Here is a 144,179-nt window from a genome sequence, read left to right on the forward strand (position 1 = left end):
AGCATGCTAATCCACATAGGTGTGTCCTCGAGATAAAATGCAGCCGAGATTAAATAAACACTTCGTTAAAACTGTTGGGCAGGTGCTGTATCTGTCCATTCGGCCCTTCTAATGTTTATTTTATCTTGACTGCATTTTATCTCGACGACACACCTATGTGGATTAGCATGTTTTAAATAATTTTTAATCACGGATAATGGACCTTAGTGTCTGAAAACCGGTTCCGAACTAAAAATGTGTGTGCTGATATGACAGTCTAGCTGTAATAATAATATGTGCGGGTTGTTAAAACTGACAGTACAAGTAGGAAGGTGAGTGTGAGGAGAATATTCGATAAAGATGGCCTAAAGTAGGAATACTACGGTACTGTTTGAGTCTTAACCAACCAACTTCATCGTAGGCAAGTGTTACGTTGTCATTGTAACGTATGTCATATACAAAGCGAACAAAAATGTTTTGAACGTATCATTTAAGAGTAGCATTCAGGTCGTCACACAGTTTCACAGTAGTCGAAATAGGGTAAACGAGTGCAAATTATGCGTTCTTTTAATACATGACAAAATATGTTGCGGAATCTTCTAATAAGTTAAGTGTCGCCAATAATTTTCTGGAAATGCTGAAAATTTACCGCTTCCAAGAAATTTGTTCGTCATTGGTAACAATGAGAAGTTTTACTAATTCACTGATATCAATAGGCAATTTTTGCAGGTAGAGTTTCGATAAAGTAAAGTTTTTTGTAATTTTCGTACGACGTCGTGGGTGACAACCTATTATAGCTTGAAATGTTACGTTGTTTAGTCTAACTCCGTGAGTGCCAGTAGTCACAAATTTCTTGTAAGTCTATATTGACATTTTTAATTTCATCAGTTGATCTTTCCGATTCACAGTACAAGTAGAATTGTGTGCCACCAGCGTTCATGTGGTGTCTGCAACTTTTAATCATCCCCTGTTGGCCACAGATATCTACGGATCACCAATATGAATAACCATTACAGTTATTGTGTTTGAATTATATACAAACAAACCGCACAGCACTACAGCCCTGATGGGCTTTGCCCTACCGAGTAAACACTGTTCAGCCTGAAAGTCTGCAAATTACTAAGCAAAAAGTAAACTCATGTCCTCGTCCCGAAGTGGTGCAGCTTATTTCAGGCACACCACCAATGGAGGTGAGCTGCATGTAAAATTTTAACCACGTACCACTCTCCTGCCATTCTTAAATCACTGAATGTACCGGAAACTGAATTCCGGCCACCGAGGACGGCAGGTAATAATGCTAACCGATCGCTACGGAGGCGGACAATTACGAGGTGAAACTTGATCAACGCGACGATTCCTCTCGGCCTTTATTCTCGGTTTTCTAAACCGGGGCTGCTATCTCACCGTCAGATAGCTCCTCATATTTTTTTTCAAATAGGTAGAATGGATATCGAACCAGCCCTAAGTTCCGATTAAATTTCCCTGACCTTGCCTGTAATCAAGTACGTGGTCTCCGGATAAGAGGCAGACTCAGTACCCGCAGTCCGGCTCCATGGCTAAATGGTTAGCGTGCTGGCCTTTGGTTAAAGGGGTCCCGGGTTCGATTCCCGGCAGGGTCGGGAATTTTATCCAAAATTGGTTAATTAACCTGGCACGGGGCTGGGGGTATTTGTCATATTCATCATCATTTCATTCTCATCACGACGCACAGGTCGCCTACGGGAGTCAAATCAAAAGACCTGCACCTGCCGAACCGAAGTCCTCGGACACATCCCGGCACTGAAAGCCATACGCCATTCCATTACTACCCCTAGACCATGGGGTGGACATCCATTCAACTACAGTCGCTCTTCAAAAATGTCAGAGTGCTTGGAGTTTGCTTTGAAATTGAGTTCTTAGAGCGTTCCCTATATCTACTGTTCTGGATTTTTTTCATATAAGCAATCATAAACGTTAATAATTGACTGTGAAGAATCAAAATCTCGAACCTTGACTAAAATGGAAGACTAACTAATGAACTGCACTGCCGAAGTAATGAAACTTCCTTTTTATTTTCGTTGTTTAACTTTATGAGACTGATAAGCATTCTCAAGTGAGATTACAACTTGCATTTGTATGAGGGTTTCCCAGCTATCATTTACAAGCATATGATTTTTTTCGCTAGTTGCTTTACGTCGCACCGACACAGATAGGTTATATGGCGACGATGGGACAGGGAAGGGCTAGGAGTGGGAAGGAAGCGGCCGTGACATTAATTAAGGTACAGCCCCAGCATTTGCCAGGTGTGAAAATGGGAAACCACGGAAAACCATTTTCAGGGCTGCCGACAGTGGGGTTCGAACCTACTATCTCCCGAATACTGGATACTGGCCGCACTTAAGCGACTGCAGCTATCGAGCTCAGTACAAGCATGTGTAATAGCTGTTAGATACCGTTTGTATTAATGAGTCCGTGACGGTGGTTTCTGTTCACCCACGGTTATTCCTAACATCAAATAATTTATTAATATCAGAATTGCATCTTCTTTTTTTCTGCCATTTTTCCCACACCTGTGGGGTCGCAGACGCCCTTTCGATAGTAAAACTGGCTAGTGACAAGACAATGTTGTAATCCGCCGAAAACCACTGATAATGACAGGTTAGGTTGCGATCTATTGAAAACCACTGAAATGACAGGTTAGGTTGTAATCCACCGAAAAAGACTGATAATGATAGGTTACGTTGTGATCCACCAAAAATCCACTGATCGTGACTGGTTAGGTTGTGTAGGACCGAAAAACACCCATACCGTAGTCACAGGATTACGTTCAGTTAGGTGCAACAGCATTCGTAATTGAGCGACTGTTTTTGGAGGAAGACTATTGGTGCCAAAGTTCGAGTGCAATAAACATTAAAATAGAATGAATTATGTGTCTGTTCATGCTCGGTTCCGATACGTCAGGGGTGTACCACGTCAGGAATGGGGTAGCAACTCTATCCATACGTAGTTTACAGCAATCAGTACGAGACGATATTAATTTATGGTAGCCTACTCACCATAAGTACGGGATCCGCCGGCACAGAACTGGACAGAAGATTGAATAATTTTTGCTTGTTAAATTTCCACTCAAAACAATAATCACCACCATCACAGAACTGGACAAACGATTGAACTATTTCGCCTAGTTGTACTTCCTCTTAAAACAATAATCAACACTACCACGACAGTATCACGTCAGACAAGAAATAAGAACTGTTCTTCGTGTTGCACAAAAACACATGGACAGATGAGGATCATGTAAGTTATATGAAACGGAGTGATGAACGGTGACAGGCAGGTTGTCCAACCTTACCAGTCGTTGTTGCAGTCTATTTCCAAAAAATATATGCGAGGTAGCCGGTGTAGAGGCATCTCTAAGTAAAACCGAAGTCATCTCAATATAGGCCATTTAGACCCTTGGATCCGTAAACTCTGCACTAAATGCAACAACGTGTTTAACTCGGCCGCCGAGAATCAACCTGACACTCATTTACGGTGTAGGATGCTATTTGCTTTACGTCGCACCGACACAGATAGGTCTTATGGCGACGATGGGATAGGAAAGGTCTAGGAATTGGAAAGAAGTGGCCGTGGCCTTAATTAAGATACAGCCCCGGCATTTTCCTGGTGTAAAAATGGGAAACCACGGAAAACCATCTTCAGGGCTGCCGACAGTGGGGCTCGAACCCACTATCTTCCGGATGCAAGCTCAAAGCTGTGCGCCCCTAACCGGCACGGTGCTTCATTTTCAGGTATAAATCTGTTACAATATGTTTTCCTTCTGAGGTAGTTTATAAATTTATTTATGTAAAACTAGTTTCGGCAGATTGAAGAACCTAACAGTTATGAATTAACTCAGTCGAAACCGGAAAAGGATGGCTTCATATATCACAAAAGAAGAAAATAGTAATCGCTGATAATGGATCTTCGAATCTGGGAAAACGTTCTGAACTAAACGTTTGTTTGCTGATATGGCTGTCTAATTTTAATAATAATAATAATAATAATAATAATAATAATAATAATAATAATAATAATAATAATAATAATAATAATAATAATAATAATAATAATCATAATCATAATGATAATACAACCATCGGCACTGTTTCAATAAAATGGCTTGGATATTTTATGATTATTACAACCTCTCATCGAGTCATAATAACGAAATACGGTTTTAAAAAAACCTGATATACATTGATCGATACCACCTCATCGCACTACAAGATATACAAACTACTTTGGTTATTTCTTCGGCATGACAGTGGAATACACTGCCTGTCTCTGTCGAAGGGGCCTCACCCGCTAGTTTCAGCCAACGTTGTCATCAATATCTACTGGGTAATAGATGAAGTCCTGAGTTGTTGCTGGTATATTATGTTAATATTGTGTATAAGCCTTTCTTCAAGCGACATACTCTGTATATAAACGAACTGTTGGTATTAAGGGTAGTAGAAATTAGTTAACATTTTGTGAATACTATAGTCATATCATCATCATTATCATAATTTATTTCTTCGTCATCATCATCATCATCATCATCTGTTTACCCCCCAGGTTCGGTTTTTCCCTCGGACTCAGCGAGGGATCCCACCTCTACCGCCTCAAGGGCAGTGTCCTGGAGCTTCAGACTCTTGGTCGGGGGATACAGCTGGGGAGTATGACCAGTACCTCGCCCAGGCGGCCTCACCTGCTATGCTGAACAGGGGCCTTGTAGGGGGATGGGAAGATTGGAAGGGATAGGCAAGGAAGAGGGAAGGAAGCGGCCGTGGCCTTAAGTTAGGTACCATCCCGGCATTCGCCTGGAGGAGAAGTGAGAAACCACGGAAAACCACTTCCAGGATGGCTGAGGTGGGAATCGAACCCACCTCTACTCAGTTGACCTCCCGAGGCTGAGTGGACCCCGTTCCAGCCCTCGTACCACTTTTCAAATTTCGTGGCAGAGCCGAGAATCGAACCCGGGCCTCCGGGGGTGGCAGCTAATCACGCTAACCACTACACCACAGAGGCGGACTAATTTATTTCTTATTTTTCATTATTAGTTTTATTATAATACTGTAATGGTTAGTAGCAGTAAGATGTTTCTTCTGCAGTCTATTTTAGTTCTGCACATGCAAATATTATATTTTTGATTAGATGGAAGAGAGGGCCTAATGGGCTTAAACTTGCCGGCCGAAATAAATAATTTCAGTACCGGTACATACGTTTTTACAGAAAATCTTGCTAGTTTGTTAAGGAACCTACAGGCATTCACCCATGACCCATGAATAACTTTCATTCGCGAATGCCTCCTGTAGTAACGATCACAACTCGTTATGTTTACTAATGTCCACAATTTTCCTTATAAAAAGTATAAAAGAAGTAAGTATATTTATTAAAGGGTAGGTATTTTATTCAACATATCGTAACAAAATATATTTAAGTAAAACTCAAACCCCATGGCACTACAGCCCTTGAAGGCCTTGGCTGACCAAGCGACCGCTGCACAGCCCGAAAGCCTGCAGATTACCAGGTATCGTGTTGTCAGCACAACGAGTCCTCTCGGTCGTTATTTTTTTCTTTCTAGACTGGTATTTAAGTATAAATTATACGAAAAAGAAAATGCAGGGAATTCGTCTGTGGGTAATGGATATTAGCATTCCTTAAATTTCTAGGATTGCAGATTTGATTGTGTGTCTTGCCGATATAGTAAAATGTTGTGTAAATTAGGGAGTTTAGTTTCATTCTACTTCAGGATACGCAATGAAAATCCCTAGCAGCTGAAGGGATGTGCTGACCACATTTAGCTGCTGAAACAGCCCTGAGTATCTCATACGATCACAATCAGCTGCTGACGCACCAAATATCTCATATTATGGTGACGATCCTTTACATTCATCAGGATTCTGCATCACCCATTTAGTATGATATGTTCATATAGACTTTAAGGAATCGACACTTATCCATAGCAAACTGGAAATTCTTAACGAGAACGCAGTACATACCCTAAATATGTTAATGGTGATAGCAGTGATGCGGTGTGCAATGCTCGAGGTGTATGTGCTCTTTACATTATGGGTTTTTGCATTTGTGTGCCATTTTGAAACCATTTTAATATGAAGAATATTTTGAAAAGCAAGTAAATACGTGGGAAGATTACTTCGATAATTAGGAAGGTTTGTTGTCAGTCTCATAAAAACAAATGCTGTCAAGCCCGTAAGTTTAGAATTCGTAAAATGAACACATTGGCATTAAGTAATGCGATGCTGTTTTACCTTCCTTCAAAATTTTAATTTAATTCTTCAGTACTGACGGTGCTTTGAATTTGAAATTACAACTGTCTAATGAGTGTCGCTTCACTAATGTAGTAATCATCACAACTACTTAATCTTATATAATGTCCAGAATGATCCATACAAAAAGATTTTAAAAGTATGTGTATTTATTGAAGATCAAGTTTCTCGATATCAGGTACTTTATCTCTCGCAACATTTCAGTGGCTTTTCTAGTCTGTCATTTTGCGTAGAAATAAGTAGTTAATAAATTAACGAAATAAATATCTTAGAGGATGCAAATTTATGTTGCCTATCTTCATACGTGATATGTAATAAGAGTTATAACTGAAAGTGAGCCATCTAAAGTCTTTACCAGTTATACGGAGATGCCGAGAAAAAGAATGTTTGAAAGGCCAAAGGGAATGGAAGGTGACGTGAAGCAGCCTCCGGTCTATTCGTCAAGCGGCTGGCGGTATTCTCAGAATGACATTTGCTCAACAAAGCTCGGATGTCGACATGCTTCTCTCGGGCTATTCTAGAAATGAAAAAGAATATATCGGGTGATTTTCTCTCCTCTTTTCTGGTGATGCTGGAAATGGAACCTACTTTTAGGTGCATCCTCTTTATTTACCTTCTTTCGTTGAGGAACGAATGTAAAATATAAATGATACCCTAGATATTTGTGTTTTAAAACTGTATTTTCAAAGCAGGAAGTTGCTAAAATTGACGTCTTTGGTGAATGTAGAAATAGTAAGCAATTTCAAATGTCCCAGGACACTTCAAATACAGTATAAAATATTCCATTTATACAAGCGCGATCTGAATTTAACAAGTAGTAATAAGGAGTAAACATTTTACTAATGGTATAGCTAACTTTCTTAACAGGATAAGTGTCGATTTCTCAAATTTAATTTCATTCGCCCTGTTGAAAGTATGTCCATATGAGCATATCATACTAAATGGGCTTCGTCGTAGTTCATACTGTACGGGACTCATTCACGCTCCGACAAATGGCGTTGACGGTATCTTACCATGCATCCTCATTGTGTTGATATGCTAAACAGGTCCGGACACATTCTCAGCATATTTCAGAAGAGTGTTGCCCGCCTCCTTTGCGTAACGGTTAGCACTATTACCTGCCATCCTCGGTGGCCCGGGTTCGATTCACGGTACAGCCAGTTACTTACAAACGGTAGGAGGGCTTATTTGTTTCTGAAATGGAACATACAACTTTCCTACGTTGGGATGTGCCTAAAAAAGAACTGCACCACCTTGGGACGAGGACACGAGTTTACTTTTTTGAAAGAGTGCTATTGTCTTGTAAGTTCTACTGATTTTAAGGAAAAGAACACGAAGACGCTGACAGTTTTATATGATGATCTTCAAGATGTGATCCCATCATTCCAGTTAAGGTACAGGTGGTGACATCGGGTGACTTCATTATTTTCCAAGCTGCAGCTCATGCAGTAAGAAACATTACGTCATTAAACACAAGTTCTGCATCAGGTATTCTGATTACTCGTCCCTGTATTGTGAATATGCAAAGAAATTCTTCAGAAATGGAGGGTTAAGAAAAAGTATTTTTTTTAAATAGGCGAAGCCATTAGTGATATCTTGAATACAGTATACCTTTGACACCATATGACTTTCTTCCTAGGATATTCCTGGAAACCTAGAGGATTTGGAAGATATGATTCAATATCTCCCAAATGAGCATCACCAATTTATGCAGGTTCGTGCAGTCAGGAAAGAAACTAAAGATCGGTTCCTACCGTGTGAACACACAGAGATTGAACTGATATTAATATTGTTTATATACATTTTATTAGATTCTGCAGCTGTATATATGTGCAGGATGGAGTCTGTATAATGTGAAGAGCGTAATGGCTATAGACCCTTCAGAAATGTTTATCTTTCAATTGTATTTTCGAAAAGATATAAAAAATATACAACTACCTTTGTTTATATATTACTTGTTTGTACATGTGCTTAATTATAGGTTTCTATGTTCAAAGCACCTAACATTAATTTGTTGGAGCATTTGGACAGTGTTTTTCAACAGTATGTTCCAAAATTGTTTTTGGCGCTTAGCCGCTTTGGAAAATTAGGTCTACTACTGTTCTTTCAGTCTTTCCGTCCGTTTGTTCTTATATCACTCCCGGCTCTATTTTGAGAATTCAAACCCTGATATGGGAGTTTGAATGGTGTAAGCTGAGCCTCGTCAGGACACTACGAAGTGATGTGATTTCGAATTCCACACTCGGGCATCCTGGAAGTCATTTTTGGTCAAATTCAATGCCAAATTCAAACTGGTTCCTAACGAAGAAGCCACGTCCACTTTCTTCATCAATCTGGGCTCGAATAATTACAGACGTTAACAGCCACACAGTTCATCGAACGTCTTCAGGATACACACTAAATACTAACTTAGTAACGTTCTCAGGAAATTCATCCCCGGGCTTAGTAGTTTCGATGGTATACCATTGGCCTTCTAAACCCAGGCTGGCTTGTTCGGAATTAACTCAGCCCGGTACGTCCGTTCACTACCTAGAAACTCATAGTGCTACTGCCCTGATGGGCCTTGGCGTAATAAGCGACCGCTGCTCATCCTGAAGACTTGCAGATAACGACGTCACCTGTGGTCAGCGCGACGAATTCCCACGCCGTTATTCAAAGTTTTGTAGGCCGGAGCGGCTATCTTGTCGTCAAACAGATCATGAACTGATCTCACGTTGGCTCAGTGGACCACGAACTAGCCCTCAGATGCCGTTAAAAATCCCTGACTTGGCTGGGAATCGAACCTATAGACTCCATGTAGAATGAAGGATCACTACCCGTAGACTGCCGAACTGCCTTTATATCTTCTCCTTCCTGGCCTTTTCCCTTAACTCGCATCCCCACACTGTGTGGATTTAGTCAAGTTTTACGAGCGGATGTTTTCCTGACGCCAACCCTATATGGGTGGGTGTGTTCGTTATACCGTGTTTCTCATAGTGTGATATGTTGTATGTAAATTAAGATGTGCATTAAGACTAACGATGATCCCTACAGGAATTAACCGTAAGTGATTCAAACTGAATAAAATATATTCAGCTCTTCGTAACCATTTCCGAGGTAGCCGGGGCTTGACGCCGGATATTGTTCCTAACGCCACGTGACTTTTGAGGTGTGAATCTCAACCCTTGATCTACCGGGATTCGAACTTCAACCTTCTGGGTGGGAAGCCAGCAGCTTACTCTCTGAGCTAATAACGATAAACATTCTTCAGCCTATCCTAGTTCATTCTGGGGTCACTAGAGTCACCCAGGTTCATTTTGGGTTTGACCAGAAGCTTAAGAATGGATGTCCTTCCTGACTCCATGTAGTGTTTGATATGAAAATATGAACCGAGGATCGGCCGGGATTCCAACCTCAGCCTTCTACGCGGGAAGCGAGGAGCTAAGCCACTGTAGCTAATCACGCCGCCTATGTTTACAGTCAACCAATTTACGCGTAACCGCAGCTGAGGCTAGGCTAAGACCTAGGCTGACAAGCTATCGTTTCCCGCCGGCCGGGCAATACGAGAGCAAGCTAAAGTGACTGCCTGATAAATTCTAATGTACTTTAAAGATACTCATCTCTAATTTCTCGTCATGAGGCCTTTCCATTGTTCCTCCAGTATCGGCTGCTTTGAGAATTTACGTAACTTACCGCGTAAGTGAAACCACACTTCTTCTGAGAGGAGAATAAGATTGGGATCAATTTTTCCGTCATGCTCTATATTCCGTATCCATTCTATAAATCTAATCCTACACAAAGGATCGCCCTGTTCAAGTTCTTGTATCACAGTACATTTCTAGTTTTTTTTAACTTAAGTAGCCCTTTGTAAGAAATTCACGTTTGCTGAGAAAGACGTGTAAGATATTTCTTAGAATAATTTTTCATGGACTGTCCAATGGCTTCAAGATTTCCTTCCGTTAGCATTATACGTCACCTTCGTGTTCGTTTACATTGGAGGCACGCTTCCGAGTGTAATCCGGTGGTGCGAGCTTGCGCAAACTTGCGTCAAGAAACAAAATATTCTGATCAAGACGTAAACAAGTGGAATCACCGGGCGAGTTGGCCGTGCGGTTAGGAGCGCACAGCTGGGAGCTCGCATTCGGGAGATAGTGGGTTCGAGCCCCACTGTCGGCAGACCTGAAGATGATTTTCCGTGGTTTCCCATTTTCACACCAGGCAAATGCTGGGGCTGTATTTTAATTAAGGCCACGGCCGCTTCCTTCCCATTCCTAGGTCTTTCCTTTCCCATCGTCGCGATGATACCTATCTGTGTCGGTGCGACGTAAAACAAATAACAAAAAGAAAAGTGGAATCTCGCTGGCGGATGGTTACACTGTGTGAACGTTGGATGCGCGCGCATGCTCGTGGTTGCACCAAAATTTTATGAAACAAAATACTTTGTTTGTAGACGCAAGTGTGCTGCACGTCGATTGATGCTGCGAAGTGCTTTTCAATTTCTAAAATTTGTTTTCTACATCTTAACAATGGATTTTGAAATATTGATTGTCAGCGTACACGGAAAACTCGCAATTTTGGATGCTAAGGATAATACAACACAGTAACATACACAACATTAAGAAAATGTGGCTTGAAACAGCGACTGAATGTGGAATACCTAGTAAGTTCAAATATTATTTTATACTAAATACCCGTAAGAATTATAAATATTTAACCTTGTCCTATTGAGTGCAGATATGTCAGGACGTAATGTAAATGTTATGCTTTAGTTTTATAAATATTTAATGTAACTTTATTATGTATCCTTTATAAGCGTATAGGTTAAAAATAGAAGCTTCTTACAAGTGCAAATATTTAATGTCACACCAAAATGGTAAGCATTACGTTTGTAACATAATTTTTACACATCTACGAATTATAACACGATTTAATATTAAAACTATTGAATAATAACATGCACGTATTTAGCAAAATGTATTGGCTCTCTGAATATTTGATTCTAGTGCGAGAAACAGGTAATATTTATGATACTTAATGAAAGATGTCAATGCTAGTTAAACATTTTTAATTACTCAACGTGCATTTTAGACTAAACAGGCTGCAAGATGTATTATACTTCCATGATTGTCACTTATGACTACGTAAGTTGTTTTGAAAAGTACCAGTGTTACAAAACTTTATAGTTATTAAAGTGTTAATGAACTATTTACAATACTTGAATAGGCCTATTTGATATTTTTACATCCTGTTGATGTTGCATACTATTTCTCAGTTTGTTTAGTCATATATATATATAATATTGCTTCAATGCACGTCCAGTGCGATGTATACTTGAAAGTTAAATAAAATTAATTTAATAATTTAAGAAAATAGATTACTCATAGGTTGTGTGTAATGTTTGTAAAACTTAAAGTTTACCTCAATGTAACAACGAGATTTTCTTCTGAAGACATACAGATCCTAAAGTTTGATTGTCTGAATATTATTGGAGTTATTCTTCCAAGATGAAATAGAAAGTCAAAGGATCATTCGGAAATACCGAGTTTTTGAGTAGATCAGGAAAAATACGTTTGTATTTTCTATCTTTTTCTCTCGGTAGAATATCTGTTTACTCATTCTTTTCTTATTACACCCGAATCCATAGCAAAAGTCGTTAAAATAAACCACTATTTACAAATACAAAATTCTCATCGTCCGATACCTATTCGCGACCGAGTTGCATACAGTATAACAACTACACGCGCATGCAAGCCACTTGTGCACGCTCGCATCACCAGTTACTCGTGAAGGCTGCATTCAATGTAAACGAACCCAAATCTTCTCTTATTATCATTAATAATTCCCGTTTCACGAAACTTATTAATTGATCTATGAACCATCGCACGACTTAGAATTCGAACACCGGGGAATTTCTCTCATAATCTCTTAAATGCAAGAGTCGAATCGTTGTGGAAGGCTGCAGCAGACCATTCACGTTCATGAAGGCGGAAAGCAAAGAATTTTGAAAGCGCACCCGGATGTATGTTCACTGATCAAGACTCCTCAAGATGACGCGGAGTACTTCGGTCACCAATTTGACAGTATAGTCTTGAATATCGAGTAAGGAAGAAATCAGCAGTGAAGATCGATGAGAGGATTCCAAAGGCCTTAAATACTTGAAGTTGATGGCAAACTTAGATCATTCCTTATTTGCGTAGCTTACGCTCAGAAACGTAACGAATCGTTAAATGAACACCCGATGTGGAATAGAACAATTAGGCCCATTATTATTATTATTATTATTATTATTATTATTATTATTATTAGTATTATTTCTTTTTTGTTTCAGTTATTCTCACTTCACTATGCAGACAGGTGTTGCTCACACTGAAACACGAAATAAATGAGGTTTGAACACGTGCACGGAGAGACACTTGCACAGAGTTTCAATTTTCGTATACTCCGGTATTAACACACACATGGAGTACAGCACATTTTTTGTAATCACGATAGTGAATTTGGATGTACTTTATAAGTAATTTTTAATTTTATAGACTGTAAGAGATATTTAGCCGACTTTGTGCCATTTCTTGGGAATACTACGGGGAGATAGTCTCTGTCTTCTCCCTAGATATATTTATTCACTTTATATAAGCTTGCCAAGCGTTTTCCATTTTTTAATGCTTATTCAAAAGAATTATATATATATATATATATATATATATGATTATCCGGTGATATTACATTCTCAGGCTCTTCAGTACTTAATTATTATTAAGAATATTTATACTATTTATTATATATTTTCGTAATATTTCAGACTAGCAAGATACCCGTGCTTCGCTACTGTATTATACTGAAATTTATAATTGAATGCTTATTGTTTTAGATATATAATCCGCCGAAATTCGCGATCTGACTCATTCTCTGCGAGAATCCACCAAAATTCCCGATCTATTATTTTACGGCACGTTTCCTCCCATTTTTAAATCTTCCTTTCCAGCAATCGATTTCGTACTTCCCGGGTTAGGCTCAGGTATTCCTCCAGGTCAGTTGGGTCCGTAAATCTTTGCCATCTTTTCCTATAATATTTTTAATACGGATATAATCCTTCAGGAGATCCGGCGTGCTGTCATACTGGGTGCCTTGGCGGCACTGAACCCGCGACCGGACTGCATTCTTAGTAATTACCCGTCCAGGAGCCGTTTCCATCGCGGTCCGCAATTTGACGACGGTCCGGATTATTATTATTATTACTATTACTATTATGTGTTGCTGGAATGGCTGATGACAGGGAAAACCGGAGTATCCGGAGAAAAACCTGTCCCGCCTCCGTTTTGTCCAGCACGAATGCCACATGGAGTGACCGGGATTTGAACCACGGAACCCAGCTGTGAGAGGCCGGCGCGCTGCCGCCTGAGCAACGGAGGATCCTTATAAGTACACTAATAACAGTAAAATCAATTGGTCTCACCTCCTTCTACACCCCACCCCTGTTAAGTTTATTTACAGCCCGCCCCCCCGAAAAAGAATTAAAAGGATGCTTGTTTCTTTATGTTTAAGGGAGATTCTAAACACCAATGTTCACGTCTATTACCTTCAGTTTTGAGATATAAGTATCCACATAAAAATAATTTACTTTTTTTCACTTCATTTCACAATAATCACAATAAATGAATTTTCCAGCAAAAAAATACTTGTTTCTTAATAGTAAAGGATCTTCTAAATACCAATTATCACGACTCTAACTTCTTCAGTTTTTGATTTATGTGTCCTCATGAAAGGAATTCAACTCCTTTACACTCCCGCCCTCCAAGATGGTTTCCCCACCAAAACGCCTTTTTCTTTGTTTTTAAAGGAGATCCAAATACGAATTTTCACGTCTGTAACAACTTTAGTATTAGATGTATGTATTCTCATACAATTGTCAACTAATGTTTCAATTCTTTCACCCCCCCCCCCCCCCTTCATTGGATTTTCCGAGAATACGTGTTTCTTTACTTTTAAAGCAGATTGCAAATATCAAATTTCACGTCTGTAACATCTTCATTTTTGAGATATCAGTAGCCTAATTAAAAGAATTCATCACCATTTTCAGTCACTTTACCCCCCCCCCCCCCCCCCGCCTTTCACCCAAGTGGTATTTCCAAAAACTAAAAATACACTTTTCTTTATGTTTAATAGAGATAAAAAAATACTATTTTTCACTTCTGTAACATGTTAAGTTTTTTAGATATCCGTAAAAATTATCATTTTAAAATTTCACCCCTTTTGGGTTCCCCTTAAGTAGAGTTTCCAAAAACAAATAACCTATATTTCTTTACATTTACAGGAGATTTACACCCACTGTTTACGTCTGTAACATTTTACGATTCCAAGATATTCTGTAGATATAGTCTTTCAAAAAATTCACCCCAATTTGTCACTCCTGTTTAACCGCCATTAATTGACTTTTCCAAAAACTAAAAAATACGTCTTTCTTTATTTTTAAAGGAGATCCCGTATGCGAATTATCAGTTCTGTAATATCTTTCGTTTCTGAGATATGTGTATCCTCATTAAAGGCATTCAACCCATTTTTCACCCTATTAGGACTTACTGGAAACAAAAAAATACGTGTTCCTTTATTTTTAGAGGAGATTCTAACCACCAATTTTTACATCTGTAAATTTTAAAGTTTTAAGATGTAGACACACTCATTTTAAAAAATTCACCCCCGTTTTCACCCCCCAATATTTGGATTTTCCAAAAACGAAAAAAATACCTGTTTCTTTACTTTTAAAGTAGATCCAAAATACCAATTTTCAGGTCTGTAATATCTTCAGGTTCTGAAATATAAGTATCCTCATGAAAGGCATTCAACCCATTATTCACCCTTTTACACCCTTCCTATTGGGATTTTCCGAAAACAAAAGAATACGTGTTTCTTTATTTTTAAAGGAGATTCTAAATACCAATTTTTACATCTATAAACTTAAAAAGTTTTGAGATATAGATACACTCATTTTAAAAAATCACCCCCTTTTCACCCCCCCCCATTAATTGTATTTTCCACAAACAAAAAATACGTGTTTATTTATTTTTAAAGGAGATCCCAAACACCAATTTTCAGGTCTGTAATATCTTCAGGTTCTGAAATATAAGTAGACTCATGAAATGCATTCGACCCCTTTTTCAACCTTTTCCACCCCTCCTATTAGGATTTTCCGAAAACAAAATATACGTGTTTCTTTATCTTTAATGGAGATTCTATTTACCTATTTTTACACCTATAACCTTTAAAAGTTTTGAGATATAGATACACTCATTTTAAAATATTACCCCTTTTTTACCCCCCTTAATTGGGTTTTCCAGAAACAAAAAAATACGTGTTTCTTTATTTTTAAAGGAGATCCCAAACACCAACTTTCAGGTCTATAATATCTTCAGTTTCTGAGATATAATTAGCCTCATTAAAGGCATTCAACCCCTTTTTCACCCCTTTTCACACCTCCTATTGCGATTTTCCGAAAACAAAAAAATACGTGTTTCTTTATTTTTAATGAAGATTCTAAATACCAATTTTTACATCTGCAAACTTTAAAACTTTTGAGATATAGATGCACTCATTTTAAAAATTCACCCCCCTTTCACCCTCGCATTAATTGGATTTTCCAAAAACAAAAAAATATGTGTTTCTTTATTTTTGACAGCGATCGAAAGTACCAAAATTGAGGTCTGTGATATCTTCAGTTTCTGAGATATAAGTAGCGGTATCCTGATTAAAGCCATTCAACCCCTTTTTCACCCTTTTTCACCCCTCCTATTGGGATTGTCTGAAAACAAAAAAATACGTGTTTCCTTATTTTTAAAGAAGATTCTAAATACCAATTTTCACATCTGTAAACTTTTAAAGTTTTGAGATATAGACACACTCATTTTAAAATTTCACCCCCCTTTTCACCCCCTTAGGGACGGAATATCCAAAAATCCTCTCTTAGCGAGCACCTACGTTATAATATGAATATATCCCCAAAATTTCATTTCTTTATGTCCAGTAGTTTTGGCTCGGCGATGATGAATCAGTCAGTCAGTCAGGACAAGCCACTTTATATATATATAGATATACTTTTACTGCAGTTTCTGAGTTAAGCCAAGCGAACAAGGAATGCTGTTAGTTTGCAATCAACTTCAAGTTTTTTAAGTCTTTTGGAATCCTCTCACCGACCTTCGCTGCTGATTTCTTTCTTCGTTTCCCATCGATATTCAAAACCATCCTGTAAAATTGATGACCATAGAAACCCGCGTTATCTCAACGAGTCTTGATCAGTGCATATGCATGCGGGCGAGCTCTCGAATTTAAACTGTTTATTCTTTGATTCTAGCCTACAGAAACGTGATTGATCTGGTGACGCCTTCCGCAGCATTTCCACATATTCGTTGGCATACACTCTTTATATAGCCATTGATCAACGATATAGTCGTAAAACACCTATAGATTCTGGTTTCTAGGCGAACTTTCCTGAATACATAGCCAACCATTATCAATCATTTCTAGGAGAACATGCGCTATTGCTGAACATATTCGAATGTGAAGTCGAATTACTTCATTTTTTCTCTACTCAGTAAGAAGGTCACAATCTTGTAATTTCCTCCATAAACACCAATGAAAATGGTAGTTAAACCAAAAATCTCAGCTTCAGGAAACAGTGTTTTAGCTGATTGAAAGATGGTGAATTCGAAGTCCATAACAAGTGTCACAGCGTTCCATCCTGGCACGTTGTTTTTACCAGATTTGAAGAAATGGTCGCGTTTCCCGTTTGGTAACAGTACGTAGGGAGCTCGAATCGTCTGGTTGCTTCTCAAGAACTTCCAAGATCGGCTTGTATGATATAATTAATGGTCAAATTGCTTGCTTCAACTTTTGAAGTTTACGTCGAGCAAGAATGAAGAACAACTTGATAAAGCAGATTTTCCTTTATCACTGGCAAACACTAATTATTATTTCCTTATGGCCCCCGTTTTATTCAAATTGGAATTTTCCATCGTAGCTCATTGCTATGTGGATTTACTGTGGCGTTACTCCTCCATGACCGACCGGGTTTTTCGTAGATCCCATTCTTCGTCGGATGCGATGTAATAATTGTTGGGCACTTCTGTGTGACGGCAGCGTTGTCACGAGGTCATGGCCTCGATTGAAGAGTTGACCACCCTCTTCAGTGTACATTGTTGAAAGCATGCACTGTTTCCCTCTCAAGTTCCTCTTATTTGCATTTATTACACTCTGTCTAACTTTATTCGCTGCTTCATCCGGAATGCGAACATGAATTTCCTATCCTAAAACTATAATACTTTTTCTTATTATTGCTGTACATTTACTTTTATTAAAATCTACACACCGCCAATGGCTCTTTATTGGTATAGTCCACAATATAAGGATGGCTGTTTTAAGTCAACAAACCCTTCTCCTTGGTGGTCGTGAAAGCTGCAGAACAATTATCACCAATTCAACAGGGAACACCAGTTGTCACTAAGTATTAACTGTAGCAATGAAATCTAAAAGCTTTTATCTATCTATCTATCTATCTATCTATCTATCTATCTATCTATCTATCTATCTATCTATCTATCTATCTATCTATCTATCTATCTATCTATCTATCTATCTATCTATCTTTGTACAGGGAGGGCCTTCCCCTCCCCTACTTCTGCATTCCAACCCTCCTTGGGCCTCCGTGCAAGTGTCACTGTTTGACATATCCATACTTAGTAATTTTCTGGAGTGTTTGACGTTCCATGCAAATGTTAACATTTATTATTAAATCGTGCAAGTATCACATCCTCCTTGGCAGGTTCGAACCTGGCTCATTCCGGTGGTATTTAAAGGTGCTCAGATACGTCATCCTCGTGTCCGGAGATTTTCTGGCAAATAAAAGAGCACCAGAGAGACAAAATTGCGACACCTTGGCGTCTCCGAAAGCCGTAAAAAAGTTCGTAGACGTAAAAATCAATAACTTTGTTATTATTATAGCTCTTTATCTCCACACTACTTACCAGCACAGAAAAAAGTTTTATAGTGAATACATCCCTCCGCAGAGGGTTGGAGTCAGGAAGGGCCCCTTGAATTAAAATGGGGCTTAATTCACATCTAGTTTTCACACCAGGCAAATGCTGGGGCTGTACCTTAATTAAGGCCACGGCCGCTTCCTTCCAACTCCTAGGCCTTTCCTATCCCATCGTCGTCATAAGACCTATCTGTGTCGGTGCGACGTAAAGCCCCTAGCAAAAAATTCACATCTAGTACCAACCCAAAGGAGTCTTATTACAGTAAGATGGAACGAGACGGTGTGGAGACGAATATCTTTAATTTCCCCTTGTCCACTTCCGCAGTGTAACGGTTAGTGCCATTAGCACAATCATTGTGGCCTCTGGTTCGATTGCTGGTACTGTCAGAAATTTAGGTCTGTCACGAGAACTGGCGTGAGGATAAGAGGTACCTCCATTGGAGGTGCGCCTGAAAATAGTTGCACCACCTCAGAAAGAGGACACCAATTTACGTTTATTTCTTCTTGAAACAATAATAAACATAATTTGTAATCGACAAGCGGTGAACTAAGAGTGATTTGTCTGTCTGTTAGGTCATCAGCCCAGAGGCTGGTTGGATCCTCAAATAGCACCACCAAAGGCTATGCAGTTATAGGGAAACAGCAAAAACCAATGGCAGAGCCCAAATGAGGCGTACTAGGCAAGACGAGGAGTGAGGTAGTTTGCCATTGCTTTCCTCACTGGGCCAGAATGAGCTACTGCAGCACGACTGACTCTATGAGCAACACTTTTCATAACACTCAGACACTATGTGTGCTCCGCCAGCACCACCCATACCTCAGCAACTTCCATATTGTCACAGCCATGGATGAGACTGGGACTTCAGTGGAAGCTACACTTTGCTCTGACCTGCGCCAAGAGACGGATATAAAAGTACAGCATCCATCAAGAAATGGCAACAGGCAGAAGAGTTATTTACTAGATGGTATTTATGAATTATCCCTAACATCTTTGACATTGTTTCAATCAGTCACCAATGATCTGCATTTAGGGCAGTCACCGTCCGGCTCCATGGCTAAATGGTTAGCGTGCTGGCCTTTGGTCACAGGGGTCCCGGGTTCGATTCCCGGCAGGGTCCGGAATTTTAACCTTAATTGGTTAATTTCGCTGGCACGGGGGCTGGGTGTGTGTGTCGTCTTCATCATCATTTCATCCTCATCACGACGCGCAAGTCGCCTACGGGTGTCAAATCAAAAGACCTGCATCTGGCGAGCCGAACTTGTCCCCGGACACTCCCAGCACTAAAAGCCATACGCCATTTCATTTTTTTCAGGGCAGTCACCCAGGAGGCAGATTCCTTATCAGTTCTTTACCCATTATTTTCTATGAATTCTAAGAATTTGGAAATTTAACATCTCCCTTGATAAATTATTCCAATCCCTTAATACTCTTCCTGTAAACGAATATTTGCCCTAATTTGTCCTCTAAAATTCCAACTTTAACTTCATATTGTGATCTTTCCCACTTTTAAATACACCAGTCAACCTTATTCGTCTACTGATGTCATTCTACGTCATCACTACAATGACAGCTCGAATCATACCGCTTAGTCGAGCAGCTCGTCGCCTTACTCTCAAGTCTTCCAACCCAAAGTTTGCAACATTTTCGCAATACTACTCTCTTTTCGGAAATCACCCAGAACAAATCGCCCTGCTTGATGCAACAAATATAAAGAATATATCTCATTGTTGCTTTTAATGATAAAGGCTAGGTATTTTGGAGAGCTTCCATTACCTTCATATGTTACAAATCAGACAGCTTACTTCTTGTCCATGTAGTACTTCAGAAAGAAGGTTATGGTCCGCAGATGGTATATCCTATTCTTTAACATTCAGTTCAGAAATAGGGTCATTTACCGAATGAGCAATACTTAAAAATAGAGGCAGGTATGTCGGCTGATGGTGGTTCATTGGAATGAGTAATGGGGAGGGTAGCCAGCCACTCTTCCAACTTTACCCCACGTCTGTTCATATGAAATTCAATCTCGCTTTCTAATGAACTAAATATAGTCAATATAGTTTTAAATCTCTGAAATGGATCCCTATTCTACTTAAAGTGTGAAGCAATAACTACATGTTAGCTGCAAAGTAAACACGGAACACACGTGTGCTTGAGAAGCTGACCCTTGAATGAAACTACGTTCTATACTGTTCGAAGAAGACTGTCAATAAGCGATCACTGTCAACTAATATGTATACTGAACAAAATACTATTGTCGACCAGCTTAGCAATGGTTCTCCGGTTTCCCACTTTAACTACAGGTGAATTACAAGATGGCACTTCACGAGAAGGTCACACTGGGGCCGATGGTCTTAGATGTTAGGCCCATTTAAACGACAAGCATCATCATCCGCAACAAAGGTCACAGTTCCTTTCTTCCCAATACTGACCTTGTACGGGGAATTAGAGCATTTTCACTATTTTGTCAAATCTCAACCTAATCTGACCCGCTTGAGTCCGTTTCAGTCTTGCCTGACAATTTAGGGCCGAATACCTTCTGTCATGTGATGCCATGTTCCTACTGAACACTTCACCAACTGAGATCACGGGGACAGAAGTTAGCAGACACTGTACGTCCATAGTCTTACAGACTACAATGGATCAAGGCTCCTTACGTAGAGCAACAATTCAATGTAATGCTATGTATGTGAAATTATGTCTTGGAATGGATAATGCTATTCCTCTTCGACATTCATTTTGCGGCATTACGCCCTGAAGTGCCATAATGTTGCATTGTTAGTGAATTATGCACCCAGCATCATTTCGTAGAAATTGGATGAAATATCATTTCGTTTCCCCCTCCTAGTAGTATGTTTAAGACGGTCCATTTACTCCTACTTCCGATCGCTTTATGAATTTAAATGTAATATTAAATTTTATTTCACTTGGCATTCTTTATATCATTTCATTACTCACGCGGTGCAGCGAGATTTATCTATTTGTACGAGAAAAGAGAGCATTTTCACTATTTTGTCAAATCTCAACCTAATCTGACCCGCTTGAGTCCGTTTCAGTCTTGCCAGACAATTTAGGGCCGAATACCTTCTGTCATGTGATGCCATGTTCCTATTGAACACTTCACCAACTGAGATCACGGGGATACTAAACTGAAAAACATCAGTTACGGTTTCGTTTCATTGCTGTCAACACATTCGTAGATGGAAATGATCCCCAAATATATGTGCAGAACAAAGAACTGACTTACGCGAATATTCAGTATTTCGTTAGCTACGGAGCAGTTCCCATTATTAATGTTCCTGAACCACCTACTCCTTACGCTCACATCTACCCGCAAACTACCCACTGACAATATCTTCATCATTCTCAACAGATATGTCCATCGTGCTGGTATGCCGTATTTCCTAATTCCCAAATACAAGTAAGGAATACCATCACCCTAATATCGAATGAGTGAATTTTCGCGTTTTGATATGTCCTGAAATTACTTACTCCTGATGTAAGCAAGCAAGCAATTAATAACATTCTTTCAACGGCCCTTCATATGCTATAATATACGTATATGCCGCAGTGTCCGAATGATGTTTATTTTTCCAAGTTGCTTTACGTCGAACCGAAACAGACAGGTCTCATGGCGACAATGGTACAGGAAAGGGCTAGGAGTGGGAAGGAAGCGGCCGTGGTGTTAATTATGGTACAGCCCCAGCATTTGCCTGGTGTGAAAATGGGAAACCACGGTAAACCATCTTCAGGGCTGCCGACAGTGGGGATCGAACACACTATCTCCCGAATACTGGATACTGGCCGCACTTAAGCGACTGCAGCTATCGAGCTCGGTTCCGAATGTTATCTTGCAGTAGTTTGTTGACAGGGCTGACTAGCCGAGGCAAAGGCGTGATTGATTCAACCGGTTCGATAGCCAGTCAGGAAGTGAAAATATTTAGACACAAGATTTCCACTTCTGGACAGGTCAGTAGCCCTGAGGTTCATTCAGCTTACGCAAAACAATTAGAAGCCTCCCAGTTTTATTCTCCACCGCGCTCGATAGATTAAGTCGCTTTAAGTTCGGCCAGTATCCAGTATTCGGGAGATAGTGGGTTCGAACCCGACTGTCGGCAGCCCTGGAGATGGTTTTCCGTAGTTTCCAATTTCCACACCAGGAAAATGCTGGGGATGTACCTTATTAAGATCACAGCCGCTTCTTCTCACTCCTAACCCTTTCTTATCCTATCGTTGTCATGCGACTTATCTGTGTCGTTTCGACGTAAAACAGCATGTAAGAAATGTTTTACTCTTGGGATCAAAGACCACTGGAAATAGAGCTAACCGCTCTATCTTACATAGTGCCTAGGTTACGAATAGGGGAATAGTTGCCTTTTAACTACTCCTAGGGCCTTCATGGGCTGTTGGAAGATGGCATTGCACTTGGGTTTCTTTAGTAGTTTGTTAATATGCAGGAAGCCAAAAACACGTAACCGTCGCATTTAAGCACTCTCATATGCCATACACTGTATTTCTGCCAGAATCGAGCCCCATATTAACGGAAGGACAAGAATAAACCGACTGCGCCACTGAGGTTGGCAGAAATAAACCAACTAGATTAACAACAGCTTGGAACTTCCTATGCTTGCCGTCCACCGGTCATCACCAATCTAATGCCCACAATTAACTATAACCTCAGAGTTTGATATCTCTATTGTTTTATTTAGGGGTTGAACACGGACGTTGATTACCAGCTCCAAGATAATTTTTTTTGTGTGAAACTTGAGAAACACTATTAATGTAATGCTCTAAAAATGTGCGTAACTATAAAAACCTGTGTTTAAGGGTGGGAAAAATTGTCCTAAAGATGAAGCTTGAGAAACATTATTAATGTAATACTGTAGAAAGTGTGCGTAACTATAAGGACGTGTGTTTTAAGGGTGGGGGAAATTGTCCTAAAGATGAAGTAAGATACTTTCCAAACATTTTGTTCGGGGGTATAAGAAGATTTCCTGCCGGGCTGAGTGGCTTAAGCGGTTGAGGCGCTGGCCTTCTGACGCCAACTTGGCAGGTTCGATCCTGGCTCAGTCCGGTGGTATTTGAAGGTACTGAAATACGTCAGCCTCGTGTCAGTAGATTTACTGCACGTAAAAGTACTCCTGCGGGACAACATTCCGGCACCTAGGCGTCTCCAAAAACCGTAAAGGTAATTAGTGGGACGTAAAGAAAATAACATTATTAGGAAGATTTCCTCAGTTTTTACAGGTAGTGAATGGAGATTAAGGGAATGTAAAGATTTCTGAGATGAACTTTGGATGTTATCAAATTATCTTGGATCTGATTAATGAAATGATGTTCTGTAGTCATTTATGCTGTAGAAGTTCCGCTCTGTATGAAGTTACATTCGATTCAAATGTTTGTAGCATGATTGTTCACCGAGGTTCAAATCTAGTCTCCTGTGAATGGAACCATGTCTGGATAGATGAATATCAATGCTCGTTACTCAATTATGGAGTCCGCCTCTGTCAGTTCATTTGTTGTAAAAGTTGGCACCGGTGAGAAGTCGATTAGAACAAGCTCACTACTAATAATTTCCTTTCTTTACGCCTCATGCATTATACTCCCCCATTTCCTTCATTGTCCGCGAGGCTTGTGAACAAGAGATGAAGTTGGAAGCAGATTTAATTAGAGTGTTCTGGTGTACCGTACCTCTCACATTCCAAGGCTCATTATTCGTGAAGAGAGAAATGTGCATCTCAAATTAATTATGTATCTTCAACGAGACATATATTAACACAGGAGTCCAAATATTGGTCCTGTTGTACAAGGAATAGACATTTTTGACAAACACAACAAACTGAATACATGATACTCAGTTTTGTTGATGCCGAAATGTAGGACTTTTTGCTGGTAGTTTTACGTCGCACTAACTCATGTAGGTTTTCTGTAATGATGGGGTAGGGAAGGGTTAGGATTTGGAAGGAAGCGGCATGGCCTTGATTCAGATAAAACCCTAGCATTTGTCTGGTGTGAAACTGGGAAAATACGGAAAATCACAGTTAGGCTTGCCAATGACGGGTTTCGAACCCATAATTTCCGAAATGCAAGCTTAAAGCTACATGACTCGTAGTGCACAATACTGAACACTTGATGGTATATTGAAATGTACGTGGTGAATACCATTAAAACCCATAATATATCTACATTCACACAATTGCAGATTGTACCGAGAAAGTGGTTGCGCGGTTTGGGTAGCTACCAACTTGCATTCGGGAGATAGTGGGTTCAAACTGCACTGTCGGCTGTCCAAAAGAGTATTTTCCATGATTTCCCATTTTCACACCAGGCAAATTCTGGGGCTGTACTTTAATTAAATCCATAGTCGCTTCCTTCCCACTCCTAGTCGTTTCCTATCAAACCCTTGCCATAAGACATAAGATATGTCGGTGCGACATAAAGCAAATTCGCAAAACAAGGAAGAACAAAATTGTTCTATTGACACTCCGGGGTGGGAGGGGGGCAATATCATCGCCGATCTGACTTGTAGATGCTGCACTATCTTCGATGACAGCGATAATTATGCGCAAATTTTATAAATAAAATTCTAGTGGGTTCGCTGTCTGTAATGTATTTTTATTTCGCATTTTAGGTCAACCTGAGATCAGATCAGTAGTTTTAAGCTTTCGTGCCTATTTGTGTGTTTGTCTGCGTGATTGTCTGTTTCTTCCATCATCACGGCTGAATAGATCTCAACCAAACTCCATATTTATGAGTCTACTCATCCACGATTAGTTTTCGACATGCATATCATTTAAAAATCACTGAATGGACGGTGGGTTTATAGGAAGACGGGGAGAGTTTTTTTTTCAGTTTTATCTTACACCTTTGATTATATGTCGACCAAGCTTCATATTTAGAGTCTACTCAATCAGTAGCAAGTTCCGATCTGCATAGGCTATCTTTCTAAAATCACTGAACAGACTGGGGTTTATAGGAATACCAGAAGTGATGTTTTCAATTTTCTTTTTATACTATTCATTATATCTCGATCAAACATTATATTTAGAGTCTACTCATTCAACACCAGTATTTTATATGCAAATCATTTAAAAATCGCCGAACAGATGGGGAGTTTATAGGACGATTTTTCAAATTTCTGCTATATTATTGATTACTACGATTGAGTATAATGGTGAGAGCTACGAGGGCGGTAATGTTGTTCATGGCTTTACTCGATGTTTTTCGTCAGTTTACGTCAGATGTAATTTTAATTATATAGCCTACTGGATAATTTGGCTTTGGATGACATTCCTCTATTTCCCTCTGTTGATATATTACATTTCAGTAAGATATCTGTTGTAGAGGTGAAAAAGGCTATTAATGGTAAACTAAAGCCTAAAAGATCTAGTGGTCCTGATGGCATACCTCCATATATAATATGAGGGCTTGTGCCCATTTATTGGCTAATCAATTCAATTTCATTTTTAACCTTTCTATTCGCACTTCATCCTTTCCTGAGAAATGAAAAGTCGATAAAGTTACGCCCATTTTTAAGACAGGCAGTTTTGTAACGATGTCTAATTATTGTCTAGTGTGCATTATCAACGCCGCACCTAAGGTATACGAACATATACTGCACCATAAGATTTATAACCATGTTAAGACTGCTCTATCTGAATTTCAACATGTATTTGTACACAACAGATCAGTTATCACCAATATTTTGGGATATACTCAAAATGTATATGATACCATTAAAACCAACGGAAGGACTGATGTTGTCGATATGGATTTCGAAAAATCATTCGATAAATTCGACCATAGAATTTTAATTACAAAAATGTATAAAGTTGGTTTTTGTAAACATTTGCTGCAGTTAATGTGTTCATATTTAAAAAAATCGACAGTATTTTTTTTATTTTAACAATGGAATTTCAGGTAATTTTATCAGTCCTTCTGGTGTTCCGCAAGGTTCAAACCTTGGACCTCTTTTTTAAAATTTCTAATTAATGATTTACCAAGCAGTATTTGCCACTCTAACTGTTTACTTTTTGTAGATGATTTTAAATTTTACAAATGTATTAGCGACCACCAAGACCGGGACGAGTTGCAAAAGTACATTAATACTTCCATTTCTTGGTGTGATATTAATAACTTGTATTTGAATGTTAGTAAATGTAAATGCATGACGTTTACCAGGAGGAAGGAATTTGAAGTCTCAGCCTATCATATATGGAGGGGAGGGGGGAATTGGGTAGGGTTCTGACGTTAAAGGACCTTGGTATAATTTTTGACGGTAAGGTGACGTTGAACAATCATATCAATACAATAATAAAGAATGCTAACCGAATGCTACGATTTTTGCTTCGAACTTCGAGACCATTTACCCAGCCCTCTGTATTGAATAAATTATAAATTACCCTAGTACGGAGAATACTGGAATATTCTGTAATCATTTGGAGCCCGTATACAAAGCAACAAGTAAATGCAATTGAATTTGTACAAAACAAGTACCTACGTTATCTTTATTTCAAAACTTTTAATACTTTTTTGCACTTTCGACACATCAACCCAGTCATTAAGGAGTGTATTTCAATTTCCTTCATTAAAAACCAGATGGTTGGTACTTTCTACACAAAAACTAAGAAAAATTGTAATAGGACGATTTGATTCTTTGGACGTGTTAAAACGCATTTCTTTCTATGTTCCGCAGACAAGATCACGTCAGTAGCAATTATTTCACGTCCAATGGTCAAAAATATTACATCAGTCAAATTCACCTTTCGTAAAAATGACAACTCTTTATAACACTGTAACAGAAGAAGTCCATATATTCACCGAATCGGATAATGAATTCAGTAAGAAATTAGAAGCCTGCCTTAAAATTCGTAAATTTTTAATAATTCCTTCTTTCTGGTATTCATCATAATTCCTAGTGTACTCATTCGTGTTTTAAATTTCTTTGTATTTTGTATTGCCTTTTGCTTTGTACTACCGTGTGATTTCTTAGTGAATCTTTCATTTCTTTTAAATTGTAAATGGTATCATATATAATGTTAATTTAGTTCTATTTTGTTTTTTGTTGATTTTAACTTTGTAATTTTTAACATTTAACTTCATAGATACAGATTGTTCTGAATGTCAAGAAGGTACTTAACTGGGTGTAAACCTGTGTACTTTCAAATAAATAAATAAATAAATAAATAAATAAATAAATAAATAAATAAATAAATAAATAAATAAATAAATAAATAAATAAATAAATAAAAATTACGACCAAGCTTCATATTGAGAATCAACTTATCCAGGAGCAGGTTTCGATATGCATATTATTTGAAAGGCATTCAACGGGGGTTTATGGGGTGACCAGAAGAGTTTCTTTCAATTTTCTCTTACACTATTAAAATACATCTCGATCAAACTTGATGTTTAGAGTATACTCATCCAGGAGTAGGTTCCAATATGCATATTGTTTAAAATCAGTGAACAGACTAGGGTTTTATAGGAAGACCAGGAGCGTTTCTTTTTCAATTTTCTCTTTCTCTATTGACTATATTTCAATCAAACTTCATATTTGAAATCTAATCATCCAGGAGCAGGTTCAGATATGCATGTCGTTTATAAATCACAGAATAGGCTGGGGTTTTGTAAGAATAAGAGAAGAGATATTCAATTCTACTTTATACTGTTGATTATTTCTCTCCCAAACTTCATATTTGGAGTCTAATAGTCCAGGAGTACGTTCTGATATGCATATCATTTAAAAATCACTTAATATACTCTGGGTTTATCGGAAGACAAGAAGAGGTTTATTTTCAATTTCATCCTACTCTATTAATTATATACACTGACTGACAGAGCAAATGCAACACCAAGAAGGAGTGGTCAGAACTTTATGCCAATTGCAGGGTAGACTGACGTCACTGAGGTATGCTCATGATGTGAAATGCGCCGCTGTGCTGCGCACGTAGCGAACGATAAATGGGACACGGCGTTGGCGAATGGCCCACTTCGTACCGTGATTTCTCAGCCGACAGTCATTATAGAACGTGTTGTCGTGTGCCACAGGACACGTGTATAGCTAAGAATGCCAGGCCGCCGTCAACGGAGGCATTTCCAGCAGACAGACGACTTTACGAGGGGTATGGTGATCGGGCTGAGAAGGGCAGGTTGGTCGCTTCGTCAAATCGCAGCCGATACCCATAGGGATGTGTCCACGGTGCAGCGCCTGTGGCGAAGGTTGTTGGCGCAGGGACATGTGGCACGTGCGAGGGGACCAGGCGCAGCCCGAGTGACGTCAGCACGCGAGGATCGGCGCATCCGCCGCCAAGCGGTGGCAGCCCCGCACGCCACGTCCCACGTCAACCGCCATTCTTCAGCATGTGCAAGACACCCTGGCTGTTCCAATATCGACCAGAACAATTTCCCGTCGATTGGTTGAAGGAGGCCTGCACTCCCGGCGTCCGCTCAGAAGACTACCATTGACTCCACAGCATAGACGTGCACGCCTGGCATGGTGCCGGGCTAGAGCGGCTTGGATGAGTGAATGGCGGAACGTCGTGTTCTCCGATGAGTCACGCTTCTGTTCTGTCAGTGATAGTCACCGCAGACGAGTGTGGCGTCGGCGTGGAGAAAGGTCAAATCCGGCAGTAACTGTGGAGCGCCCTACCGCTAGACAACGCGGCATCATGGTTTGGGGCGCTATTGCGTATGATTCCACGTCACCTCTAGTGCGTATTCAAGGCACGTTAAATGCCCACCGCTACGTGCAGCATGTGCTGCGGCCGGTGGCACTCCCGTACCTTCAGGGGCTGCCCAATGCTCTGTTTCAGCAGGATAATGCCCGTCCACACACTGCTCGCATCTCCCAACAGGCTCTACGAGGTGTACAGATGCTTCCGTGGCCAGCGTACTCTCCGGATCTCTCACCAATCGAACACGTGTGGGATCTCATTGGACGCCGTTTGCAAACTCTGCCCCAGCCTCGTACGGACGACCAACTGTGGCAAATGGTTGACAGAGAATGGAGAACCATCCCTCAGGACACCATCCGCACTCTTATTGACTCTGTACCTCGACGTGTTTCTGCGTGCATCGCCGCTCGCGGTGGTCCTACATCCTACTGAGTCGATGCCGTGCGCATTGTGTAACCTGCATATCGGTTTGAAATAAACATCAATTATTCGTCCGAGCCGTCTCTGTTTTTTCCCCAACTTTCATCCCTTTCGAACCACTCCTTCTTGGTGTTGCATTTGCTCTGTCAGTCAGTGTATAACATCTGTGGGCTATGTGTGAAATGCCTCTTCATTTTAAGTAATTTTTGTTATGTACATAATTAAGGTTACTCTTAAAATGACGGAGAAAACTATATTTTCTACGGGCTTCATGTTCTGCAGCCAGTGACGGACACAATAGCACGCCCACAGTTATTTGAAGGATCCTTAACAGGAGGAAATCAGTGGATGCATGATATTTCTCTCGGATTGAAAATTAACCCCACCTGATGTATCTGAACACCGAGGAAACATGTGGTAGAACCTTTCCTTTAGTGTCTGCTTGTCTGGTTATCTGTTTGTAAATTCCTTAAAGTGGAAAACTAGTGGACTTGCTTCAACCAAACTATTTATTTGGAATCTACTCCCTCAGGATTGTGTTATCAGGTGCATATGATGTCGTGGTAAAAACGTGGAGTTGGTATTTATAGGAAGATTATTCTCAAATATTTTCGTTGAAATTAGGTCCATCAAAAGCCTGTATATAGCAAACGCTTATGGATATGTTATTTCCATTCATGTATGCCATGTACGTATTTATCGTACGACGGATAATAACGCAGAAGGTTACGAAAATTTGGATTTTTATTACAGGGCTCTTGGAGCATGTCGTGCATGTCACTTCAATGTGAGTAACGGGAAAAACTAAAGAGCCATTTTACTCTTTTTAGTAGGACAGATATTAAGAGAGATATTATCAACGTCACAGCGCCGCACAAGTGGTCAGATATACAGTCTAATATGCAACCTGAGAACCGTGGAGAATTTAGCACAACTTCAGACCAGGAACTGTACTGTACAATAAATTCGGAAATCGTCCTCATTCTCTCTTGAATATGTTCAGCTTCATCATATTTTCGTTACTGTCCCGGGGTTCCGTAGGAAAATATCATTATAACATGTCGCATTAAAGGTGTGAATAGAGCCATATTACTTCGCTTAAATTCTTGGAGAATACATGTAATCCTCTGCAAATTTCCGTGCGAAGAACGGGTAGAAATGCTAGCCGTTCTATAAATTTGTGACTCAGCTGGCCAGAAATATGATGATGGGCCTAGAGATTCTACTGTACATGACTCTTTTCGTTAGCATCCATACTTCAGTGATAACTCGCGTTTAACGCGCACTGCAACATATCAATATGTCCAACTACCTTTTAGTTATAACAAGATACGACCTCATTTGGTCTCCGATAATTGCATGATAAAAGTAACTCACGTTTTTGTCTCTGAAATATAGGTCAGTTCAAGTGCAATGTTGGAAAATCTCACGTACTGTTACCTTTCCGTTATACTTTTTACGTTGAAACATATAGCGGTTTCAGAACCAGCCTGGTGAATTTACTGTCACATCATCTTCATCCGAGATTATATATCGTTAATGATGACGACATGTAGGGGAACGTGGGGTGCAGAATAATATGGGACAAGCTGTAACGTTTTCAATTCCTCACCAATGATTAAGATGGTAAACTTGTTTCTACTCTTGTCTTGATCACCAATGATTACGTTTTAAAAGTATTGTCTGCCATAAGCACTTCCACTACTGATTTTCTTAAGGCAATATAAATCGTGTCTTACGGCGGAAAAAAGTCCTTTTTATCATGACATTACGTGTCGATAGAACCATGTTACTTCGCATAAATTCGCATATAAACTGCCTACATTGTGTTTGGGTGAAATCAACATGTTTAACAATGTGTGGTGTATCAGAATTGTCTTTGTTTGTTTGTGTCCCTAAACGAGCAGTGTGGCTTTACCGTTCTCAATTCGGGAGATGGTGGGATGGTCCCAACGTCGCGTTGGCTGCATGAGAATGGTGTTCGTGGTTTTCCATTCTCCTCTGTAAGGCGAATGACGGGACAGTTTATTTTCCAGGCCACGGCCAACTCCCGCTCACACTTTTCCACCCCTCACATAACCGCAACTCATCTCCCGGCCTGACAGTGGACGTCACCCCCTAGAAGGCTTGTCGTACACCTTTAGCGTACGGATTGAATAAGTTTTAGTAGTAGTAATACTAGTTTTTGTTCATAATCTCAATGGAAATTGAAAACGGTACCTACGGACACAGTGTAGCTAAGTGCAGCAACGTTAGTAAGGTTATTCCACTAACTATGATTTTCATGGTTTTCGGAGACACCGAGGTGCCAGAATTTTGTCCAACAGGAGTTCGTTTACGTGCCAGTAAATCTACTGACACGAGGGTGTCGTATTCAAGCACCTTCGAATACCACCGGACAGAGTCAGATCGAACCTGCCAAGTGAACATCACTATGAAACATACTTCGTGATAGAAACGACTGGGTACGTAAAACGTCCTTGAATGACAATGGAAAATATTGTAGACATGAACATTACCTTGTATGATTTTCATATCGCAGTCGTCTGTGAGACAGTGAGCCGAGCGGATGTGCTGAGTGGAGCGCGGAGCAATGGGTATCACGTTGACACAATATAGGATAGCGATCGGCACATGGAACTGTAAAAAGGGACGTAGTATGGAAACAAGGATGGAGTTAAAGGGTGAAAAAAGGAGGATGGTGGCTATGCTACTGGTAGCGGCGGTGGTGATGGTGTTGCTGATAATAGGAGGAGTAGAGATTAATCCCGGCCCAGGTCTAGTAGGTTCCATTGGATGGGAAGAGTACGAGGCGATTAGAGAGATGATAAGAGAGGCTTGTCAGACGGAGCAAATAAAAGAAATGTTCCGAGAGTTATCCAAGGAATTTATGGACCTAAAATTGAGTGTTAAGGAAGATGTAAAGAAGATATTGAAAGAGGAAGGGTGTAATAAAGATGAATTCGACCTATTGAAGCAGAAGGTAAGAAGTCTGGAGTGGGATCTAAGAGAAACGAAGAGAGTAGTCGAGAAGAGTATACAAGAAAGCGTAAGAAAAAATATCTTCATATATGGTGTCCAAGAAGAGGAGAGAGAGTCTAAAGTTGAACTAGTGTACAAAATGGTAGAAGTGATCCAGAACTGGATGAAGATCAACTTCAGTGAAGTTGATATTGACGATGTGCAGCGTGTGGGGAGAGTGAAAGGAAAGAGACCAATTAGAGTGAAATTATTATCGACACTGATGGCGGACATTGTAATAAGAAATTCGAGTAATCTAAAAGGAGAGAAGGTGTGGATAAAACGGGAGATGGACAGGGAAGCGAGAGAGAAGAACAAAATTCTGAATAGACATTTAAGAGAGGCAAGAAAACAAGGTCTTAAGGCATATATTAGAGGGCAGCAGCTGGTGGTTGGAAACGAAAGGTGGAATCGAGTGTGGGGGTTGGGAAGGCTGATAAAACTTGATGAAGAACACCAACAGCAGCAGAACGTATCCTTGGCAACAGTGCAAGTAGAAAAGAAAGGCAGTGACGTAGAAAGGAGTGATATTACGGAAGTGAGCGAAGTCCACATCACATCAGGTGCAGGAAGTAGGGATATGCTGAACAGCAGTGCCAGCAACCAGGTGGGCGGAAATGCAGAGACCTTGAAGAGTCAGCACAACACAGAGAAGGAGGAAGCAAGTAATGTGCCACAACTGGTGAGGAGTGCAGTGAAAATTGTGAATGAAGGTAACAGTAGACAGGGTAAGGTTGCATCCTCTCCGAGTAAAAAGAACACAGAAAATAAAATGGAAAAAAGACAGACGCTAGGTAAGGAAAGATCATCAAGTTTGAAAGATTTATGGGGAAAGAAAAAAGGCGCAGGTATGGAGAAGGGGAAGGAAGACGGGAGAAAAGAGGATGAGGAGGGATCTGGAGAGGACGCACAGGGAAGAGTGACAAGGAGTAGAGGTGGAAGTGGAGAAGCACAGATGCAGAGAGTGGGAGGGAATAAATAACTAGATGTGGCGATTGGGTTGTGGAATATTGAGGGGTTGATGGGGAAGATAGGGAATAAAGAATTGGAGAAAATAGTAAAGGAGTATGAGATTATTGCCCTAGTAGAGACGTGGTTAGGGAAAGGGATAGAAATTGAATGGAATGGGTATAGAGTAGTCAACGTGAAAAAGAAAAAAAGGGGGAAAATGGGAAGAAACCCGGGCGGGATAACAGTTTTAATAAAAAATGAGATAGTAGAGAGAATACAGAATGAGGTAGAAGGGGTGGTGTGGCTGAGAATTAAGATGGGAAATGATGCGAAGGAGGCAATTTGCCTGGCTCTATTATACAACCATCCTAAAGACTCAACTTATGCGAATAAAACATTTTTTGAAGAACTGATTGAAGAAATAAACAAAATTAAAGGATTGTATGTAGAAGATGGAATTATATTGTTAGGGGATTGGAATGCAAGAGTGAGTAATAGGGTACCTGATTATGGCAGAGAGGATAATGAAGTGAGAGTGTACAGAAGAAATAGTAAAGACAAAGATATAAATAGATATGGTGTAAGGCTATTAGAGTTATGTGCTATAGAAAAATTATATATTTTAAATGGATGGATGAAGGGAGATAGTAATGGGGAACTGACATTCATCACATCGAAGGGTGGGAGTGTAGTAGATATAGGAGTAAGCACGGAAATAGCTCTAAAGAAAATAATAAGTTTTGAGGTGACAAAATGTGTGATAACAGAACATATGCCCATCAAGATAAAATTAAGAGGGGAGTATGATGGAGTGAAGAGAAGGGTAGGAAAAAGAGACAGATATAAGGAGGGTTGGAAGTACATTTGGAATGATACTACGATTGAGAGATTGAGAACAGAGTTAAAAGTGAGTGAAGAAAGTATAAGGGTTGAAAGTGAAAGGATGTTGGAAGTAGGGGATGTGGATGAAGTTTTAAAACTAATAGAACGCCCAGTATGGAAGGTGGGTAAGAAAGTGAGGATAAGAGAAGAGAAAGACAGGAACATAGGCACGGGGTGGTTTGATGAAGAGTGTAAGAGGAAACGAGAGGTTGTAATGTCAGCTCTAGCGGATTTTAAGAAAGGAGGGGAACAAGGGAAAGAGAGGAATATTGTAAATTAAGAAGAGATTACAAGAAGTTACTAAATGAGAAAAAAAATGTTGGAAAGAGGCGGAAGCTGAGAGACTGAAGAGATATTGTAAAGAGAAAAGATTTGATAGGGTTTGGGAAACAATAAATAAGATAAAGAGAACTAGATCGACAGGGGGAGGAACAATGATAGCAGAAAATGAGTGGATAGGATATTTTGCAGAGCTTTTGGGTGGGAGGGGAGAAGGACGGCGGGGGTATGGAAAAGACGTATATTGTAAAAGAAGTACAAATAGGAGTACAGTTACTAGATGAGTAGATAACAAGTCAGGAAATAGCCAGGGTGTTTAGTAAAATAAAAACCAAAACAGCGGGTGGGGCAAATGGTATTACCAACAGGATATGGAAGGAAGTAGGAGCAAATCAAGCAATGCTGAAAGTGATGGTGAAATTTTTTAACAAGATTGTCCTATATACAAGAATAAAGGAAGTCGAAGTGATCCAAACAACTATAGAGGAATAACACTCCTGGACTCGCTGTCGAAGGTATATACAGGAATTCTAGCTAATAGGATTATAAATTGGGCAGAGAATTATGGAAGGATTTCGGACTATCAAAATGGGTTTCGAAAAGAGAAAAATACTGTGGATAATGTATGGATTCTGGATACTTTAATTACGAAGTATGTGAAAATAGCAGGGAAGAGATTATATATAGCAGCAATAGATTTAGAGAAAGCCTTCGATGCAGTGAAAAGGGAGGCGTTATTTACTAGATTAAGAGAGGTTGGGTTATCGAAGAAAATGAGACTGGCAATAGAAGGAATATATGAGAAAGTATTGGTGATGATTAAACTGCAAGGGGGTGGGTTGAGTAAGTGTATGGAATCGAAGAGGGGTTTGAGGCAGGGTTGTAAGCTGTCACCGATTTTCATATTTTTTATTAAAGAGCGACAAAATAGTTCGATAAAGGGAACGAAAAACGGATATATGACTTTTCAATGAAAATGACATGAGAGCTCCACATACATGATATAGGCTTTTGGACTTATGCCGTGTCAAGAAAATAAGTTTAAGTTCTTTACTTTCACAGAGAACTACGCTCTGCGTCATCAGAAAAATCTCGACTGTTCTTGAGAAAGGCTTCTAAAACAATGAGCCATTCACCATTCATGATGACGAATGAACGTACCATTTCCACTTCTATTGGGTAACGTCTAAATTCAAAGCTCATTGTTTTAGCAGCCTTTCTCGAGGACAGTCGAGATTTTCTTCTGATGACGCAGAGCACAGTTCTCTGCGAAACGTAAAGAATTTAACCTTATTTTCTTGACACGGTATAAACCCAAAAGCCTTTATCATGTCTATAAGCACGGGCAGAGAAAGCATCAATGGCAATATGAGAGCTCCAGTTAGCCTAATTGTTTACGAATTTCGACTTTGGAAAGCTGCAGCATTAGAATATGTCAATTATGGCACTCTTTCCCGGCAAAATAATTTACTAGGCCTATAATTCATTATCACTTTTATAAATGATAGAAAATAATCAAGATAAAATTTACTTTCAATACTGAATCCCAAAACCTGCATTTTCTCCGATATGTTAAGGAAAGCAATGTTTTGAGATATGAATGCCTACACAATTTGACATCTGGTGGATTTCACTAACGAGCAGATAAATGTCTTGATGTTTTACCTGTTGCAATGTGTTTTATGAAGTAGGCACGCTAGAAGCACGGAGATTATCATTACAGTAGGTTCAAATTAAGGTTGTGAAAATGCCAGAAAACTGGGAAAAGTAGCAAGTGGCTTGGACTGATTGGCTGCATAATTTTAAACGTCATCCCAAATTTTGTATATTGTTGCCACGAACATCAATGACCTTTCTTCAACGCTGTGGAAAATTACAGATTCGATCGTGACAAAACTCAGAGGGTGTTGAACCCAAGGGTACTTATCCAGTACGTGTGTCTTACCTCTGAAGCAAGCAAGCAACCAAGCAAGCGTGCTTGCATTTTTGCGTGTTTTTTGATGTCATAGTCATTGCCAGCGACGTCTTATTACCTGTGGAAACTGAGAGGCAGGAACCTGCTTATGGTTGTACTTAATTGCAAGAAGATGAATGGTTCATTGACTCACGTAAATATTCCAATCGTATATCCTGTACATTGGTGGATATTTAATCTTTCAATAGTAGCGTACTAGGAGCCTTAACAGTGAAACTTGATTTCAATAACATTCTCGTGAGTGTATGCTAGGCACAGACCTGGTCTTCACATCTCTACGCATATTTTAACAGGTTACCTATTTACCGAGGGTTTTCCAGATATGGAATGGGACTGGATTTCAGTTAAAATAACGAAGATACTGTTTACGTTCCCTTCATGACGAATGTCATGACTGAAAACGAACTAACTCCCAAGAGCTCTTTTGAAATAATGCATTGATTAACGAAGATGCCGAAGTTGAGCGTTGTGGTTAGAATCTGTATTCGGGTTGCGTGAAAACTTCGAAAAAAGCATTACGAGTTGCGCGTAAACTAGATGAAAATGTGTTCATGAATTGCACGATGTCGTTGCAAACACAGAAAATAAATCGAAAGCAATTTCTCCTTTACACTTAGGCTACTCTAACAAGAGATTTATACATAAAGGTGTATTTAGAGCTCGCAAGCTTAGGACGAGCAGTTTCGTCAAAAATGTACAGTTTGAAGTACCATGTCATTTATAAATTGTCGCCATTTTTCGTGTATCAATTCAAAAACAAACCTACAATTTAATGAAATGTTTTAAAAACTTTTGATGTGATAGGAGACTTTTATACTTATTGCATTATGGTTATGTTTCCATGTTTATATCCACTTATTGCTTATGTAAAAACGTTGATTTTATTATCATTATTATTCTTGATTGTTTTAAGGGACTGTCAGAAGATCGAATCTTGATATATGTTTATTTTTACAACGATGTTGTAATGAGCGTAAAGTTTGAATTTTTGGGTATGGACTGGTTAAAGCACTATCAAATGGAAGTCTCACAAGCATTGGTGGTTCTGTTCTGTGACGGCACCAATAAAAAATACATTGTAGTGGCAGTATCTCCAAAAGTCAGCATTTTTTTTTTTTTTTACTTTTAGGCTCATCGCTAAGTAGCATGGAAACCAAAAACAGAAAAAGTCGATAAAATAGTCAAAATTTACTATTCGCGGATATCCGCGAAGTTAGTGTCCTGCCCGATACAAACTCTACGGAAGAGCGGATAATTTTGCTGGTAATTTCTAAATAATGATGTGCGTTGATTTTCACTTAGGTATATCTCGACTAGTCAGTCTTTCATACATTTCATCGAGTTATTTTTGCTTTTGATGAGGTGAGTCTTGAGAGTTGCGTGGGAGAGTGGCGATATATAAAGAGCCTTGAATTCATAAGGGCGTAAATCTGACCCAAGCCTAACTGGCTGCTGTCCACAAGTAGTGAACGGAAGAATCAATGTTTCCGAAAGAGAAAGAGACGAAATTTCCCATTTCCCTGGTATCAGGCCTATTGTATCATGTTAATAGATCTATCTGTTTCATTACCATGGGTAACTGAAAACGATTCGCGGATACGGATGCGGGTGCGGATGACGGAAATGCGGATGCAGAGCGGATAAGAATTTGTATATCCGCACGGGGCTCTAAATATAAGCAATAGCCCGGAGTTTCAGCAGATTATTCTTTTCTTTGTCACGTTTGCTGACTTTATTCTAAATCACCATGCCACAGACTCTGTCTTATCATTCTACTTTCTTGGTGACGAGGACTCTACAGTATGTCTTATGCGTATTGGAGATGCGATGGCACTGTGATGTATTCTTCAACTTGGAGGTGTGTATGTGTGTATGTGGTGGTCGCGTGACTGTGTTCAGTGTGTTCCAGTGTCATCGATTTTTCAGATAAGGAGTAATGTGACTCGGACTGCTGTCTTCTTTGTTTCAAGTTCAGAGTACTTCTTACCCGCAATATAAGTGCCCTTTCAGTTTGTATGCATACGTAATGCATTGGAATTCGTTACTAGGTCGGTAGATGCAGAGTGGGTCTCGGCCCATAAGTGGTCACGGCTGGTCCGTGGTCCAACAGCTCTGCACTCTGACCGGCCAACCGAGCAGAGGAGGGGTGGCCACGGCTCTACCGTGCCTTTACGCCTCTGCATTCGGGAGACGGGACAGGGCTGGACCTTACGGCTGGCCTCAACCGTCGACTGTCCTGAGAATGGTTATCCGTGGTTTTCCATTCTCCTGCACTAAGGCGAATGCCGAGACAGTTCCTAGTATAGGCCACGGCCGCTAACCCCCTCACCTTCTCCGCGCATCTCCTTCACCGTAACAAATCTCCCGGCCTGAGAGACGGCGTTACCGTCTAAGGGGCCCGCTTCCACCTACAGGGGAGGAATGCTTGATGATGATGATGCTTGTTGACATCGAAGGTCATCGGCCCCAGGGAGGAATGAAAACGTTTTAGTTGTAGTAGAATTCTTTACTAAAGCGTCGGGATAACCAGAACATGGTCAGTGACGAATCTTTAATCATACAATCACGCATCATTCTTATTAGGAGGCAAAATCCAATATATAAATAGCGTTATATGAATGTATTTATTAATGAAATATCTTGCAATAGATAGTAATGGACCACGAATTGAGCGTCGCCTAGTAGTGCCAGTCCTTGTTATCAAGCCATCAAGAGTGTGGATGAGTAAATAAGTAGGCTCGGAAACCAATCAAGAAATTTGGTAATGTTTTGTAATATAAGGTAGGACGTCCTTCATAACCTCACGAAGAGAGAGTAATATAATATTATAAGTGTAATTATGTGCCGTTTCACCAGTTGGGGTTAGCAAATTTTTACCAAGAAGGTATATAATGTACAGGTACATGCATCTTTGTGTTAATTGCGTTAAAACATGTAATGATATCAATTCGTGGCAATTCATTAGTAGACTCAAACATTGGAATGACATCCCAACTTAAATTATTCTAGCTGGAAGTAAGCTAAAGTTCCTGTGTAAGTTTCGATTTCCGTCAGCCTATGATAAGCGACCTGGGAGAGAAGAACTCCCGTTACTAAAGTAAGATAGGTTATTTATTTATGTAACGTAGTTACGTTGGTGACCAACAAGTATTTAGATTTTGTTTTTGACTCTATGCAATGATCCTCGATGTGAGCTCGATTAAGAATACGGTTCAAATAAATTAACTAAATTAAATGTAAAATGTTCGCATCAATGTATGCTAAATAATTTAACAATATTTATAATTTGAAAGATCACACATGGCCAACGTTTCATACTACATAATATTTTAGCTTCCATTATAAACGATATCGCAGTATTAAATCCCCAATATTTTGATATCTTCAAACACTGTACGTGACAGTAAAATAGTACGTAGAACGTTAAATTCTGCTGGTGTAATCTAAATTTAATTTTCGGTATAAACTTTAAAATACTGGGATATGGAGAATAGGGGAACAGTATATTTCTTCACTTCATATGCAAGTTCATAAGCTAATGTTTCCGAGCCGCCCGGCTATTTTTCTGCAATGAATTGTAACACTACTCTTGATTTATGGCAAAATGATTTGTTACCATTCAATGTAATGCATATTAATTTCTCATTCACCGAAGTTTCTTTGAAATCATTTGATCCTACTAAAAAAATCCCCTTTGCTGGTATGACGTATAATAGGTATAACAATCACAAAAAAAACTACATAAATATAAGCATGATCATGGAATGTGTCCATATCTACTTCCAAAGAATCCAATATATCATCAATGGTTCCGCCTAGGAGAGGAATAAATCATAGGTTTGTAACTGTACCTCTGTACGGAACGTGTGCTACCTTCTGTATTCGGTCCGATTCATAGCAATATTTTCCGGAATGAATAATTATTTTCAAGAAATAACAATACCTCATGGTTTGGAAACACATTAAACCTTAAACGCAGACATGCATAATGAGAGATGTGACGTAAAGGTGCTGCCCCTGATACCGCTGTTGTATTTAGAATTGTTGTTGGCACAAAACAAATGGATATGAAATACATTGTACGATGTGCTGTTACGTTTCTTCTCACCATTAACAAAAACAGGGATGTAATGCCATTTCTACTCGCGTATATTACACAGTCTGATTATTGATATGGGCCTGGGGGAAAATTAGGCCTAATCCCGGCTCATAACTCGCATCGGTTTTCCTTCATGTGTGTGTATGAATACGACAAGGTACATCCTGCGGCATGCATGCCTGCTCTCAGCTCAAGGTCGAACTCTTTCCCATAATCTTCGCTTTATCTTAGTCGGAACAGCTCTCTCCCCATGCTTGGTGAACAGGTAGGTAGGATATTCCCCGGCCTAATGAACACACAGAATGTGATGCTGTTGAACAGGCTGAAGTGTAAATGTATTAGTATACGGTAGATTATGTGCAAGACGTAAGCTATAATATCTATTCCAGCGTTATTTGGCAAGTTTAAAAATTCAAGTGATTCGAAATGCGGAGAAGCACGGCAAAAGTACTGTGGGCGATAATATAATATAACAGAGTTTAATGTACGCTAGTGGCGAAAATAGAAAGTTGAACTCAAAAACACCAACAAATCATGAAAAGTGCTGCAGGGTACAAAATATAGAAAGAAAGCTTCCGGAGGTCTAAAATGAATTGCTTCAGTACCTGAAATGCTTACGTGATATGGTGTTTCACACGGAATGCTGCAGTTTAAACCACGTGAAGCAGTACAGAATTAAATGTGAGGCGTGGCTGGATAACCAGGTTCATGAAGAGGTAGCGGAAGTGGCAGTGGACCGCATTCGGCTACGAATAGAATCCTGCACACATTAATAATTTTGTTAACATAATAAAACGCAATCTATTACGCGAATTTTAATTTTAATCAAGTCCGATTTGTTGACTTTCCGCATATACCTCGCATCCCGATTTGTAAGCTCGGATTTTCAGAAAGAAAAGTGTGAGATATACGTGTGTAAATACATGTTGGCTACACGTACAAGCATATCAGTGATATTCCATTCTGAATCAATGAATAACGAATTAAATTAGTGGGATAATACGCGTGCAGCGATGAAATTAGATAAACATTGAACTAAACAATCAATTTCTGTGAAGGTCCTTGTCTAGTATACATTGTGAGAACGAGTAAAAGCAATTACATCAACGCAATTGTGTTGTCTATATTGTGACCGTCCGCAGTACACTATGTCTAATATCGCCAATGCTGCTTAAACTAGCTGGACAATGCTAAGTACACTGCGCAAATGGCTTCTTACCAGAAAGTAGGTGTGCTCTCATACTCATAATGCAGCAGGAATAGGTTAATTTACACATTTGAAATTTTGGGGTGGTCGGATAATCATCATTTTTGTCCTATCAAATGAAAAATTATTGAAATTTCTAATTAGTTCTTTTGTTTATTTTCCTGAAAATGTGTATATGCTATAATGTAATCTTCTCACCCATGGCATTCTGATGTAAACTTATGAATACGCACATATTCAAAGACCACTGACCGTGGCGGTTATTCTCAAAGTCAAATATTAAAGAAAATATGCGTTTGAAATAAATTTAATTAAGAATACAGGAATAACTGAGAGTATTATGCTTTGGTTGCTAAATTGTAAGAAAGGTGGAAAATTGCGGTGGTGATGATTATAGTTGTAAGGGGAAGTACAACTATAAACCACATCCCATTGACTCTAATCAGAAGGTAACCGTGGAACTTTGAATTACACTGTAAGGAATGAAGAATGAGAAAAATCTTTGCTTCTATCTGTAATTCAAAACAGAATTATTCTGTCGTTAAGGCTGAGCCTTGTGGACACAAAAGTTGACGGTCACAATTTGAAAACGGTATGGGCAGTAGTAATATTGTATACCACTGGAAGGAAGTTGAATACCTTCGAAATTGGGCATCCATGTCTGGACGGGCACATGACCCAGCAGTTCAATCAACCTAAATAGAAACGAATGCCAGTTAAACATTTTACAACCCCCAACCATTAAATACATTATTCGAAACAAAATATACGTGTTACGTTATTTTTAAAAGATATTAAAAATACCAATTTTCACGTCTGTAATATGTTAATATCCGCGCGAGAAAGGCCATCGCAATTTTGCTATGCTGGTCCATTAATAACTGGAGTAATCGCCTACTGTTTAATGAAGGCATGCAGACGTGCATATATTTTGTCGTACAGGTGCCGGTTGTCATCTTGTGGGGTGGAGTTCCATGCCTGTTGCACTTGGTCGGTCAATACAGGGACGGTTAATGCCGGTTGTGGATGATGCTGGAGTTCTCGTCCAATGATGTACCATACGTGCTCGATTGTGGACAGATTGGGAGATCGAGCAGGCTAAAGCAACATTTCAACACTCTGCACAGCGCATTGGATTACAATAGCGGCATGAGGGCGTGCATTATCCTATTGGAATACACCCCATGGAATGCTGTTCATGAATGGCAGCACAATAGGTCGGATCATCAGACGGACGTACATATCTGCAGTCAGGGTGCGTGGGGTAACCACGAGAGTGCTCCTGCTGTCATAGGAAATTGCTCCCCGGACCAGAACTTCCGGTGTAGATTCAGTGTGTCGACGCCGCAGACAGGTGGAATTCAGGCGCTCACCTGGCCTCGTTCTAACCAATATACGGCCATCACTGGCACCAAGGCAGAACCGGCTTTCATCGGAAAACACAACGGGCCTCCACTCGATCCTCCAATGAGCTCTCGCTTGACACCACTGAAGTCGCAGACGGTGGTGGTTTGGAGTAAGTAGAATGCACGCCGCAGGGCGTCTGGATCGGAGCTCTCCTTCAAGCAACCGATTTCGAACAGTTCGCTGCGTCACAGTAGTGCCAACTGCCGCTCGAATTGCCGCTGCAGACGCAGTCCGCTGCGCCACAGCCATACGCCGAATACATCGGTCCTTCCTCTGCGTGATGCCAAGGGGAAGTCCGGAGCCCGATCTTCTTGCGAGCGTACCTTCTCTTGACCACTGCCGCCAGCACGCATGCACAGTGGATACATTCCTGCCAAGTCGTTCTGCAGTAGCGCGGAAGGAAAATCTGCCTTCACGTAGGCATATTTTACGGCCTCGTTCAACCGCAGTGAGCTGTTGATACTGGCCTCTTCGTCGTCGTAAAAGCATTCTTGACCCACTCACAGTCACTCCGTCCAATCCCACAGGTAACTAATGCTCTCGCACAATACATACCGCATTAAAAAGAAACCCTGATGTGCAACGTCATGGAGTAGCTACTAGCGCCACGCCAATGCGATTTGTGGGAAATTTCAATCAACGTCATCTTTCAGATGTATAAACACGCCTACCAACGTTCGTTGATCTAGCACAACTCCTCCTCGGTGTTTGGATATTTCTTCCGCCAGTGTACTTTAATGTGCTAAACTAAAATTAAAAGTTGTGATTTTATGATGTAACAAATCCAAGCAAATATTGGTAATTAATATGCTGCTGAAGAAGACAACAGGTACGTACTCGAAGCATGTACGGCTACTAGTACGATTGTCGTCGGGACGTCTGAAAACTTCCCTTGTAAGTCGATTTAATCGCAAATATATCAGCGGAAACTTCTAAAAATCCCACTACACCGATTGACATTTCTGTGAAAATGTACATTAGATACATAAGTATCTTATACCTGATAACTTATTTATCTTGGGAAAGTTACGGTTGCTGTCTCTATCTTACACTTAATCAGCATTGTTTGGTTATAATACTGCATCGAACGGAGTTGTCTAGCGGTTGTGATGAATCAGTGACCACTGTTTGAATACTGGACCGAGTGAGGTATTTTTGAAGATGTCAGGTCTCATTAGTAAGACTTGTCCGGTAAACTATATCTCATAGCATGTAGTCTCAATGTTAATAGTTACGTAATACTTTTCTAACATAGATTTCTTGCTGAGTTTTTATGGGAGTTCTTGGTTTCTTGGTTTCTTTTGGTACATTTTTGTCTTTGTATTTTTTGAATATAATTTTAACCTCATACAGCCTATTGTTTCATTTTGTTTTGTGAGATATTGTGTATACTTGTGCAGATATGGTTCGTCCTACTTTTTGCTGAATGGTCAGCGCCGTGGCCTTCAATTCGGAGGGCCTCTTGTTCGACTCTAAGCCGGGGTGGGGATTTTCAACTGCATGTGGTTAATTCCTCTGGCTTGGGAACTTAGTGTTTATGTTAATTTTAATACACATCATTGTGTTCGTATACACTTAAGACACCACCCTACTATCCACCGCAAAAACGCGCAATAGTGAATACTATATCTCTCCACGTACTGTTGGCGTCAGAACGAGCATACATCTGTAAAACAGGCCCGAATCTGCACAAGGTGCCCACCCGAAGAAACAAGGCTAAAAAGAACACGAAAAACTGGAAGATGATTTGTGGATATGATTATAATGATTGGCTAGGGACTAAACATAAGGAAGTGTCCTTGGTCGTACACGAATAGATGTATGAGAATTTCTGCAATCGAGATTCTAACGTAAAATTGCAGCTATCCAGTTCCTCAATGGAGCTAACGTACTCGGCTACGAATGTCGGGGGAAAATATTAAGTGTTTGACGACTGATCCTACTGTAACAGACAGAAGAGTTTCCGGAACTTGCCCAGAAAGGAAGTAATTTGATGAAAACTCTAGAGTTACTGCAGACGATTCTGTCACATTTCAGTACTCATTGACAATAGACTGAGCCGGTGGCCAATTCAACAATCCGGAGCAAAGGGGATGGTTGTACATCCATCAGAACTACTTAATAGTTGTGAAAGAGAAAATTAATTTATGTCAAGCAATACTAAATAAAAATGTGATCGTTTATATCAGGATATTTAATAGTTCTTTAAGTTTTGAAGTTTTACTGGAATTAATTGGAAGCTCTGTTTCTCATCTCGGAGTCTCTTAGTCAGTTTGTCTTGCAGCTCTTTAGCGGTGGACTGCCACCTATTCATATCCGTATTATCACCGAGACATCTTAAGAGTAAACTGTTAACTTTACCCTCGCAAGTAGTTAAAACTTCACCACACCTTCCATAAACACTACAGCTTGTAACAGTGTGGAAAGGGGACTCACTGGCTCATATCATAAACCTCGAGCTCACAATAGCATGTTGCTGATAGAAGAGTAAACAACTGTTCTTCGTATGTACAGCAGATGACCGTCGGTGTTAAAAGTAGTAAAGAACGCGCCAGTGCCGTGTATCTCCACAAATAGTTCCGTTCCCTATTCCAGTTTGTGTACGGAGCGTGCGTTACACAAGGCAATTTGAGAATAATATCAAAAAATATATTTTGCAATTCACTATGAGCTTTTGATGTTCATTGTACAATGCACTAAACTAACAACTATCACTAGTAATAGTTAATAGTCACAAGAGTAGGAAATTGGGTTAAAATACCCTTTTTGGGCCATCCTACAAGTGGCTTCCTGAGGTTTACATGCCCTATTTTCGTTTCAAGGAATGCTGGGATGGTACAAAATACCTACATATGTTATCTGACAGCATCATACACACTAAGTATACAAAACTAGTGGTTATATACCAAGTGAGTTGGCTGCGCTGTTCGGGTCGCTTAGCTGTGAGGCAGCATTCGAGAGATGGTGAGTGCGAATCCCACCATTACCAGTCCTCAAAACTTTTTCCATTGTTTCCCATGTCCACATCAGGTAAATACCAGGACTCCATCATGATTAAAACCAAGGCCGATCGATATACACTGACTGACAGAGCAAATGCAACACCAAGAAGGAGTGGTTCGAAAGGGATGAAAGTTGGGGAAAAAACAGAGACGGCACGGACGAATAATTGATGTTTATTTCAAACCGATATGCAGGTTACACAATGCGCACGGCATCGACTCAGTAGGATGTAGGACCACCGCGAGCGGCGATGCACGCAGAAACACGTCGAGGTACAGTGTCAATAAGAGTGCGGATGGTGTCCTGAGGGATGGTTCTCCATTCTCTGTCAACCATTTGCCACAGTTGGTCGTCCGTAAGAGGCTGGGGCAGAGTTTGCAAACGGCGTCCAATGAGATCCCACACGTGTTCGATTGGTGAGAGATCCGGAGAATACGCTGGCCACGGAAGCATCTGTACACCTCGTAGAGCCTGTTGGGAGATGCGAGCAGTGTGTGGGCGGGCATTATCCTGCTGAAACAGAGCATTGGGCAGCCCCTGAAGGTACGGGAGTGCCACCGGCCGCAGCACATGCTGCACGTAGCGGTGGGCATTTAACGTGCCTTGAATACGCACTAGAGGTGACGTGGAATCATACGCAATAGCGCCCCAAACCATGATGCCGCGTTGTCTAGCGGTAGGGCGCTCCACAGTTACTGCCGGATTTGACCTTTCTCCACGCCGACGCCACACTCGTCTGCGGTGACTATCACTGACAGAACAGAAGCGTGACTCATCGGAGAACACGACGTTCCGCCATTCCCTCATCCAAGTCGCTCTAGCCCGGCACCATGCCAGGCGTGCACGTCTATGCTGTGGAGTCAATGGTAGTCTTCTGAGCGCACGCCGGGAGTGCAGGCCTCCTTCAACCAATCGACGGGAAATTGTTCTGGTCGATATTGGAACAGCCAGGGTGTCTTGCACATGCTGAAGAATGGCGGTTGACGTGGCGTGCGGGGCTGCCACCGGTTGGCGGCGGATGCGCCGATCCTCGCGTGCTGACGTCACTCGGGCTGCGCCTGGACCCCTCGCACGTGCCACATGTCCCTGCGCCAACCATCTTCGCCTCAGGCGCTGCACCGTGGACACATCCCTATGGGTATCGGCTGCGATTTGACGAAGCGACCAACCTGCCCTTCTCAGCCCGATCACCATACCCCTCGTAAAGTCGTCTGCCTGCTGGAAATGCCTCCGTTGACGGCGGCCTGGCATTCTTAGCTATACACGTGTCCTGTGGCACACGACAACACGTTCTACAATGACTGTCGGCTGAGAAATCACGGTACGAAGTGGGCCATTCGCCAACGCCGTGTCCCATTTATCGTTCGCTACGTGCGTAGCACAGCGGCGCATTTCACATCATGAGCATACCTCATTGACGTCAGTCTACCCTGCAATTGGCATAAAGTTCTGACCACTCCTTCTTGGTGTTGCATTTGCTCTGTCAGTCAGTGTATTTTCAGTTCTAGCCCATTCCCATCTTTGCTCCTCCAGAAACACTCAATATCTTAGTGCCGGGTTAAGCCATTAAAAGAAATATAATTAAGACAAAACTATTGATTAAGACATTCTGAGTAGTTTACGCGAAGCAACAACAACAATATCCTCGTCAGTATTTCCATGCTCATTTGGTAGGCTACACATTGAGAACCTGGACGTGGGTGACATGCGAGCAGAGGTAGTACGAAACCCAATCGTCGTCACCTTAGAAGTCATTTTCCGTGTTTCTCCAGTTCATTTCCAGACAAATACTGGGATTGGACCTAACTTGTGGTCATGACCACCTCGACATAAATCTTTAGCTATCCATTCCTGATTCAGTTTGACGCACTAACTGGTTTAGCTACCCGAATAGCGAATTCCCGCTCTACAGTAGAAGTCAGGATTGAGTGTGTCCTGCTGCAAGACTTTGCGAACGAAGGTGCGTGCCTCAATGAGCCATTTGATCCCACTTAGGCGCACCGCGCCGAACGGAACTGAAGTGGAGGAGGTTCTGCTTTATGCCTCGTATGGAAGTAAATATATCAACGCCCACCTGGGGAAACCACACCGAAGCGCCGTGGAGAATTTACACAGGAAGCTTCGTTTCATTCCAGCGTGGTCGGCTAGGCGATAGCTGTGAAAGGAAGGGAAGGGTGAAACAGCTTTCGTGCCACTTTGTAATTCTTTGGATATTCCTACAATGGGCAGTTCACTCCACATCCGCCTGCTTGTCCATGCAGTCGAAGTATTTTCTCCAATAGGTGTGACTTAGATTTCAACTACTTTTATATTTAAACATGCATTGTATTAGTTCATCAAATAATTATCCGACTCCATGGCTAAATGGTCAGTGTGCTGGCCTTTGGTCACAGGGGTCCCGGGTTCGATTCCTGGCAGGGTCGGAAATTTTAACCGACATTGGTTAAATTCGCTGGCACGGGGGCAGGGTGTATGTGTCGTCTTCATCATCATTTCATCCTCATCACGACGCGCAGGTCGCCTACGGGTGTCAAATCAAAAGACCTGCATCTGGCGAGCCAAACATATCCGCGGATACTCCCGGCAATAAAATTCATACGCCATTTCATTTCATCACATAATTTTATAATAAATTTTACTGAAAAAGGAATAACTTGCCTAAGACATAATGAAAGTATTTCTTCACGTGAACCAGGAAGGTGCAATTTGGTATTTTCCCGTAGGCGACCTGCGCGTTGTGATGAGGATGAAATGATGATGAAGACAACACATACACCCAGCCCCCGTGCCAGCGAAATTAACCAATGATGGTTAAAATTTCCGACCCTGCTGGGAATCGAACCCGGGGCCCATGTGACCAAAGGCAAGGACGCTAACCACTTGGCCTTGGAGCCGGACACTATGAATGATTTCAGTAATCTCAAGGGTTCGTTTAATTCTTCTGGTGACATTTCGAAAATACCCAAAAAATTCCAGGACAAGAATTGATCAGGAACAAAAATGATGGAATTATTCATAAATATTTCCTTTTTCAATGATTGCGTGTATTCGCACACTTCGTGTTTGATTTTCTTATTGTTGTTGTTGTTCTTCCTCCTCTGCAAAGGTAAGGAATACAACACTAAAATTATACTCTTCTGAAATGGAGTCTATAATTATAAAAAAAATGATTGTCCGACTCATTGGCTGAATGGTCAGCTTTGAGGCCTTCGGTTCAGAGGGTCCCGGGTTCGATTCCCGGCCGGGCCGGGGTTTTTTAATCGCCTCTGATTAATTCTTCTGGCCCGGTGACTGGGTGTTTGTGTTTGTCCCAACACTTTCCTCTTCGTATTCATACAACACACTACACTACCAACCACCACAGAAACACGGAATAGTGATTACATAGCTCCATATAGGGTTGGCGTCAGGAAGGGCATCCGGCCGTAAAACAGGATCAAATCCACATGTGCAACGCAGTTCGCACCCGCCACCCCATATGTGTGGGAAAGGCGGTAGAAAAAGTAGAAGAAAAAGAATTATAAACAAGTTATGAACCAAACGTTTTACCTTCGGGATATGTGTGAAACAACTGAAATGTTGTGATTAGAGACAAGATAAGCACGGAGTTGACAAACGGAAGAAAGACAATTTCTCTAGGCTTTCGGTCTCGGCACGGCGGGATGACGTGCGCTCAGGTGGGAGAAGTCCCCGGAAATACTTGCTGGAATTTCCTTCCCTTAGATTCTATTCGTTTCGGCGCGGCGCGCCTAGGTGGGCGATAACCTTTACAGGCTGCTCGTTGTTGTTACATGACGTCCTTCACTGCTCACTTGGGGCCAAGAAACCCAGAGGAGGAGGATGGTAGCCGACACAATCGTTCCGCACCGGAAAAACATACTGTACACTTGCTCATGTTTTTAAAGGGACCTAAAAATTGAAGAAATTAGTGCACAGTACGTATATATTAATGGAATGGAATCTGCAAGCTTTGAATTATTCAAATTCAACCAGTTGTAGAGTATTTTCTTCTTTCCACTCAATTGTATGTGTTAAAGTCGTGAGCGACAAGAGCCAACTGCGTACGCATTGGAATCCTGGTAGTCCCGTCCACTTCTTGTGCCTTTTTATGGCGCGACATCCTCTGATGCTTCGTCAGAAAACCGACTGGAGCGTGGGTGATGCGACGCCGCTAACGTCGACGTGCGCGCGAACACATTACGAAACCCGGTCCATATCATGCGTATTCGCTCTTCGGTCGGCACTCAACGTGGTATTTTGCGCATGTTGTCTTGTACTTCCGTTGTTATTGTATCATCTACTGAGGTCCGGCCCCGCCTCCACCTGTCTCCCGACGGCCCCGGGTTCGATTCCCGGACGGGTCAGGGATTTTTAATTGTATATGATTAATATCGCTGTCGGACTCGTTGGCTGAATGGTCAGCGTACTGGCCTTCGGTTCAGAGGTTTTTGGGTTCGATTCCCGGCCGGGTCGGGGATTTTAATCTTCATTGGTTAATTCCAATGGCCCCGGGGCTGGGTGTTTGTGCTGTCCCCAACATCCCTGCAACTCATAAACCACACATAACACTATCCTCGACCACAGAAACACGCAGTTACCTATACACGGCAGATGCCGCCCACCCTCAACGGTGGGTCTGTCATACAAGGGCTGCATTCGGCTGGAAATAGCCACACGAAATTTAAAAAAAAATCGCTGGCCTGAGGACTGGGTCTTTGTGCCGTCCTTAATGTTCCTTTCCTCACATTCAACACTTTACACTTCCGCAATTTCCAAATACATGCAGGTTCATAACATACTGTAGGGTACAAAGTAGGGGAAAAAGATCTTCTTAGGTCGATGCCCTGAATAAATAGCATTAATAAACATCTACAGAAAAATCATGACGCTCCTGAGAGCCATGGCGCACAATTTGAAAACCATTGACTCAGTATGCTATTCTTGTGCGAACAAGGATGGATTTTAATTTGACTGATTTAGATTTATTTGATTCAGTAAGCCACAGGTGGTTATTATACTGCATGGTTTAGTAAATGTACCTGAAAATCACTAGCATTTAATGCTACTGTAAATATACAGAGTTTCTGCAAATTAATTCCGGAAATTTTATTGGCGTCATGGTACCCAATTGTATAAGCTAGGGTTCATCGTCCTGTTTTGCTGTAACAGTAGATTAAAGGCCATTCAGCATGACCTCATTTATCTCACATGCTAGTATCTTAACAGGGCGCTGAATTCGAAATAAATCCTTAACTATAACGGAATGGTCATTAAGAATCAGTATTCCCCAGAGCAGGGATGGCAAACCTTACCGACTAACGAGTCAGTCAAGGTCTTTCCCGTCTATTCTGCCACTGGTTATTTTCCATTAAAATCATCATGAAACCCCATATTTGACTCAATTTAGGTATTAGTTTGCATGACAGAAAAATCCATTCGAGTGAATGTTTCATGATTTTATCTTACAAACATCACTGAAAAATACACGTTAAGAAAAAGAGGTTAATTTTAAGGATAATGTACATTTTTTATTTAGCCTAATAAAATTTGTAAGAAATATGGCCTAAGAATTAACTGAGGCATACTCCTTTATTAAAGCTTAATGTTAAAATCCGCTATGTAGCTAGATTTTCGACCTATGTATTACATGTAAAAAACATTAAAATATGTTAATATGTTGTCTGACGTGCCGCAGAAGTCGTGTTAACGTGTCACCGAGTGGCACACTTGTCATAGTTCCGCCATCCCTGACCTGGAGCAATGCAGGGTTTACAAGGAAGTAATCACAAAATTTATTATGGACGGGGCGTGATCGCCTAGTGATATTGTTGCTGGCTTCTCACAAGAACGACCGTGGTTTGAACCTAGCCAATGCACGGGGCATATTTGAAAAGAAAAGTCACGTACTTTTTCAGATTCCATGCTAAACTGGAGGTCTTGATATCAACAGTTCCGTCAAACTAGATAGATAGATAGACAGATAGATAGATAGATAAATAGATAGATATCGTCCTTATTGGTAGTGAAGTTATAGCTTCAGAGCTTTTGTTTCATTTAACCGTTTATTACAATAATGTGACTAAAATCTTGAAAAATAAGAAAAGAAATAGTCACAAGCTTGTTGCTTATTCAGTAGTGAACGAATCGCTTAACTATCCGTTAGTTTAACATGAAACTTGAAATGTAAGTAGCAAAGTGCAAGGGGAAGAGAAATACTGGGAGTTACTGTATATATATATATAAATATCAAACCAAGATCTTTAAAGTCAACATGTCATTGAATGGCAGGGCCCGTTCTTGTGTACAGTTTACCAGCTTGGCATCCCACAACAAGCGGAGAACGTGAATAAGCTACGGAGAGCACAGCACGGCACGGAAAGGTAATTAACCGTCATTCAAACTCCTATTCAAGAAACCTCCCTGCTGTTGAGACAATAGCTAAACAAACTGACCCGATCCCTTCTTCGGAAATCCCTCTCCACCTCAGTACATATTGATCGCTTCCATTGCTTCTCACTTCCATTCCGTTTAGCTCGGAGAAGATAAGGTGTCAACCATTTTCCGTCGCTCATCCGCACTCTGACTTCCAACATGTATTTTTATTGGCAGTGTGTGTATCTGTGGAACTCGTTGTTCGAAGGTGTTTACCGCTTACCTGTTCCTACATTTAGATTGTACATAACGAAACCATTATACAGGATGTTTCCGTAAGAGCGTGCAAAAATTTAAAATGACATAGAAGATGCTCTACTGAACAATTTGAGGTAGGGATCCTGGGATCGGAGAAGCCATCCTAAGGAAATAATAGGAATACAATCACATTACTGTGTACTTTTTCTATTTACATTAGTTACAGTTAACTGCAAATACCATCACTGACACAATGAACATATCATTTGCACTGTATCTTACAAAATATGCTGAAACTGAGGGCCGTCAACCTCAATTCAAACATGACATCGTCGAAAGAGATTCTAACGCAACCTGACAAATATCCCTGGCATGATTCGAATCACAGCACAAGCTGCTTCAATTCTGGCAACTAACTCTATCTCCGTATCAGAGTAGGGTATCATACACAAGTGACTTTAGATATCCTCATAGGAAATAATCAAGGGGATTCAGGTCAGTTATCTTGCAGGCCATTGAATAGGACCTCCTCTTCCAATCCAGTGACCAGGAAATAGAGCATTGAGATGGTTGCGGCCAACCAAACCGAAGTGAGACGGTGCACCGTCATGTCATATCCACATACCCGCACGAGCAGCCAAGGGTACGTCCTCCAACAACTTGGGCAGAACTCTTTGCAAAAACCTCAAGTACAGGTTGCCATTCAGACGCCCAGGTAGAAGATATGGCCCATTGAGATCGTCGCTTACAATGCCGGCTCAGATATTCACAGCAAAACGTAACTGATGGTGTAACTCTACTAAAAAGTGAGGGTTTTCCACACACAGCCTACACGTGGCTATTCCTGCTGCTCGAAATACCATCCAGATCAAATGAGACCTCGTCAGTAAACACCACAATTTGAAGGAAATCTGGTCGCTCAATCCATTGTTGGAGCAACCACTGGCAAAATGCGACCCTTGGTGCAAAGTCAGTCACAAGCATTGCATGGACGCGTTGTGGGTGATGTGGGTGTTGTTCTTGGAGTACTCGCTACACGCTAGTATGTGCGGAGCCCATTTCACGTGCAATATGACGAGAAGTTGCAGTGGGGTCCACTGCGGCACGTTCCAGCACCTCCTCTTTAAAATTAGGTGGGCAAGTTGTCGTCATGTTGCCAGGTCTCTCGTTTATCCTTTCCAATGAACCAGTCTACCGCATTCGTCGATCGAGAAAAAATAAACACCCGTCGTGACGGATGTTGCCTGTTAGGAAAACGTTCCCTGTAGAGCCTTTCAGCAGCGAGAGCATTGTAACATACTTCCCCATACACAAGTTGCACGTCAGTGAGTTCTGCGAAACAACAGTACCGGTACCGCTCCATCGTATTGTACTGTACTTCTCTGAATAGCACTCAGTAATGAATGGGTCTGTCTGTGATTCATAGCACGTACTGTCATGGGACAATGTAAATACGATACAACGGAGCCACCTTATGGAGATGTAAAGTACACAAAACCTGCATCATGATTTCCTAGTAATAGGCTCGTCCTCCTTATTTCCTTGCAGGAAATAAATAATGTAAATGTAAATACAAATCACAGTACGTGTACACTTGTATGCATGTTAGTTGTAAATAAGGTGTAAAACAGTAACGCGAGACACACGGGTAGACAAGTTCACTTCCATATCTCCTTCAGCCGGCTTCTCCAAACCAAGGGTCCCTACCTCAAAATGTTCAGTGGGGCATTCTCTGTGTCGTGTTAAAAATTTTGCACGCTCTTACGGAAACATCCCGTATAATTAAGTGCTGCATATTTATGTATCTGTGTGTGTGTGAGCATGTGAGAGAATGCTAGATTTATTAACTTGAATGTAACTTTAGTTAGTGAGTTAATTGAACGTAGAATCAACAATATTATCATTATTCTTACTGCCTCTATTGGTTATTCCTTAATTTCAGATGTTCTGATTGTTATCTTTGTTGTAGCATTGAGATATATTTGATCATCAATCCAGTAAACTTAAACGTACAAGGGCAATATACGACTCGCAAGAATATATTATCTCCCCATTTGTATTGGAAAGGCAAGTTCGCAAAACGCAGAGCATATACGATATTAAGTATAGCTTCACAAGACTTCTGGGTTTTACATCGATTTCACTTTGCACCTATGTGAACAGTAGTTGTCAGTAATGGCCTTTCTACAAGATCCCCCATAATAACATGAGTTAACAAAAAGCATAGACATTTACGTTACAGGTACGTAAGGGTGATGATCAATAAGCCCCAGGCCCCTAGCCATTAAATACTATGGCGGATATTAACTATCGTACGTTTGTTGTATGGTGAGGTCGTATCAGCCCACAAAATTAAATCAGTGGTTGAAGTTCATCAAAATTATGCGATTAAATTAAATTCATGGTTTACTTTATGCTTTAATTTTTTCTCTCCATTTTTGCAAATTAAGTACCATTCAGCATAATACCTTCATTTAACGAACCGAACCGAACCCCATGGCACTACAGCCCTTGGAGACCTTGGCCTACCAAGCGACCGCTGCTCAGCCCGAAGGCCTGCAGATTACGAGATGTCGTGTGGTCAGCACGACGAATCCTCTCAGCCGTTATTGTTGGCTTTCTATACCGGGACCACTACCTCACCGTCAGATAGCTCCTCAATTCTAATCACGTAGGTTTAGTGGATCACAAACCAGCCCTCAGGTCCAGGTAAAATTCCCTGACGTGGCCGGGAATCGAACCCGGGCCCTCCGGGTAAGAGGCAGGCACGCTAACCCTACACCACATATGCCTTCTTTTTTTAAAACGTTTAAGACTGAATGTTGAAAGGAACTCCACAAAACATAATCCATTAGTCTTTGAACGTCACCCACTTCTCTCCTCTTGTTGTAAATACTATTTGTCGTGTGATCTATAAATATAGACACATAGAAAACCTGATGGTTTGGAATCCGACAGAGACTTTCTTCAGCAAATAATCACTTGTTGAAGACTGACTGACCATACTGATTTTCCTCGTAAGGATTGTACAACATGCTTGTGGAGCTGGGACCTCGACAAACTGTGTGACGACTAGGGTTCGGAAGTCTAGGACCTAAAGAAGAACAAACTATGCAGGCAAATATGACCTAAACACTAGCTAAATCTACACGTTGTTTTATGTCGAACCGACACAGAAAGGTCTTATGTCGATGGTGGGATAGGAAAGGGATGGGAGTGGGAAGGAAGTAGCCGTGGTCTTAATTAAGATACAGACCACAAAATTAAATCAGTAGTTTAAGTTCATCAAATGCAAATTCAACCACTGCTAACGTTAAACGTGTCAAAACGTGATTAGCGATAATACAGCAGACACATTTGATCATGTAGACTGACAGAGCTACAGTAGATAAATTAAAACTTCGTACTTCATTCAATATCACAGCCCCGAAGCGTAGTTCTCATTCGGTTTCCTAAATAGGAACCAAAATTTTATTATTCCATGCGCTTTTGTATCTATCGGCGTACGTTCGTCCAGCGTTACTTTTTTGGAATTATGTCTTCTAAACCTACTACCTATCTTTATTGAACAACAAGAAAAATACCAGTATCTTGAAATCCTCTGTTTCGAAGTCGACACAAGTAACACGTACCTTGTTAAAAACAGCGATTCAGCACAAAAAGGTATTCTCAAAATATATCCAAATATCACTCAAATGAGCAAAATGTGACCGAAGAAACAAAAGTGGCCGAAATATTGAATTTCATTAAACTAGGTGAAGTGCCCAACATTCGCAGTTATTTTTCAGATTTCGGCTAAAATGACCTCGGGAAAGAAATGTGACTTTACTTTAATATCAAACCTTAGTGATGCAACTGTCTGTAGACTATAGCAATTTTTTTTCCATCTCTCTGCGACAAATGGGCAATTTTGGAATTTTCTGGAGTCGGCAGCATCCGTGCTAGCCTCCTCAGCATGTACTTGCTAATCAAGTCAGGTCAAAGAGAGATAAGAAACTATCCCCTCATTATTGTTGAGTCTGGCTTTGATGATGAAAATTTCACGTGGACGTTCATACTGGCCACATCCATGACTACATAAAATAATGCGAGTGGCCATCGCCTTGTACGACGGCCTACGGTATAGTTGGTCGATTTTTTATCTAAACTTTCAACACAACTGTCGTTTTAGAAGTCTATCATAAGAGGCTTTTTGTCAGGTTGTGGCAGTATGTCTTTAGTGTGGTGCATCGAAGGAACAAGTATCACAGGCTTACTATGTTTCGATACATAAAAGACAAGAGTGGTGGTGCCAGTAATTCCAAATTCTAAGGAATAGACCTCTCACTCCTTCTGTGGTAGGAATTGCTGTGCAATTTCCTTTTTATTTATTTCTTCACATGAGGGTCCAGTATTACGCAATTCACCAGTGAGTTCAGTTGAGCTAAACCAGTTATCCCTTGTAATGTTTCTGATGCTAGTTGCAAACGAAAGTTACTACTTATATGTGACATGGGTTTATAAAACCTATTTTACAGCATAAATAAATGCATTTATCAAGTAAAAAATTCATACATCGCAGTGGCAGTCCACCTGCAACCTGTACATATTGGGTTTACTTTTCATGTAAACCGTAACCCAAATTTGCCTCGAAAAAGCACTAACTTTTCATCTATCCACGACTGCAGTTTGAGCATTCACCATATATATAACGGAAAATATTTGAAGTAGCGGCGAGCTTATCATTCTCCTTGTTAATACTTCTTGTTATGTCATCAAGGCGAAGAAGAGTGAGTAAAAATCTAATCATTTTTAGGATGATTGTCACTCGAAACATATCCCCACCGGAACCATCGGTGGAAAATAATGACTGCATGCATTCGTGGTTTGATTAAACTCACTAGACAGATACAGAAGGTCAGAAAGTGCATCCATTTCATCCTCGTTAATTTGATTAGGGAAATGACTTCGTAACACATTTTCTCCGTATCCCTCAACAAGGTGGAATATCTCTATGATAGTGTAATCAGCAATCAGTTCTTCAGTATTGTCATCAAAGAGAAGCCTCAGTGAATCGAATAGTTTCTTGGGGTTATTATTTTACTTCTTCTGTTACATCTGGCATCTTACAAACAATATTATCACGTCGTTCTTGACAGGATTGTGGGACTTTCGACTACTTAAACCCGTTTTTACCATAACAATAACCGCTTTCGTTAGCTTCGTCAGGACCCACGCCACTTGAACCCTCACTAGCTGAGCATTCATGTTCTGAATGTTCAGATTTTGTTTCATGATCAATCACTTCGGCTGAATTATCACTTAAATCTGAACTCTCAGTTGTTGGAAAAGAGATACTCATCGTCATATTTTAACACCCTAGATTCTCTTCAAGGTTATCTCACTAATTACTGGACACAATAATATAGACTGCATCTAAGAAAATATCCATGAAAGCAAGGAAAGAAGGAAAAAGTTACACTCTGTGCATATTGGAGTCAAAACTGACCCCAAACACCCGGAATTCCAGAAATAAGACAGTCCCACGAAAAACTGTTTCTACTTCAGTGCGGAGATTAGAAGAAACAAGCAGCGATCAGTGCTGATCTCGAACGGAATCAATTAAACTTCAAGGGAGTTCAAACACGACCCCAAATACCAGTTGAAAGCTAGTATGATTACGAGTGCATCAAGGAAACTCTGTTTCTTAGGCTTGATTTGTGGGGTAAAAATGAAATGAAATGGCGTACGGCTTTTAGTGCCGGGAGTGTCCGAGGACATGTTTGGCTCGCCATTTGCAGGTCTTTTGCATTTGACTCCCGTAGGCGACCTGCGCGTCGTAATGAGGATGAAATGATAATGAAGGCGACACATACACCCAGCCCCCGTGCTAACAAAATTAACCAATGATGGTTAAAATTCCCGACCCTGCCTGGAATTGAACCCGGAACCCCTGTGACCAAAGACCAGCACGCTAACCATTTATCCATAGAGCCGGACATTTTGAGGGGTTAAAAAAATCATGAGGCTATTTCTAGCCGAGTGCAGCCCTTGTAAGGCAGACCCTACGATGAGGGTGGGCGGCATCTGCCATGTGTAGGTAACTGTGAGTTATTGTGGTGGGGGATAGTGTTACGTGTGGTGTGTGAGTTGCAGGGATGTTGGAGACAGCACAAACACACAGCCCCCGGGCCATTGGAATTAACCAGTGAAGGTTAAAATCCACGACCCGGCTGGGAATCGAACCCGGGACCATCTGAACACTGACCATTCAGCCAACGAGTCGGACATTTTGAGGGGTGATGGGGTAAAATAATATCTACCATTACGTGGAAATTACTCATTACTTGATTTTCAAATAATTTCTGAAATTCAACCTTTTGAGAGTAATTCAGAGCTGTCTGCCCAGTGAACATGATTAGACTAACCGATTCAGAGATGATTGAAATGCACCGAGTAGCAGTGTGCTGGGTGCTCTGTTAGACACTTACCACTGTGTCCGACTCGTTGGCTGAACGGTCAGCGTACTGGCCTTCGCTTCAGAGGGTCCCGGATTCGATTCCCGGCCGGGTCGGGGATTTTAACCTTAAAAATGGTTACTTCCAATGGCACGGGGGCTGGGTGTATGTGTTGTCTTCATCATCATTTCATCCTCATCATGATGCGCAGGTCGCCTACGGGAGTCAAATATAATGACCTGCACCTGGCGAGCCGAACCCGTTCTGGAACATCCCGGCACTAAAAGCCGTACGACATTTCAATTCATTTACTTACCACGGTTAACGTGGATCGGGCTGCACGTGATTCATAACCTTTCCCAATTAACTAATTCATCTCCATCTACTGCAATGGAAGAAAATATACTTCTAGACAATGCTTGAATTATCCCCCCCCCCCTTGTTGTACACCGTCCTACAGCTGGCAACATGCCCAACAATATGTCATGTCTTAGGTCTACAAATATATAGTGTAGCTTATTGCTACCGCTAGAATGCTGCCCCAAGAATTCTAAGGCGGATGATTAAAGCGACCATAATTCATGGATACAATTTTGATCCAACGTATGTCTCAATATAAATATATAGTCACATTTTAAACAATATCGTAGGAAGAACGGCAGAAGTTTAGTTTTAAAATTGCTAGGAATTAGGCGTGCATCGTGTCATTTTTTAAAATGAATTTGTGTTGATACAGTTTCACGTTTCATATTACTTTATACAGGAGCCTCTGTGTCTCAGACGGCAGCGCGTCGGCCTCTCACCGCTTGATACACGGTCACTCCATGCGAGACTTGTGCTGGGCAATGTTGAGGCGGGACAGGTTTTTCTCCGGGTACTCCGAATTTCCCTGTCATCTTTCATTCCAGCAACACTCTCCATTATCATTTCATAGCATGTAACAGTCATTAATAAAAATAACCTTGGGAGCGGCGACCCCATTGTATTAATAGCTTACATATGGTTCATTCATTACATCCATAGCGTGGTCAAAGACTGGAAAATAGGTTGACGGTTTTCATTTTCAATGACTTATACACTGGTCAAAAAGGAAATTTGGTCACGTCTTTATATGTTCCTGAGTACATTGTAAGAATGCATATTGGGATGGGGATTTTATTACAGAAATAACGTTTTATACTTACATAACAAAGAGGTCCACACTCATCCTAATATCTGGGAGGTGTCAGCGTCCGTTGAACGGTACGACTGTCTCAAATCAAAGTGTGTGCGAAGGTTGTTCCGAATGGGGTGTGATGTTTACAAGTTAGTCATGTTTATGTAGAGTCGGCACAGCATCTCGGAACAGTTTAGGACTTAGCCTAGTATTTGTCACCATTATTTTGTTGATCCACGCGAAATCGCTGGTATTGCAAACTGGAACACTATTATAATAGGGATATTGTGCCGGTCTGAGTAGCGGAAGATGCTAGACTGCTACCTTCCTGATCTGAAATTAGAGGCTTCAGTATGCCAAGTATGAAAATTCTCAAACATGCTAGCCTCATATTGGTAGTGTTGTGTTGTATACAAGGAACTCGATATACAAAGCACAACATAAAAGTTCATTATTTGTAAATCATAACACAGTATATACAAAAAAGGAACGAAAACTGACTAGTTGCTTCAAGCGCTGCACATGTTAAATAATGACACGAACTAGTAGACTGATGGTCTGAGAAATACGTACAATCATATATATTGAACCCTTTAGGTCCATATTGAGGGATACCTACGTTCCTTACCTATCAGCAAAGTTCATGAGATCTGTCTCTTGGGTCGTATCGGGTTCTTCGTCACTTGCTGAGGTAAAGGTAGGGTTCAATAATTCTAATCTATCTACTGGAATGAAAGGTCTGTTTAAAAGATTCCTATTTATTCAGGAAAAATTTGAAGCATGTCAATGGTATCATAGAAGTCAACTGTGTACACTGGACACCACAATCATTTTTACACAAACGTCAGAACACTGGTGTGAGACTTTAACGTAACTGCCTGATGGGCATTCTTACTAGAAACCATTGTCTCAATTATTAATCAGTTAAGAAAGGAAAGTCTGGAAATCCTTAAATTCGGCTTCCATGTGAGACCACATGTACCATCATAGTGATTCGTTATGGTCCAGCTCTCGTAACACGAACTCTGGACTCTGGTTATAATTAAGGCCGTCCAATCGGTGTGTGCCACACAGTGGTTCTACGGCATGGCCTTTAATTGAATCGATGTGACCTGCGTCTATGTCATGGACCGACATCTACTCTTCTAAGTTACTTTAAAGTCATTGTGGATGATGACCGCAAGGAAATGATGCTACAATGGCATATGGCCCTAATCTAAGTCACTGAGGTTGATGACCCCCTGACCATCCAAGTTTCTAGGCTGAAGGCTAAACACAATTAAGTTACATCGGTTTATGACCAAAGTTCCACTTTACTATCCCCAGCACATTCACTGCTCAATCAATCAAAGTTCAATAATTACAACAATAGCAAAGCTCACAAACTTTGTGGCAGTAAAATCCATTTCCTTCGGATATGTCCCCTTAATCGTTACTTTACATGTTAACATTCCCCAGAAAACAAACTAAAATTTCCAGAATGCATCTCCAAGTTATTCGCTTGATTAAAGTTATTTCAAATGCGGTTTCACTGAATTTAATAATTAAATAAATTTAAATGATTTAACGAAATATTAACGAACAACAAAATTTATCTCCGCGGACTCTGGTTTCTTCACAAATTTCTACGCAGCTGTGATGTGAATTCAATATTGCGATGTTTATCTGGCTGAAAAAGAATTTTACATAATTCATGTCCAGCTATATGTATCCTGTCTCGTGATATCATGCTTAAAAATCTAATCTAGTCCTAACCGTTATTAACACTTGGATATCCTAATAATCTACGTACAAACCAAACAACTCGCCATATAATTACGATGTCATATCTCATCATACCATTATGAATTTTGCACACCCCTCACAGACAAACCGATCATCACGACCATCGCTCTATATTTTGGACAACCCTGAAATTGGGTTACTCTGTTCCTTATACTCAAAGTTCGTGATTTCAAATGTTCATTACGTCCCCAATTACAGTATTTCACAATACTTAGATCATTACCGGCTATGAATTTCAACTAAATCCAGCATTTTAACGTTTCCCCTGGCCGAGAATTACAGTACAATCTCAACTCCACTCTTTTCCCGTTACATCCCCGCTCAGCCGAGGCCTCTCACCCCCAGTTCGCTTGGCAGTTACATGAAACACCTGTTTGTTCCAGTTGACTGGCTTCTCAAAATGCTCACCTTTAAACTCTGCCGACATAATTAAACAAATACGATATTCTAACCAACAAAATGCACAGATTATGCTTCAAGATGCCCACACTAATTATACGCGTCGCCAATTGATACCGCTATGGATTTCTATGAACTTCTTTCCATTCTCAACATTATAAAATATTCCTCGGGCTATCACGTCCCGGCTTCAAATGACAGGACTCTAACCTGATTCGTGCACATCTCATCTCAACTCATATAAAACCTTCCTCGGGCTTCCGTGTCCCGGCTTCAATGACAGGTCTAACCTGATTCACAAATCTCATGTCAACAAACTAACCTCTGTTTCCCAGCTCCACAATTATCATCGACAAAGAACTGGAATAAAATCCTCACTAGAAATCTCGACGTCTAATATGGCACAATGCATTAATCATGAATAACTTCGCATAAATGAGATCGTATTTAATAACTTGATTTCTACGAGAAATGACTGAAACATTCTACTAGATCTTTATTGTCAGTCAGACACAGTTTAAAATGGGCATTAAGAAACAACGTTTCTCTCCGTGACCAAATTCATCACCCTAGGTTCTCACCCGACAGCGCGCTTCCACTCGATTAAAAATGAGTGACCATGGATTATTATTATTAACGTCAAATTGCAGACAGAAGAATTTTACGTCGAATGAACATCTTACTTTGACACCACAAAATACAGGCAGTACACTCACACGGATGACGATCTACATTGGACGTGATATCACTTCGGAACCCTATTCAATAACTTTTACAACATTATACGGCCCTCGCAAGACTTCAAAATTTTATCCAAGTGGAAAATAAAACAAATGACTCTTTTAGTCGTACTCTCACATTTACAAAACTTAGTAGGGGTGACCACTGCGTCGTATATCCCCATTCAAATAGACCTTCAGAAATCACGAGACAAGATATAAGAGGTAGTAAGATGGAAAGTCACCTACCTCATGTCACGCCAGTATTCGTCTTAGGGCTCACCTGTGACCCTGGCATTTTATTTAGCCATTTTTACATTCATGGCTTCACAGTTCATTATTAATTTTCTTCAGGTTTCCTGGAATAAAGCATAAAAATAAAGAAAATACCCTTCACTTGTTTGTTGAGTGCACACGATGGACTATAGTTATTTACGCACACGAATTACTTAATAATAATGTTATTTGCTTTACGTCCCACTAACTACGCTTTAACGGTTTTCGGAGACGCCGAGGTGCCGGAATTTAGTCCCGCAGGAGTTCTTTTACGTGCCAGTAAATCTACCGACACGAGGCTGACGTATTTGAACACCTTCAAATACCACCGGACTGAGCCAGGATCGAACCTGCCAAGTTGGGGTCAGAAGGCCAGCGCCTTAACCGTCTGAGCCACTCAGCCCGGCCACGAATTACTTAACCACATTAGAATTTATTCAGTACTTTGACCGTCCTATCTGGTACAATTATTTCACTCAAGAAAACTATCTCCTCATGGAGTCAAGACTTAGCCGCAATGGCTAAAATCTGCAGTTGAACTCAGTCTACTTTCGTTGGTTTGATTTTGTAGAGCAGCTCAACAATTTTTCGTCCGCTTTGTATCACAAATGCCGGAGAAGGAGGCTTCGTCATGGCGTCCCTTCATATTTATAGCAGTTACCCCCTCTCTTCGGATCTCTCCCTTTGCCGCCAAGAAAATTTCTATAAATTTTCTGACTTACCTAAACTGCAATTTCAAGAGTTTTGAAAGTGACTACATGCTTGCTACATTTCTGGCGGTAGTGTTCACGGACATTTAAAAATTTTACGGGTTCGATTTTTGAGATGATTGACCTCCTTTGATAGGCACTATATTTTTTTGACTTGGCGTGGTCACGCCATGTACACGCGCTTTGAAATAGTTCATAAAAATTACTTGAGATTCTTCCGCCGTCGACACGTGTGGTTGACGTCACGTACCCCAGAGCGTGGGACCGAAGGTAATCACCCCCTCGTCACGTGTCAAATCCATGCTATCAAGAATCCAACTTTTAATTTAATTGTTACATTATGCATAATGTTCTTAGGGCACAAAGGTCATGGGTTCAATATTAATATTCATATGTACAATGCTGTCTATCTTGATAAGATAGGACGCTTGAAGGAACGAATATCTGTGATAGTTGATGACTATCTGTAGTTTGTAGAATTATACAGGGAACTTGGATTAAATTTCGTGGTAGCAGAATGCTAGGCCGAAGTTGGGGAACTTGCAGGGAACTTGTGGTAAAGTTCATGAGTAGCAGAATGCTAGGACAGGACGCATGTCGGTGATACGGGAGGCAGGATACTTAAGGCGGAGGTGTCCTGAGGTGAGACCTCCCGACCAGAATGAGTCCACCTGTTCAGAACACATTTTTAAGAGGGTACCTCCGTGTCAGACATACGATGTAGTCTGATCGCTGGACACTGTGGGAGTGCCTGCAGTGGAGATTTTTTCGGGGGCGCCCCCGAAGCCCGCTGCCCCCGCGTGACCATCGACTCAATCTACATGGCCTCCGATATGCTATTACTTCTAAGAAGAAGAAAGAGATAGCAGGGAGGAGTGGGAAGTGATACAAGGAGTATCTGCCGGTTTCCGAGTCAGATCTCCCGCTACAATCACATTCCTTTCCATATCGGTTCCCAAATAGCGGATTGAAAGTGAAAATCCACTGCCTGTTTCCAGTCATTCGACCAGGTCAGGAATGGAATTAATGAAGCCCCCATCTAGCGGCGAGGATAGGAATTGTGCCGGTTACCGAAGCCTGCCGCACTCCTCTGGGGCAATGATAAATGTCTGACAAATGAAATGAAATGTTAAAGGAGAGTGTTGCTGGAATTAAAGATGACAGGGAAAACCGTAGTACCCGGAGGAAACCCTGTCCTGCCTCTGCTTTGTCCAGCAAAATCTGACATGGAGTGACCGGGATTTGAACCACGGAATCCAGCAGTGAGAGACCGGCGCGCACCCTACGTGGTTAACATGGCAGCAGTGAGGATAGGACCTGTCATGTTGGCAGCAGTGAGTTTAGTGACGTTAACTTGTTCAAAATTCCGCGCTCACGTGGTTAGCACCCGTCAAGTTGTCAGCTGTCCTCTTGACAGCTGTTGAAGCACGTGGCTTTTAAATTCCGCGCGCCCTACCTGGTTAATTTTTGCTAGTGGCTTTACGTCGCACCGACACAGATAGGTCTTATGGCGACGATGGGAAAGGAACGGTCTAGGAGTTGGAAGGAAGCGGCCGTGGCCTTAATTAAGGTACAGCCCCAGCATTTTCCTGGTGTGAAAATGGGAAACCACGGTAAAACATCTTCAGGGCTGCCGATAGTGTGATTCGAACCCACTATCTCCCCAATGCAAGCTCAAAGCCGCGCGCCTCTAACCGCACGGCCAACTCGCCCGGTCTACCTGGTTAAGGTGGCAGCAGTGAGTTTAGGCCCTGTCAAGATGGCAGCAATGAGGTTGGTGACGTTCACTTGTTCATAATTCCGCGTCCACTTTGTTAGCACCCGTCAAGATGGCAGCTGTCAACTTGACAGCTCTCAAAAGCACGTGGCTTTTAAATCCTGCGCGCCCTACGTGGTTAAGATGGCAGCAGTGGGGTTAGGACCTGTCATGAAGGCAGCAGTGAGGTTAGCGACGTTCACTTGTTCAAAATTCTGCGTCTGGTGGTTAGAATCCTTCAAAATGGCAGCTCTCATCTTGACAGCTGTCAAAAGCACGTGGCTTTTATATTCCGCGCACCCTACGTGGTTAAGGTGGCATCAGTGAGGTTAGACCCTATCAAGATGGTAGAAGTGAGGTTAGCGACGTTCACTTGTTCAAAATTCCGCTCGCACGTAGTTAGGACCCGTCAAAATGGCTGCTGTCATCTTGGCAGCTGTCACAAGCACGTGGCTTTTAAATTCCGCATGCGCGACATGGTTAAGATGGCAGCAGTGAGGTTAGGCCCTGTCAGTATTGCAGCAGTGAGGTTAGCGACGTTCACTTGTTCAAAATTCCGCGCTCAGGTGGTTAGGACCCGTCAAAATGGCAGTTGTCATCTTAACAGCTGTCAGAAGCACGTGGCTTTAAATTCTCCGCGTCCGTCCTGATTAAGATGGCAGCAGTGAGGTGAGGCCGTGTCAAGATTGCAGCAGTGCGTTTAGCGACGTTCTCTTGTCCAGAAAGTGAGGTTAGGGTCCGTCAAGGTGACAGCTGTCATCTTGACAACTGTCAAAAGCACGTGGCTTTATTTACAAACAATAGCACGTTGCCGTGACGTTATGCCCACGTGACTGTGACGTCATGGGGTCAATGATATCGGGTACTGACTCAGCAGAAAAAATGCTGATGAGGTGGCTCTGAACATACATAGCGTATACTACTTACAACACCATGTTGCCTTTTTACTGCTCTATGTAACTGGTCAGAGATTTCATGCACTATTTATATACACAAAGGGATGGAGTGAAGTAGCGTATGGCTTTTAGTACCGGGTGTGTCCGAGGACATGTTCGGCTCCCCAGGTGCAGGTCTTTTGATTTGATACCCATGGGCGACCTGCGCGTCATGATGAGAATGAAATGATGTCGAAGACGTCACATATACCTAGCCCCCGTGCCAGTGAAATTAACCAATCATGGCTGAAGTTCCTGACGCTGTCGGAAATCGAACCCGGGACCCCGGTGACCAAAGGCCAGCACGCTAACCATTTAGACATGGAGCCGGACAAGAAAGAGACATAAAATTATAAAATCATATTCGATTACAATATTACTGACACAAAATACATTTGGAAAAGTGAACAAACAGGTACATTGTACTGTAACCCTATTTAACGATGTTCGAAATTATAATTTGAAAACATGTGAGAACTTCCTGATATTATGAGTATTTTTAAAAAGCAACTTTTTGATTTCAATTAAAGAATAAATGAATTAACAATAATATTTTTTTTCCTTTTGGTGATTTTTCCCCTCTTCCCCACAAAAGGATAAGAGCCTGGACCCGGGCCCAACTCTCCTACATATATATAAAATAACTTATCCTAACTGACTGACTGACTGATTCATCATCGCCGAGCCAAAACAGCTACACAAAGGAATGAAATTATGAGGATACGTTTATATTACGAAGTAGATGCTCGCTAAGGGAGGATTTTTGGATATTTCGTCGCTAAAGGGGTGAAAAGCGGGATGAATTTTTAAAATGACTATATCTATATCTCGAAACTTTAAAAGTATACAGATGTAAAAATTGGTACTTAGATTTCCCTTTCAAAATAAAGAAACATATTTTGTTTTCGGAAAATCCCACTAAAAGGAGTGAAAAGGGGTGAAAAAGTGGTTGAATGCTTTTAATGAGCATACTGATATCTCAGAAACTGAAGATATTACACACCTGAAAATTGGTATTTTGAATCTCTTTTATGAATAAAGCAATACGTACTTTTTAGTTTTTGGAAAATCCGAATAGTGGAGGGTGAAAGGGGGGTTGCATTTTTAAAATGAGTGTATCTATATCACAAATATTTAAATGTTTACAGATGTAATAATTGGTATTTAGATTCTCCTCTAAAAATACAGGAACACTTATATTTTGTTTTCGAAAAATCCCACTAGGAGGAGTAAAAAGGGGTTAAAAATTGGTTGAATGTGTTTAATGAGGAAACTTGTATCTCAGAAACTGAAGATATTACAGGCCTGAAAATTGGTATATGAGATCTCATTTAAAATTAAAGAAACACGTATTTTTTGGAAAATCCAATTAATGGGGGTTAATCAGGAGTGAAAATTAGGGGTGAATTTTTAGAAAACTGTATCTACAGTATATCTCCGAAACGTAAAATGTTGCAGACATAAATACTGACATTTGGAATCTCCTATAAAAGTAAAGAAACGTAGGTGATTTGTATTTGGAAACTCGCATAAGGGGTGTTACGGAGTTTTCCGTGGTAGGTAGAGGTGAAAGAAGGTGCGGGTGTGAATAGGTCTCCAGCTACGAAAGCAAAATTAATTTAAAATTTAACAAGGTTATATTTTCTTTTCAAAAACAAAGAAATAACAAGCATGGCAGGTACAAAGTAGCAAATCAAAAAGGGTAGTTACAATATTTACAGGGATTGGGCTTCGCGCCCAGATTTTACACTGCTTGGGCAATCAGCTCAGTTTTACCCCAAACACGAGTTTTAACAGAGGGGCAGAAAACCCCATTCATACCTAGGAGCCCTTGCTCCAAATTACACAGAAAAGCCTCCACGAGCCATACAACACTCAATTTTCAAAAGAGCCACTCGCTCTCAAAATTTAAACCAAACTCCACCTTCAAGTTGTCCTCACTGGACATAGACACAGGGGTAAAATACCCAACCTACTGAGGTCTATTAAATAAAAATGGGCAATTACATGACCTCTAAAATAACAATTTGAGAGGAGGCGAACTTGCACTCCTAATACACTTGTTTTAAAAAACCTAATCTGGCTCTAGGCCACTAATGCAAGGGCTAATCCCATACTACCGAGGTGACTTTAGAAAAGAGCAATTTGTTTTACATTAACGAAGAATAGGTTGAGAAAATAAGTTCACCTCAAGACAATGTGAGTGGGAGCTCGAGAGGGTTAGCACTCTCTATCCCAATATGCAGCTTAAAAGAGAATAGAAGAAAAGATCGTTACATTTTAGGAAAAGGTTACATGGAGGAACGCTTCGCACCCGCCCCGAGAGTTAAACTGCTGAGCTAGCAAAGAAAGAATTTATTAATCGGCCATTACCTTATTGATGACCGCTGCCGAGGAAAGAGGCGCTTCCCGCCTCCTGCTATGTACTTTATACACTGAAAGATGGAACAGAAGTGGCCCGGAGACCCTAAAATCAGAAGTTTATATCCTCTCGCGGAAGGTTCTAGGCGTTAGGGGAATGAAAACACCCTCCCACAAACTTTTTATTGGCTCGGGTACAGAAACATATCCAAGTTGGGGGAAGATACATCGGATTGGTCGGAAATAACTCAAAGAAATTCAGGATTGGTTAAATGCAAAACAAGGGGAAAGAGAGGGGTATACAGCCAACTTAAACAATAACTGAAATTTTTTTTAGCAAAGACAAACATTTGAAATAAAAATTTCTCCAACAAAATAGTTCTTTGACTCCGCACTAGGTTGCACTATTGTTGATCTTCAGTAGTGTCCTCTAGAAGAGAAAGTTCACACTTCTTACTTCAAGTGAAACAAAACCACATCAAAAATGACACAGTTCAAAAACTCAAAATTTTCCACGTGGTGACATCTTCTGAGAAAGTAGAGAATTAATAGCGTAGATAAAGTTCAGACTTCCTCCAGCAGAGGAGTTTCAACTGGCGCACATTTTAAATTAGCGGACTGGAGGTGTACCGCCCGGTACAAGGGGAACTAAAAAGGGGGAGAAATTTTAAAATGAGAATTTCTACAGTATATCTCAAAAACCTTAACATGTTACAGAAGTGAAAAATGGTATTTCTTAATATCTATTAAAATGAAGAAACTTGTACTTTAATTTTCGGTTAAACCACTTGGGTGGGGGTGGGGTAAAAGTGACTCAAATTTGGGTTGAATTATTTTAATTAGGATACAGATATCTCATAAATTGAAGATGTTACAGACGTGAAACTCGGAATTTGGAATCTGCTTTGAAAGTAAAGAAACACGTATTCTCGGAAAATCCAATGAAAGGGGGGTGGGGGTGCAGGTGAAAGGATTGAAAATTAATTCAATTAATTGTATGAGGATACGAACATCTAAAAAAAACTAAAGATGTCACAGATGTGAGAATTGGTATTTAGATCTCTTTTAAAAACAAAGAAAAACGCGTTTTGAGGGGGGGGGGGAATCATCTTGGGGAGCGGGAGTGAAAACGAGTTGAATTCCTTTCATGAGGACACATATTTCAAAAACTGAAGATATTAGGGTCGTGGTGATTGGTATTTAGAAGATCTTTTACTATTAAAGAAGCAAGTATTTTTTGCCGGAAAATTCACTTAGGGGGGTGGGGGTGAAAGAAGTGGAAATAATGTGAATTATTTTTATGGGGATACTTATATCTCAAAACTGAAAGTAACAGAACATTGGTATTTGGAATCTCCTTTAAACATAAAGAAACACGCCACCTTTTTGGGGGGGAGGGGAGAAATCAACTTAACGGCGGTGGGGTGGAAAAGGAGGTGAGACCTATTGATTCTACTGTTCGTAATGTCCTTATAAGGAGCCTCCGTGGCTCAGGTAGCAACGCCCCAGCCTCCCACCGCAGCGTTCCGTGGTTCAAATACCGATCACTCCATGTGAGATTTGTGCTGGACAAAGCGGAGGCACCGAGCTTGATAGCTGCAGTCGCTTAAGTGCGGCCAGTATCCAGTATTCGGGAGATAGTAGGTTCGAACCTCACTGTCGGCAGCCCTGAAAATGGTTTTCCGTGGTTTCCCATTTTCACACCAGGCAAATGCTGGGGCTGTACCTTAATTAAGGCCACGGCCGCTTCCTTCCCGCTCCTAGCCCTTCCCTGTCCCACCGTCGCCATAAGACCTATCTGAGTCGGTGCGACGTAAAGCAACTAGCAAAGCGGAGGCGGGACAGGTTCTTTCTCCGGGTACTCCGGTTTTCCCCATCTTCATTAATTCCAGCAACATTCTCCAATATTATTTCATTTCATTTGTCAATCATTAATCATCGCGCCGGAGGAATGCGCAAGCTTCGGCAGCCGGCACATTTCCTATCATCGCCGCTACATGGGGGCTTTCTTCATTCCTTTCCTGACCCGGTCAAATGACTGGAAACAGGCTGTGGATTTTCAATGTATTTATTCTGATCATAAACCGATCATTTTTATCTTTCCCGGGTTCATTTTCAAGAGCCGTCTTTTCCTTTGGAGAACGTTCTTAGATTACAGTATACCGCGCTCGATAGCTGCAGTCGTTTAGGTGCGGCCACCATCCAGTATTCGGGAGTAATTGGGTTCGAACTACACTGTCGGCAGAAGTGAAGTTGGTTTTCCGTGGTTGCCGATTTTTAACCGGGCAAATGCTAGGGCTGTACCTTAATTAAGGCCACGGCCGCTTCCTTTCCACTCCTAGCACTTTCCTGTCCCATCGTCACCATAAGACCTATCTGTGTCGGTGCGACGTAAAGCAACTTGCCAAAAAATAGATTATAGTAGATTCTCCTGGCATGTAAGTAAAAATCCGTATTAAAAGTGCTTATAGGAAACGATGGCGAAGATTTAGGGACACAACAGACCGGGTGGAATACCTGGAAATAGCCCGGGAAGTACGAAATCGATTGCTGGAAAGAAAGATTGAAAATGGGCGGATTTCTCTCAGGGAAACAGTCAGAACTTGAATTTTGGCGGATTCTCTCAGAAAAAGAGTCAGATCTCGAATTTCTGTGGATTATATATAAAACATTAAGCATTCAATTATAAATTTCAGTATAAAACCGTAGCGAAGCACGGGTATCTTGCTAGTCTATATATACAAAATAACTTGTCCTGACTGACTGGATATAAAGAAATGAAATTTTGGAGATACATTCATATTAACATGCATGTGCTCGCTAAGGGAGGAGTTTGGATATTCCGTCGCTAAGGGGGTGAAAAGGGGTTTGTAATATTAATATGAGGATATCTATATCTCAAAAACTTAAAAGTTTACAGACCTAAAAGTTAGTATTCGGAATCTTCTTTAAAAATAAAGAAACACGTATTTTTTTTCGGAAAATCCCATGAAGGGTTGTGAAAAAAGGGAGGAAAATTCTTGGAAACCTTTTATTAGGAGACTTGTATCTCGAAAACTGATGTTAGTACAGACATGAAGATTGAAATTTGGAATCTCCTTTGAAAATAAAGAAACAAGCATTTTTGTGTTTTTGGACAATCCGATGAATATGGGGTGAACAAGAGTGACAAACTAGGTGAATAAAAAAAGACTATATCTGAAAATTATCTTAGACACGTAACATATTACAGATTAGGAATTTTCTGTAGAAGTAAAGAAGCATAAATATTTTTTGGGAAAATCCACTTAATGGGAATTGGAAAAGGGGGTTAATTTTTAAAATGAGCCTATCTACAGTATAATATAACTTAACTTGTTGCAGACGTGAAAATCGGTATTTGGAATCTCCTTTAAAATAAGGAAACACGTATTCTTTGGTTTTCGGAAAAACATTAGGGGGGTTGAAAATATTGAAAAATTAGTTGGTTTATTTGTATGAGAATATATATACCAAAAATCTAAAGATGTTACAAACGTGAAAACTGTACTTGGAATCTCATTTAAAAATAAACACGCATTTGGGGGGAGGGAATCAACTTTGTAGTGGGGATGAAAACCGAGATGAATTCGTTTTCCGAGGATACACATATCTCCAAACTGAAGATGTTACAGTCGTCATAATTGGTATTTGGAAGCTCCTTTGAAGAAACGGGTGCTGTTTGTTTTTGGAAAATTAACATGAGTGGGGAGTGTGAATGGAAGTTAAAAAATGAATTCTTTTTCTGGAGAAACTTATATTTGAAAACTGAACTTTACAGACATGGAAATTGGTATTGGGAATCTCATTTAAAAATAAAGGAACATGCATTTTTTGGGTGGGGGGAAATCAACTTAACGGTGAGGTGTGGAGTGAAAAAGGACTTGAACTCTTTTCATAAGGATACTTATATCTCAGAAACTGACGATGTTACAGGCATGAAAATTTTTACTTCAAAGTAGAAAAACACGTAATCTGTTGTCTTTGGAAAATCCACTTAAGGGGGGTCAATTAATTGAAAAATTAGTTGAATATTTTGTATGTCGATACTTATATATCAAAAACTAAATATGTTACAGACGTGGAAATTAGTATTTAGAATCTCCTTTAAAAATAAAGGAACACGCATTTTGGTGGGGGGCGGGAATCAACTTGGGGCGGGGGCGGTAAAAGAAGAGTTAAATTCCTTTTTATGAGGATACATATATCTCAAAACTGAAGATGTTGCAATCGTGATAATTGGCACTTGGAAGCTCCTTTATAAATAAAGAGACAAGGGTTTTTTGTTTTCGGAAAAGTCAGTTAAGGGAGAGATTGAAATCAAGTGAAAATATGTCATTCTTTTTATGGAGAAACTTATATATCAAAAACTTAAAATTGCACACGTGAAAATTTGTATTTGGAATCGCCTTTAAAAGTAAAGAAACACGCATATTTTGGAGGGGGAAATCAACTCAACGAGCTGGGGTGAAAAAGGAATTGAATAATTTTTTTGAGGATACTTAAAACTCAAAAGCTGAAGATGTTAGAGGCATGATCACTTGTATTTGGAATCCTCTTTTAAAAAAAATCCACTTAAGGGATTGATAAATGGATAAATTGATAAATTGATAAATTGATAAATTAGTTGATTTATTTGAGTGAGGATACTTATATCTTCAAAACTAAAAATATTAAAGACGTGAAAACTGGTATTTGTAATCTCCTTTAAAAGTAAAGAAACACGCACTTTTGGGGAGGGGAAATCAACTTAACGGGTAGGAAAGGGGCTGAAGAAGGAGTTGAATTACTTTTATGAGTATACTTATATCTCAAAAGCTGAAGATGTTACAGACGTGAAAATCAGTATTTACTGTAGAATCTCCTTTAAAAGTTGAAGGAACACGCAGTTAGCAGTTGTTGTGTTTTTCGGAAAATCGCCGTAAGGGGTGTGGGGTTGAAAATAAGTAAATGAGGAGTTGAAGTATATTTATGAGGTTACTTTTTCTTAAAAACTGAAGCTGTTACAGACGTGAAAGTTGGTAGTTTGAATTTCCTTTCAAAATAAAGGATACGTATTTTTTTGTTTTCGGAAAGTCCACTCAAGGCGGGAGAGGGGTGGAAAGATGAGAAGAAGAAGTAGGTGAATTATTCTTATGAGTATACATTTATCTCAACAACTGAAGGTGTTACAGACTTACAGGAATGGAAACTGGTATATGGAATCTCCTTTAAGAATAATGAAACACGTACTTTTTGTTTTCGGAAAATCCAGTTAAGGGATTGAAAATAATTGGAAAAGTGGGTGAATTTTTAAAATGAGTACCGGCATGTATACATTATATGTCAAAAGCTTAATATGTTAGGGACAAGAAACTTTGTATTTGGAAAGTCCTTTAAAAATACAGGAACCTGTACGTATTTGTTTTCGGAGAAGGCACTTAACAGTGGATGAAAAAAAGTGAAAAAGAGTTGAATTATTTTTAATGAGGATACTTAAATCTTAAAACCTGTAGATGTTACAGACGTGAAAATTGGTATTTGGAATCTCCGTTAAAGGAAAATACACTTTGATAGGGGTGAGGTTGGGGGAAGGACTGATCAAGGGGTTAAATTCTTTTTATTGGGATACTCAAGAACTGAAAATATTTCAGATGTGGGAAAAGGTATTTGGAATCTCCTTTGAAAGTAAGGAAATGTGTAGGCTGTTTATTTTTTCGACTTGAGAGAAGACTGTTTCTCACATGTATAGTTCTATGTCGTATGATCATCTTAGCCCCAAAAGGTAATACCACAAACAGGGTTTACAGAGAATTTCTGGGGTAAATGAAACTAAATTTTTGGGTGAGTTTTTATACTTTATTAATTTTCAGATAATGTCTTAGTACAATGACGAGTAACGATTACTTTGATCAAATTACGAAATCCATGCGAGCGTAGCCGCGGGTAATTGCTAGTTTATAAAAAAGGTAAGTATGCAAGCGACGATCGAAAACAATATTGAAGATGGCTTCTGAAGATTTCTACATCGTACTTTGTGGTTCCTTTGCGCCAACTAGATTGTAGTTCTCAGTAAATGCTGTTATAGGTGTTTTACCATAGCCCCGCTACAGTAAAATGTGTTGTGGGTGTAGGGTATATATGAGTAATAATATTACGAATAAAACACTGTCTATTTGAACGACCGGGCGAGTTGGCCGAGCGGTTAGGGGTGCGCGGCTTTGAGCTTGCATCCGGGAGATAATGGGTTCGAATTCCGCTGTAGGCAGCTCTGAATATGATTTTCAGTGGTTTCCCATTTTCACACCAGGCAAATGCTGGGGCTGTACCTTAATTAAGGCCACGGCCGCTTTCTTCCAACTCCCAAGCCTTCCCTATCCCAGTGTCACCATAAGACCTATCTGTGTCGGTGCGACGTAAAGCCACTAGCAGAAAGAAATTATCCGTCTAGTTTAACGTAGGGTGGCCCAGTTAGTACACACACACACACACACACACACACACACACACACACACACACACACACACACACACACACACACACACACACACACACACACTTCCTTGGCTTGCCCTTTTGTTCGTAAACTGAATGCCAACTTGCAATACTTGTAGGGAGATATGTCCCAGGATAACGAATGGTTACTGTTCGATTTCATTACTGACTGTGTCAACGCCTGCATCTAGGCACAATGCACTCCGACAGAATGTGTATTATGATATGATAATCAGTCCCTTCTTTGCTGAAACTGTGACCCTCATTGTGTTGTTATGGAAACTAAATTTCATTAAATTAATTAACTGATATATTTTTCCAAGATGTGCAATTTTGAATGAAATCTATTAATGTTACACAACAATTCAGTGGACTAAGACCACGCCGACTGTAAAGTGGAATATCATCTCAAATTGCAGTCTACCCTAATAACTTGTCAGAACACACATTATATGTGAATGAAAAGTCATTCTCTGCATCTTAGTATATATTGGGAATGTAATAAATTCAGATTTATACTCCGAAAACCAAAAAAGTCGTTAGTGGAACGTAAAACAAATATCGTTATTATTATTCAGATTTCCAATGCGTACACAAGTACAGTGTTTCCTTTTTTATTTTGTCTCTACTGGAAATAATACAGTACATTCATAGAAATGAATCTGTCCGACTCCTTGTATGAATGGTCAGCGCTGAGGCCTTCGGTTAGAGCGTTCCGGGTTCGATTCCTGGTCGGACTGGGGATGTGAATCGCTTCTGATTAATTCTTCTGGTTTGGGGACTCTTCGTATTCAGACAACACTCCAAACTACCAATCACCACAAAAACACGCAATAGTGGTTATAACCCTCCACACAGAGTTGGCGTCAGGAAGGACCTGCGGCCATACAGTAAAACAGGGACAGTTTCACATGTGTGACTCAGTCACACCCGCAGCCCCACAGGTGTGAGAAAAGCGACAGAATAATAATAAGAAGATACATAGAAACTAATCTAACTTCGTATAGAAATATCTTAGCATGTTTACTCAGCTGAAGAAGGGTATCCTTACGCTTCCCATTATTCACTTCCCTGTCATCCAACAACAAAGCAGATAACAAACTAATGATACTCTTCATACAGACATGTCATACTTTTGCGTACTTTTAAATATGCCCAAGCTGTGTTTTGCGACTTTAAACGCGCAAATACGTGAAGGGAATGGTACTTTTAACAAAATCCCGCTAACAGCTATTTTATCCCACCTACAAGCACTCGAACGGAGCCCGACCTCGTGCTCGCGGAAGCTAATGTACTGACCACTACTCTAATGCTGAATTCCATGTGCCAAGAGGATTTAATCTACCTAATCCTCTACTGTGTGGCGCTTTTAGACAAGACCAGTGGACTTCGCTGAGTACGGAATGACATGGTAACCATCTGCCTCACAATGATCACGCTGCAAATCAACTTACTAGGGCTTATAGGAGATAGTAATCCCACATGTCATTAATCATTCCCTTGGCACAGATAATCAGTGAGTTTCTGATTCATAGTACTTCTCTCTCAATTTATCTAACAATTCATCCCTAGATGACTGAATATTTTATTGTGTTTCATCCATCTAATCATTAGCTGTAATTAAAGTCATTTAATCATATCAACATAGGTTGAAATTGTGATGTGTTAACAATAACGGGACAGTTTATCATACGGTATATAAGAATTTTCGTCAACAATTGTACCTATATATCGCTTATTTAATGCCCGGCTCCTTGAATAACAGGATAGCGGGCTGGCCATTGATCCAAGGGATCCTAGGTTCGATTCCGGGCTGGTTCTGTGATTTTCATCTTCATTCATTAATTCCTGTGGTTCGGAGGCTGTGTCTATGTGCCTTCTTCAACATTATAATTTATCATACTCACAGACGCGCTAGTCACCTACAGGCGACAATTCGGAAGACCTGCAGTAGGTCTTTTCGAAGGCCATACGCCTTTACTTATTTTATCCTTGACTGTACTATTGCCCATTCAGTGCGGAGCATTATACAGACCTTGGTACTAACCCAGTCAGCCTACTTGACGCACTTCACAACTTTACCTAATAAGAAACTCTTTTTTTTTTTTTTTGCTATTGGCTTTACGCCGCACCGACAGAGATAGGTCTTATGGCGACGATGGGACAGGAAAGGGATAGAACTGGGGGGAAGTGGCAGTGGCCTTAATTAAGGTACAGCCCCAGCATTTTCCTGGTGTGAACATGGGAAGCCACGGAAAACCATCTTCAGTGCTGCCGACAGTGGGGTTCGAACCAACTATCACCCGAATACTGGATACTGGCCACACTTAAGTGACTGCAGCTCTCGAGCTCGGTAAGAAGAAAACAAACAGGCTTATAGATTTACCTGACTATTAATGTCGCGATCATAGCCATGGGACCTCCGGGTTTACGTGGAATATGAAGTACAAGGCCACGAATTTCATTTCATAAATTCCACATGCAATAGACGGTATTACCGAGCGAACTGGCCGTGCGTTCAAAGGCACGCAGCTGTGAGCATGCATTCTAGAGAATGTGTGTTCGAACTCAACTGTCGGCGGCCTTGAAGATGGTTTTTCGTGGTTTCTCATTTTCACACCGGGCAAATGCTGGGACTTTACCTTACTTGAGGCCATAGCTGCTTCCTTCCCGCTCCTAGCCATTTCCTATCCCATCATCGCCATAGGACTTACCGGTATCGGTGTGACGTAAAGTATATTGTATAAATAGACGGATTTCGAACTTCAGCCGCCAGGGTAAGAGGCCAGTGACGATGCAGATCGGCTATCACGCTTCATTACTTAACAGACTCTTTACAGCTAGTCTTGAACCAGTGCAGCTAAAATGGATCCTTCGCTGTTCAACGGTTTTCCTACGCCGTAACTCAGGCACGCAGGACATTCCCTATTCAAAAAGTGTTCTGACCAGGTGGACAGAAGAAAATCCGAGAGATATCTCCTCAGGGCGAGCCCATTGTCAGCAATACCGTATTTCCTCGGACTCCAGTAAACTCACTCTCCGTCATGTATCGCTATTCACCTTAAGGTCCAGTCACCGCTACAGCAACGACCACCACAACAACCACCACCATCACCATCGCCCCCACAGACTTCAGTCAAACAGCCGCAGCATCTTACCACTCATCCGTAATATCTAGTTTTGCCGCTCCTGACTACCAGGCTAGATTTCTTCCAATGACGCCAGGTCCGCTGGGGGACAACGCTCGATTTCAATTCCAGTTTAAGAAGTTTTTTTTACAGTTTGCTCCGCAGAAAGAACAAGCTCTACGACGCTTTGCTTTGGACCTGGAACCTGCACCATCGACAGACATTACAAGTGCGCCGCCGGCGTCCACGGATGTCGTCAATCAGCAGATTCCGCCTAATTGTACACCCAGCAGCAACACCTCTCTCCGCTCGGACTTTCATCTGTATCAGTAATTCCCGTTTACTCCAACCTACCCCCTCAGGAACGCACTCATTTCTACTCTCCAACCTTGCCCCCCGAGTTCCAATCTCCCCACGCCATTTTCTCCACCCTGCTCAGATTTAACATGCGCCGTTAGGATATAGCGGACATCCGAAGAACGATAACTGGAGTCATCATTCAAGTTAATGGGGACACCGTGACTACTCATCTCACCACTGCAATAGGAGCTCACCAACTTGGATCAAGTACCCCTTTTCAACTACACCCATCCCAACCCATCAACCCCCCCCCCCTCCCAACCACGCTGCCACCTTCTCAGCTGTGTCATACGAGGTGTTGATCCCTCTCTCATAGAAGAAACAATAATCTCCGAATTCCTCGCGGAAGGCATCCCAGTCAAGAAGGCATTCAGAATCAAGAACTCCACGGGTCCCACGTATATGGCGAGAATTCTTCTGCCATCGCCCGAAGATGTCGACCGTGACCTGGCCAGCGGAGTCTCCATACATAGACATCACCATAAAGTGAAACCATTCCCGCCCCACCACCACAAGCTATCCGGTGTGATCGCTGTCTCATCTACAACAATCATGCCGCCATTCAGTGTACCGTACCGCCAAGACCCCCTAAATTTGGTCATTGCAAGCAAGCTCACTCTACACCCAGGTGTCCCAAAACACGTCACCCCCTCCCCCAATGCCATACCTGTTGAGGTAATCACGCCGTGTATTCTCGCCGCTGCCGTCGCCGCCCTGCACCTCCTCAAAATCTACCGGAACTTATAGCCCCGATCAGAATCATCGATCCACTTACATCACCAAGCTGTTCCCTTTCTCCATCACCTACAGTCGAGGATCTAATTCGCTTTGTCCCATTTCATTACTACGTATCCACCTCTACATCATACCCGTAGTTCTCACTCACTTAAAAGCTGCATTAAATCAAACATTCAATCTTCACTTTCTAACCACCAATTCCGGCCTAAATACGCACTTCAACTTTACACAATTGGAAACTCTTGTTTGAACACATTCGCAACCCCCTCAGCTCAAGCAACTGAGCTACTACGCCATAGCATTGTATCCTCTCCAATCTTGCAATCACCGACTGAACATACATTATATCCACCATAGGCTTGTGAGTGCACCAGGGAAATTAAATGCTGTTCTTTACATATTTGCTACACTGTCTTCAAAATAGATCACCTCGGCGAAGGAACCAACGAACCAATGAAAAAAAATTGATGTTCATAGCCCAAGTACAGTTAAACTGTAAAGGAGAGAGGGCGTCACCCACTAGGTGGCCCGCCCCACCGCTTGAGGGTGGGGAATGGAAACATTGATCGATATATAGATAGATAGGTAAAATGGAGGAGTCGAAAGGGTACTATGAAGGCGGTTAACTAAGAAAGTACGCCATGCAATTCCTCATTTTGATAGAATGATATGCTAACTATAAATATATTTTAAAGTAAACCGGAAGACTTAATCCGTATTTCTTTCGTCATTTAAAGGCCACTGAAGACAATGGAAACGTACCTTATTATCCCAGCAGTTAAATGCACTGCTGTACCGAGAACCGAGATGCGTAATTCGATATTGGAGATCATAAGCCTGAATAAGGAATATTATAATGCTTCAGAATTATGCTATTCGCGGTAAATGCCAAATTAGGATATAATTTCAACTCCTAGACACTAGGGTAAACTTCACTACCCTATGTATTAATAACGAGAAACGGGCTGAATGGCTCAGAGGATAGTACGCTGTTTGACTCGGCACGACGTAAAGTGCGACGCAAAATCAATATACTGTAAAAAATGAAAACGATACATTAACATATGTTAAAATGACTATACCAATATATACATGATAAATTCTTCCATTAGAACGACAGTATATATCGTGTGGGTTCGAAGGTGGTTTGTACTCTGTTCTGAAACTGTGAAGTGCTGAATGAATTATTTTCTATTTTAGGGGCTTAAAATATCGCATGTTCTATTATAATTGTTAATGAAGGCATTTCTACTTCTTTAAATGGAACGAGAATTTCTGAGGTCACAGATATTTAGAGGATTCCTGTAATTGTAAAAGAAGTATCTTACCGTATATTTGGTGAAGACCCTGTACTTGTGTAATGTATACAGGAATATTATGACGTTAATAAAAGGCTCAAAATTACATTTTGAGATGAAACTATACGGTTTATAGCGACTAGATTAACATATTGCAGTTATTCAAAGGTATAGTAACATTTTAAGTTTTAAAATTTTAAAATTTTAGAATAATGCGTTGCTTTCCCTAACGTTATGGTTTAGAAGTAAAATTCAATATTTGATATGGCCAGTTCCTCTCATAATTCTGATCGCGTTAATAATTACATTGGATAATATTTTAAGGTCTGGAAGAATGAAGTAGAGAATGATAGTATTATTACAGCATGATGCGTTCTCTAAAAGTTGGGTGTCAGCCGGACTTGGTTGCCCATGCGGTAGGGCTCTGGCCTTCTGAGGCCAACCGCGTGGGCTCGATCTCGGCTCAGTCCAGAGATGTTTAAAGGTGCCCATGTACGTATATATTCTAGCAAGTTACGGGAACTCACACGGTTGAAATTCCAGCTTCAGCATTTGAGAAAACCGTATAAGAATTAAGTTGGACGTAAGATTATTATTATTATTATTATTATTATTATTATTATTATTATTATTATTATTATTATTATCATTATTATTATTAGTCTATTCACAAAGGTGCACAGTATTGATGAACTAGTCCTCAGCCTGAACAAAGATAAGGCTAAAGAAAATTAAAGTAAAAGGAAATTACATTCGTTCATAAACTCTTCAGCCCAAAGATATTACTTCTCAAGACAATATTGAGAACTACGTACTGAACACTTTAAGGACCTTCGCAGGATACCTACCTTCCTTACCTATTAGCATGATATATTTTTCTTGGGTAGCCTAGGTTTCTTCGTCACTTTCTTAGGTAAGAGGCGGGTTTCAGTAACTTAATCTATCTACTAAATGAGAGGAATCGAGTCAAAGAAATTGATATTTATTTAAGTAATTTAAATGAGGTCGAAGAGACACATGACATTTTAACAACGAACTTAGCGTTGCCCGTAAGAAAATAATAACAATCGTAACGCTGATGAGAGATACTGGCTTTTTAGGCCTGACCTCAAATGCCTGAGGGGCATGCTTACTAGAAACCACTATCTACTATCTTAAGCTAATCGGCTTCCATGTGAGACTGCATATACCGTCATAATGATTCCTGATGATCCAGCCCCCGTAGCACTAGTTCTGGACTGTCGGTATAATTAAAGTAGTTCAATCTATATGTGCCACAGAATGCTTGTACGGTATGGACTGTTAATTGAATCGATGTGAGCTGCGACTATGTCATGGACCAACATCTAACTTTGTACTTTACGTTGAAGTCATTGTGGATGATGACCACAAGGAAAATGAAACTATAATGGCAGATGACCCTAATCTAAGTCACTGAGGTTGATGACGCCATGACCATCCAAATTTCTAAGCTGAAGGCTGAACACAATTAAGTTACAGTAGTTGATGACCAAGGTTTCAGCATTAATAAATCCCCAGCACATCTGATGCTCGACAAATCAAAATAAAGAAATTATGATAACAACAACAACAACAAACGCTCACTACACTTGTGGCAGTAAAGTCCTTTGCCATCCGGCATGTCCCCTTAATCGTTACGTTAATAAGTTGAGATTTCCCAGCAAAACGAACTAATATTTTCAGAATACATTTTCAAGTTAGTCACTTGGTTTTAAGTTAATTCTCAAAATATGACTTACTGAATTCAATAATTTAATAAATTGAAGTAATCTCATCGTCGCCATAAGACCTATCTGTGTTGGTGCGACGTAAAGCCCGTAGCAAAAAAAAGTTAATCTCATAATCCTAATTAGCAACAAATTTTACCTACCCCGGACGAATTTTTTCCTTATAAAATCCCTAATAACTTCAATTACATAATCGTCTTGTTTTATTGCTCACTTTATTCATTGCTCCTGAAAATGGGATACATTGTTAAGATTCCGAATGATATTTATTTATTTCATGACGTCACTCAACAAGCTTACATTAACACTTACAATTATTAAGAATCTAGCTTCGATAATCCTGACATTAAATCCTACAATCTGCATAAATTAACACACAACGCAAAATAACCAAATCCCCGCCACATCGCTTCCTGACATTTAAAAATAAGACTTTGAACAAGACGTGAATAATATCAGACAACATTACTACAATTCTCAAATTTTGACATCCCTGAAAATGGTTATTTCCAACATCATCGTCTCATTTCCGTCGCTTCAAAAATAATTTCAAATCTCTATTAAGACGAGTCTCTTCTAAAGAATGAAATCTGATTCCAAACATTTTACTACACATGACAAAATCTGGTTAAGTTAGTTTCTAGTAACGAGCTACATCGATTACAGCTGGCTCGAGTAACGGGAAAAAAGTCTCCCCTCGTTATCTTGAAACGAGACACATGTGTGTTAGTCGTGTTTTAAAATGGCATTAAATGAAACAATAAAACTCAGTCTCGCTGGCAATTCACATAGAATATAATTCTTAACACACATAGATTATGCGAAAAGATTTACTTTAACACGTCACTAAAACATTCGTATCCAACACGAACCTACGGTTTCACGTGGAATCCTAATTATGGACTGACCTTATTCCCCTCTCAATAAATCACACTAAATAATTTATCGGGTTCCCTACACTGAACATCCCGGCATCAACACTACAGGATTTTACAACCTGATTCACATTCCTTTACTTCCTCCCATTTCGCAAGACTAGAAACACTCGCTTAACTCGACACGACAATAATATGGAACATCGCTCTTGGGTGACCCACAATGCTGTTACACAAACACTCAGTGACTACTAACCATCTATCCCCGCATATCTGAGCTAATCGTGCACATTTACTTCCACTGTCATGCCATTTTCATTTACCGCCAAACTTTTTTACTGACTCTTTTCCTATTCCATAAAATGTATTGAAGGCAGGTCTCAAGGTAACACAAAGTTATGTTTTTGAGCAATGTTATTGATTAGCATTTTATAATTTCTTTTAACGAATTGAAGTGTTAAATTACCTCATAGGATAGGCACTATATTTGGTCGATATAACCGAGTTGGAACGAACAGGCGCGTTTTTGACAAATTTCTTTCTGAAGCTATTTAGCGGTTTAAAATCTCTATCATTAATGGCCAAATTGTTTCTCTAACAATTTCCTACCATTCACTACGGCAGTTTCGTCGCCAATTCTTCTTAAAATGTGCTTTTAATTAGAACAAATAATCCACCGTATCCATGCTCCTGTTCCACGTGCGGGTGATGCAATTACTTTAGCGTGAGAATGAGAACAAGCAACTGGTTCTCCACGTGCCGTCTCTGGTCAGAGATAAAAATGTAGGTAGAGCATGTGCCTTGTAATTTATATGGGACCTCATGTAATGATTTTAGGACTCTGGTTCCTTATGACCCAAAGGTCATGGGTTCAGTATATAGCGAATAGGTATTCGCATTACAATTGCCGAACGGAGTGGCCGCGTGTTTTCCCTCTACAGCTATGGAGCCAAACTGTGCATTCCGGAGATGAGTGGATTCAAGCCCCACTGGCGGCTATTCTGAGAATGGTTTTCTGTGGTTTCCCATTTTCACTTTCAGGCAAATTCCGGGACAATTCCTATTTACAGGCCGCAGCTACTTACGCAAATTATTTTTACAAATAAAGGTTAACGCGTGTCCTCATCCCGAGGAGGTGTAGCTCTTTTCCGGCACACCCCCAATGGAGGTGAGCTGCATGTACCATTTAAACCATATACCAGCCCTCCTGCCAGTTTTAAATTTCTGAGAGTACCGGGAATCGAACCTGGGCCCTCGAGGACGGAAGCTAATAACACTAGCCGTTACGCAACGAAGGTGGACATTATTTCACAAACATGCATATCATCTTTGTTAACTGCTCAACCGAGTTTGGCATCAGGCAGTAAAACAATGCCATATATAATTTCATCTCACCTCATCTCCGACCCGGTATCAGAAACGGGACTAAGGAGTAGATACACAATCATATTCATATTACTGTAATCTAAGCATGTAGTGAAAATAATTTATAAGTAATGCACTGCTTTCTCTCGTGTTATTATTTGGAAATACAGTACAAATGATGTATTTTATATTCCCCGGTTTTATAATGAAGACTATGGCCAGGTTCCTTCTGTGACTCTGTTGGAAACAATAATTGCATTGAAGAATGTTTGGAAATCTGGAAAAAGGAGAGTGAATGATTGTATTCATAATACATTCTCTGAAATTTGTTTGCCAACCGCTGCATGTGTTACGAAGAAAGGAGAGTATTTAAAGGAATATGACGTGATGTTTGAAGTCTGTCCATTCATTTGACTACGGAGTAGTGGGCATTGCATACTGAGAAACTGAATTAAAGTAAAAATGGGCCAAAATATTTCACTAGAAAGCAATTTAGAGGATTATGTTGATGATGATGTTATTTGTTTTACGTCCCACTAACTACTCTTTTACGGTTTTCGGAGACGCCGAGGTGCCGGAATTTAGTCCTGCAGGAGTTCTTTTTACGTGCCAGTAAATCTACCGACACGAGGCTGACGTATTTGAGCACCTTCAAATACCACCGGACTGAACCAGGATCGAGCCTGCCAAGTTGGGGTCAGAAGGCCAGCGCCTTAACCGTCTGAGCCACTCAGCCTAGCAAGGAGGATTATGTTAGGAATCATTGGTGACCTTGGGAGGTTAAAAAATGTAAACAAAGACTACTCTCTCTCTTTCGTATGCAGGATAGGCGATTCAATCCAGAACTTTTTCCTTCAGATAAGATTATTTAAGTAATTGAACGTTTAAGTGCTGTTCATAAAGTGGAACTTTTTATCCGAAATGTAGATGATTACATCATGTGCAGTGGAATAACTGTCTGTAAAGATGTTTACAAAAGATAATTTTAGACATTTTACAGTTCTTTGAATCTTAGACGCCATTAAAATTTATATAGTTTATCGTTCTGTAACTACAGTACAAACTATAGGTTCTGGATTCTATTTCTAATTTCAAAGTATTTAAAAAATGTTAAAGGAAAATCTTCTTGTTCTGCTTCCGTCACTTTTTCCCCACTCCCTCCTGGGGTCCCACGTGTAGATCTGACCGTATTTTACTGTTGGATGCCCTTCCTGAAGACAATGGTGTAAGCAGGTAAACATTCACTACTGCATATTTCTGTAATGGTTGGTAGTATGGTGTTTTCTGTACATATGAGTGGGTGTGTTTCAGGACAAGCAGAAATACCCACTCATTGAGTCAGCGGAATTTACCAGATGCAACTAAAATCCACGATCTAACCAGAAATCGAACCCGGACGCACTGATCGCATATCACTTGCCGTTATTCATTAAAACAGACCAGTATGAAATATTCAAATCATAATTATGTGGAAAAAATTATGTACCTGCATAAAATATCTTCATAATATTAACCTGTATACCGAAACTTAACATCTAGGTGAGAAAATCAATTTCATGAAATTTGAAGTATTATATTATTTTCGAAAGGTTTGTTGAAACTCGCCTCTTTCACCGATATAAAGAACATGATTCATATTCACTATTTTTAAGAACGAATATAGCACCAAAGTAACAGCAAATGAAGCTCCCTTAAGGTGTAAAATAATTGAAAGTTATAATTGGGTAGAAAACGTGACGACCTCGCCTCTCACCACTACTCTCCAGCGGCAGCCCAGTGTCTATTAGGGCCGGTTTCATCAACGTGGGTTAAACCTTAACCCCGAGTTACACAGTTTTAACTCTGAGTTTGACTGTTCATTCCGTTTCATCAGGGAGGGTTATTTTTAACTCTAGGTTAAGACCGGAGTTAAGTTAACCCCTCCTTTCACCTGGGTTAAACTGTTTATTCGAGGTTAAAAGCAATATGGCCACAGTAAATCATGCATTTGATGCAAAGTTGCTTTATTTGGATTTTTTAAACAGTGTTCCTAACAGAAATAGGCCTATAATAAGAAGAAGAGACTTTGAAAATCTATCTGAGGAATAATTTCTGAAGAGATAGACTTAAAAAACCGTCGTCAGAAAATTCGTCGATGAAGTTCGTGAGAGGTTAGAATACACAGCTGATCGAAACAAACTTGGGCTTGCGAACTAAACGAAACTACATTGACCGTAATAGTAGCAACAGCGGTATTACACAATATTGCTGTGGAGACCCGAGATTAACTTCCCCCACAGGACTTGACTCTGCGTCAGTATCTCACAGGAAGGAGAAGGAACAGGAATGTTGGAATTGAGAATGACATCATTCTTCACATTGATAACGACAGCACTGCAGTGGCATATAGGAATGCAACTGCACACCACCACTTCAATAGTACAACACTTATGAACATTATACTGTGTATTACGTAGTGGTTGTACAGAAATGCACTTTGAAATTAAACTGTATATTTACTTCCGTGTGTATTATTGCTGTGAAGGTGTGCCAACTTTCAAAACAACTCTTGGCACAGAGAAGCTAAAGTTCTTATAGAACTGTTTTAGTTGTTTCGTAGATCACACTGTAACGTGGCAATATTATTAAATTCCCCTGTTATTCTTTTCCATGTATCCTCCTTTTCTTTTAATTGTATACCGTCAATCTTCTTGCATTCTATAATACCTCGGTACTCGGTGGCTAATTCAATAAGTAATGGTTTTTCTAAAGCAGAAAAATTCGTGCCATTATTTTTCTTCTGCACTTCTTCCATTTTTCGTTCAAGATCACGAAAGAATCATATCTACCATGGACCTGAGGAAGAAAACAAAATACAGCGCAAGAAATAAACAAAAGAACCACGCAAAAAGTGTGTTCATGATCTCTGATTTTTAGTCACTGCCTCCTTGATTATTAGGACAGTTGTTTCCTGCGAGGGTTAACGCGGTGTTAGTTAACCCTCTGCCGAAATAGCTTGGTGAAACGCGTGACTTGTAAGAATGAGTTAAAATATTAACCCTAAGTTAACAAACCCAGGGTTAGAGAATATTTAACCCACGTTGATGAAACCGGACCTTAGTGGCTTACAGGTCTTACTACGTCTACTGTAGCCGGAGTTGTCAAATCGTCTTCTACACTCGACACGAAGAAAGGGTAAAGACTGAAAAACGTATTGAAGAAATGGGTTTGGCAACCTTTCACAACAAACGGGGATCGCTTAGAACTCGTTAACTCAGCAGGGTGCAGGATGTGATTGACTGCTGGCTTCCAGCTCGCTTCCAGGTACTGTGGCCGCCGTGTTCTTTCCAAGTATAACTACGTCGGTTTACATGAGTTTTTCTCCAGTGCCTATGTATTTTTACATAAATAATTTCTGAAGTATACTATCTTTGAAATCGTCTTAGTGAAACTTGTTTTCATACCGTCCTTTGGAGTCATAGGCAAGTGAAAATCACAAGTCCAAAAGACTCATCTAGCTCATCCGTCAGTGGAAGGAGATTTCCATGTTTACTAGAATTAATGGAGTAGCCGTGTGTTAAATTACACCTGTCTATAAAAGGGTATTACTGTCTAGTATGACATGACAAAACGTGCACTTAATGAATAATAATGAGAGAGGAAAATTAATAAAAAAAAAATTTTGCTATTATTCTACTATGCTAAGACGAATAGTTCTTACCATTTTGGTTAGAATGTATGAACTACTGAGCCATATCCCCCCACCATTAGTAGTTTCTTCTTTCAAATTTGATACCAAATTACTTCTATTTGATTGACTCTAGAATCAAGGTAAAGAAATTTATCATAGATCCGCCCAAGGGAGCGATTCGTCACAAACGATCATGATAAATTGGTTACACTGCACTTAACTCGCGACTAAGATGGGGAAGCTAACTCCTCTCCCTTTTGGTCACGCATGTACCTGTATGAGTATTCACAACCGAACCACGTAAGCTCCGCAAGGTAATAATGGCATGGAAATACGATATTAAAATTTAGATTTTCATTAGTTACTGCCATAAAACTGGTAATAGTATATTTGAGAACGAAATTAAAAACCTTTTAAATCTCTTTACGAGGCCTGCAGCAATCGCTGTTAAATGTTCTGTGCTTATTGTTTGCATATCACGTTCTAGTTTTAAATAGAACTGAAATGAGAAGCCCGAGGCATATGGTGATCTTGGACGATAAAACATTAGAGTTAAACACGTTCAAAACAAGATGCAATCTCCCTGGTGGCGTTATGATGAACGATAATATATTTGTCCCTCCGAGTATTGGCGGGTCCTTCCAACTACTTCATTCCATAGCATTCGATAAGTGTTTTTTTTCTAATATGTGCAGATGATTTTCTAATTAGAAACATGAATTGTGTAAACATAAAAGAGTTGACAACGTTGTACTTTACAACGAGATTACTATTGCCCTCTAATTTTATTTCAATGTGTGTGTAATTTCCCCCTCATGCAGAGGAAAATAAAAGTGCACATTTCGAATAGACCAAGTGTTATGTCGAGCTAAAGTACGATCGATATTGTCACTGGTTCGAAGGGTTTACATTTCATAATCAAAAAAATATAACGTTAGATATATAAATCCACTCGTATGAAAAGAATTAACGACTGGAGGCGTCACAGTTCACAGAAGGTCGGCTAATGGATATGAAATAAGCAGTATACGTCGAATGTTTCCAAAATGTATATCAAATTCTGAACAGGAATGCCTCGATAACCATACTTACACAACCGACTAAAATGTATCATATCCATTAAAGCAATTTCTAATAATCCTAAACGTAAGTGCATGTATTTATAGAGCTGTCAAGAAACTGTTCTTTCTTAAGCTGAATCGCATCATACTTTCTATAACGTATCTATGTTTTCAACGTATTACAACATATTTCAGTAAATGAATCTTGATCCATGCAACGTGTGGGAAATACTTGCGCACAAGGTGTATTTCCACTGAGTACGTTATTCCTGAACCCTTGTCACACGGCCTTATACTATAATTGGACAACTACCTAACTCATGTTTAAAGGTTTATTGAACTGATTGGAGAAACAGAGAACGCGTGTGCAAATAAAAATATGATTCATAGATAAATACCTTTTGATTGAAAATCACATTGTTCAATTAACTACAATCGTAATAAGTGCTCTATGGTGCATTAAAAAATGGTACTTCATTGTATAATAACGATATGGGTAATTATAGTTCCATTTCTACATTAAAAATACTGGTATTTTAGAATCAAATTTTCGTTGAAATAGAGATCCTTTTTAATTAATAATTATTGCAGTTGAAGTTAGAGCGATAAATTGAGTAATATAACAAATGATCAAAACAGTACTTTTAATTGGACGTAACATAATAATAATACTAATAATCGTACGGCCTCTACTAGCTTGTGCAGGTACTTAAACTTGACGTCATCTAGTCTGTCTGTACCGGGCGAATTGGCCATGCGGTGAGGGACGCGCAGCTGTGAGTTTGCATCCGGGAGATAGTGAGTTCGAATCCCACTGTCGGCAGCCCTGAAGATGGTTTTCCGTGGTTCCCATTTTCACACCAGGCAAATGCTGGTGCTGTACCTTAATTAAGGCCACGGCCTTTCCTATCCTATCGTCGCCATAAGACCTACCAGTGTCGGTGCGACGTAAAGCCACTAGAAAGAAAAAGTCTGTCTGCGTGTCAATTTGGATGTTCAGTTTAACTTCAGCAGAGAAACCGGATATCTCCCGGGTATTCTAAGGCTGAATTTTAATTAACCTTCTCTAGTAAACACCACATGCGTCACCAGAGACCCTTTAAAAGCCAACAGAGCACGACATAGAGGGTCGATTGAATATGTTCTACCATTCAAAAATCCGACAAACACTGCCATGGTAAAAGTCCCGATCATCGGAGCCATACGTCGATACTCTACGACTTATTCACACTGGGAGCTCTGATTGGAAGTCAAATGTACATATATACTGAAAAACAATGTTCTTTATGACCAAATAGAAATAAGTGGTGTATAACTATTCAATACTCCAACTTCCAGAGATGTTAGAAGAGTCCGAAACAAACATTTTATTGGAAATAAAACTTGGTTTGAAACGAATTACTAACTGATAAAAAGTTTAGCATAGGAACTTGTGTCCGGAAACGTACCGTCTTCTCGCTACCCGTAAAAAACCACCGCAGCACACGTTCAAATCTCCCGCATTTTCGGCGCCACTGACTAGAGTACGTACGTCATTGAACGATCACGTGATGCCCCATACCCCTACAGGTTTGTTGACATTCCATACCATTCAGTTGAGTGTGTGATCCTCACGGAGACGTATTGTACCTGCTGTTGTACTTGTAAAAAATGGCGTATTGCTTTTAGTGCCGGGAGTGTCCGAGGACATGTTCGGCTTGCCGGGTGCATGTCTTACGATTTGACGCCCGTAGGTGACCTGTGCGTCGTGATGAGAATGAAATTATGATGAAGAAAGCACATACACCTAGCCCCCGTGCCAGCGAATTTAACCAAGGATGGTTAACACTCCCGACCCTTCCGGGAATCCAAGCCGGGACCCCTGTTACCGAAGGCCAGCACGCTAACCATTTAGCCTTGGAGTGTTGTACTTGTGATTTTCGTGCTTACTACAGTACAGCAGTAATTCTTTACTTCGTACACAGCAGTAAGCTTTACGTTCAGTAGTTCATCTGTACCAAAGATTTATGCAAACGTGGGTAGGTCGTAGTGGTCCGATTGCTTGGCCTGCACGTTTACCCGACTTGACACCGCTAGACTACTACCGGTGGGTTCTTATGAAAACTTGATTAAGGAGACCCCTGTGGAATCCGAGAAATATCTGCTGGCGCGGTTTATGGCTGCGGTGGATGTTGGATGACCAGGTAATGATGATCGTTTGTACGAGAACATGATACGTAGGTACCACCCGTGTCTGTGTTGACGTCGGTGGTCGTCACATCGACACCCCCCCCCCCGTAATTGGACCCAGACGACAAGCAGTAGAAGTCGGACAGAGCGCCGAAAATGCGGGAGCTGTGAAAGTGTGCTGTGGTAGTTTCTTGCGGGTAGCGGGAAGAAGGTAGGTTTCCCGACACAAGTTCCTATGATAAACTTAACCGTCTTGGTCCCCACTGCAAGCCCTGAAAGTCTGTAATGGGAATTCAGAAACACCATGTATATAAAATATCTGGTCCTGACTGACTGACTGACTGACTGACAGATTAATCATCGCCGAGCCAATACTACTGGACATAAAGAAACGACGTTTTGGCGATACACTCATATTACAATGCAGGTGCTCACTAAGGGATGATTCTTTGATATTCCATCGCTAAGGAGGTGAAAAGTGAGGAGGGTGAATTTTTTAAAATAAGGATATCTATATCTCAAAAACTTAAAAAAAGTTTACAGATGTAAAAATTGGTATTTTGAATCTTCTTTAAAAATAACCGCGTATTATTTTATTTTCGTAAAATTCCTTTAAAGGGGTGAATAAAGGGGAGAAAGTGGTGGAATACTTTTTATGAGGGCACATATATCTCAACAAGTGAAGATGTTATAGACATGAAAATCAGTATCTGGAATCTCCTTTGAAAATAAAGAAACACTATTTTTGTATTTTGAAAAATCCAATGTATAGGGGGGGACAGGAGGAACAAACAGAGTGAATTTTTGAAAATACTATATGTCCTAATTATCTCAGACACGTAACATATTACGTACTTGAATATCGGTATTGGACTCCAGTAAAAGTAAAGAACAATAGATCATTTGTTTTCGGAAAATCCACTTAAGGGGAACTGAAAAGAGGGTGAATTTTTAAAATGAGTATATGTTCAGTATATCTCAAAAACATAACATGTTACAGACGGGAAATTCGTATTTTAATGTCTTTTACAAATAAACGAATACGTATATTTTTGTTTTCGGAAAATCCACTTATGTAAATGGGTGAAAGAATTGGAAAATTAGTTGAACTATTTATACGTGAATTCTTATATCTAAGAAACAAAATATGTTACAAACCTGAAAAATGGTATTTGTAATCTCTTTTAAAAATAAAGAAACACGCATTTTTGTGGGGGAATCCAATTTGCTGTGCGCGGGGGGGGGGTGGAGATGAAAATGGTGTTTAATTCTTTTCATAAGGATAGATATATCTCAAAACTGAAAATGTTGCAATCGTGAAAATTGGTGTTTGGAAGCTCCTTTATAAATAAACACGTATATTTTCTGAAAATTCGCTTAATGGGGGGAATGTGAAAGGAAGTGAAAAAGCTTAATTATCTAATGGAGAAACTTATATCTCAAAAACTGAAGATGTTACAGACATGATAATTTGTATTTGGAATCTTCTTTCAAAGTAAAGAATAACGTATTCTTTTGACTTCGGAAAATCCACTTAAGGGGTTTGAATGAATTGAAAAATTAGATGAATTCTTTCTGTTAGGATACTTATATCGCAAAAATTAAAGCTGTTACAGGCGTAAAAATTGGCATTTGGAATCTCATTTAAAAATAAAGTAACGCGCTTTTTTTGAGGAGGGAATCAACTTAAGCGGCGGGGTGGGGAGTAAAAAAGGAGTAGAATTCGTTTTGTGAGGATATATCTCAAAGATTGAAGATGTTACAGGCATCAAGATTTGTATTTGGAATATTCTTTGAAAGTAAAGAAACAAGTATTCTTTCGTCTTGGGAAAATCCACTTAAGGGGGTGATGTATTGGACAATTTGTTGAATTCTTTGTATTAGTATATTTATATCTCAAAAACTAAAGATGTCAAAGATGTGAACATTAGTATTTGGAATCTCCTTTAAAAATAAAGAAACACGTATTTTTTGGGGTGGGAAATAATCTTGGGAGAGGGAGGCGGCGAGAAAGGATTTTAATTAATTTTATGAGGATACATATATCTTAAAAACTGAAGATGTTACAGACGTGAAAACTGGTGTTTGGAATCTCCTTTAAAATAAAGAAACACGCACTTCTTCGGGCGTTGGATCAACTTAAAGGGCAGGGGGCGTGAAAAATAACTGAATTCTTTTTATGAGGATACATATATCTCGAAAACTGAAAATGTTATAGACATGAAAATTGGTACTTTGAATCTCCTTTAGAAATGAAGAAACACGTATTTTTTTTGTTTTCGGGAAGTAGACTGAAGAGCGGGTTTGAAAATGTGTAAAGAAGGAGTTGAATTATATTTATGAGGTTACTTGTATTTTAAAAGCTGGTGCTGTTACAGACGTGAAAGTTGGTATTTTGAAATTCCCGTAAAAAATAAAGAAACACTTTGTTTATTTACGGTAACTGCACTTATGGGACTGGAAAGAATTGAAAGAGCGGATGAATTTTTAAAATGAGTACCGGTATATCTACAGTATATGTGAAAAACTTAACATGTTACAGACGAGAAGCTTGGTATTTGGAAAGTCCGTTAAAAATACAGGAATTTGTACCTGTTTGTTTTCGGAAAATTTTGTAAGAATGAAGCCATACTTTTCAGTGTCGACTATTTTAACTGTAGCAAAAACTTTGTAGTCTGTAGAACACACTGAAATTACAATATAAATTATAACACTATAGGTAAACATACCTGTAAAATATACACTATTATACAAAGAATGACAAGTTTCGTTCTACAAGAACATCCCCTGATTCTATCAAATCACTCAAAACATGCTTATATTTGTACAGTACTGCTTAGCTGCGTAAACTTCTCAATGATAGAGAGTTCAGTTATAACATGAACCAGTAATGTCATAAAATAAATGTACAAGTACTTACGTACTTATCTAGACTGCCGATGCGAAAAACGTTTTCGCCAAACACTATTTCAGGACTGTGGTCATGGAAGGTTTTCAGTAAAACACACTGCTCACGGAGAGGGGAGGTGAAGCATGGGAGGGGCCTTGAGGAGCTTTGCGGATCTCTCCTCTCGGATGTTGAATTCTAGTATATTGTCTGTACATTGGAGGGGGATGTGGAAGTAGGGCGGACCGGAAACGGAGTTCCATTTGGGAGTATGGGTGGTACTAATAGCATTGGGTTTGCGAGTGGAATTAATGATGTGATTGCTATTGTTTGTGACTGCATTAAAAGACCTATTCTTCTCACAGTAAGAAGGAAGGACCTAACACAGGTCGTCAATTCTACAAATGTAAGGAGTCAAAATGTAACTCTCCTATTTTCAGTGTTCAACCTAGTAATTAGCAACAGCCCCAGGAGCCACCTGCTTGGAGATATAATGATAACAGCAGTGGAAGAAGTTATGTGTGACTGTGGGGCTCCAGCCAGAAGATTAACAGTGTTGAAAGAAGGGCCAAATAAAGGACGACGGTTCTATGGCTCTTCGAAACCACCTAATGAAAGATGTCGTTTCTTCAAATGGGCTAATGGTGCAGAAGGGAACAATGGAGACAGCTGGGGATGAGGTGGTGGTGGAGGAAGTGGTAGAGATGGGAGGGTTGGTGGGTTTGGACGTAAGTTGTTCCCTGCTCCTTATACTGCTGGTGGTCCAAAGAAAGCAAGAAAGTGCTGTAATTGTTATCAAGAAGGTCACAACAAGAAGAGCTGTCCCAGAAATGAATTAAGAAAATGAGGCACATAACAGAGGTGAAAAGAAGTGAAAAAAGAGTAGAATTATTTTTTATGAGGATACTTATATACGTATATCAAAATCTTAAGTTGTTACAGATGTGAAAAGAAGTATTTGGAATATCCTTTAAAAATAAATGAACATGTATTTATTTTTACGACTTGAGAAAAGACTATTTCTCACATGTACAGTTTTATGTCACATGGTCGTCTTAGCCCCGAAGGTAATACCACAAGCGTGGTTTACAAAGAATTTCTGGGATAAATGAAACTCAATATCTCGGTGAGCTTTTATGCGTTTGTAATTTTCAGAAAATTTCATAGTACAATGCCGAGGAACGATTATTTTTATCAAATTACAAAATCCACGCGAGTGAAGCCACGGGTAACTGCTGGTATTACACATTCTGTTAAACATGCCATTAGTCAGAATGCAATGTCTGTGCTGTGATACACGTAGTACGTTTTCGTTCGCGTAGAGGAGAGCGAGAGAGTGTATAAAACTCCAATTGAATCCGAGGAAGAGCTCATTTATCGGGTGCTTCTGCTACGTACTCTCTACAGCACATGCCTAGGGTCTTCGAACACATACGGCAGGCAATGGTACGTCGCTGCAGAACGTGCACAGAGGCAGGAGTACGCACTTTTGAAGTTTTGACATGCAATAATCATATTCTCAGTCGCTTCAAAATGCTCTACAATTGTTGATTTTCTACCTATGGTCACTTAACAATGTATTTTTGCCTCTTCCTGCATCAATAGAAGTTCGAGTATTGAATTTTGACACATCCTGTAAAAAAATCTTACTGCATCTATAAAATGTTCATGTAATTCTGCTGATTCAAAGTCAAAGTGGTCATATCCAGAGAGGTGACATATTAAACATTGTACTCAACGTATAATAAGATTCAGTCGATTGAAGTGTGTTGCTTTAAACAACATTGATCCATACACCGCCTCACTAGATGTAAAGTGGGTTATAATATATTCGTATACTTCAAGTATAGTTAAATACATTTTTAAACATTTTTTTTGGTAGAAAGTACGTTGGGTAACTTGACTCTAAAAACTTTATATTAAACTGTTATATGTTCATATTACAGATAAATTAGACGCAAAATGTTAAAATAAGCAAAATCTTAATCAAGAATTAAGTAAAGGAATTTAAAAAGGATTAAAATGTTGCATCACTAAAGGAGGTCATCTATTTCACAATTCAATACTCGCTGATAAGCTTTCGTGGAAGGAAACTCAGAAAAATGCTTCAGGGGTAATAAGTAGAATTATTCCTCACAGTAATCCATGATTAACTGGAAAAGTATGTAATACTTGACGAGTACTTTCACGAGTTATACCTCGCCATCGTTGAAATATAGTAAGGGTAATAATTAGTAGTCTCTTTATTAAAGAGAATTGTTGTATTCGTGATATAATTTTATTGTTCCTATAATAGTTAATATTGCCATAATTTATCCAGTTAGAGGCCAAGACTTGTATTGTGGTAAGTATATTTCAAATAGTAATGTATTCATTTAAGAAGAAATTACAAGTAGAACCAGAGTTCTCTTTGACTGTAACTACTGTAACTATTTAAAAAAATTCGTGTGGTTATTTCTTGCCTGGTGCAGCCCTTTTTAAGGCAGAGACTCCAACGAAGGTGGGCGGCATCTGCCGTGTATTAGGAACTGTTTTTTTAGTGGTCATTGATAGTGTTGTGAGTGGTTTATGAGTTGCAAAAATTTTGGAGACAGCTCAAACACACAATTATCAACCCAGGTGAATTAACCATTTACGAATAAAATTCCCGACCATATCAGGAATCAAACTGGGGCCCTTTGAACCGAACGCGACTACGCTGACCGATCAGTTAAGGAGCCAGATTGTAACTAACTGCCACTATAACAGAAATTAATCAATTCATGTACCGAAATCTAATAACTGAGAAGAAAGTACATTAATGAATGTAAGATATACATTCATACTGAAGATAAATTAAGATTAAAACATTTGAGAAACATGGATTGGAAGTTCACATACATAGCCTAATGTGCAGAAATATAGTCGTATTTGAGGCAATTTCTCAGTCTCGACAATTTTAGATGTTTTCCACATAGTTTAAGGTCATGGTATAACTGAGAATCAGTGGCACTAATACATTACTGCACTTCACTGTACGATGCAGAGGAACCTGAAGGATGTTAGCTATAAACCTATTTATTGTCCCGATCATATACTGGACTCGTGTAAACAATGGATTTGGCCAAATATGAAGGAATTATACTTTAAAATTCTCAGCAGTAACTAATCAGATAAGTATGATCGTCTGAACCTGAGTTTCAACCACCCTGCGGTCTTGTAATAAGATGTTACATGCCAATTTTTGCGAATATTGAGGAGGAATCGTATACATATATTCTGAGCTGAATTCATATTATATTTCTCTGAAATACTGTAATGCTGTAAATTACATACCGCAATCCAAAATGGGAAATATGATTTGGATGAACATCTCTCTAACTGAAAAACGAAGATACGGCAAATTTCTACGAAACTACTGCTATACAATGTCATGGCAGGAGTCTAGTATCCGGTACGCACTCTTCAGCTTAGCGAAGAGCAGCAACCCGTTGTGGCATCGATTCCACTAGCAAAAGAAACACCCGTGGACTCTTGACATTTCGATAGCTATCCACAGCAGGGTCTTGGGTGTGAATGGACCTCACCACGAAGTCACATAAATACTCTACAGGATTCATATCAGGCAAACGAGGTGGCTACAGAAGTCATTGAAACTCTCCAGAACGCTCTTCGAACCAATAAAATTCTGCGCAAATTTGGCGCGATAACACGGGACATTATCCTGCTGGAATATCTCATTGTTGTAGACGTACAGGAAGTCTATAAAGGCCTGCAAGTGGTCACCAAGCAGTTCAACGTAGCAGTCACTGGTCAACCACGTGCTCAGGTGGATCAGCAGATCCAGCCCATACCACGTGAACACACACCACAGCATTATGGAGCTAACACCTGGCTGAATGATGACTTGTTGACAACTGGGCTCCATGGCTTCATGGGGTCTGCACTGTATCCATCAACTCGAAACAACTGAAACAGTGACACATCGGGCCAAGCTACACGTGACCATTTCTCCAGGCTCCAATTACCAACGTCATCCGTCTAGTCGACGTTGTGCCCGGTGAGGTGATATTAAGAAGGGCACTCTGATTAGATCTTCTGTTGCCATATCGCAATGACGTTAAAGGGCGCTGAAATGACCTGATGGATATGCATCTGGTACTTCTTGCATTAAATGTGGACGTGATTGGCGCCAGTGTGACGTGCCTATTATCACGGATAATTCTAGCCAGACGCCGCTAATCGCGATCATTAAGCATCCACGGTCGACAAATCCGCTATTCATTGTAGGTGGTAATGCCTTCTAATGCGGTATTTCCGATACAAATATGACACCGGCGATCTCCGCACAACTTCAACAATGGAATGTTCCATCCATCTGCCCCCCCCTTTCACTATCATATCCCGTACGGCGTTCACGGTGCCTTGCCACAAACAGTAGAGACCAAGGTTAGTATTTAAACTAGCTTAGAGCACAGTCGATGTTTATATTCACCCTCGAGATGTTATATCACACCTGATAAATTCTGGGCACTTCCAAGACGTCACAGTACGGTGACGTCACCGTCTATTACCTTTATATAGTGCTATGCCATCACTATTTCATATCAGTGTATACCAGACACTTCCTTGACAAAATATTTGGTGTTGAATGACCAAGAGAAACTATTAAACGTAAGAATACCTAAATATCTGAATTCATAGTACTTTCCTGATACTTGACTAGAGATCCGGTTACATATTACAGGAGGAGTGTCCAGTGATAAAGCTAAGGTTTGGTTCTCATTTATAACAGACTAGCAAGATACCCGTGCTTCGCTAAGGTATTATACTGAAATTTACAATTGAATGCTTATTGTATTAGATATGTAATCCACCGAAATTCGCGATCTGACTCGTTTTCTGCGAGAATCCGCCAAAATTCGCGATCTGACTCGTTTTCTAATAGATTACAAGTTTCCTCCCATACTTCAATCTTTCTTTCCAGCAATTGGTTTCGTACTTCCCGGGCTAGGTCCAGGTATTCCACACGGTCAGTTTGGTCCGTAAATCTTTGCCATCGTTTCCTATAAGCCTTTATAATATGGATCAAATCCTTCAGGAGATCCTGCGCGGTGTCACCTTGGGTGCCTTGGCGGTACTGAACCCGCGGCCGGACTGCATTCTTAGTCATTACCCGTACAGGTCCCGTTTCCAGCGCGGTCCGCACATTTGACGACGGTCCATAACATTATTATTATTATTAATATTATTATAGATGTTCTGGTCCCCAGAGCAAGATGCAACACCGCTACTTTTTTTTTTGCTAGGGGCTTTACGTCGCACCGACACAGATAGGTCTTATGGCGACGATGGGATAGGAAAGGCTTAGGAGTTGGAAGGAAGCGGCCGTGACTTTAATTAAGGTACAGCCCCAGCATTTGCCTGGTGTGAAAATGGGAAACCACGGAAAACCATTTTCAGGGCTGCCGATAGTGGGATTCGAACCTACTATCTCCCGGATGCAAGCTCACAGCCGCGCGCCTCTACGCGCTCGGCCAACTCGCCCGGTAGACCGCTACTTAGCGGTAAATTACATCTGCTGCCATTGTCATTGTTGATTATGTGACCAGCACCATTGTCGCGCGTAGGCAAGTGTGCGGGATTTCTGGCGGCACGAATGACATACCTCCGTGCATTATTGACCTTATAATAGAGGTGCACAATTTGACGGTCAATCTCATTCCTATCGTTTATTTCAAATGTGTTTAAATTTTTATTTATATGCCAGGAGAATCTACTGTAATCTAAGAACGTTCTCCGAAGGAAAAGATGGCTCTTAAAAACGAACCCAGGAAAGATTAAAAATGATCGATTTATGATCAGAATAAGTACATCGAAAACCTACAGCCTGTTTCCAGTAATTCGACAAGGTCAGGAATGGAATGAATAAAGCCCCATCTAGCGCCGACAATAGGAACTGCGCCGGCTGCCGAAGCACACCTCTGGGGCAATGATCGATGAATAACAAATGAAATGAAATATTGAACAGTGTTGCTGGAATGAATGATGACAGGGAAAACCGGAGTATCCGGAAAAAATCTGTCCCGCCTCCGTTTTGTCCAGCACGAATGTCACATTGAGTGACTGGGATTTGAACCGCGGAACCCAGCTGTGAGAGGCCGTGCCGCCTGAGCAACGGAGGCTTCTTATAAGTACATTATGAACAGTAAAATCAATTGGTCTCACTTCCTTTTACACCCCACTGCCGTTAAGTTTTTTTACCCCCCTCCCAAGAAAAAATAAAAGAAGGCGTGTTTCCTTATGTTCAAAGGGGATTCCAAACCCCAATGTTCACGTCTATTACCTTCAGTTTTTAGATATAAGTATCGCCATAAAAATAATTCACTTTTTTCACTTCCTTTCACACTTCTCCCCCCTCCCCCCAAGTGAATATTCCGGCAAAAAATAAGTGTTTCCTTAATAGTAAAGGTTCTTCTAAATTGCAATTATCACGACTCTAACTTCTTCAGTTTCGATTTATGTATCCACATGAAACGAATTCAACTCCTTTTCACTCCCGCCCCCCAAGATGTTTTCTCCCAAAACGCGTTTTTCTTTGTTTTTAAAGCAGATACAAATACCAATTTTCACATCTGTAACAACTTTAGTTTTAATTAGATGTATGTATTCTCATACAATTACGTCAATTTTTCAATTCTTTCACTCCCCGCCCTCATTGGATTTTCCGGGAATACGTGTTTCTTTACTTTTAAAGCAGATTCCAAATATCAAATTTCAAGTCTGTAACATCTTCATTTTTGAGATATCAGTAGCCTAATTGAAAGAATTCAACACCATTTTCAGTCATGTTTCTCTCCCCCCCCCCCCCTCCCGCCGTCCACCCAAGTGGTATTTCCGAAAACTAAGAATATACGTTTCTTTATTTTTAATAGAGATAAAAATACCATTTTTCACTTCTGTAACATGTTAAGCTTTTTGAGATATACTGTAGAAATTCTCATTTTAAAATTTCTCCCATTTTTACTTCCCCTTAAGTGGAGTTTTCGAAAACAAATCACCTATGTTTCTTTACATTTACAGGAGATTCCAAATACCCACTTTTTACGTCTGTAACGTTTTATGTTTCTCAGATATTCTGTAGATATAGTCTCTCTAAAAATTCACCCCAATTTGTCACTCCAGTTTAACTGCCATTAATTGGATTTCCTAAAAACAAAAAAATACGTCATCAAAAAAGGCTTTCACGGCCGCAGATCTTATAATCACAGCAATAGAACCAGCTGGTTCTATTGCTGTGATTATAAAAAAATACGTGTTTCTTAATTTTTAAAGGATATCCCATATACAAATTTTCAGTTCTGTAATATCTTCAGTGTCTGAGATATATGTATCCTCATTAAAGGCATTCAACAAATTATTCACCCTTTTACACCCCTCCTATTTGGATGTACAGAAAACAAAAAAATACGTGTTCCTTTATTATTAAAGGAGATTCTAAATATCAATTTTTACATATGTAAACTTTTAAAGTTTTAAGATGTAGACACATTTTAAAAATTCACCACCCTTTTCACCCCCCATTATTTGGATTTTCCAAAAACGAAAAAATACCTGTTTCTTTACTTTTAAAGGAGATCCCAAATACCAACTTTCAGGTCTGTAATATCTTCAGGTTCTGAAATATAAGTAGCCTCATTAAAAGCATTCAACCCGTTTTTCACTCTTTTCCACCCCTCCTATTGGGATTTTCCGAAAACAAAAGAAATACGTGTTTCTTTATTTTTAAAGGAGATTCAAAATACCAATTTTTACATTTATAAACTTTAAAAGTTTTGAGATATAGATACACTCATTTTTAAAATTCACCCACTTTCCCCCTCACCCCATTAATTGGATTTTCCACAAAAAATACGTGTTTCTTTATCTCTAAAGGCGATTCCAAACACCAATTTTCAGGTCTATAATATCGTCAGGTTCTGAAATATATGTAGCCTAATTAAAGGCATTGAACCCCTTTTTTCACCCTTTTCCACCCTTCCTGTTAGGATTTTCCGAAAACAAAAAGTACGTGTTTCTTTATTTTTAAAGGAGATTCTAAATACCAATTTTTACATCCATAAACTTTAAAAGTTTTGAGATATAGATACACTCATTTTAAAAGTTCACCCCCCTTTCACCCTCCCATTACTTGGATTTTCCTAAAACCAAAAAATACGCGTTGCTTTATTCTTAAAATAGATCAAAATTACCAATTTTCAGGTCTGTAATATCTTCAGTTACTGAGATATAACTACCAGTATCCTGATTAAAGGCATTCAACCAATTTTTCATCCTTTTTCACCCCCTCCTATTGGGATTTTCTGAAAACAAAAAATACGTGTTTCCTTCTTTTTTAAGAAGATTCTAAATACTAATTTTTACATCTGTAAACTTTTGAAGTTTTGAGATATATATACACTCATTTTAAAATGTAACCCCCCTTTGCACCCCCTTAGCAAAGGAATATCCAAAAATCCTCTCTTAGCGAGCACCTACATCTTAATATGAATGTATCCCCAAAATTTCATTTCATTATGCCCAGTAGTTTTGGCTCGGCGATGATGAACCAGTCAGTCAGTCAGTCAGTCAGTCAGTCAGTCAGTCAGTCAGTCAGTCAGGACAAGCTACTTTATATATATAGATAGACTAGCAAGATACCCGTGCTTCGCTACGGTATTATACTGAAATTTATAACTGAATGCTTATTGTTTTAGATACCGTATATAATCCGCCGAAATTCGCGATCTGACTCGTTTTCTAATAGATTACGGCAAGTTTCCTCCCATTCTTCAATCTTTCTTTCCAGCAATCGATTTCGTACTTCCCGGGCTAGGTCCAGGTATTCCACCCGGTCGGTTGGGTCCCTGAATCTTTGCCATCTTTTCCTATAAGCGTTTTAAATATGGAACAAATCCTTCAGAAGATTCGGCGTGGTGTCGTCTTGGGTACCTTGGCGGTACTGAACCCTCAGCCGGACTGTATTCTTAGTCATTACCCGTACAGGACCCGTTTCCAGCCTGGTCCGCACATTTTGACAACGGTCCAGAACATTATTATTATTATTATTATTATTATTATTATTATTATTATTATTATTATTATTATTATTATTATTATTATTATTATTATTATTATTATTATTATTATTATTATTATTATTATTATTATTATTATTATTATTATTATTATTATTATTATTATTATTATTATTATTATTATTATTATTATTATTATTATTATTATTATTATTATTATTATTATTATTATTATTATTATTATTATTATTATTATTATTATTATTATTATTATTATTATTATATGTTCTGGACCCCACAGCAAGATGCAAGACCGCTACTTGGCGGTGAATTACATCTACTGCCATTGACATTGTTGACAATGTGACCAGCACCATTGTCGCGCGTAGGCAAGTGTGCGGTATTTCTGGCGATACGAATGACATACTTCAGTGCATTATTGACCTTATTATAGAGGGGAAAAATTTGACGGCCAAACTCATTCCTATCGTTTATTTCAAATGTGTTTAAATTGTTATTTATATGCCAGGAGAATCTACCGTAATCTAAGAACGTTCTCCGAAGGAAAAGATGGCTGTTGAAAACGAACCCAGGAAAGATTAAGAATGTTCGGTTTATGATCAGAATAAGTACATCGAAAATCTACAGCCTGTTTCCAGTCATTCGACAGGGTCAGGAATGGAATGAATAAAGCCTCATCTAGCGGCGTCAATAGGAATTGTGCAGGCTGCCGAAGCACTTCTCTGGGGCAATGATCGATGAATGACAAATGAAATGAAATATTGGACAGTGTTGCTGGAATGAATGATGACAGGGAAAACCGGATTACCCGAAGAAAAATCTATCCCGCCTCCACCTTGTCCAGCACAAATATCACATGGAGTGACCGGGATTTGAACCACTAAACCCAGCTGTAAGAGGCCAGAGCGCTGTTGCCTGAGCCACGGAGGCTCCTTATAAGTACATTATTAACAGTAAAATCAATTGGTCTCACCTCCGTTTTCATCCCACCGCGGTTAAGTTGATTTACACCCCCCCCCCCAAAAAAAGAAGGCATGTTTCTTTATGTTTAAAGGAGATTCCAAATACCAATGTTCACGTGTGTTACCTTCAGTTTTGAGATGTAGGTATTCCCATTAAAATAATTCACTTTTTCTTCACTGAATTTTCCGGCAAAAAATACTTGTTCTTTAATAGTAAAGGATCTTCTAAATACCAATTATCACGACTCTAACTTCTTCAGTTTTTGATTTATGTGTCCTCATGAAAGGAATTCAACTCCTTTTTATTCCCGCCCCCAAGATGATTTCCGCCCCCCCCCCCAAAAAGCGTTTTTCTTTGTTTTTAAAGGAGATCCAAATACAAATTTTCACGTCTGCAACAACTTTAGTTTTTATTAGATGTATGTATTCTCATACAATTAAATCAATTAATTTTTCAATTCTTTCACCACCCCCCATTGGATTTTCAGAGAATGCGTGTTTCTTTACTTTTAAAGCAGATTCCAAATATCAAATTTCAAATCTGTAACATCTTCATTTTTGAGATATCAGTAGCCAAATTAAAAGAATTCAACACCAATTTCAGTCACTTTAGGCCCCCCTCAACCCAAGTGGTATTTCCGAAAACTAAAAATACACGTTTCTTTATTTTTAATAGAGATAACAGTATCATTTTTCACTTCAGTTACATGTTATGTTTTTTAAGATATACTGTAGAAATTCTCATTTTAAATTTTCCCCCTTGTTAGTTCCCCTTAAGTGGAATTTCCAAAAACAAATCAGCTATGTTTCTTTACATTTACAGGAGATTCCAAATACCCACTTTTTACGTCTGTAACATTTTACGTTTCTCAGATATTCTGTAGATATAGTCTTTCAAAAAATTCACCCCAATTTGTCACTGCTGTTTAACCGCCATTAATTGGATTTTCCAAAAAACAAAGAAGTACGTGTTTCTTTAATTTTAAAGGAGATCCCATATACAAATTTTCAGTTCTGAAATATCTTCAGGTTCTGAGATATAAGTATCCTCATTAAAGGCATTCAAACCCTTTTTCACCCCTCCTATTGGGATTTTCCGAAAACAAAAGAAATACGTGTTTATTTTTAATGAAGATTCTAAATACCAATTTTTACATCTGTAAACTTTAAAAGTTTTGAGATATAGATGCACTCATTTTAAAAATTCACCCCCTTTTCACCCTCCCATTAATTGAATTTTCCAAAAACAAAAAATACGTGTTATTTATTTTTAAAAGAGATCAAATGTACCAATTTTCAGGTCTGTAATATCTTAAGTTTCTGAGATATAAGTATCCTCCTTAAAGGCATTCAGGCCATTTTTCACCCCTTTTCACCCCTCCTTTTGGGGTTTTCTGTAAACAAAAAATACGTCTTTCTTTATTTTTAATGAAGATTCTAAGTACCTATTTTTACATCTGTAAACTTTAAAAGTTTTGTGATATAGATACACACATTTTGAAATTTCAACCCCCATTTTGACCCCCTTAGCGAAGGAATATCCAAAAATCCTCTCTTAGCGAGCACCCACATCTTAATATTAATCTATGCCCAAACTTTCATTTCTTTATGTCCAGTAGTTTTGGCTCGGCGATGATGAATCAGTCAGTCAGTCAGTCAGTCAGTCAGTCAGGACAAGTTATTTTATATATATAGATTATGACATAGTGGATATTTATGTAGTCTTTCTATATCTGGATTTATTCTACTAACACGATTCACAGGAAAATGGTAACATAATGTATATCATCGGTGCACTTAAGATGTTTCATGTAGGTTAATAGTCAAGTCAAATCTGTGTGTGTGTTAACATGATTCACTTACCTAAGAAAAGGGGATGCTAAAATACGAAAAATATAACACTTAACAATTGATAACAAAAATTTTAATGATTGAAATAAAATTTGTGCAATCAATAAAGTGAATAGACTGAATAGAAGTGACGACGGCCTAGTACACTGACTGACAGAGCAAATGCAACATCAAGGAGGAGTGGTTCGAAAGGGATGAAAGTTGGGGAAAAAACAGAGTCGGCACGGAAGAATAATTGATGTTTATTTCAAACCGATATGCAGGTTACACAATGCGCACGGCATCGACTCACTAGGATGTAGGACCACCGCGAGCGGCGATGCACGCAGAAACACGTCGAGGTACAGAGTCAATAAGAGTGCGGATGGTGTCCTGAGGGATGGTTCTCCATTCTCTGTCAACCATTTGCCACAGTTAGTCGTCCGTACGAGGCTGGGGCAGAGTTTGCAAACGGCGTCCAATGAGATCCCACACGTGTTCGATTGGTGAGAGATCCGGAGAGTACGCTGGCCACGGAAGCATCTGTACACCTCGTAGAGCCTGGTGGGAGATGCGAGCAGTGTGTGGGCGGGCATTATCCTGCTGAAACAGAGCAATGGGCAGCCCCTGAAGGTACGGGAGTGCCACCGGCCGCAGCACATGCTGCACGTAGCGGTGGGCACTTAACGTGCCTTGAATACGCACTGGAGGTGACGTGGAATCATACGCAATAGCGCCCCAAACCATGATGCCGCGTTGTCTAGCGGTAGGGCGCTCCACACACTGCCGGATTTGACCTTTCTCCACGCCGACGCCACACTCGTCTGCGGTGACTATCACTGACAGAACAGAAGCGTGACTCATCGGAGAACACGACGTTCCGCCATTCCCTCATCCAAGTCGCTCTAGCCCGGCACCATGCCAGGCGTGCACGTCTATGCTGTGGAGTCAATGGTAGTCTTCTGAGCGGACGTCGGGTGTGCAGGCCTCCTTCAACCAATCGACGGGAAATTGTTCTGGTCGATATTGGAACAGCCAGGGTGTCTTGCACATGCTGAAGAATGGCGGTTGACGTGGCGTGCGGGGCTGCCACCGCTTGGCGGCGGATGCGCCGATCCTCGCGTGCTGACGTCACTCGGGCTGCGCCTGGACCCCTCGCACGTGCCACATGTCCCTGCGCCAACCAGCTTCGCCACAGGCGCTGCACCGTGGACACATCCCTATGGGTATCGGCTGCGATTTGACGAAGCGACCAACCTGCCCTTCTCAGCCCGATCACCGTACCCCTCGTAAAGTCGTCTGTCTGCTGGAAATGCCTCCGTTGACGGCAGCCTGGCATTCTTAGCTATACACGTGTCCTGTGGCACACGACAACACGTTCTACAATGACTGTCGGCTGAGAAATCACGGTACGAACTGGGCCATTCGCCAACGCCGTGTCCCATTTATCGTTCGCTACGTGCGCAGCACAGCGGCGCATTTCACATCATGAGCATACCTCAGTGACGTCAGTCTACCCTGCAATTGGCGTAAAGTTCTGACCACTCCTTCTTGGTGTTGCATTTGCTCTGTCAGTCAGTGTATTTCATAACAAAGTCCATGGGAAGGGACTTCCAATTATATTGGCTGGTATGTGAACTGCAAGAGTTTCTGGTCGAATATTTGTAATAGTTTGGTTGAATACCATACAGTTAATAAGAACAGAAGGTTTTACTTGTCGAACTGAATGAGCAGGTATACGTATAACATAAAAGACAATCATAAGGGTTAGACTAATGGTAACATTAATGTTTAGTGACTGGGGCTTGTAAAGTCATATGTAAATGATCCTAAGGCATAATTAACGAAATTAATGAGAGAAGTGACATTTTAATAAATGATGTACCGTTATCAGTGTTTAATACCAACTATAGCCCAATTATTCCATGTTTTCCTTTTTTCCTCTCTTTTTATAATCATGCGAGATAGTGTACTAGGCCTATGTTTAATCCTGGTAAAATTAGAATGCAAATTTCTGGATGGCTACAGATTAAAAAAAAGGTGCTGATATAAAATCTGAACTTCATCATCTGCTGGATCAAAGGAAGAAGTATTTAACTATCGATCATTTAGTAACGCAGTAATAGCTTGTGGTTGCTATACCAGATATATTTATGATTTTATTCCAGTTGTTTTTGAATACCACACCTAGATTAGATGACATATTCGACATCTCTGAGAGTATTTTAGTAAGCAAGCTTAAGAAAGCCGCCTCTTATTTAAAAATAATGCAAATTCTTATGACATTTTCAGTAAGTACGTTATCGACATAGAGAGGAGAATATTTCAATAGAGTTTCTATTCTATTCGAGGTCCACTCAGCCTACGTGATTAAAATTGAGGAACTATCTGACGGTGAGATAGCGGCCCCGGTCTAGAAAGCCAAAAATAAAGATCGAGAGGATTCGTCGTGCTGACGACACGACACCTCGTAATCTGCGGATCTTCGGTCTGAGCAGTGCTCGCAAGGTAGGCCAAGGCCTTTCAAAGGCTGTAGTGACACGAGGTTTGGTTTGGTTTTTCTTCAGTTCGATTATAATTATTTAAAAGTATTTTAATAACTCCGTCTATTAGTGAACCATATTTTAAGGCAATGCAAACTTTGCCCACAATTTCTTTGAAATAGGTGCCAAAGGTATGGATTAAAAGCCTAATTGTTACAATAGGTTAGGCAATATATTTAAAATTCCGTCTTTGTTATTATAATATGTTTCCGAAATATTTCCTAGAAACGATGTAGCGTAATTTTTGGTAATGAGAAATTTCCCCACAATTTTCTTGAAGCAGGTACTACAGTATGTTACCCAATAGAGATTTAAAATTCCAGTTTTTATTATATAATTATTTTTTCTGAGAATGATTAAGCGTAGTTTAAAATAATGAAATCTTTTCTTGCAATATGTATAAGAAGTACAGAATACAATTACTACAATATTCGAGTTTAAAATTCGATTTTTTGATGATAAAGTTTCTGAGTAAATTTTTCTGGAAGTCCTAACATGTACTTTATAGAAAAGAGATCTTTACGTACAATTTATAAAATGTAACAGCCAGAAGTAGGGAATAGATATAGTACAGTTAGTCAAAGATTTATAATTGCATTTCGTTTAAAATCAAACATGTGTGAGATGTTCTCTAGAAGTGATAAAGCGGAGGCTGCTATGATGGGTATGTGTATAACAGTGGTGACCTTAGGGCTCTGTTGGTCATTACTTGGCTCCGAGCCAGAGCAGGGATTCCCGTCCTATATTCTGTGTAATATCCGTGAGCGGCTGAGAGAAAGATGTCCCGCCAGCCTACGAACACTCGTAGTCGCAATAAATCACAAAAGGAAAATCAGTCCGAGTCAAAACGCTGTTAACCTCTTATTTATCCCTGGGCAGCAAAGAGTGATGTGATATTTCAAAGTTATTACGCTTTTGATCTGTGTTTTGAGACAGAGTGAAGACAGGCCCTGTAGGTAGAGATTCTCGTTAGCGGTGGTCGATGTCACTTCTTCGATCCCAACTTTTGGTGGGATTTAGGGGAGCTCATCTGAGATGGAGAACAGTGAAGAGGAGGCTAAAGTAACCTACGATGAAATTTCGCATACTTTTTTGCCCAACTGATCTTCTGTTAAGACCTTCTCACTGATTGGCCATCTCAATGAAGACTAATTAGTAAATCAGGATTTAATGTACTGAGGGAGTTGTTTACACGGGAGTCTACGCGTTGCGTAGCTGTAGGTTTTCTCCGTGGTTTCCTATTTTCAATGCTGCGGCTGTATCTTTTTAATCCCAGGGTCATTACAGAGGTTAGAGAAGGTTGTAATCTTTCATCTTTACACTGACCATTTACTAAACGGTATAAAATGGTAAGGAAGGATTCAGTTATATGGAAATGTAGTAAGCAGTTAGGCCTTGATCTTAATTACAGACACTGCTGAAAGCCTGCAGTCTAATTTGCTGGAGCTTGAAGAAAGATATCATGCATGGAATCTGCAAGAAGTGAGGATTACTCATGATGATATTCAGAAGCAGAACTCTCTTTTACAAAAACTTCAATCACGTAACGATTTCCAAGAAAAAGTGAAACTAAAAACAGTAGGGAGAAAATGACAGACCTGGTGCAAGGGTGTATAACTTACATTGGTCTTATCGGAATAACTCTGGGGAGCTGGACCACGGTTACCACACAGTACGACCACTGTACATTAGTCTTACGAGAATAGCTGCCGCGTAAGATAGCCACTAGCCCCACATAGTATGCGATCATTTCGAACTGCAATGTTTTCTGGGTCTTTCAGTTTGTAGCCTGGGATCTCTATCTGACAAAGTGTAGCATTATTCTATTTAATTTTTTTTGCTAGTTGTTTTACGTCGCACCGACACAGATAGCTCTTACGGCGACGATGGGACAGGAAAGGGCTAGGAGTGGGAAGGAAGCGGCCATGGCATTAATTAAGGTACATCCCCAGCATTTGCCTGGTGTGAAAATGGGAAACCACAGAAAACCATTTTCAGGGCTGCCGACAGTGGGGTTCGAACCTACTATCTCCCGAATACTGGATACTGGCCGCACTTAAGCAACTGCAGCTATCGAGCTCGGTATTCTAATCACTTGATGCTGAATTCCTCCCTTGTATATGTCCTGCTTAACCTTCTCTGAATAGGGAAGCGGTGTTAAGTTTCTGGCTGGGTTGCTAATTTTAATTCTTTCGACTCGGGAACTGGGGTGTTGGGGCTAAAGGGTAAGATGGCTGCTATACATTTCTCTCATCGACACTTACAACTTATATCCTAAGGCACGTTAGCCTAGCTGGTGTTGGGATTAATGCACTCACATTGGTCTCATGGGACTAAATCTGGAGTGATTGCCTAGGGTATAATGTGTAAGATGGCTACTAACCCAAAATGGTATACGATAATTTCATACTGCAATCTCCTCACGGTCTTACAACTTCTAACCTAGGACACGTTAGTCTTTTGAGAGTAATTGGAGCAGGGGCTAATGCGCATACAATAGTCTTATGGGACTAACACTTGGGGGCTGCAGCAGGGCTACTAACCCAACCTGCTTATTTTATAAAACTGTAAAACTTGTTCAAGAAAACGGGATTTTGCCTAAGGGCCTTTGTGAACCGAAAGATAAGCATCGACCCTGGAGTAAGTCCAGAAAATTCTTCCATAAAAATCCATGTACTGATGACCGTGTGATTTGAGCGTTTTGTGACGTTCCTCAAATCCTTAAGTTAATAACAAACCTCCTGTTAGACCAAGGATACACGCTTGCATTTGGAAAAACGGTTACAAAGGACATCCTTGTAGACTTAGTACAGCACCAGAAAATTGGGGACTTAAAATTTACTCACAAAATAACCGATCAACATTTGCTAGTAACTGGTAGTGAACGACAAAACGTAAGAAAAGCTGCTGAACTTTTTTGGCAATGCGGTTAAGGCTATATCATATATTCTTCCTACCGAGCGATTTGGGCGTGCGGTTAGGGCGAGTAGCTGTGAGCTTGCATGCAGAAGATAGTGGGTTCGAACCCTACTGTCGGCAGACCAGAAGACGGTTTTCCGTAGTTTTCTATTTTCAAAGCAGGAAAATCCTATGGCTGTTCCTTAATTAAGGCCACGGCCGCTTCCTTCACACACCTAGGCCTTTCCTATCCCATCGCCGTCAAATGACCTATTTGTGTCGGTGCGACGTAAAGCCAATTGCATGCATATATTATTCCTGGGAATGAACATGTAGTACAGTTTTTAGAAATTGTTAATGATGGCTTTGATTTTCTTAATAACAGAATCGCCATAAGATCTATCTGTGCCGGTGCGACGTCAAGCAAAAAACAAAACAGAATCCCTCATAATCCAACAAACAAGTTCAAAAGTGCTTACGGAACAAGTTTAGAGGTACAGGATGTTATTCCGAATAAAATGTTCGATGTGTTTTCATCAGCAAGAGTTATTGCAAAGACTGAATTACTACCTTTTCAAAGAGGATGCATGGTTTACATCCGTAGTTTGCAGGGATTATATCTAAACCTAGAATCTGAAGGATATCAATATCTACTATCATCGAAATGTAATCAAGATATTTTGGAGTCCTAGTTTTCTATGATCAGGGGCTTAGGTCGGTTTTATGATCATTCTCTGCCTTGTTACTGAGCAAGAGTGTAGATGACATGATTGAAGCCTGAAACTGCAATAGAGAAGGGCGTAAAACATTAACTGTAGGTATGCTCGACCGAGTAGACTGTGCTGTTACTAATGACACCATAGAATCAGTCGTAACTAACTTGGACATTTTCGATTCAGAGTATGAGGTGTTTAATTATAGTGTTGAATCATTAATAGAGCAGTTTACTAAGCAGCACAATCACGAGGTTTGCTTACATAATTAAGATACAGATTTACTAAAAATGTTGGCATACTATATTGCATATCGAGTTACGAAAAAGGAATCGCCACCAGCTTCATCTACGGAGGGAAGACTGGAAAATGCGTTAGTGTTAGTAACTCTGACCTGATCCCGGCTTTATCTAGAAGAGGGTTAATGAATTCATCTCCGCAGTGGTTCAACATTGTTTGCGAACTAGAAAAATATTTTCGTAGGATCCACTGAAGTTGTCTAGGGAAGTGCCCAACAGTGATGAGGGAACTGATAGATATCATCAGACCTAAGTATAGTGAAGTCAACGATTTCGCTGTTGCGTGTTTCTTGAGAACTCGTTCAATTATTAGAATGAAAGAACTGAATAAAAAGAACGCACTCAAGAATGAAAGCCGGACTACGGAGGTGCAAGCTGACGCTACACGGAAACTATGGAATAAGGTGAACGAAATGAAGTTCCGAAAGGTAGGCCCAAATTACTAGCAATGCTATTTTTGTTATGCTGAGTTTTATTATTACTGCTGGTAATAAGTTAAAACAAACAATAATGTTAGTACAGTATTTACTATTTTCAGTATAAGTAACAACATGCAGTATATAATCGTGTGTATTTTATTTAGACTTTATCGGTTAATATTATTTCTTGATTGTAAGCTTTCATTTTCTTCATCTATACGTGTATAGGGTACATATTTTACATTCTTTCAAGTAATTGCGAACTGTAAAAACTAAAATTTCCAGTATATTGGAACATTTAAATACGATTTTTCAACATAGGCCTATTAGCAAAACAACAACAAATAAAACAACCCCATGGCGGAACAGCCCGAAGGGCCATGACTTACAAAGCGACCGCTGCTCAGCCCGAAGACTTGCGGATAGCGAGGTGTCGTGTGGTCGGCACGACGAATCCTCTCGGCCGTTATTCTTCGCTTTTTAGACCGGGACATCTTAGCAAAAGTTCTCATTGTTCTGGCTTTCAAAGTAGGTCTGAAATATTTACTAAAACACACAAACAAAATAATAAAAATAATAGTTTTTTGCAATATCTCGGTGGTTTTCATGCGAAAATGTTATATTACAGCGTAAATGTATTTGTGATAAGGAAGATAAACTGGGCGCTCGGCACACGGATTTGTTCTTGTTCTTGTTCTTGAAGTGGATTTGGGCTCGTTATTTCATCCAGACACAATACTAACACACGGATTTGCAGTAAGGTACAGCGCCTGGCTGACTGGAGTCCGCCGACGTCACATACTCCTGGCCCGCAGCGCGTGACATCTACTGTCTCTCTTTAGTTACCACGGTGAGGACTGTTTAGGAGCATTTGCAAAAATTTCACCAATGCGGTAGTATAAACTTTGAAACTTTTCTTGAATAAGTGAGATGGTGCGTGGTCAAATTAATATTGATTTCTCTTTTTCTTTTTTACGATCTGCTTTACGTCGCACCTACACAGAGCGATTTTATGGCGACGATGGGATAGAGAAGGGTCAGGAGCATGGATGAGGCAACCGTGGCCTTAATCGTGTTACAGCCCCATCATTTGCCTGTGTGAGAATGCGAAATCACGGAGAACCATCTTCAGAGCTACCGACAGTGGGGTTCGAGCCCACTATCTCCTCGATGCAAGCTCACAGCTGCGCGCTGCTAACCAGACAGCCAGCTAATCCGGTAATTGAAGTTGAGATTTTGAAACACTTATAGTACTAATTAATAATTTCGTGTGGCTATTTCTAGCCGGGTGCAGCCCTTGTGAGTTGCACCCTCTGACGATGGGGGGACGGCATCTACAACGTGTAGGATGAAATGCGTGTTATTGTAGCGGAGGGATAGGTGTGTGTGTGTGGTGTGTGAGTTTCAGAGATGTTCAGGAAAGTACAAATTCCCAGTCCCCGAGACAAGGGAATTAACCATTTGAGGTTAAATTCTACAAACCGGCCGGGAATCGAGCACGGGGCCCTTTGAAACGAAGCACTACGCTGATTAATCAGCCAAGAAGTCGGACGACACTTGTAATAATTTGACCAATGCGGTGATTTCGATTCTGATATATTTCCTAAATGCCTTTGCTGGCAGGACCTAGAGTTTACAGTGCACTAAGTCTTCTGGTATGGGCTAGAGCAATTTTGTTACTGTCGCTGTCTTATCCTTGGCTTTGACAATATGAAAGTGACTGAGGTATGAGCGATGCTAGTAATGCCATTCCTTGTGCAGCCAGTCCCTGCTATGAATGGTGTGAAAATTTTGCTCATAGGGTCGGTTGGTGCATGCATTTCAGTGGGCTTGGCAGACTGAAACGTAATAGCAACTTCTGGCTCGGTGAGGAAAGCAACTCCTCATTTCCCTAGTATTCCTCTTCAGTGATGCCTAGGCCATCCATGACAGCTGATGGCAGAGCTGTTGAGGATCCAACCAGCCTTAGGGCTGAAGACTGAAGATACATACATTTTCCTAAAGGAACGAGAAGTGACTTGCCTCTATTTACATTGATATTTCGTGATAGCCATCTTTGAACAGTATCAAAGAATGGAGTACGTTAAAATGGAGAGCCTGATTATTTTCTGCCATCGGAAACAAGGAGTCAGACAGATTGGCTTGTTTAAATCTTTATATCTGTGGGGACAATCTTATCGGCGGGCACGTCTAGTCCATTAGCCACCAGTGTCACGGTAAGCTGTGTGTTGTAAAAGAGCGGAGTGGGAGTTCGTAGGAAGTATACGAAGAGACGTTGGTTATCAACACGGTCAAGTGAAGTGTCTAGGCCTAGTGCTATTTTCTTTTTTAAAATATAAATTGTGTAATTAATATAACGAATAGTTGTATGACGGGTTCAACTAGAATGGTTGTCATTGGCTGTAATCATGGTTGTGATGGTATAGGTTTAAGCATCTGTGGTAGCCAGCGATCTGGTGAGATGACGTAGGGATATCCCACTTTAAAGGTCTGTAAATCATTTTCATTATATAAGCGAGGGTATGTTTCGTCGTTGTTAACTTTTTCAAAGCCGGACTGAGTGGCTCAGATGGTCGAGGCGCTTGCCTTCTGACCCCAACTTGAAAGGTTCGATCCAGGCTCAGTCTGGTGGTATTTCAAGGTGTTCAAATACTTCAGTCTCGTGTCGGTAGATTTACTGGCACGTAAAAGAACTCCTGCCAGAATAAATTCCGACACCTCGGCAACTCCAAAAAACCGAAAAAGTAGTAAGTGGGACGTAAAGCCAATAACATTATTATTAACTTCCCCTAACGGGATTAAATGATGCCATAATTCTATGTATTGTAAATATGAGATAATAACATTGCGTGTGGAGAGTTAGGGATAACATGAATTTGCAAGTGCGACTGTCAGTTCAACTCAGCTATGCTCAGGAAGTTATATTTTTTACCTAATGCTGTGTCCAGTGTTAGTTCGAAATCAATATAAACATCAACAGTAACACAATAGAATTTTCCCCCAGTAAAACTGAATAATTCTGAAGGAAGTGTGACGGTAAAGGATTCGGAGAATTTTGGAGCGAAGTGAGTTGGGTTTGACATAATTCTGGTTAAATTTGAGGTCATATTCTACGCATAAATATTGGAGTTATAGTCATCAGTTCGGAAATGAGATGTACTGTTTTGGACTGGGGGGGATTATTCAGGTGATTTGCGTCGTTCCATCTGAGTAGGTATTGTCCATGGTTTTGCCTGAAATCCCTTGTGATTTCATTATGTTTATGCACGAGCTTATGGTCATGAGTGTAGTCTGTGAAATCGTTAGACACTGTCTTATGGCGACGATGGGAGAGAAAAGGGCTAGGAGTGGGAAGAAAGAGGTCGTGGACTTAATGAAGGTAGAGCCCCAGCATTTGCCTGATTTGAAAATGGAAAACAACTGAAAACCATTTCCATGGCTACCGACAGTGCGGGTCGAATCCACTACTCCCGAATGCAATCTCACGGCTGAGCGTCCTAAACTGCATGGCAAACTCGCTCTGTAATTAACAGCTTTATTCACGTTAAACAAAACATTCTATTGGCCTAAGCATTTTCACTTTATTATTCACAGTTAACCTGAAAGTTATTTATTAAATTTATTTAGTAAATTTATATTAATGGTCTATTAGGGGCGCGCGGCTGTGAGCTTTCATCCGGGAGATCGTGGGTTCGAATCCCACTGTCGACAGCCCAGAAGATGGTTTTCAGTGGTTTCCCATTTTCACACCAGGCAAATGCTGGGGCTGTACCTTGATTAAGGACACGGCCGCTTCCTTCCAACTCTTAGTCCTTTCCTATCCCATCGTCGACATAAGACCTATCTGTGTCGGTGCGACGTAAAGCCACTAGCAAAAAAATATGAATGGCCTATTAACTAAAAGGTTATCTTAATCGTTTAATTGTTCACTTGAACATATTCAGTTTATGTGTTATTTAAGAATTTTAAATTATTGATGGTGTCAATTTTTATTCGGATGGTTCAATCATTATTTTTCCCCGGTTATTTAAAATGAACTTTGAGCGTTATGCTTTGTCAATGAGCACATTTGACTTCATCAAACTTTGGCTAATGGTGTACGACTGGTTCAAGAAAACCTGGTGGTTATTTCGTTTCAATTAATGATCCGTTCTGTGTTATTATGATACCCTGCGTTGGTATACAATCGGTGGATGACCATATATGAAAGGAAAGTTCGAAATCGGTTACGAGAGACTTAACATTCATGAGTTAAACAAAACCAACCTTTCACTTGAAACCAGATTTTGGTTTTCAGGTTCTTTTATTGACGGTGGTTTTAAGGCAAGGTAATCTCAGAAGGCAATGGAAGTAATTTATGAGGAAGCAAATATATTTATTTATTCATTTTCAGATAATTATGTCTCGTTATTCGCTTTCTTTACTCTTAATAAATCTGAGTCAGAACAATTGTCATGTTTTATTCCAACAATTTGTATCCACCTTGGTACCCCGTCGATCATTCGACGAAGTGACTAGGAGAACGGAAGGAATGTCTTGAAACACATAAGAGTTTCTATGAATTTGCCTCCACTGCAGCCGTGGCAAGAGAAGACCTTGTATTAAAGGTTACAGTATGTTTGTATGCATAATACATTTGAACAAAATTGTCATGTGTGGAAAGGAAATTTGAGGAAATTCAATAATTTTCGATCGTAAGTGGAGATTACGTACATTTGATTAATCAGTTTCGTGTTTTCTTTCGTCATATTAAGAGGACACATTCATCAGCAAGTTAAGAAAGCTGGAAATATTTGAGAAACAATGAGCAGTCATTGATTGAATGTGTCCTTATCGAAACGAATGTTACCTGGAGATTATTGTTTTTAGCCAGATAGGATAATACAAGTGTCGATGGACGTAAATAGACAGAAACCATTACTCAGAAATATTAGATTAAGAAGCAGCAGCTAATAACTTATGATAGGAACCATTATATCATTTGCAATTACGGCGGCTATTTTTATCTCCCGACTGAACACTGAGGTACGTGTTCGCTGAAGAATTTAAATGCCGTAGTATATATAAGGTTAATAACCCTTCCAATGTGTTCTCTGAGGCGTTAACTTCTGGAAAGCTTGAAACCTTTGCACCTGTCAATGTCTTCATTGAACGTAAGGGCAGGACTGTTTTAAGAGCACGTTGTAAGCACAGCACGCTATTTTGCGTGAATCTTTTTCAAGTTGTTCTCTACATCAATTGGAAGAGGACACGAATACTAGGTGTACCAGAACATGTTGACTTCACGTATATAAACTTAAAGAAACCCGAGCGAGTTGGCAAGCTGGCGGGTTGGGTCGTGGGAGATTGTAGGTTTGAATCCCACTGTCGGCAAACCTCAAGGTGGTTTTCCGTGCTTTCCCGATTTCACACCAGGCGTCTTCTCTAACCATGTAGACTTCGAAACCCATTTCATTTCATTTATCGTCCCTAGTTACATGTACTTCTGCATGGTTTCTTTGCAAGTTTAACGACGCACTAATATATATATATATATTTTTTTTTTTTTTTTTTTTTTTGCTAGTTGCTTTACGTCGCGCCGACACAGATAGTTCTTATGGTGACGATGGGACGAGAAGGGCTAGGAGTGGGAAGGAAGCGGCCGTGGCCTTAATTAAGGTACAGCCCCAGCATTTGCCTGGTGTGAAAACAGGAAACCACGGAAAACCATTTTCAGGGCTGCCGACAGTGGGGTTCGAACATACTATCTCCCGAATACTGGATACTGGCTGCACTTAAGCGACTGCAGCTAACGAGCTCGGTCACTAATATTTCGACGGTTTTGCAAGGATCGTAAAGGGATAGGAATAGTAAGGTACCGGCCCGTGGCCTCAATTAAGGTACATCCCCAACATTTGCCTGGTATGATAATGGGAAACCACGGAAAACCATCTGCAGGTTTGTCGACAGTGGGGTTTGAAACCACTATCTCCCGAATACTGGATACTGACCGCACTTTAGCAACTGCAGCTATCGAGCTCGGTGAATTATATTTTAGGCCTTCCCCTAAACCACCATTTCTACCAGTGTGAATATATATTTTAATACCTTGCACTGTACTGCCTTAATCCCCGACTTTACATACCGATGTTAATTGAATTCCGAACACCCATTTGCCCGTGGCTTGGAGTTGATATGTACTAAGCAACAAAAGTCTAAACACATGAATATCTGTTTTATCATAGCTAGTAGGAGAAAACTGTAAAAGACTTAAATGATCGGAAATTGTGTTTTGTATATAACTTTCGTTATATAGTGTTTATCGATAGGACCACTAATATTATTTAAGAATTAAATTTGAGCCCTTCCCATAAACTATCATTTCACTCAGAGTGAATAAATTTATTCCTATCCTTATGTGTAGCACTTTATTCCCCGCCTTGAAATACCGATTTTTATGTAATTCAGTTCAGTGCACGTACATACATACGTATTGCACCCAAATTGCCCTAGGCACGTTTACAAACCAAACCAAACCCCAGGGCACTACAGCCCTTGAAGGGCCTTGGGTACAAGGGTACAATATATACAATCATACATACATAGATAAGGCAGACATACAGACAGACAGATAGACATAGATATTAGAAAAATAAAAACTGCATTTCCTTCTTACTGAACACAGAGGTGATACAGAAGTACCATTCTTTTTCAAATTCTGAGCAATGTACTGACAAAACTCTTATTTCATATAATTACCATGATTCTAACCACAGAAATATCGAAGGTGCAGTGAGAAAGGGTAAGCCCCACATACATACACAATCATTTTTCGTAGACCAATGCTTTACCACCGCAGGACCAGGCCCGAATCCGTATCATTATTGACCATGGGAGGGGGGATGGGTCAAAAATGTCCACTTGCACATCCATTTAAGTGAATAAATTATTTTATATTTAAACTTGTTATTAAAATTGATAATGTATTCTGAAGGGCATAAACGATGAGAATTAATGTATTCAGTAATGAATGACTCCCGTGTACAACAAATTTTCCAGCGGAAACATGTCACTCATTTCGTATAGAAAACTGCAGATAGACGCAAGATGTGTACGCATACTAACTTCCACAGTTGATAAATCAACCCTTCTCACATTTGCTAACTTTGCGACAAACAATACGGGATGCTGTACAAATACTGAATCATACCGAAGCTTGAAATAATTGAATACCATAATGAAAATATGGGTTACTGTGTGGACCAAGGGTGTGCTATTTTATGACCATTACGATTCTGAGAGGGATATTTGTTTTTACATGATATATCAAGGCATGTTTATAATAATAATAATAATAATAATAATAATAATAATAATAATAATAATAATAATAATAATAATAATAATAATAATAAAATGCATTAATTAAACGGAGAGATTATTAGGAAATGGTGGACATTTTTCAAGCCGCCGCCCCTTGGTTGAAATTTTTTTTTGATAGTTGCTTTACGTCGCACCGACACACACAGGTCTTCTGGGGACGATGGGACAGGAAAGGGCTAGGAGTGGGAAGGAAGCGGCCGTGGCCTTAATTAAGGTACAGCCCCAGCATTTACCTTGTGTGAAAATGGAAAACAACGGAAAACCATTTTCAGGGCTGCCGACAGTGGGGTTCGAACCTACTATCTCCCGAATACTGGATACTGGCCGCACATAAGCGACTGCAGCTATCGAGCTCGGTGGTTGAAATTATAAATTAAAATTTAGCCTAGTTATCTTTCCAGTGTATCGTCTAATTATAATACCTACCTTCGCAATGCACGTCGTAGTAGTTTCAATGTAATACGTTCAAAAGTAAACAAACAAATAATGGAACCGAATATTATTTACCTCCTCAGTAAGAAAAGTAAAATATTGAAGGATGATTATGTATTTTACATAGCTACACGCCAGAGAACATGTCTACATCGAGATATATTTAGCTGTTTAAATTAACTGAGCTTTGGATCAATCTCTACGAATATTACACCAGCGGGGATATTATTCATTTTTGCGTTTCATTTCACCAATAGAACGTGTGAAAGAGATTCATATCATGAGAAAGCTTATCGATCAGCGATAATGATAAATTGAATGTGAGGTGGTATGTGGAATGACGATGTTGCATGCAGCATATCTTATGTATTTAAAAGCAGTGGGGGACCTCAACGATCTTTGTGTAGATGGTACCAATCCCTTAACGATGTTGTGAAATTTTCGTCCAGAGAGAACTTAAGTTTAATTCGTTCCACACGAAGCAAGAAGGTAGGGTTGAACAAAATACGTGATTTATTTCAGAAAAGTATTCAACATACAGTAGGCCTACCTGCTGCACTGAGAAACTTCGTTTATACGAAAAGTCACCTCACTTGTCTGAGAAATACATACAATACTCGTTTGTGAAAAGAGATGATTTACAGCACTGTTCAATTTAAGACTAAAATATGTATATATAATAAAAACATATATCGAAGTTGCTGGGGTATGGGTAGTGCTGAGTAATTTCATTCAGAGCATGACTAGTGCATCTGAGTGTTATGAAAGGTGCTGCTCATAGGGTCAGTCGTGCTGCAATAGTACTTTCTGACCCAGTGAGGAAAGCAATGGCAAACTACCTCACTCCTCATCTTGCCTAGTACGCCTCATTTTGGTGCTACCATTGGTTTTTGGGGTGCTATTTGAGGATCCAACCAGCCTCTGGGCTGATGACCTAACAGACAGACAGAATAAAAAAATGTAATAATATGGCAGGATCATAAATGCAAAATAATATAGAGCAAAGAACCGAGCTCGATAGCTGCAGTCGCTTAAGTGCTGCCAGTATCCAGGATTCTGGAGATAGTGGGTTCGAACCCCACTGCCGGCAGTCCTGAAGATGGTTTCCCGTGATTTCCTGTTTTCACACCAGGCAAATGCTGGGGCTGTAACTTAATTAAGGCCACGGCCACTTCCTTCCCACTCCTAACCCTTTCATGTCCCATCGTTGCCATAAGACCTATCTGTGTCGGTACGACGTAGAGCAACTTGTAAATATATATATGATATAGGAAAGCAGCTGTCCGATAAGGGTATACTGCGATAAAATGGTTCGGGACAATTACAATTTAAGTGAGGGTAAGAACCAAACCTGTAACACATAATTTTCCCCCAGTTTCAAACGAGAAAAAGTAACGTAGGCCTAATGTCCTTTTGAGTAACGTCTGTAGCTCAAATACCTCGGGAGAAGGCCATGACGTTTTAAATAATAGTTATGTTGCGAAAGCCATTTATTTCACTATCTAGTGGTCGTAGAACGTCAAGATATGTCAAAAACCGGATGTCGATCTTTTGCACGAATGGAATACGCCCTTCATTCACACTGTCGTTTGAAAGTAAAAATCGAACTGAGAATACGTAGAACAACTGTGAGGCCTTTTATCACCGCCAGTGATTATTGGATGGCACGTTTCTGCAACCTGTATATTACAGTCTCATGTTATGACTTAATATTGACTCAAACAAGTAAGTTATAATAATAATATTAAATATAATTAACATGGTAGACTTTTGGGTTTATTCCGAATAAGACGAGACAAACTGCAGGAAAACTTGACGCTGGCAAAGATTTTGCTTCACTTTTTCGAAAGTGAACCACGACAATTCCAATAATGTCCACACGTTTCGATCAGACTTTAAAATTGTTCTATTCCTCACATGATTTATACTCGTTCGCCACCAGATAGTTCACCGTGCTCAATTATATCTCCTTCTTTTCCTACCGCTTTTTTCTACACCTGTGGGTTTGCTGGTGCGAACTAGGTCGCACATGTGGATTTGGCCCTGTTTTACGGCTGGATGCCCTTCCTGACGCCAACCCTATATGGAGGGATGTAATCACTATTGCGTGTTTCTCTGGTGGTTGGTAGTGTGGTATGTCGTCTGAATGTGAAGAGGAGAGTTTAGGAACGGACACAAACACCCAGTCCCTGAATCAGAAGAATTAATCAGAAGCGATTAAAATTCCCGTCCCGTAGGGGAATCGAACCCGGGACCTTCTGAACCGAAGGCCAGTGCGCTGACCATTCAGCTAACGAGTCGGACCGTGCACAATTATATAAAACGAATAATTAAAGAGTGTCTGTTCAAAAGGAGCTATTTCCACTTTCAAAAAATAAATTAGTATTTCGTTCACATGCGTTACAGAAGTTGAATATTATCGAATGCCGTGAGTAATCCAGACCAGAAAGATGAAAGTCCTTAATAGTTGTACCACACACGATCATGGGTGCGTTCCATGTGCCTTTTATTTTACGTTTCATGCGTTTTTCCCAGAAATTTCTCAAGGTGGATATAGCACCGTTTGAACAGACACTTATCAGTTAATATCGTCGTGTACCGGTATGCATGGATGTCTGATGCTTTCTCTGCAGCGAGTTTAGTAAATAGAAAACAGCAAGTTGGTCATTCTGATAAGAAAGGGCAATGCATTATGAGAAATCATTTCAAAGGAGCCAAGCATTGGCGAAAAAGACAAAGAAGAACCGAATAGTAGTATAAAGGGAACTAGAAAGATACTTGTTAAGTGGTCATATGATAAAAGAATGGAAATAAGCCCTACAAACTGAGATGTATCTAACTGTGTGGTTTCTTCGTCAATATAGCATAAGTCGCTGCTTCATATAGCATTGTAATAATGAAAGAATTAAAATCCACAGCCTGTTTCCAGTCATTCGACGCGGACAGGAAAAGATATAATGAAACCCCCATCTAGTGGCGAGAACAGGAATTGCGCCGGCTGTCGAAGCATGCAGCACTTTTCTGAGGCAATGATCAATGACCGACAGATGAAATTAAATTATATTAGAGAGTGTTACTGGAATGAAAGGTGACAGGAAGAAAACGAATTACCCGGAGAAAAACTTGTCCCACCTCCGTTCGTTCCAGCAAAATTGTCACATGAAGTGAAAGGGATTTGAACCATAGAACCTCATCGAAACAAGACCTATCTGTATTGGTGCGACGTAAGGCAAATTGTAAGAAAAACAACAACAAACCAACACGGAACCCAGCGGTGCCGCCTGAGCCACGGAAGATCCAGTATTGTAATAATAATAATAATAATAATAATAATAATAATAATAATAATAATAATAATAATAATAATAATAATAATAATAATAATAATAATGCATTTCCTTATTTACTACATATTACACCTCACTTCATGTGGTGAAGTTAGGGCACTTGGCCCTCTCTTACACTTAACCATATTTTATAACTATTATCTACAGATACCTTACTTACCTTCGCACAGAGCTTTTGTTACACTAACACTCGCACAAACAGAAATTTAAATAGTATTATTTGTTAAGAACGGGCCGGGCCCGCGACGTAGGGGTAGCGTGCCTTCCTTTTATCCGGAGGCCCTGAGTTCGGTTCCCCGCCGGGTCAGGGATTTTCACCTGGATCTGAGGGCTGGTTACAGGTCGGCTCAGCCTACGTGATTACAATTCAAGGACTATCTGACGGTGAGATGGCGGCCCCGGTCTAGAAAGCCAAGAATAACAAACGAGAGTATGCGTCGTGTCGACCACACGACACCTCATAATCTGCAGGCTTTCGGTTTGAGCAGCGGTCGCTTGGTAGTCCATGACCCTTCGCGGGTTTGGTTTGCATAAGAAGGAAGCCATACTGTCAACCTGTCGATAACACTAAAAGATATCTGTAAAAAGCACACTATTAAACAGGATTTAACGTTATATTGAATGGTTTTCTGTACATTAACCAATATGAATATAAAGTAAATTTGTTCAAACACATACACAATAATTACACTACTATCAACTAGGTCAGCATATACAAGAATTACTCACAATCCATCGTCGTTCACGTACTCACCTGTACACAGCACGTGCCTGCTTTGAACAGGCAGTCTCGGCAAGATCTTAGAATTTAGACAATGAACCACTGTCTCTGACACTGACTGGTAAGGAATTCCAAGGTCTGAAACCAGTTACAGTAAAATCATTGTTATATACAGACGAATGCCCCAGTGGAAGAAATCAGTAATTGCACATATCTATAAGCGAGAAAACATAAAGGATTGCAGCAACAATCGAGGCGTTTCATTGATCAGTATACAAGGCAAGGTGTTCACTGGCAATTTTGTGAAGGGAGGTTGCGATAAGCGCTTGAGAGTAAGTTTTTTTGTTTCAGACCACGAATGGTGGTCAGGTTCAGATGTTCAGTATGCGCCAGGTAATTTAACAAATGCTATGATAGGAATATACAGTTATATCTAGGTTTCGTAGATCTAGAGGAGCCATTTGGCAGAATACCTAGGGGAAATATGTTAACCGTACTGTGGGACTATGGGATTAAGGGTAGATTATTGACAGCAATCAAAGGCATTTATGTGAGAATTGATGGTATAATATGTTCTTGGTTCAAGGTACTTCCGGGGGCTAAATAAGGCTGTAATCCTTCGCCTTCGTTGTTCATAGTTCGCATGGATAATCTTCTGAAAAGTATAAAGTGTCAGGGAGGGATTCAGTTAATTGGAAATGTAGTAAGCAGTTTGGCCTACGCCGACATCTTGATCTTAATGGTAAATTGAGCTGAAAGCCTGCAGTCTAAGATTTTGTAACATGAAAATAGGTGCAATGAATATGATATAAAAATTAGTCTTGCCAAGACTAAAGTGCTGCTAGTAGTTAAGTAAACTAAGAAAATTAAATGTCAGGTTGGGAACACACAGCTGGAACAAGTAGATATTCATGATGTGTATTCTCGCAGGATGGTAGTATAGTGAGATTGTATCAAGGTGCAGCATACGTAGTATGGGCTCTCAGTGTCGATGAACAGAATTATGGAAGGGAGAAGTCAGGTCTCGGGTGAAACCACAGTATCTTTGTACCGGTCTTTTTTCAGACCAACGTTGGTGTACGGGTGGGGGAGCTGTGTGGACTCGGGACATCTTATTCTTTAATTAGAAGGAATAGACATGCAAGTAGCGAGAATGATCGCTGGTATAAACAGGTTGGAACAATGGCACGAATGCATTCCGACTGAGGCGATAAAGGCTAAGTTTGGAATGAACTCCATTGATGAAGCCGTACAAATTAACCGTTTCTGTGGTTGGGTCATGTGGTGCAAATGCAGGGTGATAGGTTACCGAGGAGAATAATATACTTAGCCATCGATTGTAAGAGAAGTCGAGGGAAATAAGAGATAAAGAACTAAAGCTGGCCACAGAGCTGGTTACAGGTAGGTAAATAAGGTGGCATTTATTATTGCACAGAGGTTTGCGGACTGAACGCTAAAAAGCATAATAATCAGTAAAGAAGGTAATGAGTGGAAAACAGGAATAACATGGTAATCGCAAGCGACAGTTTTACAGTTATGAAGCGCGGAATTAAAGTGAAATTTAGGGGAAATACACAGAGGCGAGAAGCTACGCAGGAGTTTATGCATGAATTTAAGTATGTGATAATTCAATCTTTCATCAGGTTTCAGCCAGTGAAATTCTTGATAGTAAGGTTTCATATCCACATCATATCTCATGTTAAAAATGAATATGAGACAGCAGTTCAAAGGTCACTGCAGTTTGACCCTTTGTTCCTTAGTTGCGTCAGCAAGGATTACGTCACGGTAGTGGAGGATGGAAAGGATTAAAGTCTGGACTAGTCTTTGTCGCATGTCTGGTGTTGAAAATTCTCTGTTCCTTTTCCACGGATGAAGAGAATCAGAAACATTATAACAGATATTTTTGGTATTTCCCATCCAATTTAGAGTTTCAATGATAGTAAAGATAAGTTTTTACACTATTCTACTGTAAGGGAAGATTTTATATTTTATTAGCACAGGTAGAATATGCGTACTGTTGATCAGGTGTAGGAGCTCTCGAGAGATGACCATGATTTCTTGTGTTTTGAAGGGTTTATGAGAAACCAGTTTTATCGTGCGTTTTCACTTAGTTGTTTCAAATCAGCATTTCTGTTTTACGGTAGGCAATCTGATAATTCACTTATTTTGCAGTTGTTATGTATTTCACAGTCATTTGCACATAAATGCTAACTGCATAATTTTAGTGTTCATGCGATGTCATTGACGTACAACGTAAAAAGTAGTCGTCCAAAAGCACTGCTCTGAAGGATGCTTACTTCCCAAGGTCACCAGTTTGAACTGTTGTCATGAATTGTCACCCGCTGCCAACGATCATTCACAAGTAGGATATAAAATCTTTAAGCGCTGAAGAGTCGACCAATGAAGATTCCGTTTTTCTAACTAATTGCTGTAAGTATATAGTGTCGAGAGCCCCACTAAAATCCAACAGTGTTAGTAGTGTCATTTGTTGTTTCCATAGCGATTCTGATTTCCTCTGTCAATTTAAGGAGATTAGTTGCAATAATAATAATAATAATAATAATAATAATAATAATAATAATAATAATAATAATAATAATGTTGTTGTTGTTGTTCAGGTCACCAGTCCATACAATGAATTGATGCAGCTCTACACACCACCCTATCCTGAGCTAATATTTTCATATCTAACTACTATATCTTACATCTACACCAATCTCTTTGTCATGTCCATGCCCTGCTCTAACCCTACAGTTCTTACCGGTAGTTAGGCGATGTGTCGCATTGTCTAGAATTCTTCACCACAGTCACAGCTTGGAGAAGGTCGAAGGCCCCAAGAATGCATCGCAGAGCTACTTTTTCCATGTCTAGTGCACACTCTGTTTAGTGCGATCCATACACTCCGTGGGGGGTGAAATCCAGGCGGGGTCCACGTAGGGTCAAAGATCAATCTCCATTCGTCAGGGGCCTTAGCAGTCCATTCTTCATTCCAGATTTGCACTCCACAGTAGTTTTTATCAGTTTTTCAGCCTACAGCAGGGGAGATTGTCTCGATTTCAGTCCGGTTGAAGCGATACTATGGATGTCTTAGTGAATTGGGAGTGATTTATGGCCTGTTTTTTATTTGCTACTCGGATGAGATTGTTCACGTGGGGTAGATCAGTAGGATGGATGTGGCTAATGACTGGAAGTTATTGCAATGATATTGTTTTGATGATGCCGCTAATTATCCGCATTGTCTGATTCAGAACGGTGTCAATTTTCTTCTTGGTGTGTGTGCTGTTATATAATAAAAATATCTTAAAATCAGCCCCTTGACTGAATGATTGGCGTAGAGGGCTTCGGTTCTATTCCCGGTCGTATCGGGAATTTTAGTCGCATCTGGTTAATTCGTCTAGATCGGGGAATTATGTTCGTCTTAAAACGCAGGCTTCATGTATCAACCCCCACCGATAAAAGCAATCGTGAATACATCTCTCCACGTAGGGTTGACGTCAGGAAGAGCATCCGGCCGTGAAACTGTGTCAACGCCTCATGAAGTGCCCACCCAAAATAATTGGGCAAAGGCGAAGAATAAGAAGAAGAATGATGATCTGTGCATTGTAATTGAAAGATATCCTGGAGGGAATGCCTTTACTGTAAAGTAACCAATTACAACAGGAGTTTGGAATGTTTAATAGTGATGTGTGGTAAAATCGTGAATTAGTATCACGTGAAATTTCAGCTAGACAAAGAAATAAACGTCCAGTGCTGGCACTCATTACGCTGTTTCAGGGCAGATTGATATCGATCTTGATCTTCTTACCTGGAGACGATCGCGTAACGTGAGTGCAGATTTTGTCCAGTTCATTTGGAAGACACAAAAGGACAGACTGATAGGCGATACGTTTTGGGCTATGTGAGCCCAGGCTTATTAACTACAGATGAATAATCTAGTTTTCGGGTTCGTCACATCCAAGCCCACGGGAGAATCCCACTTTCTGGGTCTGGTGTAAACGATACCTTCAGTATGCTGTGTAATCTCATTCTCACACACATTTCCCCCATATGTTATAAAGTTATGTTTAGTAATAACTTTAAGAACAAAAACATTCCGTTGTCGTGTCAGTTTCACAAATATCAAAAAGGGTTAAGTAATCATTTGATGAATTGTAAATGGGGAAGAAAGACTTTTCAGTCAGTCTGCATACTTACTTGTGCTCATAGATCAGTCATAATATTGATCTGATTACAGTAAAATACTTTCCATATAATGCAACACGAACACTGCTGTGGCGTTAGTTATCTGCATTTTCTACTGCCACGCAACATCAAGGTGATACATTAATTGTAACCCGTCCAACACAATGGCTCCAGTTCGATTCCCGGCCGCACTGAAAATATATAATCGTAACGGTTTATTATCTTGGTTCAAGGAGTGAGTACTTGTGCTGTTTCCAACATTCCTCAACCTCCTACACCACACACAACACTATCCTCAACCATAATAACGCACAGTTCCCCCACACACAACAGATGCCGCTGACCCTCATCGAAGGGCCTAACTTACAAGGACTCCACCAAGCTAGAAGTAGCCGCACGATATTTTTATTAAATGTAATGTTACTCTTTTTTTTAAAGACAAAAATGTTGAAATTTCACTTTGCAGTGGAATGATAATACAACAGTTTGAAATACTCTTTCGATGAATATGATCACTTCAGAGTGAGGTTTAATTTAGCGCATGCGCTGTAGCTGCATCCCCGGTAGTATGCCTCTTATGCACAAGGTTCCAGGATAGAATACTAGGTCTTTAGATGGGTGGAGTGTAAGAGATCGTGTCTGTAGATTCAATTGCATGTTAATTCTCCCCGTATTTTGTCGCCGCATCCAAGGAGGTATTTAGAGTGTCAAACTTATTCTCTTTCTGCAACTGCATACTTCAACAGCATTCGATTACCCATCCATTTTCTGACCATGTGCAATGTTTATTAACCTCCTACATTTGAGAAAATCTGGTCTTTCCAATTTGCTACGACGCGGAATTAATATCAAAACCATACGTATATACACATTCTCCTCCGCGACCTCTGTAATCTCTATAGGCTCCGTGCTTTAGTGTGAGATATGTACCGCTGCGCTGCGAGTGGGGAACAATGTAAGTTTGTGTGTGTTACCGTGCACATCTACTGTAGTCTCACCTCATATTGTCATGGCAGACTAAATAATAACAGTGGAATTTCCGACTGTTTTATATGACATAAATCGACCAAATTCTTCAAAACTTGCAGAATGTGATCATGTACTGAATTTAAAAGTAAAACAGTTTGCAGGAAATAGCAGTAAAGTAAATATATGATAATATGATAAGAGAAACATCGGTTCACTAGATACCCTACCATTTCTCGATAGAGCTTAGCTTAGCTTAGATTAATACTGCTAGGGAGGCGATTAATAATGTTCCCGAGAATGCCCCCCGTAAGAGAAATCTAAGCATATTTCAGTTGTTATTTATGCAGCTAACTCAGAACTGATCAACCCTGTGGATTGTCGTGGCCTTGTGTTTCAAACGCGGCGAAGGAGAAATTTAACAAGGATAAGAGACTAGAATAACTTCTTTCTAATAGAAGGCTGAGGCTTGATGTCGGACCATTTGAAATTCCTGATTTTGAAATTTGTTTACACTAGAGCGTAAAACCTATTGCATGAAGAGCAAACATCAGAATCACTTAACGTTGCCAATGAAGGATTTTAATCTGTTCTTGTGTGTATAGTACTTATGATCAAGTCCACCTCCGTAATGTAATGGTTAGCGCTATTAGCTACCGTCCTCGGCGGCCCCGGTTAGATTCCCGATACTGCCATGAATGTAACATTATCATGAGGACTGGTATTTGCTTAAGACGGTACATAGTAGGTTCGAACCCCACTGTCGGCAGCCCTGAAAATGGTTTTCCGTGGTTTCCCATTTTCACACCAGGCACATGCTGGGGCTGTACCTTAATTAAGGCCACGGCCGCTTCCTTCCCACTCCTAGGCCTTTCCTGTCCCATCGTCGCCATAAGACCTATCTGTGTCGGTGCGACGTAAAGCAAGTAGCAAAAAAAAACGGTATATGCAGCTTATTTCCATTAGAGGTGTGCCTAAAAATAGTTGCACAACCTCGGGACGGGGACACGAATTTATGAATGATTAAGCATTTGTAAAATACGGCGAACTATTGATATTGTGTAATGTAGGCCTATTTCTGTAATTATATTTGCCTACTGCTTTTTAAAATCCATTTCGTGAGGTCTTGACGGAATACTCTAAAATTTCACACTTTGCTCCATATTACGGTACGTTTGATGATGATGATTATTATTATTATTATTATTATTATTATTATTATTATTATTATTATTATTATTATTATTATTATTATAATAGACGATTACGGCCATTAGAGACCACAATAAGCATAACCAACACATTTTTAGAAGCTTTCTTTGCAGCCTGGTATCGTTGCATTCTCTCTCTGTCTCCTTTCTGCTGTCCACCCCTTGTTCTGCTGTTCATCTTCACGAAAGCCCTTGAAGTTATTGATCTGGTGTCGGTACTGGTTCTGTTAATAATGTCTTTACAATTTAGTACAATTTATTTAGATCATTCCTGACCTCCCTGAACCACGTATCACATGCGTTAGGTCTACTATCGAGTATGGTAAAAGTGTTCTTAATAAACAGCTTGTCTTCCATTCTGAATACTGTAGGTGGCCATAGAACTTGAGTTGTCGCTCCTTGATGGATTCCAGTAGTCGTTCGTTATTCTGATAAATGTTCTCTCGCCCTCGTAACCTGTATTGTCCAGCCATAATCTTTGGGCCCATTGTCTTACGAAGGATCTTCCTCTCAAACGTCTTAGCTTCTCTCAGACCAGCCTTTCCAGTTATTCGGAGGCATTCGCTTCCATAGATACATTCGGGTTTAATCACCGTGTCGTAATGTCCGAGTTTAGTTTGCATTCAAATTGCCTTTTCCATGTACACGTCGTGTGTTCTGCGAAACGCTGCGGCCATCCTATCTCACCATTGTTGTTAGCTTATCTTTCATTAGATCCCATCTGCACAATGTCCGGCGCCTTGGATGAATAATCAGCGCAGTGCTCTTCCGTTAAGAGGGCCCCGGGTTTGATTCCCGGCCGGGTCGGAGATTTTAACCTCAAATTGTTAATTCCTTTGGTTTGGGGACTGAGTGTTTTTGCTGTCCCCAACATCCCTGCAACTGACACTCCACACATAACACTATCCTCTACCACAATAACACGCAGTTACCTACACACTGCAGATGCAGCCCACCCTCGTAGAAAGGTCTGCCTTACAATGGCTGCACCCGGCTAGAAAGAGCCGCACGAAATTTATTAAGTAACCTGCACAATCTCGCCGAAATATTTGAAGTTGTCAACTCTTTCAAGCTATGGGGATATTAGTCAGGTACATGTTTTATTTCTCTCTTCAAAGGAGATCTCAAGTACAGACTTTTCAGCTTGTTGTCTCAAAAGTTTTATCTATTCTAGAGCTGTATCTGTGTTTCTAGGAAGGATCGCTAAATCATCAGTAAAAGCTGGACAGTTGATCTTGACACCGTTCTTGGAACCTCCAATGTATACTTGGTTCAGTAAACCTTTCTTGTTAAGTTATTTTTCCCATTCACGAATAACCTTCTCCGTCACGCAATTAAAGAGAGTCGGTGATAGTACATCGCCCTCCCTTACTCCTGTTTTAATTTCAAACTCCTTGGAAAATTCTCCCGTGAATGTTACTTTACAGCGGGTGAAAGTTAGGGTCTGCTTGATAATTTCTGTCGTTTTACCATCCACTCCAAATTCTCTCAAGTTGTCAATTAAAACTTCACGGTCGACTGACTCATACGCTTTCTGGAAATCTACAAAGAGGACAACCAGACCTTTTGAGGTGTAATTTTCCATGACTCTTTTCAAACTCCACATCCGCTCAATGCATGATCTTCTTTTCCTGAAACCACCTTGGTATTCACAAAGTTGGCGATCTATTTGCTCCACTAGTCTGGTCTGATGTGCTTTTGAGAGTACCACATATGATATAGGTGAAATAGAGATGCCACAGTAATTCTTGACAACTGCTTTGTCACATTTTGTGTGTAATGGGTGAATCAGTACCATTTTACACTCATTGGGGATCTTGTCAGTCTCCCAAATATTTGGGAATTCATTGAAGAACGCCTGTTTGGTTATTTCACCGCCACTTTTCAGTATCTCCGCTCTGATTGAATCATAATAAAAATGTTATTTGCTTTACGTTCTACCAACTACTTTTTACGGTTTTCGGAGACGCTGAGGTGCCGGAATTTAGTCCCACATGAACTCTTTTTACGTGCCAGTAAATCTACCAACACGAGGCTGACGTATTTGAGCACCTTCAAATACCACCGGACTGAGCCAGGATCCAACCTGCCAAGTGGGAGTCAGAAGGCTAGCGCCTCAACCGTCTGAGCCACTCAGCCCGGCGATTGAATCATCCCCTGCAGCTTTGTTGTTCTTCAATTCCATAACTATCTTCCGAATTTCACATTTGTTTGGTGGGACTGAATCCTTGTTCTGGAAGGAATTTTGGTCATTTATCCCTGTGTTCATCAAAATTCAACAGTTCATCAAAGTAGCTTGCTAGGATCTCACAGTTTTCTTTATTGCTTACAGCCAGTTCCCCATTCTTTCTCAGAAAATTTAATCTTGGTGCCTGATAAATTTCAAGTGCTGTTTGAAAGTCTTATAAAAGTTCCGACTGTTGTTTTTCCCAAATCCCGATTCAGTGCCTCGTATTTCTTCCATTAGTTCGTTTCTTATGGCTCGTCAGAGGGTTTTAGCCATCTGTTTCCGCACTTCGCTGTAAGTATCAAATTTATCCTTTGTTTTATCAGCATACCATGCTTTGAAGGCCAGTGATTTTCGATCTATTGCCTTATCACAAAATTTATTCCAGCATTTGTGTTAGCGTGTTCATCGTAAGAGTGCTATTTCTTTTGCAGTATCAACGACATTTTTCTGGATTGCCTCTCAGGTCCCCATTTTTTCTGTTTCGTTAAAGTTCTTGAAAACTACGTTCATTTTTAACAGTTTTTCGTGGTCAGTCTTTATTATTACGTTCCTTTGGTTTAGTCTTCTCTTATTTAATGGAAGCGGCATAAATTTTATGCGAGATAAGAAGTGGTCCGTGTCAAGATTGGCTCCCTTCCGTACTTCTACATTCATAATTTCTCTAATATTCCTCTGTGAGATTGCAACATTATCTTGCTGAAATTCACCGAGGATATCCCGGGGAGAGCGCCATGTTTTCGTTTTCTGGGGAAGTCTTTCGAAGTATGTAGACATAAGTTTTTTGCTAGGGGCTTTACGTCGCAGCGACACAGATAGGTCTTATGGCAACGATGGGATAGGAAAGGCCTAGGAGTTGGAAGGAGGCGGCCGTGGCCTTAACTAAGTCACAGCCCCAGCATTTGCCTGGTGTGAAAATGGGAACCCTCGGAAAACCATCTTCAGGGCTGCCGACAGTGGGATTCGAACCCACTATCTCCCGGATGCAGAGCTCACAGCCGCGCACCTCTATGCGCGCGGCCAACTCTCCCGGTAGACATAAGTTTAAGATCAAAGGTTCGCACAATTCAACAAGTCGTTTACCATTTGTGTTTGTTCTATTGTGGGCACGATAATAGCCCACTATCTTCCGAAAATGTCGTTTCTTTGAGATTTGAAGGGGCTGCCTGGCCGAGGAGGTAAAGGCGTGCTCGGTTCACCCGGAAGGACGTGGGTTCGAATCCCCGTCAGGAAGTCGTAAAATTTAAGAAACGAGATTTCCACTTCCGGAGGTGCATATGGCCCTGAGGTTCACTCAGCCTACACCAAAAATCAGTACTAGGTTAATTCCTGGGGCAAAGGTGGCCGGGCGTAGAGTTAGGCACTCTACCCCATTACGTGCCGAGGTTAACAATGGTGGAAGCCTTTACCTTCCACTCCTCCAAGGGCCTTTATGGCCTGTACGGAGGTGACTTTGCTTTGCTTTGCTTTTTCCAATTTGAGCATTGAAATCGCCCATTAAAATTTTAGCATTGTTATGTGGGTTTTTATGCAATTCGTTCTATCATTAAGTCTATGACAACAGAATATAATAGTGTGTCTATTATTATGCTGTGTGTGCTTTAAAACAGATGGCCTACTACAGCTTACTTTGCATATATAACATTGCTATAATAATTTCTTTGTAGTTGTTAAGCTATTTGTAAACTGGTTCAAATACGTTTTGTAAAGAGTTATGTTGTGTTAATTAATATATTTAAATCCAGATTTACTTCTTGCGATTTACCGCTAGATCCACCTCTTCCAGTCAATTTCGTGACGCTGTGAGGGAAAGCTGTGTATTACAGTACCTGTTAATGAAGCCAACAACAAGCACATAGATCTGCCGGAAAATTATGACATTACAGAGTAATAATCTGATTATAGCACTATAAAATAATTGAATAAATTTATCGCACGTACTCCAGCTTTTTACGGTTAATGAACAGGCCTCTAAGTAGATCTCGTAATATCCACCTGCAGCAATATATTGCTATGCGCATGGAGCATATACCAGGATACTGAATGTATCGAACCTCTTAAAGTGGCTTATTGTGTCGGGTACTACATTGTCCGCAGAGTGGCTGCAGTCGACCAATCAACTGGCAAGCCACGAGAGGTACTACTCGCCCATTATCCTTGTTAACGAGCGCGACATCAAGTGACCCAGTTCCGCGTCACCTACCGAGTTACGGAACGTAGATTGCTGCCAAATTTGCTCATACGCTCGAACAGTCATGCGGTTGTTAAACGAAAATCTAAATGGGCACAATGGACTACAAGTGGTACTTGTTGGGAACACCGCTATCAGATCCTTAACAACCTTGAAATTTTGCAACATTCGATTGGTTTTCGGTGACGCCATGGTGCTGGAATATGGTCTTACTGGTGTTCATTTCCGTGCCGGTAAATCTACCGTTACGAGGTTTATGTATTTGAGCACCTTCAAATACCACCTGACTGAGCCTGGATTGAAGCCACCAACTTGAGCTCAGAAGGCCTGAGCTACTCAGCGCGCACTACACTCCCTCAACGTGGTATGCTACTACATCACTGCTATTGCAGAATTAGGAAAATAAACGCAACTTATCCGCGCGGTAAGAGGAAAAAAATTTCCACTTCTCCGCCAACATTGAAACTTATTGTTATCAAAGGCTTGCCAATTGTTAAGAAAAATTGTGCCCATATAATAACCCGCAGTAGTCTGTAATGTCTATAGTTTTCATTGTTTAACGACTCAACCTGGTGAGCTAGTGAGCAGACCACATTGTCTACTTATCTCTGCTGCCAAGTTTGTTAAAATCTGGCATACTCTAAAATCCTGTGGAACGCTGCGAAAGGCCTTTCAGTTGGCCACATTGACGCCTCTTGAAAGTTCGTGATCCTAAGATTAGGGTTTTGCCATGACCATAAGTACAGTAGACAAGTTAATTGCAGATTAGCTGTGCTTCAAGCGACCAAGTTGACTTCGTTATTGTGTACGGATATTGGATATTACGGTGTATTCCAGTGCTTCGTTAGTTATGGAGTATCAGCGGTGAAACTTCCACTAGTTCTGTACAAACTTTTAGTCTGAGTGAGGCATTAACATGAAGCCAAATCTTACTATCCACTTCATTTCCTGCCAGAATTCTTCTGCTCCAGCACTTACAATACAATAAACTCACTGATGGCATGCAGTTTCAAATGTTTGGGAAGAAGTCAGCTGTCCCTAGCCATGATATTTCTTTCTCACGCAGTGCTTAGTGTTCATTATTAAAATACGTAGGTATATTTCGTGAATGTCAATAAAATGGGCCAAAAACTCCTTCGATGAACAGATTAATAAACTTTCGGGTAACGAAGCTCTCAAGAAAAATAAAAAGGCAGTAATTTTGTCTTTATGATTTACATTTCAAAATGGATGTAATTTATGGTATTGATCTTTAATATTTCCTTTTTAAAGGCCAGTTTCATTGGTCTATATGTCTATAACTAGACTCCTAATTTTTCTGTGATGAAAAGTAGCCCTTAAGCAAAATGATAGTTGACCATCACTGCACTACAGTGGACATGAATTAGCTCAACATTTTACGGGTGCAGCGACGACATAAGGTATATTAGTATCATCAATATATAATTACTTTCTTTAAACCATTTCCGAATAATCCATACGTTATGTGGGCTGAATGAAAAAATGAAATGGCCTATGGCTTTTAGTTGCCGGGAGTGTGCTAGGACAAGTTCGGCTCGCCAGATGCAGGTCTTTTGATTTGACTCCCGTAGGCGACCTGCGTGTCGGGATGAGGATGAAATGATGATGAAGACGACACATACACCCAAACCCCGTTCCAGCGAAATGAACCAATTATTGTTAAAATTTTCGACCCTGCCGAGAATCGAACGCGGGACACCTGTGACCAAAGGACAGCACGCTAACCATTTAGCCATGGAGCCGGACATGGGGGTGAATTATAAACATAAATGTTTACCTTTGCTAGGATTTATTTATTTAGCGTTTGGCTCTACATATCAATATTAGTCAGAAAAAAAACATTTTTACATTATTTACAGTTTGACTTTCAAGTTGTTAATAAAGTCTATTACAGCTGGACCTGCTTCCACAAAGTCACTGAAGTTGCCACTATAGGAATACGTCGGGCAGTCATTCACTATGTGCCGTATGGTCTGTCTGGGAGCACCACAACTGCATTCTGGCGAAGGTATATGTCCCCACTTGTAGAGGAGATCTGCACATCTGCCATGGTTTGTTCTTATCCTGTTCAGTGTTGACCATGTTTTCCGGGGTAGGTGAAAGCCACTTGGTGGTGTTGTGATGTCTTGCAGCTGACATGGAATGCTTTTTATTAATTCATCTTTCCAGGTTTGTAAGAGGTTGAAATTATTGTTCACCAGGTGTCTCGCTTTCCGGATGGAGGGATTCCGCGAACGTAAACGCCTGGCTTCAGCAGCAATGATGTCCTGGTGTATTGGTAGCTGGTCGTGTTTTCCGGAGTAAGGCGTGTTTTCGTTTAAGTTCCGCTGGTGGAATGTGACTCAGTGCTGGTAACCAGAATGTAGGTGTTGATTTTACTGTGCCAGATACAATTCTCATTGCCTGATTCAATTGGACATCGACAAGTTTGGTATAGCTGCTATTGAGCCACACTGGAGAACAGTACTCAGCTGTTCAGTAGACCAGACTGAGGGCGGTGGTGCGTAAAGTGTCAGCTGACGAACCCCATGTAGTGCCACACAGTTTCTGAAGTATGTTGTTTCTAGACTTCAGTTTTTCAGCAGTTTTCTTCAGGTGTTTCTTGAAGGAGAGGGTTCTATCTAATGTGATTCCCAGATAGTTTGCTTCATTCGTGTGGGTCAAGCGATTTTTACCCAGGTACACTTCTAGTTCACGATTAGCTAGCTTATTGCATAAGTGGAAACATGTCACTGTAGTTTTGTTTGGATTTGGCTTCAGCCTCCATTTTCGGAAGTATTCTTCAAGAGTGCATAAATCAGTAGTTAGGGTATGTTCTGTGTTTTCGATCTGTCTATCCTGAATAGCAATTGCCCAGTCATCTGCATAACCAAACTTTCTTGATATGGTTGCAGGCATGTAAGAGATATAGAGGCTGAAGAGAAGTGGGGCCAAGACAGAGCCTTGAGGCAGTCCATTGTCAAGTTTCTTCTTATTACTGATGGTGTTTCCCAAAATTACTTGGAATCTGCGATTCGTTAACATGTTATCCACAAGTCTGGCTATTTTTCTACAAGGTATTGTGCGTAGGAGTTTATAGATGATGCCATGCCTCCAGACAGTGTCGTAAGCAGATGTCGTAATAAGACCTATCTGTGTCGGTAGGACGTAAGGCCAATTCTAAACGTAAAAAAGGATATCGTATAGAAAGCAAGTCTCCTGCAATACTCTGTAGATATCCAGAGTGATTCAACGCTCTGACGTTTAAAGGTAATCAGTTCGCTTTAATGATAAATTGTTCAATAATATATCAGTAACATTAGTGTTTTACCATCGTAGATATACAGCTGAAACTGTTTCATACGTAATTCAACGGAACAATTTTTACGTACGATGGACAGAGTAGAGAAAACAATAAGTTAAAATGGAAACAACAAACTGGAATCATCAGGCTACCAAAACAAGTGAGTTGGACACAACAGAGCACGAGTTCAAACAAAAACATCGGATTATAACCACTTGAGTACCATAAACGGAAGTAATGTAGAAGAACTGCCGTTACATTTCCAGAACAAAATGGAGCAAAGAATTTCTGCTTGCTTCCCCAAAAGCTCATTGAATGTCACACATATAATAGTCAACATAAGAACTGTCTTTAGGTCTATAATTCGATAACTTAATTTCCTTGTTTACGGTATAAATAAACTGTGCAGTGGGTTAATGGAACATTTGGGTAGGTTAATGAAATACGTGATAACATGCTATCAATACCCAAGTCATTGACATCAAACACGAAGATACCATAGCTAATCCTTCACTTCAACTTGCAACAATTTAAAGCTACCTGCCGACAAGAAGGATGTACTGGATGAATGAAATAATTATTAAACGAATAATTATAATTCTCAAATATAACATTTATCCCGGAAATAATAATAATAATAATAATAATAATAATAATAATAATAATAATAATAATAATAATAATAATAATAATAATAATAATAATAATAATAATAATTCTGTTTCGTAATGTGGGTTACTGTTGTCACGCCATAGCTCGCGAACCATGGGAAACAGCAGAGTGGCCTTGTAAATGGACCTGAGAGTCGGAATACCAGTTGCTGTGGATGCGAGTGGTCATCTCGGGCATTTTCTGAGGCATGCCCCATCCTGTGCTCAGGCAGCTAGAACTATACAATGAACCGGTGGTCCCCAACCCGTTAGAGGAGAGATCCTCACAGGCACTATGTGTGAGAAAAGGTGGCTCCCTGCTTTACAGAGTTTTCACCGAGCACGCTCAGAACATTTTAAGCAAGCCTCGAACTATGCAAATAACGGAGTTCCACTACCGGTACCACTTGATAGGCGAAAGACTCCTTGGAAACAACTTTCAGAATGAAATGGAATTCGATGAGGAGTTATCAATCTGAATAGGGCTTATGGAAGAAAGAAAGCAGGACTGGTAGAATCCGCAAAGAGGATGCACCTGGAAGTGTTACGATTTAATTATATTCGAGTAAGGGTGAGATTGGAGATAATAAAGTGTTCTTGACGGTGTTAAAAAGGGAAGGGCGGAGTGTGGAAAAGTACTGTTCATCAGGAATGCTATTGCTCGCAACATAGTTTGTGTTAGGCACGTGAATGAGCGAATGATGTGGGTAGATTTGGCTGTTGGAGGAATCAGGACGAGAATGGTCTCAGTGTATTCATCATGTGACGGTGCAGATGAGGATGAAGTTAAAGCTTTATGACGCAATGAGTGACATCGTAATAAGGGTCAGCACCAAGGATGGGATAGTACTAATGAGTGATTACAATGCCACAGGTGAAAAAGAACTGAAGTATACAAGAAAGCGACGACTAAAAGTGGTAAATATATGGAAGAAAATTGGAATGGGAAGCATTTACTGGACTTCCGTGATAGTATGGGTTTAGCAGTTACGAATATATTCTTCAGGCCTAAACTATTCACAGCTACACATGAGATGGAATGGGCACCAGATCCATAATAGCCTATATCTTAACAGAATTTGAATTCAGAAAATCTGTTAGGAATTGCGGGATTTCCAGGGATTTTTTAATGTTATGGACCACTATCTGATCTGTATTGAACTACTGTAAGTATATCTAGGCCTAGGACAGAGGCAGTGGTATATGCCAGCAAACGAATAAAGGTAGAAAACGCCAGGACGAGGAAATTAGACAAAAGTACATGGATATGAATAGTGAAAAGTTCCAAACAGTAGACAGTAAGCAGGATCGGGATGTAGAAAAAGAACGGGTGGCATACAGGGATGCTCTAGTAGAAACAGCAGGGGAATGCCTAGGAACAACCGTGTGTAAATGTTGAAAAACGCGAATGTCTTCGTGGAGTGATGAAGAGCAGAAAGTTCGTAAACGTAAAAACAAGGCCTATTAGCTCCAAAGAAGTAGTGATGCAGGCAGGGAATTGTACGTAGATGAACGAAACAGAGCTATACTGTATTTGAGTCCAAAAAGAAGTCGTGGGAAGATTTTCATAATAGCCTTGAAAGGGTAGGTCCAGTATCATGGAGACCTCCCTAGACTGTAATAAAGAATCTTAGAAATAGAGGAAAATGGAAATGAATAGTGGTTTGGATAAATCGGGAGAACTCATAAGAGATCCCAGGGAATTACTGGACAAGTGGAAGGAATATTTTGAAAAATCTTCTCAAAGTTCCCAACGCCCTGGTGACGTCGCGAACAACGGATTTCATGGAAATAATGTTGGTGATATTACTCTTGAGGAAGTGGAATGGACGGTAAATAAAGTCCACTGTCATAAAGCAGCAGGAAAATATGAAATTAGACCTGAAATGGTGAAATATATTTGGAAGGCAGGGATGAAATGGCTTCATAGAGTTACATATTATCATAGGGTGTTAGTAAGGTACCTTATGATTGGACAAAAGGAGTAATTGCACCTATCCTACAAGCAAGGTAACAGGAAGGATTCTAATAAGTATAGGGCAAGGTGTTCACTGGGATTTTGGCATGGAGTATGCGATCAGTGTTTGAAAATAAGTTGGATGAAAACCAGTGTGGTTTCCGACCATAGAGGTGCTGTCAGGATCAGATTTTCAGTATGCTCCAGGTAACTGAACAATGCTACGAGAGGAATAGACAGATATGTTTATATTTCGTAGATCTAGAGAAGGCACATGACAGATTTATGCGGAAAAAGTGCTCGCCGTACTGGGGGATTAATGTTGGATTACTAAAATCAATCAAAGGCATTTAAGTAAAAATTGTGCTGCGGTGAACATTGATAGCAGAATGCGTTCTTTGTTACAGGTGTTACACAAGGCTGTAGTTTTCACCTTTGTTGTTCATAGTTTACATGGATCATCTGCTTAAAAGCATTAAGTGGCAGGGTGGAATTCAGTTAGGTGAGCGGTTTTTCCTGTGCTGTCGACTTGGTCTTAATGGCAGATTGTGCTGAAAGTCTGCAGTCCACTGTCTTGGAACTTGAAAATAGTCTCGATGAGTATGGTATTAAAATTAGCCCTTCCAAGGCTAAACTCATATAGGTAAGAAATCGAAGAGAATTGCGGGACAGACTGAGGTTACAAAGCTGGAATTGGTAGATATTTTGAAGTATTTCGGGTGTGTATTATCTCAAAATGGTGGAATATTAAGTGAGATTGAATCAAGGTGCAGCAAAGCTAATGCAGTGAGTTTTCAGTTGCAAGGAACAGAATTCTATGAGGAGAAATCTATCTTCATATCGGTATGTTTTCAGTCCAACATTCCTTCACGGGAGTGAAAACTTGGTGGAATGAGGATATCTTATTCATATATTCGAAGTAACAGATATGAAAGTAGCGAGAATGATGCTGGTACAAACAGGTGGGAACAATGGCAGGAGGGTACTCGGAATGAGGATTTAAAGCATAAGTATGCAATGAACTCGATGGATGAAACTGTACGCATAAACCGGGTTCGGTTGCTGGGGCCATGTGAGGCGAACGGAGGATGATAGGTTACCTGGGAAAATAATAGACTCTATTATGGAGGGTAAGAGAAGTATAGGAATGCCAAGGCGACGATGGTTAGACTGAGTTTCTAACGATTTGAACATAAGCGTTATAGAACTAAACGAGGCCACATAATTAGTTGCAAATAGAGGACTGTGGCGGCTTTTAGTAAATTCACACACAACGGTCGAGTTGGCCGTGCGGTTAGAAGCGTACAGCTGTGAGCTCGCATCCGGGAGATAGTGGGTTCTAACCCCATTGTCGGCAGCCCTGAAGATGGTTGTCCGTGTTTTCCCATTTTTACACCAGGCAAATGCTGGGGCTGTACCTTAATTAAGGCCACGGCCGCTTCCTTCCCATTCCTAGGCCTTTCCTGTCCCATCGTCGCCATAAGACCTGTCTGTGTCAGTGCGACTTAAAGCAACTAACAAAAATATAGTAAATGCACAGAGGCTTGCAGACCGAACGCTGAAAAACATGACAGTCTCCAATGAAGATGTATGTATAATAATAATAATAATAATAATAATAATAATAATAATAATAATAATAATAATAATAATAATAATAATAATAATAATAACAAACAGCTCCTTGGCCCAATAGTCAGTGTCACAGCCTTTTGTTCAGAGAGTCCTAGGTTCGATTTCC

This window comes from Anabrus simplex, chromosome 2 (genome assembly GCF_040414725.1).
Source record: "Anabrus simplex isolate iqAnaSimp1 chromosome 2, ASM4041472v1, whole genome shotgun sequence".
In the NCBI taxonomy this organism is placed as follows: domain Eukaryota; kingdom Metazoa; phylum Arthropoda; class Insecta; order Orthoptera; family Tettigoniidae; genus Anabrus; species Anabrus simplex.